Raw genomic sequence first — 115,299 nt, 5'->3', positions numbered from 1 at the left:
CTATATTATTATAAAAGGCATGCGGAGCGGCTACTGAGTAAACCTCGAGAAATGAAGAAGGGAGAGGCATCAGTCCAGTGGCAGCAGAGGGCTGTGGGTGTTCCGGTTTCAGTCTCTGGTGGTGATATTGGTGCCACGCCGCTTGAGGGGGATGTTCAGCCTCCTGCAGCGGGTTCTTGTGCTGTTGTGGGTGTTGAACCGAAAGTTTTGAAGCCGACCGGGAAACGACAACTGCATCTTTCTCCCCTGTCTGCTGAAGAGTAAAAGAAATCAAAGGCAGGCAGTAGGGGTTCTCCTCAGGCGAGGAGGCCTCGGATCTGGATCAGGAGTATCCCTACTCGATGGAAGAGGGAGACATCAATGAGTAGCAGTGATGAGTGGTGTAACTTCTGAACCTTGCAAGCGAAGGTTGTGTCTAGCTAATAATACGGCTATTCTTCTTCGTTATGTTAAGCGGCTTAGTTCTCTAGTTAGCCAATATGTAGATACGAATGCAGAGCAGATATTGTGGCAACACTTGTTCCCATAATATGGTTGGTGTTTCTCATGTGGCCACTTAAACGACGGATGGAGGTACTCCTGGGATAGATGTGCGGAAGGCACTGGAGAGTGGGGTAGTTGACAGAAAATTGCCCCAGCTGATGCTTCAAAGGTGGCCCAAGGAAGTATTTACGTCCATATTTACGTCCACTGTGATATTGGAGAATGTCAGTGGAGCTGATGGTCTTGCGTGAGTGGTCAACCTGGAACGGGGGACAGATTATTGTACTAGCTCGGCGTTGTTGGAGGAGATGCCCTGGGCGGGCCCGATGCTTCGATCGATAGATCGAAGCATCGATAGATGTCCTCTCCCTGCGGCCCTCCTTTGGGGATACAAAAGTGGCGACGGTGGCAGTTCCGCCTTTGCTCGCGGATAAGTTGCTGAAGTATGGCCACATCCGCATTGGGTGGGTGTTTTGCCGGGTTTCAAGGAGGTCAGCTGAGGAGCGTTGCTATAGATGTTGGGGGTTTGGGCACCGATCTAGGTCCTGCAGCGGTCTTAGTAGGCGAGGACATTGCTTCAACCGTGCGATTGTGGGGAATCTACGTAAGGATTGCCCAAGGGATGCCAAATGTACCCTTTGTAATTCTCGGGGGCATTCTCTCGGAAGACGTGGCTGCAGGACCAAGACCAAATAATGAGGTGCTTTTCCTGTGTTTCGGGGAAGACCTGGGTTGGGACAGCTCTGTCCAGGAGAGGTGGGCCGCTTAGGTGTCCCGCTTCCAATTATTGGACAGGGACTTCTCCCTTAGTGTTCCGATCAATCTTTGATGAGAGGCAAAGAAAGACCGTTGTCCCGATAGGGGATCCCTTTGGGATTACTCATTTGAGGCACAGAGTCAAGACCGGAGTCCGTGGGGGGATCTTTACGAGGTCCCCTCATAAGAGGCATGGCGATTAATTAAAACCGAATCCCGGCTGTCTGGGAGGGAATGTCAGTTTTCGACTAGGCAGTTTGAAACGATGGCACCCCCTGAAACTGTGTTCATGCTTGGTTTCGGGTCTGGCTCCAGGGGGTGGGGATAAAATCTGATGAACTCAAAAAAGAAAAAAAGAAGATAATAATACCATCCACCATCCAAATAACGAAATAAACAAAAATAAAAACAATTTATTAAAAAAAAAATATAACAAAAATCAATAATACTAATAAATAAAAAAAAATGCTTTTTGTTCACATTTATTTTAATAAATCATATCACAATAACAAAATACAACAACAAAATAACAAATATAATTATAATTACGTATTAAAATTTTTAATTAACAGTTTTATTTTGTAAAATAACAAAATATTATTGAAGAAACTTATTAAAATTTTTATAAAGTGATAAACGAATATTATTAATAATAATAATAATTTTATTTTCACGAGTATTGATTATAAGGAATAATGTAAAGAAACAATTATAAAACATCTAAAGTTTCTTATTGAAAAATAGTAGCTGTAATAATAAGAATAAAGTAATATTGAACACACATCAAAATAATTCAATGTTCTTTTTTCATTCTTCTTATTATGAGAAAACAATTTCAATCTGATAGATAAATCAATACTATTATTTACATATTTGTGGAGAATTATAATACGGTCATGTAACATGCATACAAAACACAAAATTACTTTTTTACCAATTATTATGCAAAATTAACCATTATAAAATAATTATTAAATTTATTAAAAATCTCATTTTTTTAAATAATAAACAACAGAGAGAATAGAGAAGTAGAAGGAGATATTATTGAAAATAGAAACAATAATAATACACCACAACCATATAGAATACAAAAAAAAAATTATTCAATACGTAAAATTATTAAAATTTTATAATACTTTGAGGTATACATTTCTTCAAAATTTCAAAAATTCTAGTTTAAAATAATATATGATTAAAAAAAAGGTTTAAAAGTTAGCAGTTGATATGATGTGTAGGAATACAATTGGTAGAATAGATTTTAATGTTAAAATTAAAAGTATATATTTGAATGTTACAGTTAAAATTTAGTGAAAATTACTTTTAAATGTAACTAACAATAGAAGATATGAATATACAACTCTTAAGAAAGTTTTTACCTGGAAATAGGTTTGAAAGCATAAATGAAATCAAAAGAGATTATGAACCCTACAATAAATAGAATATGTAAATCAAGGTATTTAAATTAAATAAATTATAATGATTGGTTAAGTAAAATTTTGTGAACTAAAATAAATTTAATTTAATGAAGAAATGTAACAGGTACTTTATGAATAATAACATCAAAGCCTTCTAAGGACACAAATTTTGAGCCTATAGCACATAAAAAAATATTATACTGTAAATATACATTACTAACTTTAAAAGTTACGTGGATATCATTACAGTCAAGGGAATGGTGCCACAGAATTTTATACAATCAAATTCAGTATTTATGAGTAACTAGAATAAGAATTTGGCAATAAAATTAATTTTAAATCCTTAAAATTTTCCTTTCAAATTTTAATACCATACATAACAAGAAAAAAAATAAAATGAAACAAAGCAAAACATTTTGCTTGAGGTGGTTGTAGAAAATATAAATAATAATCAACAATAGGAAAAAGAAGAATATAATAAGAATTAAAACTAATTTTGAACGTTTCAGTTAACTTAACAGTTCAAAATAAGTTTAAAAATTATTTTGTAAAAATAAATTTCTAAACATGGATAAATTTATAATTGTAAAATTATATAATTTATTCATTGTAAATTCTATTTAATTTAAAAAGAAATTTACAATGTAATCACAAATGAAACATCATCCGAAAGATAACAATATAGAGTTACCTATAATTCATTAAATCATAATTTTTTAATTATCATTAGGCCAATTGTCACAAACAAATAAATCCTTAAACTTGTTAAAAATGACATATTTAATGATGTGGCTGAATTAGAATTTTCATTCTCAAGGTCCATCAAAGCACCTGGTCCAATTTTTGCAGCAAATGCCATAATGTGTGGTATTACGTGTTGTTCAAGAGAGCCAGTAAATAAATGTGACCATGGACCACGCGCATAAACAGCCACATCATCCCCACCATGAGTTTCATCTTCCAGTGTTATCAGTGATGGATATACGTACTTATCACTTGCTGTAAAAGAAATAAATAAGATAAATAAATGTGCTAAAAAATAAAATCATATGTAAGTAGTACATTTATAGAACAGGACACGGTATACTTATATTTACATATGAGATTTTTTCGATCAGTAAAAAGGTTAAAGAATTTTAATAAGGTTTACTAGCTGCATGGCGTTCCTAAAGCACGTCTCCACATCTAGGCCCTCCGGGCAAGTAGCCCTGGCGAGCGGCTCCATGGAATGAGATTATTAGGTGTCAAAAATTGATTATTACTTGTGTAAAAATATTTTATTTTTTTTAATGATGAAGATTGATATAACAAAAGTTAAATTAGAAATTTAACTACAGGAATTGATACTATCGAATCGGGATTTTCCGCTACTTATCGGTAGATTCCGGTGCCTACTTATTGGTTATAGTTCATTATTTTATGAAGATAAATAGTCATATAAATGAATAAAAGATATGTCAAAAATTTCACATATTTCAACCGTGGGATTGTGGGGAATCTACGTAAGAATTGCCCAACGGATGTCCATGTTTAATTCTCAGGGGCATTCTCTCGGAAGACTGCAATTATTTGGTCTTGGCTGCAGGACCAAGACCAAATAATGAGGTACAATTCAAATAACTTTTATTATATTGCTTGAATATTGGAAAATAAATTTCAGATTTCACACACTCTGAAACCAGAAACTTTATCATTGAATATTATTCTTCAAAGTGTCAGTTTTAAAAGCACTTATCATTGTTTTTTGATAAATAGATGTATTAAGATATTCAATAAGCTGTTTTATAGAAGTATGCAGTTTTATACAATTGATAATAAGATTGCAACTTGCAATTTTTTTTTTAAGTACCAAAACTAATGCAGCCATTATTCACTAAAAAATTCTGACAATGTGCAATGATATTGATAATATGATATATGATAATGATGATATTGTGCAATGTGCAAATCACAAAATTTTCTTAATTTTGTGATTTATGGGAATTGGTTTATTGAACATAGCTTCGGTTACATTTTATCTTATTTCATCCTCTTTAGGATGGCATTCCCTGAAACATTCTAGGTGCTAAAAAAAGAAAATGTAAGAAAAGGTAAATACTTATGTATTCAAAAAGATAAAAACAAGATTTAATAAACTATTTATGACATATAAACACTTCGAATGAGAGTTCTATTATGAAACAATTGGAGTACTAATCCTTTATAGACGATGGTCTATCAAAAATGACAAGAAACAAAATATGATCGTAGATGTGTTATCATTTTTTATTTTTACTACCCTTATATAAATTATCTCCATAATTTACTTCATCAAAAAACTTCTTCTACATGAAATTATTAGAAAAGTAGTTATTTAGATTAATTAATTTGACTAAAAAAAATTGATTGGCACGATCAATATAAGAAAAGCTTTTGAACTCAATGTTAGTTTTGCTATTCCAGATATTGGAGAAAAATTAAATGATTCTTATAAGCAATTCTTATAACCATGATTCTTCTGATTCAAGCAGCTGTAGTTTACCGTCTTATCCAGGACCCATTATTCTTTTTATATTGGATGTATTTTGAAAAACAGGAATTTTTATATAAGAATGATCCTCTTACAAGAAACAGTAATCTTTAGTAAAATTTAATTAATATAGTAACAGTAAATTACATTCCAAATCCCTATAGAAATATTTCATGAAGAATAACTGAATATTTAAAACATTAATTTTTTATAACAAAAGTATTCGTTCAAAAGAAATGTAATAAAACTGATTTGAACTCTGTAATCAATACTTCATTGTTCTATAAAAGTTACTGATTATGGAAGAAAAAAATTCAAAACAAAAATTTTCTCTTTTGACATTGACATGAATGAAATTGTGATTTATTATTTCATTGTGGTTTTTATTTTAATTGGTTCAATTCTTTTTTAATTTTATTTTAAATAGATTTATCTGTTCTAGCCTTGGTTTCTGACATTAATTTTTAGTGATTATATATTAAAGTGTGATGTCCTTATTTTAAATAAATAAAAAATGTGGATCTCAAATGAATCTATAAAATATTAAAACAAAAATGGTAGCATCAAAGTCTTAACAAATTGTCAATTAATAGAAATTTTAATGTAAGTAATTTCTTCACATAAATCAAAATCCAGATAAAATTTTGTTAGATTTTTTTAATAAATATAAGTAGAAAAATCAACAGGATTTTTATTATTTAACTATACTATTCAGTTTTACGGAAAATGTTTTTCAATGTACTCAGAATTTATGTTACTAGTGTACCATTGAATTTGAATATCTGAAGATTATTAATGACCCAAGCCTGAAACTTGATAAGACAATTCAGAAATATCATTGGGCTTATAGTTTATATAGGATGTATAATCATATAAATGAACAATTTGATTATTTTTTTTAGCTTTAATTATGATACCTATTTCATTTTTCAGGTGACATGACTTTTTATTTTTATTTTTTTATTCTTGTACTCATTAACTTCAATTATCTACAGGAAGTAGTCGATTACACAAGGATTTGACTATAAGAATTAACAATGCTGCCTTGCATTCTGTTTTTCAAGATTCTATACTCTAAGATATTCCAAATAGTATGGAACAATCAGATTGTAAGCATATGAAACACAAATAAGACAGAAAAGAATATGAGAATATAATAAAAATCAACAAATATAATAACAGTTTTGTTCATTACTATAAAAAATAATTGAATAAACAAAAAGATTTTAAAAAAAGCAATTGAGCTAACTTTTTTTTAGGAAATTGTATAATTTTGGAGAGATGTAATTAACACGCTAGAGACATGTATATCGTATTTCTCCCCTGTTTAAAAGTAGTACTACATACTACTTTTAGGAGAAATAAACATAGGGAAAAAGTAGTAGTAGATGTCAGAAATCCTGTTTTACCCAGTAATCATTCTTTTCCTTCCCTTTATCCTTTTCCTTCTCATACTAAATAGTATACATTGTAAAGGTTTAGGATATTTCTGATTCATCCTTATTTAGTCCTAAATCAACATGGATTGTTTTAACAAAAAAAACTTAAAAATCCAAATATATTATCAAGTGTTCCATTATCTTCAGCTTTGCTGAATTACATCTCACCAACTTTCCCCCTAAATTATGTGAAGAGGAATATGAGCATATATAATTAGTACTCTGTATGTCTGATTCATTATTAAATTAGACTATAAGTCTATTGAAAGTTAGCAGCCATGTTGTATTTAGCAGTAGTCAATGGCTGCTGGTAGTTTTCTAGTTTGATCTAAACAAGATAATTTTTACCCTCTTAATCAACAACAGAGTAATGCTATGGTGAACCACGACACAGGAAATAACTCTTTATAGGTCCTTTACAGGAAATAGGCTTTTATAAGTCAGGACAGGCATTTATTCATTGGAGATACCATATAATGGCAAATATGCCCAGCTGGAAATATCCTAGAGAAATTAAGGAAATTTTAAAGAGATAAAAACACCTTATTACAGGTCAATTTTTCCTTTATTTTATTAACCAGTCAAAATGACATTTCTGCATAACCGCTTTCCTGGTCAACCTGCTCTTTCTTCTGATCAACTGTTGACAATGTTGAAATTGCAAAAATGATCATCAATATTTAATAAAAGACATAGTTAATAAAAGAAGAAAGACGAAGCCTAAACATATATCAAAATATATTATGCTCTTCCCCACGAAAAGATAAAGACTATCCAAGAACAGGCTCAGGTTCTGAAGTCAAGTCTCAAAATTTTAAAGTATTTGGAACTACTCTATCAGATTTCCACCAAGTGTAGATTAAAAATCGAATTAATCAAAATTTTAATTCAAGCTGTCTGTACAATGAAGTAACTGGATAAGCTCTGCTTAAAATAACAAATACCCCTTTAGTTTTATTGGAAATGCAAGGTAATCTTTGAAATAACCTAAGATGAACATTAAATTAACTAAAATCTACACATTTTGTCCTGGAATAGTAATTGCTAACAAGATCGGTTATATATTATTACCTACATCCATATTTAACATCAAAACTTCAATTTTCAGTGTTAAAGTTCATTTTGATTAAATATAAATTATTTTTACTTAAATATGTTTATTACCAAATAAGTCAATGTATTATAAATACTTAATACTTATTAATATTTTTTTTTGAGTGTTATAAATTTTAAATGTGCACTTTGAACAGAATTTGTTTAAATGTAATAATTAGGAAATATTACAAAAGTGTTAAGATATCTACTATGTGCAGAAGTATTTAATCATAAAGAAAATGACATAATACTTATTTATTACATTATCATAATAAGGTGATTGATTAATAATCTTTTAATTCTGAAGAAGTTTTTTACATTATCAATTTGAGAATGGTAATTTTTCAGTATTTTAATTATTTTTAATCTATGAAGTAGATAATTTTTATCAAAATTGTAACAAGTATCTAGTAAGATAATGATACAAAAATTTATCAAAAAATGAATGATAAAGTAATTTATATTTATTAGGATTTTTTTTAAACATAATTATTTTTTTTTAATCTATTTATAAATCTATATTCTTTAAATAACAAATTGTTTCTGGTTTAATGTGCTAGTATTAGTCTATGTATTAACATGGCTGTTGAATTATTAAAAAAAAAACAATAAAGCTATCAAATACAAACTTTCAATGAATATAAATGAGAAATAGTAAAACAGTTAAAAGTAGTATAATTATTTAATATTTTGATAAAAATATATAGAATATTGGCTAGATTTTTCTGAATATAAATGGCGTAAAGTGTGTAATATGAATAAAAATATCATAAATCAAAAACTTTTTCATTAAAAATTTCTGAAAGACAGAAACTAAACTTGATCAAAATATTAAAGACAACCATTCAAGTTGACTATAGGATTTATACAATATGTGGAGGCTGTACCCAAAATCCTCAATACATTTACCTCTTAGGTTACAACTAAACCTGGTCAGTAGTGCAGGTATATCAGTTATGAGAGTCAGTCAAAAATTATCTATTTTGTTCTATTTAACTCTGTAAATAAATTGTAGAATTTATGTAAATAAATTCTACAATTTATTTACATAAGGGTAGGGGTTCAACATGCAAATTATTTTTCTACACATTCCCCTCCCTTGTCAATGTACTTAGTTTAACAATTTACAAGCTTGTGTATTTCTTCCAAGAAGAAGGTTTTCAAAGCCACTTTTACTTTGCTTCTGCATGTCTGTGAAAAATCGACAATCTTGTAAAGTCCTTGAGCGACTCAAACAGTTTAAAGGGAGCAGTTCAAACAGTTTCAGGGGAGCAAGATGCGGACCATAGGGAGAGTGTTACAGTACCTCAAAATGCAACTTTTGTGGTGGTTTGAATGGTGTGGTGAATGGAATGCAAGCAGATGTTGTAACAACAACACTTTCTTTGACAATAGACATAATCAGTATTTGTTGCAAATTGCTGGCTTTAGCTTGTTTTTCAACATTTCACTGTAACTCATGTTGTTGATCATAGTCCCTTTTTCATGAAGTCTTCCAGTATAGGCCCTTTTGTGTCCCATGTTTAATAACCAATGTCTATTCTGCTCCAAAATGTGTCGCCTTCTTTGATGAAGTGATCAAATAAGCGTTGGTAGAAGTTAATCCGTTTGTGCTTGTGTTCTGCAATAAGCTGTCTTGGTACCCATTGCGCACACACATTACAGGAGCCAAGCTCATTATGGATGATTATATAGGCAGAACTATAACTGATGTTCAAAGAAGATGCTACCTTATCGATGATAACTCGCCTTTTTGCCAGAATCATCTCTGAAGCTTGATGGATCTTGTCATCCGTGGTGGAGGTTAATGAGTGTTCTGTACGCTCTTTGTACGTTACACTTCTCTGGCCACTTTTACACTTCTCGATCCATGAAAAAAACACTTTTACATGTTAATGTAATGTTCTCATATTGTGATAAAAGTCTATGATGAATTTCAGTTCTTTTCACACCCTCTGATGAGAGAAATCGAATCAGAGCTAGTTGTTTCTACTTGGTGCAAACTGTCAGCAGAGCACAGATGTTTACACTGTAATAGACTGAAAGCAAATGACACAACTGGGATCAAATTTTGCATATGTGATCACAGTTGTACCAACTCTAAGCATGCTGTGTAAAAGGCATTATAACAACCTTTAAGATGTGTTACGGCAAAAGTGCAGATAATTTTTGACTCACCCTTATATCAGACCCACCAATTTCATGTATGGTCTAAATTTCAGAAAATGTGACTTTACCATAATACACTACTGACCATGTAATAAAACATAAACTGAGCAGAATTTCATGTGTATTTTTCACCGCAAACTATATGGAAATAATGGAAATCTTTTCATTATGTCAGTCAATTGCTGTTTGCACTGGTGGAGATAGCAAACTCTACTGCTCAAGGCAAGCAGATGTTAGAACTTTCAAACCAGAGTTAAGCTTTGCTTTGGAGAGGATATTTCATATTGCTACCTGAATAAAGAAAGTAACTTATTTCTTGATCTCTTCTCCCTCTCAAGACCTGACTGGGTGAATTCTTAATAATCGCAAAAGTTTTTGGTATCTATTATTGGTCGATTGATTGGTTAGTCAAACAAAGGAATTCTGTGTGTAGGTGAATTAGCTGGAGTTTGTAGATTCATGCATTTCTTAGTTGGGCAAGTTGAATGCATGGGACTGACAACTGGAAATATTAGTATATGAATGCTACTAAGTTTTATTCCTTTGTCTTGGCACTATGTAGAGAGCAGAAAGTTTGCCTGTGAGCGACCTATCATGACAGTAAATAATAAGTTCAGAACTATCAAGAGGGATGGGAGTGACAGCAAATAGATTGAGAAGAATGTAATTTTTTGGTTTGTTCACTCATTTTGGTTCACAACCCAGCTGGGATTACATGGCTAATCTCAACTGGGATTACATCACCATCTATAAAAGTGAAGTTACTGAAAAGCATGTACTATATATTTTATAAAACTGCCACTGGCTAAGAATAATCCCTGATGATTAATACGCAAGATGAGAAAAGTGAGACAGTTTCAAAACTGGTTTATAGCTTTAAGACCCCCTCTTGTAAGCCTTAATGATGTATGATCATGTAAGCCTGATCCTGTAAATCTTAATGAATTTAAACCTGAATTATTATTTGAATTCTAATTACAATAATGTGTGTTATTGTGGTAGAGAGGATTAGTGTTTGATTTTTTGTAAAATAGTTATTTTTTAAAAATAATTTGAGGCCCTACTGATCTGATTATGCTTCAACTCTCACTCCTCTTCAGAACAGACTAGCAACCATTCCATATTACTTTCTACCTAATACACATATGAGAAAATAATCCAATACACTTTGAGATGTAACAAGCTGTTAGTACACTAACAAAAAAAAAAACAAAGGATGTAGCTAGTTATTATAAGCCCATCAAGAATGTTTCACTAGAGCTCTATAGACTTCAAGAACATCATTTGAATAAATAAAATTACCATTAAGAGTAAATTATAATATAATATTTAATATTAAAAAACTAACAACTACATTCCAGGTTGTGATGATTTAGGTCTATATAAAGAAACACCAAAAATCCATTAAAAGAATGTTTTATTGTGAGATTCAAAGAAGGAGACCAAACAGGAAGTTATGAAGCAAGTCAGTAAATTATTATGTTGAATAAATTATTTATTTTCACGATCCATCCTTTTCCTTATCCTTAATCCTTCTTAATTAAAGAAACTAGGTTCTAATTAATCATTTAGAACCTACGGATAAAGAACATTCTTCATTATAAATGAAAAAGTACAAACCAGGAGGATGTTAGAGTGTTGACCGACCGATGAGCAAATTGTTCCTGGAACAGGCATTGTTGCTTAATCCATGAAGTGGTGGAAAAGAAGAAGAAGAAGAGGTCTATCATGCAAGGTTTTCCATACTGAGAAAGCTGGAACCTATGAGAAATCCAGCACATCCTTATTGTAACTTGGTAGGAAGGCTACCTATAGACCAACCCATGAACTCTATTTTCAAAAATTTAATTTAAGCCCAACGGCTAATGGCATTTGCCTTAATTTAGAGCAAAATTAGTAGGAAAATAATGACAAGGATATACATCAGTGTCTTTTTGATATTAATATCCCTGGAGTTTGATACAAAAAAATTGTAATCAAATCCATGATGAAAAGAAGTATTACAGTGCAAATTAAATAAAACTAAAAATTAACAATTTTTTTTATAAAATTTATTTTTAAAAAAATTAACTTTATCACTGAAACATCACTTATGCTATCCAAAAATGTTTATTACATGAATTCAACAAAAAAATGTTACAATTGAAATAGCAAATAAACATCCAAATTGGCTTTTTAAAAATGATTAATTATATAAATTAAATTTTATAAAATTCCCAGAATGTATTTGACAGTTAGTTCTGTGATAGCCCAATGTATTGTAATAACACTGGATTCAAATTTGACTGTGGTTTATCAAGAACTGAAATAAACACAAAAATGAGGACAGTAATTTAAACTAAATAAGTTTTAATAGATTCCATAGAATAGTAATAATAAATTCCTTTACTGACAATAATAATGAAATTTTTATTACAATTGGCTGGGCTATTGCTTTTCAACTACAATTGTTTTTTCCCATTTTTTAGTCGAACTTTAGTCTCAAATTTCTGGATTAGACAGTTAATGCTTTCCAGGTATTCTAGTGTCCTTATTATTAATATACATTAAATTTACATGTTTTATAATCAAAGAAGTTTAATGTTTTAGGTATACTTACAAAAGTCATCTTTCCTGAAATCATGTGTTTCAATATCCTTATACAAATTAGCACTTGGCCCATTCATGTATGCTAAAGTTGTATAAATTTTGTTTTCATTTTCAGTTACTCCTAAAATATCACTTCCCCTCTCAGGGTAACCGCTCATTGACAATGTATGAGCATGATCTGCAGTTACTACAATTAATGTATCCTCTTCATTTGTTAATTTTACAGCTAACTGAAACAAAGTTAAAAAAAGAAAATTTGTTATTATTTATCAACTTTTTCTTTTTTCTTAACTTTTTCACAACATTCTCATAATTAGAATTTATTTAATTACCTTACCGACGATTAAATATTAGAAATGCCATTTACTCAGATTATAAGACACATGTGAGCTTAAAAATAAGATAATCAGTTTTGTATAAACAGAACTTTAATCTTTCTCCAGACAATAAGCACATGTGCTACTAACAACTTCCATTTTTTCAGAGCATCAGGGATCTTTACTCATGATAGGAACAATATATCAAATCAATAATTTTTTACTCATAAATATATGCTATAACTAGTTGAGTTTCTTCCAAATAGTAAAGAATTACTTGAAAGCAGGCTCAGATTTCCTCCAAGAATTCTTTGTTGAAGGAATCTAACCTATTAAATTATAAATCATTCAGTTAGAACCTCACTGGAAGAAAAAAAATTTTAATATGTTTGTGTCAAAATGAAATATATAATGCTTTAAAAAAGTGCTGAATACATATTACATGTCATTAATTTAAACTGTCAAAACAGAAATATCTGTAAAAATTAACAGAGCCATAATGCAGATAACACATAAAGCCCAGGCTTAAAGTGATTTCTCATTGGCTTCTTCTTTGAGAAAGTATATGTAGTTTTTCATCAGCATGCTTAGACCGGTAAAATTTAGTTAATATTCAGAATGTTAATTGCAGTATAAAAGACATCTAGCTGTATAAGAAGCTTGGAAAAATGTACTCTGATTACAGAGAAGCTACTTCTATCTCAGATGCTTTTTATACAACATAGTCACAAGAAAAATTGGGACAGATAGATAAAACACAAAACTAATTTAACTTTTCTGTCAATAAACTAACAACTGCCTCTACTTATTTTAGCAGATTATTCTAGTCAGAATATAAAAATACTGCATAAAAAAATTGTAAAAATACTGCATAAAAAAATTATTTTGATACAATAGTAGTAAAAATTAAAATTTACCTCAATTGCTTTAGAAAATTCTACAGTTTCATCAAGTGCACGATGGGCCATGTTTTTATGATGAGCCTTGTCTATAAGCGCACCCTCAACAAATAGATAATACCCATTTGGTTCTTTTTGTAACCTTTCTATAGCTACTCGAGTCATTTCTTCTAATGTAGGCTGTTCATTTGCCTCTTCTTCCAAATGGTACAACATATCTGATGTTTGAAATAATCCTGTTAAGCAAAGAATTTTTCATACTGAAGATATAAAGTTAAAGAGAATTAATATTTTGTATCAGTAAGAATTTATATGTTTTTTAATTTCTTAGTCATAAGAAAGATTGGAACAAATAGTGTAAAGCAATAAAAGATTAATATATTTCTTCCCACAGTAAAACAATGCACTTAAATACACTATTTCAACTCGGCAAGGGAAAGAATATTACTATTAATACAATCTAATGGTGCTGTTAAAATCGAACAGAATTTATTAAGGTTAAATAGTTATATTAAATAAAAGAAAAAATAGTATTTCATACAATTTCAAATAAATATATTCCATTAGTAATGGAAAAGTTCTTTTTTTTTAAATTTCTGGTGGTCACTTTAAAAGATGGATTTATTTTCGTTTGTTATTTAGCTCTCAGTAAAGACTTATTTTTCAATGAACTGTGCATCTTTGTAGCCCTATTATAACACATACATATCTTTACAGTTTCATTCAACAAACCAGTGGAAAAATGTTCATGAAGAAAAACGTTTTCATTAAGATTGTAAGCAATCTTGATAGTCTTCCACATAAAGAGTACAGTCACTTCATATAAGTGTAGAACAAACTTCATGTCTTGTACTTGTTTGCTTTCCTGGTTTGTTTTATAGCACTGTGAAGTGACTGTATTCTATACTAACAAACAACTGAAATTGTCAGTAGTTTTAATTGAATAGTTTTCCTTTTTTTAAACAATTTTTCAATCCACTAGTTAATTAAAAGTATGAAAGTATCTTATGCTAGTAATGTTATTAACACATAATTCAGTGGAAATCTTTCCTAACTTCACTGAGCCCTTAAGTTAATTCTTAAATACTTAAAGAGCTCTTTTCTTAAACAGTAATTTTTATGTACTATTAATAAAGCTATAGTACACCAAAATTGCACTCATGCGAAAGAAAAAAAACAGGGTGTATTTTATAAATAATTTTCTCTTATACACAAAATAATGAGGTTTAATATAAAATGCGATTATTCCCACCACATGGTTAATAAGATATAGATAAATCTTTAAAGTTACAAAATTTATTTCTTGATAAATAATCTTTTCTTAGAATATGCAAAAGAAAAACCAGTGAGTTTTCCTTCATACATTATACTGTCAAGATGCCTTAGCGGTAAGTTTCTGACAAAGGCATTAATGGAATGCAAATAAAATGAAATTAAACCTTAGAAAGACATGATTTCACGAGATAGCTGACCATTGGTAAAAAGCCAGTGAGAGAAATTTGACCTAATCAGATATGTTCAGAGCACACAAATTTAACATTAGATGTATAACACAAAGGATGATGACTATTGAATATTTCTTTGTATATCTTATACTACTGCAATGATTCTCCATTATTTTGGAAAAGCATTATTTATATTGTTTCTATTTCTTTCTATCTAATTTAAAATTTCTTTCAATGATTAAGCCTTATAAATGATAAGTAACTGTGCTATTTTTGAAAATTTAAACGTAATGTTGTTATCAACCTATATCATTTTTTAAAGTTAAATTTGTAAAATAGACAAGTTGATATACAGTTACAGTATATATGTAAAATTAATCCCTTTTATGCTAACTATATATCTTCACTCTTTTATGTTGTCTTATTCAGGAAGAGAGTTGATAAAAATTAAACTAAAAAAAAATACTGAAATAAAAAACCTTTCTTACCAAATATAAAATCAGATGAGGTAATATTTTTAGCAAGTAATCCTTTTCTATTGTATACAAATTTTGCTGTTTTATTCCTTCCTTTTTTTTCTTGAACCCATTCTTCTATAAGATTAACACCATCCAAACGTTCTCCTGGCCCAAGAGGAGAGTCGGGTTTATTATTTGTTGGTAAAAATTTTTTCCTTCCACCACCCATTATAACCTAATAGAAAAAAATATATATATATATATACACATATAATAAAAAAATTAAAATAAATTTCTCATAAGAAAAATATAATTCTAGTAACATTAAAAAAAAAATTGGAATTAGTAATATAATGCACAGGTAGGCCTATAATTATTGATTATTAAATCCATGTTTATCATTAATTTAATTGATGTTTATGAATCTATGTTATTCTAGTGTAAATTATTAAATCAAATACTTTAATTTCTCTTCATTTAATTCATGAATATGAATTAAATTAGGTTGAAAAATCAAAGTATTTAATTCAATAATTTAGATCGAAAACAATCCTCTCCCTCCTATTCACCAAATGAAAATGTAATTTTTTCATTATAAAGACCAAGTCATTTGGAAATACAACTAAATGTTTCATTTTTCCTTGTTAATCGTTCATTTTGATCGTTATGCATATCATAAAAAATGTAAAATATACATATATAATAAATCTATTGATGGTAGTATCTATATCTTTCACGATTCCAGGACCACAGGTGATTTCATAAGTTTACACATAGTTTGTTATATTGCTAGGTTTTAGGATCTTAGGATCAGGAAGTGTTAATTGGTTCCTACAAAACAGAATGGTGCCTCAGAGGTACCAATAAGGAATAGAATTAAAACATAACTTATCCATCCAGGCATTAAACTGCTACCTCACATACAAGAAGGTATTAACCCTCTATTCCATTCTACTACACAATAATAAATAAATCAAGAGTTTTCTTTCATATACCATTGTATCAAAAATTTAACATTGTTACATTTTGTACAAAATAAGATGTATAAGATCGATATGTAAGTAACACTTTCAGAGGCAGATAATATAAAGTTATTAGGACTGAATGAGAGGTGATAATGTATGGTATTGATTGATGTGGAAGGTGGGAGAGAATCATTAATTTGAAAAAAGGAAACAGGAATAAAACAAAGATGACAGAAAAAAAGAACAGTGACCTTAAGAAAGTGAGAAATTAGGATACATTAGAACTGACAGATTGTTTGTTATTTATAAATAGTAAAAGTAAATTAAAAAAATATGTGTGAAAGATAAAAGAAGATAATAAAAACATTGTGATACAAGAAGCGCCACAAGGTTAAAGGTGCTTTAATGTACAAAAGAAATTTGCTATATCAAAAAGATTTAGGAATTTGAAAGAAATTTTTTTAATAATAGCAAGGTGATTAAAATATAGGATATAGAAAGAATACAAAGTAAAGCTTTTGGGTTGAATAGATTAATACAAAATCAGCCAAAATACTGGAAAAAAAATCATAAGAGAGAAGCAGGAATAGAGTTTATTTAATTTACAAGTTAATAATTAGGTGTAGTGAGGATTAAAAAAAATTTCCATTCACTTGAAAATGAATCTTCATAAATAATGTGATAAGAATAAAATATGAGTATATGCACTCCTTTATTAGTTGCTAGTCAGGGATCACTTCACTCACCTTTCCGGTCTAGCATGGACCCCCAACTGTGTTCATTATCTTCATGCTAGTGAGAATAATACCGATTAATGGCCACTAAAGCCTATTCAATTTATAAAAATTATCAGTGTATTGTAATCCCTTCAGAACAACGGTTTGGTTAACACAGAACTCAAAACTTTAAGCGATCTGAAGTATGTAGCTTTCAAAAGTTTTGGCCCCCATCTTAAAATTAGTACTTAACGAGTTGATTAATCTTCCTTCATATGGATAAAAAAGTATTTTGCACAAGGAGGTGACCGTACTTTGTTTCTTTCTTTTTAATTTTATGTTTTTTATTCAATTAATCAGCCAGTTGTGTCACGAACTCACGCAGTAACAGTGGCAGTGGCTATATTGGTTGAACCACACGCTGTGCACCATCATATCTTTAAAACTACCTTTCTCGAAAACCAAAAGAGATATCGAACAAGAGATAAATATTAAAAATAAAAAAACACGACTGCCAAAGAAAAACATTATTGTCAAACATTGCTCTTTAATATAGAATAATAAAGGATATTGCTCCAATGTAGGATAATAAAGAGCATACGGATGACAATTTTGTATACAGTATATGCCCTGCTCTTGTGGAGGGGGGTACAGAAACTGAGCCACCCTGGAACTTAGAAGTCAAGGGGAAAATTGGTCACTCACAAGCTGAAAGTCAATGTGGCGAGAGCCACATGGCTCACGTGACTACTTGGGAGTTCCTTGATGCGATTGCTTTGTTCAACCGACACCAGTAGTTTATTTAAGGGAAAGACTTCTACCACACTACTGTGAAAAGCTAACCTAGAGATATATGGCTGACCACCAGCCAATTTGGTGGACAGGTATTTGTTGGCATTCAGCGACCTAGGCGTGGCAGCAAATTGCTGTCTAGACAAAGTAAATTTTAATTTATGGATGTCATATATATTTTTAGTAGTTGCTGGGGTGCGCCTACCCATTTTAGTAAATATATGACAAGTGAGCGAATGGGACGTAAGCCGATGGTGAATGGTACCGCGCTTAATCCGCTTACGCTGTTAGATAAGTGGTTTGTTGGAACAAACATACATACACCCTAAATAAATTACCCTCCTTTTCGGACAATCGTGTAAAAAGGCGGACCTTTATTACAAAAACTTTATTTCAAATACTGCAATTGGTCTTCGACTTCGATTTGACCAACGGTTTGGCCCTACTAAAGTTGAATATCGACAAGAAAGAAACCACGATTGTTACCGCAAGCCAGGCTTGCAGTAACAATCGCCAGCCCATCATCATAACATGGTGAAACATTTCGTAACGGTAATAATCGTATGTGTTTTTCAGATAAAAAACCTATGTTCATGCAAAATTTTAGCTTAATAGGTCGAGTAGTTTTTGTGTAAAAGGGTAAAACTCACAGACACCACTAGTTTTTATAAATACAACAGTTACAAGTATAACGTTACGAGCGTTGATTCCAGTATACCGAATTAGAATATCTAGTTTTTAAATAACAATAGGATTCTAATCAATTTTGTATGAATGAACAATACATATAGAATAATCTTACATGCTAGTCTGCAACACTTCTTATCAAGTGGAATAGAAGAAATTAATGTTGTTGTTGGAGCGTAAAGTACAGGAATGAACACTAATCGAAACTAGCACGCTCAAGGATTTCTACAAGATATCAAAGTGCTGCATTTATAATGATCTCATTAATTCTGACTGCAGTGACTCAGTACAGCCTCCATTTGATATTATAAATGCTATATTATCTTTATACTAGTTTCACTATATTGCCAATGTATAGAAAATTGTATGTTTCATGTTGTTTACTACGCAAGCGTTTTCTTATCCACATTATTTTTGTTCCTTTCCGATCATCTATTCTAATAAATACAATTACACACGTGTTTGAATCTAAAAGTATTTTTATTACTATTTTTTAACATTGAGAAAAAGTCTGTAGTATTGTTATCCTTATGGGCAAGACTTTGTTGATGAATTATTTTGTCTACCGCATAATTTTTTAAACTTAAAAATCATAAAGTACTGCGATAAATTAAACTAAAACGGCATTTATGACGCCTGATTAGCTGGATAAAGTAAAACTAATTAGTTGTTCCAAACTAAAGAGAATTTATAAAATAATTTAAATATATATTATTATTGCTATAGATATTGTTACTGAATAAAAACAGAAAGAGATATTGGTATTAAAGAGAAAAAGAAGGGGGAATATCTGAAAACGGTAATAGTATGGATCCCGTTTGATGGGACACGTACTTGAGCAATGATGTGAAGAGTTCAGTAGAGAGGGCTGGTTGGTTAAGGGGAAACGTTTTCTGAGATGAGGTGATAGTTTGACGGAGGAAAAGCCATTATCTTTTAAACACATCATCTGCATGAAAAAGAAGTTGACGAAGATGACGACACTTGTTCCTCCTTAACTTAAAGAATAAAATGGAAATCTTTTCAGAGCTATTTACAATTCTTTTAGTAAAGTACATGTTTGTACGATTGAGATTTTTTAAACTATTGTAAGTCTCCTGTTTTGTTCTGTATTACATATATTTTACATATCTTATTTCTTTACGATATAATTTTTTATTTATGAATTACAAAATAAAAGATTGTAATAATCAGTAAACGCAACTAAAAAATACAGGTATAAAAAATAATTTAATTTAATTCGAAAAATATTATTTTCAGAAATTCTTCCAAACAAATTTCTATTACAATTATGAATGAGTGTGAACATATTAAAATAATTTAATGACAAATGACAGCATACTATTTTTTTTTTAAATACGTATTTATTTGTACGACCACTGAAAACCATGCTTATTGGGGAACGTAATAATCTTTTTATTCTATATATGTCTGAATGCAAAAATTAGATTTTGAACCGAGGAATTGTTGGGCTGATCCTATTTATTTAAGTTTACATTCTGAAATAAACCATTAAACTGAGAGCCTTGTACGCATGCTCAGAAGATAATACAACAACTTTGAAGGTGTGTTATGCAAAATGTGTATGTAATATTTGGCTCGCCTTCGTAAAATTAACAATTTAGGATGAAGATTTCATAGTATTACGCTATTAATACAATACATTACGTATTGGTTTATTACTACTGTTGATTTCCGATGGAAAATAACGACGTTTTTGAGACTATCAAGAAATGAAAAATGCAATCTTGTAGAGTTAATTCAATTGCTTAAGTATTTTAACTTCATCTTTACCTTAATTTACAAAGTTATTTTGCACAGAAATAGGAAAACCAATTAAAAGTGGATTTTGAGATAGAAAAAGTTGCCTACAACAATAATAACCTGATGATGTATTTGCTAGTGATTTGAAGTTTAAAACCTTACTTCATAATTAAAGTAAAAGTTAAAGGGTAGTCATATTTTATTTCCTTATCAATTCTCTGTTAATGTAAGCAATACTATCTCTTAGAATTTTTTATTATGCGGTACATTTTACAACAGCAGCTAATATTCAATATTATTACTTGGTCGTTAACAGGAATTTTTTTTTGCCTCTCTATTGTAGCAGTAATTCTATTCTTTTTTTATGGTATTGTTCCATTGATAGTAATTATATTTTTCATTTTAAAATCCAGCTAAACAAACCAATCTAGACAGAAAAGACTTTTTTTTTAATTAAAAAAAAAATAATAATAATAAAAACCATTCTGGTTGAAATAGTGTTGAATAGGAAAATGTCCGATAACAGATAAACTGTTCATCCAAAAACAACCAAATTAGATAAGACAAAGTTAGGTATTAAGCAGTGGATAGGGAGGGCATACTTTAAGAAATTTTTACGCCTCTGAAATAGTCGTGAATTCCAGTTTGAAGTAAAAAAATAAGCAAATAAGATATATCTACTTACTCGTTTAACATTTTGAAGAAAAATCATAAAAATTAAATGAAAGTGCATAATTTATCAGAAATAATTGGAGAATAAAATAAAATAATAAACTTTGAACAATGTTAAGTTTCAAAATAATAGATAAAGCTATAGCGCGGTTATATAGATGGAGGTCAGTAGGCTACTTTTGTTCTTTACTGCCGATTTCAACTAATTATATGCAGTAAGTTGGCTTCCACAAAACATAAAATCTTCTATTTTCTTACAGGTCATAAAATTATTTCTTTTGAACCACTTTAAACAACAAAAATTTATCTTAAATAATATAATTTGGTATTAATACGTTAAAATAAATAAAAAAATTAATTCAATATGATATACAGGGTTATCATAAAAGAATGGTGCGGTTTCAGTAATTCATAGGAAAATTGTAGGGAAATTTCTAGATGTTATATTGGTATCCCTGAAAGCTTCCAACCCAAAAGTTTGTTTATCAGCAGTTGTAACCACAACGTCAGTTCTTGTATTGTTGCGGTGAGTTTAGTGAGTTACTATGTTCTCGGATAAAGACGAAGCAAAGTGTGTTTTATTGATGACTGAATTAAAATCCGTAATTTTAGTTCAACGTACGTTTCGACGTGAATTTGGAAGAGATCCGCCACACAAAAATAACATAACACGTTGGTTCAAACAATTCGAAGAAACCGGATCGGTTAAGAAACAGAAATCAACCGGCAGACCAAGTGTACCAGACGAAACGGTTGAACTAATTAGACAATCGGCAATTAGAAGTCCTGGGAAGTCCATCCCCCCTCAACGCGTCGAATTAGGTATTACAAAATCAACAGTTCATAGTTTTACATAAAAAAACTGAAATTACACGCTTACAAAATCCAGATACTGCAGGAATTGAAACCCGATGATGGTGTAAAACGTTACAATTTCGCTGTTGAAATGTTGGACAGAATAAGTGAAAACGAATCATTTTTAGATGATATAATTTTTACAGACGAAGCTACATTCCATGTGAATGGATGCTTTAACAGACACAATTCACGAATATGGGTCTCTGAAAACCCACATGCAATTATTGAGAAACAACGCGATTCGCCTAAAGTTAATGTTTGGTGTGGTGTGATGTGATGGAAAATCGTGTAATAGGGCATTTCTTCTTTGCTGAAAAAACAATTAATGGAGTTGTGTATCTTGACATGTTAACCAATTATTGCTTTCCTCAGCTGTATGAACTCGAAAACATTCATCAACTTCATTTCCAACGATATGGTTCTCCCCCGCACTTCAATTCATTGGTCACGGACGCTTTGAACGAAACATTTGGAGATCGATGGATAGGCCGGCAAGGACCCATATTTTGGCCTCCAAGGAGTCCAGACCTAACACCTTGCGATTTTTTCTTGTGGGGGTACATCAAAAGCGTTGTTTATACACAAAAGTTCGCGACCTAAACCACTTAAAAAACAGGATTAATGAAGCAATGACAACTATTAACGAAGAAATGTTAACTAATGTTTGGAGAGAAGTTGAGTATCGTTTGACATTTGTCGAGCGACTAAGGGCGCACATATTGAAATTTATTAATTATGTAAAAAAAAGTTTGAGACAACAAATTTGAAAAATAAAAAACATAAACTGTAAGTAATTCTGTTTTAATTTAAACCATGTTCAAAACCGCACCATTCTTTAATGATAACTGTATAAAATTATGGTACTCACGTATTAACGCCACCGCAGCTACAGCTTTATTTAAAAACAAAGTTGTCAATCGGATTTCGGTGGAAAATGGGCCGATATAGAGTTTAACATAGATTCAAAACAGTCTCTTTATTAATTTTAATAAATGTTTATTTATATTTATTTATTTTATAAATATAATTTAACCAAACTTAACCTACGCTCGCTAACCTTGACTAATTAACAGGAGTGTTTTGATTATTTAAATAATAAATAATTGCAATAATTACTGAATTTATTAAATAAATACTCAAAAAATTACGGTGTTAATTAGTCAAGGTTAGCGAGTAAAGCGAGGGTAGGTTAAGTTTGGTTAAATTATATTTGTAAAATAAATAAATATAAATAACCATTTACTAAATTAATAAAGAGATTGTTCATTTTCCACCGAAATCCGATTGAGTACTTGGTTTTTAAATAAAGCTGTAGCTGCGGTGGCGTTATTATGTAAGTACCAAAATTACTATGCTTGAATTAAGTTGTAAAAATTTAGAATAAAAGAATATACCGAGGAATAGAAACTCTGAAAGCCAGAGTACTACATTCAATGAACCATTCGATAAAACAAATAAAAATTGCAACTTTTGGTTATTAAAATGTATTACTAAATGAATCTATTTAAAAATTAAATAACCTCCAATAATTTACAAATTATAAAATTTAAGGTTTTTTAAAGGAGAATGAAATACATGATTTGGAGTTTAATTAAAATTATACTTTAAAAACGACAAATCAAACTAATTTTTAAAAATAAAACCGTTTTAACAGCTTACTTAAAAACGTCTCGGTCGCAGTGATAGCCGAAAATAGTCCCAAGTGCGACTGAAACGGTTTTAAGTAAGCTATTAAAATTTTTTATTTATAAAAATAATTCTGTTTGACATTTCAAAAGTTTAGTTATAAATAATTTTTATATCCGATCGTCCTGATAAAAGTACAGCAAATTTAATTTATATACGGAAGCTGATAATTTAATATATGTACTAGCCATCATATATATAAAATAAAACTCCTTTTAGAATCAGGAAATGCTTTATTTGAGGACGGGCTTTCAGGCACCTCCTACCTCAGAAATCTACCTTGACGTCTAAGCCTGGTTTATTTCGTATCAGCTGTTGCGCAATGTCAGGGCAGTATTTCGGATCCAAATTCTGTTCGACGACATCTCTATCGCTCTGCCAATAACGGTCAGCACTGTGAGAATATCCTCCGGCCGGTGAAGCATCGGTAATATTGGCTGTAGTCACGAGTCCAGTACCCTTACCGGCTTCTTGAGCCCACATTAGTATTGAATGAACGTGATTTTCCGGATCGTTACTCAAAGAACAATTCCCTCTTGTAACTGTAGCTCTTACACCTAATGTACCGTAATTTGCTTTAACTCCACCTAAATAAGCAGTCGATGTACATGCCGAATCAGCAACCTGTTTGTCTACGCAGTAAGTCTGTAGGGAAAAAAGAAGAGAAATCAAATTCAGTAAAGAAGAAAAATACATGACATAACTGAAATATTATATAAATATAGCCTTAACAAATCAGCAGATAAAAAATAAGTTCAGTAGGCTAATAGATAATATCGAGAAAAAGATAAAGATTTATTTTCTATAAATTAAAATAAAACTGGTGTTCATTAATATCATAAGATTAAAAAAAACGAAAATAAAACAAGATATATATATCAAAGAATGTTATCAATGTCTGTGTATGATTAACATAGAAAAAATATGTTATAGACCGGGTCAAGGTAAAATATACTTATCAGTCCAAACCAGCTTCATTCATCTAGTTTGTATATCCTCTCACAAAAAAAAGATAAACTTTATCAATAATTTCTGATGATATTGTAACTTTAGAAGTGACTGATAGCGCCAATATGTCTGTTCACTCTAATAAAATAGTCCTAAGTTGACTGTTATAAAGTTAAATATTTACTCGCAGCGATACGTTGTTAGCACACCTTTTTTATTTAACAATCTGTAGGCAAATTAAAAAATAATTCTAGACGGGTATCCTACCAGTATATGCAATAGCCTTTAACAGTTTATATAGGAAACCACATTAGTATGAAACGGAAGTAAATGATCGAGACTAGTTTCCAGTGGCTAGAATTCGATTTATCCCAATAAACTTTGAATCTTAAATACGTTACTCTAGCAGAAAAAAAAAAGTATTTCATATACATTAAACATTTTTATTATATAATATAATATATACACTTTATAATATATATATATATACGAGGGCTATTCAGAAAGTAAGGAACGTTTCCACCTGACGCCACCAGGCGCACGCCAATCGCATATATATTGGTGTGCTCGTGCGTCACTATATTGGCGTCACTGAGTGGTTGAGATCACAGGCGGCAGAATTCTATGACACAGCAATTTCAAAGCTTGTCCACCGCTATGATAAGTGCCGAATTTGTAAGGTGATTATGTTGAAAAGTAGTATTTTAGTCCTTGTTTCACATGTATATAATAAAACGTTTTTCTTGTAGTTGGTCTTTTAAAATTCCAAAACGTTCCTTACTTTCTGAATAGCCTTCGTACATTATTTATTACTAAAATATTAATAATAATTTTATTATTCGTAATTATTTAATGTTTATTTTTATTTTTTTAATTTTAATATCTTCTCTTTTACAATTAGTGTAATAATTACGTATCTATTTTATACTGATCTGATAATAATAGGTGTCCAAAAGCCTCGTAAATCGAGATTTCAAATGTACTTCTCAGCAACAAATATATGTAGGGAAATTATTATTACGTCGTTAGTAATGTAAAATATTTACCTTAATCTGGTACACGTTACTTTATTTAAAACATTTACCTATTTATTTTTTTTAAATGTTTGTAGTATACAATGTGTAATAATTTTTTCACAAAACCTATGAGTTTTTGTTTTAGAATAGTACCTACGATTCAGTTCTTATATGCAGATGCAATAATTACCTCGAAATATATTTTTAACATCTGTTTGTAGAATCAACAAAGTATAAAAAGTTTTTCCGATCGCTTCCGGGAAAAATATTGTTATAAAGATCTTAAATTTACGACTTTTTTAAAGTCAGGGTTATAATGCATTATAAACCTTTCTTTTTTCCTGTTTGGCTTTCGGGAATTGGCGTTCAGGTATTACTTCAGAGGATGAATTAGGATGATATGTATGAGTATAAATGAAGTGTACTTTTGTACAGTCTCAGTTCGACCATTCCTGAGATGTGTGGTTAATTGAAAAACCCAACCACCAAAGAACACCGGTATCCACCATCTAGTATTCAAATCCTTATAAAAGTAACTCCCTTTACTGGGACTTGAATGCTGGAACTCTCGACTTCCAAATTTGGGAAGACGCGTTCACCACTAGACCAGCCCGGTGGATGCATTATAAATCTATACGCATTTAAATAATCATCATTATTTAATGAAAAAAGGGTTTAAGATAATATTTAATATTAAAAAATGTTTAAAAAGAATGTTTAACTGAACTGTAAACAATAACGTTTATCAAAACATTACAAATAAATTTATTGCTATTTTAAAACCTGAAGATAGGTAAGGTATTATTATCTAACACAAGACAGCACCTATGAACGTACAAAATAAATATATATAAATATATATTTTTATATAGGTAAGGTATTATTATCTAACACAAGACAGCACCTATGAACGTACAAAAAAATATATATATAAATATATATTTTTAAATTATTTGATAATATCTAGTTAGATATTTTTCTTCTGAAATAGAATATGGCCCTGATTTATGTCTTTTCTTCCAAGAAGCTTGAAATATACTGTGTTAATAATAACCGTAACTAAACTTGTACCAGGGAAGAAATTACGATCAAGATAAAAAAAAAGGAAATTAAAAGTAATAGAAGATTGATTACGAAGAATAAAATTTATGAAACGTAATTTAAAAAGATGTCTAGAGAAAGGTGGAGAAGGATATTTTTCACAATTACTACGAAGTTTTTCTCCAAAAATTAAAAAAAAAGATAATTATTCAGTTGAAAAGAGATGATCATAGAAAAAACATAGAAGTTAAATTAAACATATAATTTTTTTTTTTTTATTTAGTTACTTAATATTTTAAGAGATATATGACCTTTGAAACACTCAAAACTTAAGAAATCCAGTGAATTTGTGATGTAATATAATAATTTAATGAAATATACGTATTGTAAATTACTCAATAATAGAATAGTGAAATGTTTCCATTTCAGAACCAACTGTTATATTATTATCAAGTTTTATTAAATTTTATCTTTTTTAATTGATAGTTTTATTTTCCTCTTTACTTTTATTATAACTAATTTTGTTCAAATTTTGTTCAAATAATTCTATATATGGGGTTTAGATCATATTATTTTCTTGTCAAAATTCGTTAAGGGAATGAGGAGATAACGGATGAAAACAAATTTCCATTTTCTTCAGAGGAATGCTAGAGAAAATTTTATTAAAACAAATTTATTACCTACCATTGAAGATAAATAATTCAAAAAAAAACCTTTCTAAAAAAATCAATCCCACCTCTTAAAAATTGAAATATATGTTTTTTTGTTCTTTTTCTCTACTCCCTTCGATTTAAATATTTTTCATAAATATTTTGAAAGGCTATACTTCATATATAGAACTATCAATATATGTTAACAACTATAGAACCCGGAAATAAAGTGCAGAAAAGTCTTTTTGAGAAACGCATTTTCTTATTTTAGCCTTTATTGAAGGGGTTATTGGATTTAGAGAAAACTTTACTTAAGGAAATTTGTAAAGCTTAACCACTATATATGAATATTAAAAAAAACAATGTTTTTTTTATTAATTCCCCATCTCGAAAAAAAATATATATTCTGTTTCTGTTTTTTAGCTCCAACTCTTTTAAGTTCTATTACTAAAGCCGGGAATCTCATGCAATACTTTTCCAGATTTTTTTGTAGCCTTAAAATAAAGCTTTTGACAGTTTTCTGCAATTTCATTTAATATTTCTTCAGTTAAACTGAGATAGTCTTTATTTAATGATGAATGAAAATTTCTTACAACTTTTCGTTTATTAAATCAACAGTTTTCTTTCCAGCAATACATAACAGATCCATACACAGAGAGAGGTAAAAAACAAAGATAACAATAATAATAATTATTCTACTAAACATAATAATATAAAAAACTTAATAACGTAATTCAAATAAAAACTTAATGATATAATTCAAATTTATGCATACCTTAGATAAACCAGTGTAAGGAAAATTTTCAAAACTAAGTTTGGCGTTTTCTCCAGCTCGCTGATCAAGTTGACCTAGGTATATTCTAGCTGCAGTTATTGTTGGAATAGACATACCATCGCCGAGAAATAAAATTAAATTTTTTGCTTTATTGGTAACTAAATAATTGTCTAACCTTTCATTCAGACTTTTAAATGCATTTTTGTCCCAGTATTTTGCATCTGTAAAAATAACGTAAATATTTTGTTATTAAAACTTGCGTTCATTAAAAAAAAATAATACAAACAAATTGGTACACATCTGGTATTTACTATAAACGTAAGATTGCAGATAAACTGGTACTAGAAATAAGTCTAACATGAAAACAATAGAGCGCAAAAAAAAATTAAGATCCAATGATAAGATTACTAGGAAAATATAACAGTAAAATTGTTTCCATCATCAATGAGCGCAATACACCACATTCGTACATTACAAATCCAAGCCCACAAAAATTCAGAGCTACAAATTATACCTTCAAACTGTTCACCTGATTAGCTTTATCAGAAGAATCATCAAAACAAGAAAAAATTACTTTGAAACTTTTACTTCAGGTGATTAATTGCGTTTCAAATAAAAGAAAGACTGGGATAGATAATGTAAAGTAACAGGTTATCATGAAGAAACGATAGAATATTTTATACACTAACTTTATTGACCAATGATTTAGTATTACACGTACACACATGTGCATGCGCGTGTATTGTATATATATAATACATCGGAAATTGATGGGCTTGTTACTTTATGACGTAATAATGTAAGCGATAATTAAAAAAAAAAAAAACTAATTTAGGAGCTCTGAGTTTTCATAAGAGTGGTAGCAAACAATAAGAAAATTAATAGTTCAATAAAAGTAAAGAAATACAATAAATAATTTATAGATCATAAACGTAAGCATACAATGTACGCATACAATGTAAGCAATAAAATTACAGCCGAACCATTAAAATAAAAAAGTTGTTAAAATTTATTTTAAATTACGAAAACAGATAAATCCAAAATATTCTCTATTTGAAAAAATCAGTAAGGTTATAATGCCCGGAAATAAACTTTTCAATTAAACTTTTTTTTTTTGCCAAAAAAAAATTTATTAAGTTTTTGTTTACGTCCGTGTACTCTCAATAACTGTTAAGACCGTCCTCATGACACTGCATTGCTGTTTTGCATTTTACTATTCTTTCTGAAGTTATTGCTGACGGTTTTATTTTTATTTTGAACTAAAAACAAATTTAAACTTATTAAATCTGTATCTGTTTAATATATTACTGTTGTACGTGATTAAGTATATTTACGTATTTCGTAATATTAAAGTGCGTTAAGGTAATATTCTTTAATTGTGTGAATAATATTAATCACAAGAGGATTGTTGTTATTAATTTTAACGTTCAGAGATGAATTTTTCCTTTTGAAGAACCGGTCTGTTTTTTCCGTTTAAAAACAAAAAGAAAAATTTTAAGTTTCTGCCTCCACTACAACTAAATTTATGGTTGTTTTTAAACGTAGAATTTAAAGGATGACTCTTGGGTACTTAGCATTGTCGTATCGTCGATTACCTGATAAGGAATGCTATACGAACGGGAAAGCGATATTATTCTAGCCCAGCAGGAGAATGACTTAACTCGTATAGCAGGAAATATTTCGCATGTCCTTTATTTTTTTTCTGTTTAGCCTCCGAAACCACCGTAAGGTATTACTTCAGAGGATGAGCAAGAATGATATGTATGAACGTAAATAAAGTGTAGTCTTGTATAGTCTCAGGGCGACCGTTCCTGAAATGTGTGATTAACTGAAAGCCAACCACCAAAGAACGTCGGTATCTACGATATAGTTTACAAATCCGTATAAAAGTAACTGCCTACTGACATATAAAATTGTCCCTTAGTATCAATATTTTTTTAATCACTCTTACAGACACAATTTTGTTAATACTCTCTTGCACTTTGGTAATTGACTGGTCCGATGCTAATCTGTAAGTATTCATTTATATACTGTAGCTTTTTTGAATCGCGATCCATATACAGCGCCGTACTTGGTCTTTAAAAAGAAGTGTACGTGTAATTTATTACATCGTGAACTGAAGTTCACGATGTAATAAATTACAAAGTATACTTTAAGTAAATTACAAATACACTTCTACATCGTGACGAGTCGTTTATTAAAATACGATATAAACACGTGGCAGGTGAATATCGAGGAGCGTTAGCATTAAAATAACTGGTTTGGTACAACCTCAATCTGTTAAACTCTCGTACAGGAAGATTAGCTCCAACTCTCTGTACAACTCCGACACAGTATTTTGATAATGAGTTCCTGGCTTCAAACAAAGTTTACCTGGTTTCATTTTTAAGCGCTTCTCTACCGCTTCTTTACTTTACGAATTAGATGAGAAATATTTTTACACATAAATATTCATCCCAATACACTTGGACGAATAAATTACACTTGGACGAATAAATTGTTTTTCGGTTCACCTGCACAGTCTCAAATGAATTTTTTCGAATTTTAAATTTAATATTTTTAGTATAATGATATGTAATTATGATTTTCCTCACACAGACAAAAATGAGCCAATTTTCCCGACAATCTTGGAATGAGGACAATGGTGTTATCAGATCACAGAATAATAATAGGCTAATGAATTTCATGTATTGACATGTACTTACTACACTATTATTTTGGAAGACACTTGTCTTAGCCAAAATAAAATCAATTCTATTTAAATATGAAATTATGTTTGCAGTTTTAGTTATATTTGTAGTGTTCACACGTAAGTACTTTTTTTAATATTATTATTTAAAATGATAATATTATGAATTATATAATTTTGAATATTATTTTTAAATTTAATACTGAATTTGGGTGAATTGAATTTACTCATTTTTTTGTCATAATTTTCACTAGAACCAACAACCATTCTGGTATAATAATAATTACTAAACAAATAATAACTATAATAATAATAATTATAAATACAATTATATGAAACGTAAATATCATAAAAACATGCACTAACTAATAAGCTAAATGTATATAATTTATTGCGATTTAAATAGATTTAATTATAATTAATTTTTAATACGAAATAACATAATATTTCGCGATTTTTTAAAAGTCATAAAAATTTCCATTATAAATTAAAACATAGGAAATTTGAATACAAGCTAAAGATAATTTGAATGTACAGTAAATTTTAACATAAGATTATTGTACACGTGTTAGATTACATAATGATCTACAACCTTGGTAATAGTCGGAACGATTTACACTAGATTATTCAGGAACGTGAGAGAAAGTGAGCCAAGCAAGAGAGAAATAATCGGTTTAATTTTTACTCTCCTATAAAAAGGAGAGTTATAAACCGTAGAACCGCAACTGTTAATTCATTTTATTCTTTTATTGTCTCCATAAACAACAAATTAACTCCCATTAGCGATCACTTATGATGATGAGGGATGAGTTTTGTAGCGTATGAAAAATGCTTAATTTGACCGGGATTCGAACACAGAACCTTATGGATTATAGGCAAGATTCTTTGTTACCATTTTCATTCGGAGACGAGCTTCAAGTTATTATGGTATTATCTAAGATAATGCTGCCTTGAGAATAACTTAATCATTCGTTAGAGTAGCCCTCTGAATGTTCAAACCACACAGTTTTTAAGCTATTTTAAAACAGCTTGTATGAATTACTGAATAAGATAATTGATTATTGAGATTTATTCAACAGCGGTTTATCAAACAGGTTTATTGAACGGTATTAAATAATATTTATTCTTTCTTCCAACATCTTCTTTTTTTTCTCTACCCTTCCCCCTAGGACCGGCACCCTGCTCCGATAGCATTACTCAGACCTACTGAGTAATGCTTTTTTTTCCAACATCTAGTAAGTACAGAGCACACACAGTAACTGTCATAATTAAAAATATATATTCATAGCTTATTTCTGGTTTTATTCAGATCTTTTAAAAAACAAGTCAATATAATAAATTCGAGTCCTAGGAAACACTTACAAATCTTTTGTATGATTAGGTTTATTTATAAATTTGTTTAAAGATTAAAGATATATTTTTTAGAGGTCCAAAGTAAATTTAAGAAAACCTTTTCTACAGAAGTTCATGTATAGGTTTGGTTTTACCATATTTACTTAAGTAAAGTTTTCTCTAAATCTAACACCCCTTCAATAAAGGCTAAAATAAAATAAAAATAATATATATATATATATATATATATATATATATATATATATATATATATATATATATATATATATATATATATAATAAGTGATATTAATAAGAGAGTGGTTAATTAAGAATCTATGCATTACGAAATCTCATATCTTCTTTCAGCTTTTTTAGCTTGAATGATGAATTTGAACACACACATAACAACCGTAAAACGGTTGTTTTACTTAAATGTATGTAAAACCATTTGACGAATAAAAGGCAACGGTAAAAATTTACTTTCTTTACGAGAAATAATATTCAATATACAACTAGGTCCTTTAGGAAAAAATTGAGTTCGTCAGTTAGAAATTTATATCAACTGCTTCTCGGTGAGCTTACTATGCTGATGTATAATTGGCTCGGTGATAAAGAAAATAGGAAACCTCTTCACTCGTAACCTTCCTAATAAATCTACCGTGGGTTGCTTCTTAAAGAACAATTACACATACTAAATTTTGGAAACGATTAAGTTTTTAACCAATAAATTTTCTTATTTCTGTGATTGTTGTTTGATAGATATTTTCATATTTGAAAGTATATTCGTATTAAATAATAGTAAGGAATTTGAAAAAAAAAGCACTTAAACATACTTATTTAATCCCAATTTAGCGCTTTACAGTACGAAAGAGTAAGGGACAAATATATAAAAAATGAAAAGTATATAGATTTCTGAAATATAATTCTATAGTACACGTTGAAAATTAAATAGATTAATAGTTAATATGAGAAACGAATATTTTAGGCAAATTGTTAAAATCTTTTACCGGCTTTTACAGAGAAAAACGAGATTCATAGTTTAGCAAGATTGGAGTTATCAAGTATTGTTATATTTTTTGTACTGGAGAAGGTGTAAAACATAAAACCGTAAAAGAAAACAGATATAGGATTTTAGTAAAGGTTTTAATGTTAGATAAATATTACTGAAAAAACTATAGAAAAAGGTTTATTTAACAAATGAAGTTTGTTGTTTAAGAGAATAAGCAACAGAAATTAAATATAATAGTCGAACTAAATCTTTGTTGATTCAAAAGCTTAACCTATAAAAATAATTGTAAAAAAAGATCTGACAACACAGTTGTAAGACTTTCCCGTCACGCGGTTCTTTTCTGATGCACGGTTTACCTACACATACACACACAACTTAATTAAAAATATTTATCATTTTATTTAAATACGGTTTTTTTATTTAATTAAATGATTCTAATTAAAGCGCTCGCACATACGGTATTTTATTCGCGTGAGTGTGGTGGTACTAGCGGCAACTTTAAGTAAATTTTCACTCTTCAAATATTATTCATTTATTTCTACCTGTGACATAGCAACATAGCAGACGACTACCGCAATAGTCCGGCCGCTAAGTGGGATGTGAGGTGTGTAAGGGGGGGGGGCTGGGTTAAGACACCATTTTGATGAGGAACAAATTTATGGACCGAGATGATAATGCAACAAAAAGACTGCAACGAAAAAGGTGATGTTTTTTTATGATTTTCACAAAAATATTTTAAAAACATGCAACGAAAATCACCCCTTGTACTGCCTTTTGTAACTTCAAAATTAAAACCAATTTTAGGGATGGGAGTAAAATTTAACAAAACAAAATTTTTTACAAAAGTTGTTTATTAACATTCACGAAATTATTAAATATATACAGAGTGTCCCATATAAAACGCAACCCAACCTTATATTGGTAGGTACTGAAATAATAAAAAGGCATGTGTAAATGTAAATGTAATTTTTATTATTACCATCCATTACCTTACAATTAGAGTAAATGTTGGAAGTGGCCGCCATCTTCTTGAATACAAGCTTCAATTCTTTTTACATCGTTTCTTGCAACTTTTTTCAAAGTTTGTGGCTGGATATTTAATACAGCTTGTTCAATATTGACTTTCAATTGTTCAAGTGTTCCTGGTTTGTTGCTGTAGGCTTTTTTTTTGAGGTAACCCCGTAGAAAAAAATCCGCCGCAGTCAAATCTGAAGATCTTGGTGGCCACAAGCATCGACCGATAACACGATTACCAAAGAATTCCTCGACGGAATCAGAAGTTGAACCTGCGTAGTGCGATGTCGCACCGTCATGTTGTAGCCAGCAGTGTCTGTCTTCCTCTTCCAAGAGTGCGATGAACTGGCGCGGTATCAGGATAAAATATCCTGATATCGTTCCGCATTAATGGTGTACTCGAAAAAAATAGGACCGATTATTTTCTTCCGCGATATCGCGTACCACACGCCCGACTTCTGCGTCTGTAATTGTTTTTCGTGATAAACGTGAGGATTTTCAGCACTCCAAATTCTACTGTTTTGGCTGTTTACGTAGCCGTCCAAATGAAACCGTGCTTCATCTGTGAAAAATAACGAATCCATAACATTAATTCCCTCGCACAGAAATCGACGGAACCGTTGACAATATTGTAGCCGTTTTTCTTTGTGGGGCTCAAAAAGTCGATGAACCGTTTGAATGCGATAAGGTCGTAATTGTAATTGTTTGGTCGCCCGATGAACAGTCGATTTAGACAAATTAATTTCAACAGACAAACGTCTGATCGATTTATTTGGCGAAGCGAGTAATCGTCTTTGATTTCAGTGACTGTATCGGTATTCAACACTGACGCAGACCTCTTGTGTTCCTTGTTATTAACAGAACCGGTCTCTCTAAATTTTGCAACTAACCTTAATACTGATGTTTTGTTAGGAGCTGGTTTATCTGGGTACTTATGGCGAAACAAATCTTGCACTGCAACCGCTGATTTCGTACTGAAGTACGACTTGACAACGAAAACACGTCCATCTAGCGAAAACACCATCTTGTCTCTAGCAATACACTGAACGTTATGATTGCATTGTTGTTACTATCGGTAGTGTTCTACTGCGTCGCCGCGATGTTGGGCGAGTCCATTTCAGCAACGAGTAGGAGTTTAGCTTGACTTTTGAAATTTCATGGATGAGTGATTGATGGATTGCGTTTTATATGGGACACCCTGTATATATATATATATAACTTTAATTACGCAAAATCTGTAGACGTTCTCGTTTTTCCCTCTGCATCCCTCCCACCCTTACCATTTGAATTGAAAATTTAATACCATCAGTGCCACTACTATAAAAATAGTATAGCCAACTTTGGTGAAATTCGGTTAAGTAGTTCTGGAGATATAAGGCGATTTACACCCCAACATACATACATACGTACACACATTTTGTCGCGGAAATTTCGATGCCATTTTTCAGTTTTCTGTGGTTCTTAGTGGTACTTTGTCAAGATTCGGTGAAAACCGGATATGCCCAATTTTGACCGATCACCATACTTTCTCTTCTACATAGCTATATAGACGGGGAAGTAAAATCAGCTTGTGTTAATCTATTAAATAATTAATCTGAAATCTACAAAATTTCTTTTCATAATTCAAATTTTTATTTAAAAACCTAAGTAAAACTAAGAAAAAAGCTTTCTTTGATTACTTTTTAACTTTATTGAAATCTGCAACAGTACGAATCACGTACAAGAAATATTTTAAATATATGGCGTATAAATGCCTAATAATAATAATAATAACAATATTTTATCATATTTTAAGCGTTTTTGGAATAAACATTTTTCAGTAATAGACCATTTTTCAACTAATAGAACAAACTCGGTGGAGTGTGATTATTTTTTACAATTAAAACAACCTGAAAAAGTTAACAAAATTTAATTTTAGAGTTGGTGAGTAGTATTGGGAGTTAATGAGGTGGAAATTTAGTTGGTAGGGCGCAGCGTCACTCAGGGCCGACTGAGGCTGCGTCTTCTAGGCAATTACCGGTTGCCCCTGAGTGGTTAAAAATGGTCGAAAAAAAGGTATACATACGCAATTTAACAATATCTTGCGCAACCTGTTATCGAGTCCAACACTTCGTCCGTAAACGGGATTCCTCCGCTCACCAGAGAAAAAAAAACTTTTAACAAGTTGAATACAAAAAAATGCAAAATAAAGAACAATCGAGTATTTACCTTTACTTTGAAGCGAATTATTAACCTTTAAATCCATCGGATAACATACGAGTATAATATTATTAGCATAATTCAGTTATTTTTTTGGATAATAAATGTTAATACCTATTAAAAAACACTATTAAAAACACTATTTTTACAGTTAATACCAGTAATAATAACTGTTAGTGTGAATAATAACTGTTTAAATGTAACCAGTTACATTTTTTGCGATTTTTTTAATTTACTTTGTCTAATAAACATTCTATAATTTTTTATACTCTCATTATAGATGAAAGACAACTTTATATACAACAACGATATACATTTTAACAGAGAAACTGTGTACAATGCAGATCATGTTGTGTCTTGAATGAATATCTGTTAATTAATTTTTGAATTAGACAAACTTAAAAAAGATTAACAATTCCTTTCTGTAACCAGTTATGTTAACAAAAAAAAATCTACTTATCTAAATATAAGTAGAATTATGTAACCAGCTAAAAACGGAACTTAAATCAATTGATTGTTTAAAAAGCTCAATTGATATTTTTATATTAGGTTTTCAGGAAATAATTAAAAAAAAAAACAAAACAGTATTTTTAACTTAAAAATCAATACTGCTTACAGAGAAACCTCTCTTTATAAAACAAAATACATATTTTAAAGACCTGGATCAAAGACTGAACAGAACAAAAACTTTTTTTTAAATTTAATAATGTAGTCAACAGAAAAAATAAAATTATATAGGTAAAAAAAAAAAATATATATATATATATATATACAAAGTATATTAACGGAATCCAATGAACTCCTATTACAATACAGGTTTTCAAATACGCGGTCAGCAGGTCCCGTATCTCAAGGCAGGCGACCAGGCCCGCTAGCACTCAAAAAGTTAGGGGGAAGTCCTTCCCCAGCCTTTTGACCTCTAAAGATTGAATATTAACAGTCTCGAAGATGCAAACGAGGCCCAAATTACCGAGTTGCTAGGAATCATTGCTAGGAATTAGCGAGATGATTAAGAAATACAACAGTTATACACATATCTAAATATATGGATCTTTCTCAGCCGACGGGTGTTTAATAATACTCCCTGATAAAGAGATTATATATAAGGTTAATGCATACTTTTCTGTTCTTTTGCAAGGCCTACGCAATTTACTCTGCCTTGAAAGTTATTAAGGCCCAGAGTGACGACAGCTTCCTTATAATAACTGACTCTAGGAGTTTATTTGAAAACTTGAACTGCAGACGATCTGAACCCATCATTAGAATTATCTATGAAAACCTCTCAAAATTAAAGAACACAGTAGTATTCGTATGGGTCTCAGGCCATTTCGGCATCCTCGGGAACGAACGAGCTGATAAGGCTGCCAAGAGAGCGGAAAAAATGACCTCTGATTAGAATTAAAGTACGAGATCGATTTTACGAAAGCAGTCCGTGTCAAACTACGTACATAATGGAATAATTTTGGCTGCTGCGTCCTGCCTTGGCTTTACATGGCAACCGGGAGAACGTATTCGAGAAACCTTTTATCCTAAACAACAGAAGAGTCCAAGTCATCTTAACGCGGCTGAGCATTGTGCACACAAAGCTAACCCACGTACACCTATTTGGCCCTCCTCAGCAGAATTGTGAATCGTGCAATGGAAAATGGCCATTAATCACTTATATCTAGATTGTCTAATATTCGGGACTATTCGTCGACAATTAAACCTGAGTCAGATTTACTCAACGGAAGAAATACTTCAAAAGACTTGCGGTTTCTCTGTGATAATGAGATTTAGAAGAACTCAATTTAGCTGTTTGCTTGCATGAGATCCGTTGAGGAGTACTGTGTGCGCATTGAAAATAGTTTAGTGATCAGTTTCGATATTTGCTATCCATTGTTTGATTTTATTGTCTAATTATTTAAGAACACTCAGTTTTATTTAACTCGCTAATGATTGTTACCGTTGATGCGACTATAAACAAACAATCAAACAATAAAAATAAAAAATATATATATACATTATTTGTATATATATATAAATACATATATATAAAATGAGAAGAAAAACGTTTTATGTTTGAATTTCAAAAAGTATTCTGTAATTACAAAATTTAAAAAAAGGTTACTAATTTAAAAATTCTGTTAGTATAATTAATATTTTTCTTTAAAAAGGATTAAATGAAGTAAATTAATGTGATTAAAAAATAAATAAAAATAAATTGAAACAATTACTACAATTACACATGGACATTTTTGTAATAAAATACGTTCTTTTTTAAAGTAATTTAAATGACATCAAATTCTGGGTTCGTCTTTAATAATAATGCAAAAACCTGTCGTAAAATATTTATAACTTCAATTATCTACAGGAAGAGTTATATAAAACCTGGTTTTCTCCGCAGGAATTTTCTATCATTACGTTCAGTTATCATGATGCTACTACACAAGATGTCCAGATGTTCCCGATTATAAAATAATTAGGTTAAAAGAAGGTACAGATAAGTCATATCCAGGTCCCAAAATGTTAACTGAGAATGTACAAGACTACACTTCATTTACACTCATACATATCATCCTCATTCATCCTCTGAAGAATTATCTAAACGGTAGTTACCGGAGGCTAAACAGGAAAAAGAAAGAAAGGCCCCAAAATGTTAATATTGAATACGAATTGCGGTATCCAATCCAATTCATTAACCATTTTGCATCGTGACAATTTATGAAATAGAAACCACCTAGACTGTTATTCTAATTTATTTTTAAGGAATTTTAAAAAGACAGCTTTTTTCCATAAAATGTTGGTTTTTAAGATATTTAGAAAAATAAAGTTACTAGAAAATTCTGCAATTAATAACTTATGATGAAATCAGTATATCTCAGTATCATAATAAGCAATACAATACGTCTAATAGGTAGCATAAGAATGGTTATAGCTGAACTTAAATCATATAAACTACTTCTGAAACTGACTAATCATTCCCAAGAAAAGCACCCCATCCGAGGCTTATTAAGAATAGTGAGGAGTAAAATATTTCCAGTTTCCTTCTACACTGAACCAAAATACTATTGTTCACCGGAATGCCAAGCCTATCGATATTTGGTTTTACAAATGACACTTTCATTCTGTTGCAAAAGATTGTTTGTATAATGAATCTTTACAAGAAATAACCCTAATTGATTATTCTTGTACCTCAGGTGCTAAAAATTCGTCACAGGCATAATAAAGACTGGAAAAGATAGAAAAATAACAAATTAACTCACTCCATTCTCTCAAAAAACAGTACAAATTACATGCTACTCCTGAAACAGACACAGCCATTTCCAAGACAACATCATCCTAATAAAATTCAAGGACAGTGAGAAGGGAAGTAGCTTTTTTTTATTCATTTGCATCTGCTATTACTTAGTAGGGAAGGCAATAATTTAATTTATATAAAATTAAATAATATTAAAAAAATATGTTAGTATATAAAATATTTTCCTACATTAGTATTTATATATTTTATAATATTTATGTATAGTTATGTATTTATATTACTAGTTGTATATATATATATTTCAAAATCATGGTGAACAGTTTAATTTTAATATGAATACTTGTAGCATAAAATCTAAAGAAAGCAGAATCAGAAAAAATTTACTCAATAAATGATGACATTGAAGAATATTTACTTAAGCCTTGAATTGTACTAGTTAATAATATGCCAGTATCAATTCTACGTTTACAGTTATTATGTTTGCAAGTATTCATTTTTTTAATGTGTATACAGGTGGGTGCGCTACATAAAAGAACGTATACTATACTACAATAGTTTAATGCGACAACATAAAAAATAAGTTTTAAAAGAAACTAAGAAATTTATTTAGTGTAATTTCCTATTATTTTATTAACTCCTTTTTTCAGTCTTAACTCCTTTTTTATTAACATGGTTTTATAATTTTATATTTAAGTAAAGTTTAATTCGAAAGAATGAAATAGTTTTGAAAAGCTTCTGAAATTTCTCATGGCCTCCAAAATTAACAGCATTTAGTATGATAGATAGAAAAATTAAACTTTTAGAAAATAACACGATTTTTTTATTTGAAATTTATTTTACTATATAAAAATTTAAATGTTTATGAGTAATATAAATATACATCTTAATAAACTCTAAATGTGATTTTAATAATAAAAAATTGGATTAACATTAATTAACACTTCCTACAAAGAATATTACATGTAAGAGAAAACAAATTTTTAATTAACAATAGCAAGTATAAATTCAGTAATATTGAAGAAAATAGGATACGTACAGAATATCTCGTATATTGTAAGTTATAATAAGCTGTATTCATAAATTCCAGTTGTTCATGTAATTGTAGGATTAAAGAAGTTATCAGTAAGGTATCGTTGACAAATTGAGCTTGTTAAAAAATGTTATGTAATTTTTTAAAAAATCCTAAAAAATTGAATACTTCAAATTAATACTTTAATATTTATAGCCTTGTGCTTGTGGCCAGTGTTGGAGAGTAAGGGGATAATTCCCCACCATCAGTTTGGATTCAGGTGTGGCCATTCCACAATCGATGAATCCCACAGAATCATCACTGGGTGTCTGGAAGAGCAGAAATTCTGCTCGGCGGCGTTCTTAGACATCCAACAGGCCTTTTATAAGGTATGGATACCTGGCTTATCTACAAGTTAAAGCTACAACTTCCTCAGCCCTACTTCCTAGTCTTGCGGAATTATGTTGAGGGGCGTTTTGTTCAGGTGAAATGTAACGACGAGTTTTCAAGGTTCTTTGAGATTGGATCGGGTGTCCCTCAGGGCTCTGTGTTGTGTTCCATATTCGCTGCGGACATTCAGGTCCTGGATGATTGCATCGTCACCCCGATCGCTGATGACACTGCTATCCTGGCCGTTAACGAAAACTCTAGCCTAGCCTCGCAGAACCTACAAATGGCGCTGGATTGTCTGTGAGTGTGGCAGAAAAAGTGGAGGATTAAGGTTAATAAAGGTAAGTCGAGGCACGTCACATTTGCCATGCGGAGAGGTGATTGTCCCGGTGTGTACTTCGATGGTGTTTTGATCCCGCAAACGGAGACTGTGCGGTATCTGGTACTTTACCTGGATCGGCATTTGACTTGGAAGTGTCACGTGAAGATGAAGAGGAAACGGTTAAACGCAAGGTACACGGAAGTTCATTGGCTGCTACGGAGGAACTCAGGCCTTATGTTATCCAACAAGATCTTAATTTATAAGGCTATCCTGCGCCCAATCTGGACGTACGGTGTAGAATTGTGGGGAACGGCTAGTACTAGTAATGTGGAAATTGTACAACGATTTCAGAACAAAGTAGCGAGGGTAATTGACGAAGCTCCGTGGTTCACGCGGAATGATGAGATTCACGATTATCTGGAGCTCCCATCGGTTCATGAGATTACACTACAACGCAATGTCAAATAACTGCAGAGGCTTGAGAATCATGTAAACCACTTTGCAATTAATCTACTAGATAACAGCAGAGACGTCCGCCGGTTGAAACGAGCCCATGTACTCGACTTAGAGCCTGCGTAACAGTTTGGAATCTAACACCGTCAAGTTTAGTGGTGACGTACGTATCTAATTTCTTGTTACCTGTCTTTCTTTTTCTTTTCTATTTGTTATTAATGTTTGTTTTGTGGACTATATGGTGCTGAAATTAATGGTTCGTGATTTATGACTGAGCTTGAAATTTCATATTTGACTTTAAGTTTGCTTGCAACTGTTTATTGTGTATTATTTATTTTGGGGGTTCCTTAAGGACCTTCTTATCACGTGCTTTTGTCAGGAAACTTACTTATGGCTCCGCAGGAGAGCCGATTGTAATTATAATTGTTACTGAGCAAAAGAAAAAAAATATTGATAACCTAAAATGTCATCATTATACTGATCATTTCACGAACCAAGGTTTTGACTCTTGGCATGCTAGGTGGAACGATTCTTCTACTGGTCGTTATACACATGGTATTTTTCCTAATGTTAGAGAGTTGCGAGCGATTAGCTGGGTATCCTCCAATCGGCACACAACGCAGTTTCTTTCCGGGCATGGTGTCTTTAGGAAACGTTTGGCTAGATTTAGGTTGGTTGACTCCGGCTTATGTCCGGACTGTAGGGTCGATGACACTGTAGAGCATGTCATACACATTTGTCCCAGGTACGAAGCTAAGCGTACCAGAGTTACTAGGGAACTCGAGAGAGTAAACTCCTTCTTGGATCTGCGAGTCAACTGGAGGACTCGCAGTGAGTGGACGGTTGTTGCTGGCTTCCTTCGCTTCCTCGCCCTGCGCAGGACTGCCGAAGGGATTTAGTAGGTAGTAGGAACCTCGGTGGCTAGGGACCGCCTGGGCAGTTGACTGGCCGAAGGTAGGCTCTTTGGCAGCGAGCCACGGTTTGATCAATAAGACGTTTCATTTTAAATTAATTTAAGCTATCGGCGGAGTTTCTGTGAAATAATGAAAGAAAAATACAAATTAAGATTTAAGAAAGTTTCGTCATTATTTCCATAATTCCAGTGCACATCAAATTTCCGAACGCTCGGTATAACATTTCAAATGGAAATATTCGAATTTATAAGATGGTAACAGTTTGACTTTGTTATTACTATTATTTTTATATTTTAGTATCCAATCGGCTGTAAGCTAACTAATGTCTAAAAATTACTCTTTTCCAGTGTAAGGTCAAAATTCTTTTAAAACTTCTGATCGGGAACTATCATTAAGTATAAAAATAAATGTACGTTTATTAAATAGCTTTAGTTGAAGCCAAGTAAAACGCCCTGACATATATTGTATTATAATAATCTAGAACATAATGAATTTTTTTGCTTTTGTATTTTTTATGAAAAAAAATTGTTTTTATCATTAAGTACACGTGACCACATTTATGTTCATGTGACTAAAATAATGTCAAATATACGTGGCGTAATTCATACAACTGATTAAATAAATTAATAAAATTATACTTGGATAGATTTACTTTTTAATTAAAAATAACAAAATTTTATCTAATATTATGAACAAAAAAAAAGCATTCACTTTATACATAACCTTATTTCATTGATCATATTAATAATATTAAAAAAGTCAGCTTTAAATTTCAAAATTTTAATCACTATTTTAAGAATTAATTATGTAATTCCAATAAATTAATTAAATTCTAGTCAGATTTAATGAAGTAAATTTTATTAAAAAATTAACATTTACCTTTGTATTATTATTTATGATCATATTTATTTTATTATTACACATATATTTTTTTAACACGTTTTATTCTGAATATATATATATAATAAATAAAAAAAATATTTTTATATTAGTTAATTTTTATCAATTCCGATGAATATTAAATATAGTAAGTCCATAATGAATCTACATAATCAATATTATGGCTTAATCATTGCATTTATTATCACGGTTATTTTAAAATAATTTTTCTATAAATACCATTTCCGCCAGAGGTAGTTTTTCACTTTTATGAAATCGAAAATACAGTTGTTTTTTTTTTTAATTTTTTAAGATATTCAATTCTGATTGAAATGTCTATTAGCTCAGATAACTGAATTAGAAAAAAAATTACAATTGAAAAAGGAAAATGAAAAAAAAAAAAAGTTTTTATATAATTAATAGGCCAAATTATTAGATTGTCATTTATGTGTGCACATGAATGTAAAATCAAGTTAGATTAAAACGTAGTCAAAAATAAAACCTTATTTTAGTTTCGAAATTGAATTAAATTTTTATAGAAGTTTTCTTAAATTTTTTAAAGATAAATTTTAGTAATAAATAAAGTTAGATAACAGAATGTATGTAGATTGGGAAGTAAAATATCTACCTCTCGATCATTTTTTTTTTTTTATGTTTTCGTCAGATAAGCTTTTGCATATGATATGGAAATGGAATTTTTTAGTGTATAAAAAATGCCATGCGTGACCGGTATTCGAACCCAAAACCTCCGGATGGAAGGCCGAGACGCCTTTTTTTATGTTTTTTTAAAGAAATATTAAGTTTTAAATCCATCCGCAAGGTACAATCCGACTGATTTAAGAAAATTTGTTTAAATTTTATGACATGAAATTAATTAGTAGGTAATAATAATATTACATAGGCAGCAGCATTTAAGTATATAAATAAAATTACATAAATAGACCCACACAAGCATCATAAATCATTCTACGATGTTATTCGAAGGTAAATATATACTGTAAAAATAAATTACTGATAGCATAATTTATTAGTTTAAATGTTTTGTTATCATATACACATAATACCAAGCAATGGAAAGTTTACTTTTTTTATTATTAAACTCTACTTAAAAAAAAAACTTCATTTACTTAGCTTATACAAAATACTTTAATATAAAACTTCAAATATTCTTTAAATCTTACTTTTATAGAATTTTCTTAAAGTCAAAACTTTTATGAAATTTAATGCAATAATCCATTATTGTTATAATAATTAAAATCTACGTTTAAATTTTTTCACGCATTATATTTCTTTGAAAATACTTTTGTTTTTTTTTCTGGAAAATATTTAACAGAATCACGAGAGTAATTTTATATTCAACTAAAAAGGAAATATTGAATTCGGTGGTTAAGAAGTTACTTGATTAAGAAATAAGGGGACGTACGTTAGACAAAAATTCATAAGGCTAGAATTAGGAACCTGTTTATTCTATTTTTTATTTTTAAAATTTGATTCATTTTTGTTTCAGTCGATTAAAAATGAATTAAACTATTTTTCTGCAAAGTTTATTAAATCTGTAAATTTTTTTATTTTGACACTAGAAAATGTTGGTACATTATAATAACCAAATCCCTTCGTAAAACCCTGATAGAATGTCATAGATTCATTTCCTGGTCATCTTCTTTCTTTTACCTGTTTAGCCTTCGGTAATTACCGTTCAGATAATGCTTCAGAGGATGAATGAAGATGATATGTATGAGTCTAAATGAAGAGTCTCGTACAGTCTCAGTTCGACCATTCCTGAGATGTGTGGCTAATTGAAACCCAACCAACACAGAATACCGGTAGCCACGATCTAGTATTCAAATCCCTGTAAAAATAACTGACTTTACTTAGGACTTGAACGCTGGAACTCTCGACTTCCAAATCAGCAAATTTAGGAAGACGTGTTTACCACTAGACCAACCCGGTGGGTTTCCTGGAGTTGCTTTTCATCGCTTAATTATTTCATTTCTATATTACAGAAACAAAACTACTTAAAATAATGCGTAATTAAACGCTCTGTAGTTTAAGATAAACAGAAGTTCATTTTCTTTTTCATGGTATCTATGCTTGACCAAAAAAATGGGCTAAAACTGTGCTGGATATTAACTAAAATTTACTAGTTATTGCGACATCTACCTTTTTCCTTTCTCCTTAACATCTTTTCCTTTTTTCTTACATTACAATCCAAAATGATAAATTTAAAAGGTTAATAGAGTTGTTGAAAGAACAGTAAATTCAGAAGGAACGCACGCGAAACTTATCTCCTAGTTTTGTAGAACGTGAACAAATTTTGACCTTAATTGATCTCTTTTCTTTTTTTTTTCCTGTTGAGCCTCCGGTAACTACCGTTTAGATAATTCTTCAGAGGATGAATGAGGATGATATGTATGAGTGCGAATGAAGTGTAGTCTTGTACATTCTCAGTTCGACCATACCTGAGATGTGTGGTTAATTGAAACCCAACCACCAAAGAACACCGGTATCCACGATCTAGTATTCAAGTCCGTGTAAAAATAGCTGGCATTACTAGGACTAGAACGCTGGAACTCTCGACTTCCAAATCAGCTGATTTGGGAAGACGCGTTCACCACTAGACCAACCCGGTGGGTTCCTTAATTGATGTTAGTAAACATTAAAATCCGAGTAGTACGCAACTGAATTACATCTTAATCCAATTGAAACTGGAAACGGAATACATTTATAGGTAATTATACTATGTATGGCCGTAATATTCGTTTTTGGTACTTCAAAAAATTAGAAAGAAAATAATTTTATTTCGTTCCCAGCTTCAGTTAAGTTTTCTCCACTAACTCACGTATCATCAAAATCTTAATGAAATTATACAAATTATTTTTACAGAAAGCAGAATTGAGGTTTGTAAGGTCAATAACAGTCTACAGCCACTTCGCTTACATTGCCTGCATTATATTGAAATTTTTGCAGGTCTAAACATCAGTTGACATTTAGATGGTTTCAAATAAAGTTTATTTAAACATAATAAAATGTTATTTTTAAGTTTTAACCTAATTTGACTTTACACCATTGTGAAGTATATAATCTCAACGAAACAGAATACATTTATAAAGATATTAAAAACATTATTAAACTCTTACTTACGGCATAAACTTGAATAATATAAAACTGAAAAAATTCACAAAATTTTGCTAAAATAACATACTAAAAAAATCAGCACAACTCGCTGCATTTTAAATTAGTTTTTAACCTTTTCAATGAATCTCGCTAAGGTAAGAAAGGTTTCGTCTATAATGATATTGGGTTATACTTTTAAAAACATTTGACTGAGACATATTTCTAGATATTTATAAGAAATAACACGTTTATTCTGCCTTATCTTATTAAGAAGTAAGGCACAGTATATAAAAAAATACGGTGATTTAATGACACAGTTAAATTATCAACAGATAAATGGACAGATAAACCCAATGTTTCAGACAGAATTCTCCAGACCGCATTTGTATTACATACGAAAAGGAAGAAAAGATTTAGACCACTAAAAAATGAGATGGAATGACCAATAAGCAAATAGACAGCAACCGACAAAAGCCTAACAAATTTGAGGGACAAAATGCAGAAAAAGGAAGAAGTAATGGAGAAGAAAATATAATCATTACAGAAATTTAAAAAAAGTTGATTTCGTAAATTAGACTGTTAGAAAGGTTTAATGAATATCATGCTTTATTATAAAATAAATAATTTTAGTTAACATTGTTTTTTAATTAAAAAAAAATAGATATGACATTAATATTAAATCGCCGGTTTGTTTTAACACGTAACTTCAGTAAAGACTGTGCTTAATACGGTACATTAAGTACGCTGTATAGAAACAACTTGAATGTGTGAAAGGCGGTGTCACTGATGTAGCCTCGTGCTACATAATGAAAGCCTTGCACTTAAAGACTTCTGAAGTGCCAAGAACGAATATTCTAGGTAATGTATACAACTTATAATACACATAGTATCACGCTTCTATAGTAATCATGTATTTTTAGTATTATTTCTGGTGAATTAAAATTTACTTAATAATAATTAATTATTAATTTTTTTTAGTAATCTGAAACTTTAAAAATAAATATTTGAAGAATTCACCCAAAAATTTTATCGTGGAAAATTTTGCTAATCTTGATCGAGGACGAGGAAAATAAATAAGTTCTTTGTTCTTTTTTTTATAATATATTTATTTAATCCCCGCAGAAATAGCTCCTGCTTGCTAAAATATATTTATCGCTACTTAAGATTAAGAAAATAATAAATACAATAAAATACTGAAAGTACAAGAAACATCAATATCATTTAATTGTAATTGTAATCGTTTATTTAACAATTAATTCCTAAATAAATTTTAACGTGGGAAAATGATTCTTTGGAGGAGATTTTTAAGGTAGCGGCTCCCCATTTTGACTGAAGCAGAGGTTTCAATTCCTTTCTAAAAATTACACCGAAGACTGGCCACAATTGAACCAAACCAAATTTTTATTAATTTCCTTACATAATTGATTTAATTTCAATAATAATTAAGAAATTCATTCCTTTCAATTTTCACATATTAAGTAAACTATTATATAATATTTATTAGCTTTATACGTGTTTTTCTGTTGTATTTTATTATATACATAGCATTCTGGCTTTTTAATAATTCTAGAACGACCAGTTTTATTTGATTTACAGATGAAAAAGTATTGCACGGAAGTAAAATAAATGAGATGGAAAAGATTCAGACCTAATAAGACATAAAACTTTTCATTTATAACATTTTTATAGTAAAACGTCTGTTTTCTTCTATAAATTTTTAAGATATTACTATCTTTGAAATAGCCTAGAAAAATGAATTACAATGCAAAAACCAATTCTGCAGGAAAAAATTACTTTTATATTAATTTTAATAGAACTAAGAACTTGAAAAATACTATAACGATTAATATTGCAATTGTTTCTCGGATAAATTGTCTTTTGTTACCCTCCGTTATTTTTCCAAATATATGCATCCTAAATTTAAGTTCTGTGGTAGTAAGGACAAATTTGACTAAGTGCGTATTGAGAGCTTTCTATCGACAACCATAACGCTTCATGTTATTGCCTCGTTTGTACACATACACTGAGGATATTCCATAGGCCCTTTATATTATTTTCTTGATTTCTTTCCGTGATTTTTACAATAAGCTTGGTTAAATTACAAATCGTATAAAGCCCGGGCCTTCAATCCCTTAAGCAGAAATGCTGTAATCTTACTTTAATAAACACAAAAAATAAAATTAATAATTGTTTTAAACTATTTTTTCTCACTTGCTTCTTTTTCAATTAATTCTTTTAAGCGATTTCATAAATATCTATTCATCATTAAAACAATTTTATTTTTAAATAAAAACAAATAAATAAAAAAATATTTATTTACTATCTGTATCATTTAAGTAACATTAATTCGGATGATGCTATTAAAATTGGTAAAGAAATTAATAAATTTTTATTTCATAAAAACAAAAATTAATCGATTTAAAAAAAAAAGATAGGTTATCAATTCAACCCGTTCATAATCTATTTTTTAAAACATTTTTTATATGTTTAATTCTATTGGTAATCAAATGGACCGATTCCAGCTAGTTTTTAAATGAAAGATAACATTGTTTTCATAAATAGTTTAACCATATTAATTTTTTTCTCGTAATTAATTTAATTATACTTTAATTACTCTCGTATTGCTCGTAATGGATTGCAGCGTTATGATACGTAACGTAATTGTCATTATAATATTCCAAGTATTCTCAAAGTAGATTAAAGAAATTTATTTTCATATTATGTACTACTTTAAATAAATATATATGTATAAAATAAAAGTTATACATCATTAATTATTCAGGGTCATTCACGGGAACCGGATGTTTTTAAAATAATCATAAAAAGTTGAATATTTACTTTAAAAAAGTTTTATTGGTACTGAAACACTTGTTAATCATAAGTAAGCATTTGTTACTTACTCATGGACGAAAAATTAGATCCGGCAAGTGATGTCCATTTTGGGCAATACATTGTTGTAGGCTTTCACGGTAACTGGCCTCAATTCTTTGCAGCATGTCTACATCAATCTGGGTAACGTGATGACGAATTGCGATCTTTAGGTCCTCCAATGTACGCGGTTTATTGCCGTACACACGCGATTTCAGAAACCCGCATAGAAAAAAATCACAACTACTCAAGTCGGGGAACCGAGGGGGCCAAGGAATGTCACCGAATCTGGAAACGATCCGTCCCGGAAACAAGTTACGGAGAACAGCCATCGTTGCCCTCGCTGTGTGCGCTGTAGCTCCATCCTGCTGGAATAACACATTTTGAAAATCGATTCCCCGGTTTCGTAACTCAGGGATGAAAAACGTATTCAACATCGTAATGTAACAATCAGCTGTTACAGTTACGGCAGCGTCATTTTCTTCAAAAAAAAAACGGTCCAATAACACCGACCTTTCCTATTGCACACCAGACAGTCTCCTTTGGGCTATGAAGTGGTCTCTCGTGAAGCTGATACGGGTTTCTTTCTGCCCAATACCGGCAATTCTGTTGGTTGACGAAGCCATTCAGATGAAAATGGGCTTCGTCACTCATTAACGATAACAAATTTTCATTTTCTTCAAAAATGGTAAGCATTTGTCGACAAAATTGTAATCGCTGCATGAAATCTTCCGTTTAACTGCTGGAAATGCAGGTCTGTATGCAGAATTCGTCTTACCGTACATTTGCTCATTTGAAGCGCTGCTGAATGCATCTGAATAGAGCGGCGTGGGCTTCTGACAATGGGTTCCCTTACTCGTTAGATGTTCTCCGGAGTACTAGCAGTTCGTCGGGGACCCGGTGGTTTTTTCTTCAATATTGAACCGCTTGTTCGAAGGTTGTTTACCCGTGGCAATATTGTGTTACGAGAAGGGACACTTTCATTACGATGGATATTAAACTGACGGTGGAAATCTCGCTGAACAGCAGTTACGGATTCGTCATTTCGCACAAAACTGTCATACGCGTACATGCGTTTTTCTAGCGTTCACGGCTCCATCTCAACGACTAAAATGTAAATGCTATGAACAAAGGAAACGTCAGACACCAGCCACGTGCCCCTCCCACCACGAATGTCCGAGTACAACCCACTTCAAAAACATCCGGTTCCCGTGAATGACTCTGTATAATGTAAAACACATCTTCTGAAGTAATACCTCTCTTTCTTTTCTGTTTAGCCTCCGGAACCACCGTAAGGTATTACTTCGGAGAATGAATGAGGATAATAATTAGAAATTACACTCAGAGAAAAAAACTTTTACCTGGACTTTTAGAAGTGGAAATGGTATTATAGCTTATAATAAATGTAAAAAAATAAATGCGTGATCGGCGGCGGTGGAGAGGTGATTTTCGGGGTTGGGGCGTTGAAAAAAAATGTCCCAATATAAAAGTTGTAGATCATGCAAAAATCTACAAATTTATGAGGTTTAAGATAATCTCAAAATTTCCGAAAAAAAGGAAAAAAATCTTTTATTTTTTCGATTTTTATTTTTCATTTTCGCAAAAATAATTTAATTTTGACAAAACTTGGTGAAAGTATACCTTTCTGCGAGTTAAATAACCACAAATTTTTTTGACGTCAACTTTCGCCGAAAATCACAATAATACCATTTTTCATCCCTTTTCAACCCACCAAATCAACTCTCCATCACCACCGCTCACGCATGTATTTTTTTTTACGTTTATTATAAACCCCTTTACCATTTCCACTTATTAAAGTCGGTATCAATTTTTTTCCCTTTTAGTTATTTCGATCGGTCTTTTAGACGTGTGGTTAATTGAAACCCAACCACCAAAGAACACCAGTATCTACGATCTAGAACCCTCGACTTCAAAATCATCTGATTTGCGATGACGAGTTCACGACTAGACCAACCCGGTAGGTTCTGCAGCAATACCTAACAGTGGTATATTTTATAACGTATAGCTCACATTCGGTAGCAATCTCGTTACGTCATTTTCTTTGTCTTTATTATTTTTCAGTCCTTTTCTTTTTTTATCAAAACAAGGTTTTTCATCGTGGCGTTTCTCGTAAACAAATTCTTTTTATATGGCCAACCTTTTTCTTAAGCCTATCCATATTTTAAATAAAAATAAAAAGAACTAAAAAAAATGAAAAAAAAACTAAAAGGTATCAATTCTTTAAATTTAAAAATGTGATATCGAAGCCAGATAAAAATAATTACTAACAACATATTAAACAGTAAATTGGCTTCAATATTAGGTTTAATAAGATGATATATTTAAAAAATTTCAATAAGTTAAAATTTAAAGATTTACAAATATTTCTTTGTTCAGTTTTAAGTAAGTTTCAGTTTTCTATACAAAGCTTCTTTTTAAAAAAAAAGCCATTCCTCTTTTCTGTAGACGATTAAATCATTTCCATTGCCGTATAGAACTGTATCTAGATTCTAAAGAATTTTAGAATTCTTTAATATTACTGTACAAGATCATTAATGTTGTTTCACTTTCAATACTGAAAAATGATAATAAACATCTAAAGGGTATTTTAAACAGAATAGAATTTAAAATATTTTCTGCTAATGAATAAATTATTGTGAACACTCATATATTGTATGAAGCGTCCTAATTATTAGAATTAAATAAGTCGTTTACTTATTATATCTAAATAATTGTCAGTAATAGTGTTTCATATTATATTTTGAAATATATATATCAGAAATTTAATGAAAATGATTTATTAACCTGAAAAGTACAATTATTGTAAAACAACAAAGGTATTTTAAACCATCGATTTTGAGGCAAAAATTTCTTTATCTGCAATTACAAGAAAGAAACCCGTGTTACAATTATTTTCATAGATTATAACTAATTAGAGAAAATTTTAAAACGAAAATTGGTTCCTTATACCTATTTATACCTGCCTAATTATTGTTGCTCATTAAGCATAAATTATTATTATCAGAGAACGATTTCTGTTTATTTTATTTACTGAGTAAGAGAGTAAACCTTCTTTAAAAAAGCGTTTTACTCACTTCTTAAAGAAAATCTACTCATCTGGAGAATTGTTAACTAAAAAGATAAGTAATTATAATAAATAAATAGTAAAAGCAATAATTTTTGTGTTTTTCGAAACAGTTTCATTTTTGTACATGAATCCATCTTAGAAAAAACCTTCCTGGAGCAGATATTAATAAATCATAAATTTCGAGATTCACTAGAAAAGGATTTTTCTCAACGTTGAATAGCGTCCATTTTCTTCCCGAAGATTTATACATATATTAAATTTATTCATTCCCACATACTAATAGAAATTTTTTTATCATATAACTGGAATTTAAAAGTGAAATTAAAAAAAAAATTGTCAATGACGTAGAATAACCCTAACACTGATAGCATATAAGTATTTAACCTTTCCCCAGTGATAATGAGGTTTAAAATAATTACAATTTTTTTTTTCTTAACAAACTAAACAAGGTTGAAAAAAGTTATCGAATTTTTATTGCAAGATTTTAAGGTTATTACTCCGTAACTTGAACAAAATATGAAAGCTATTCGCACTTTGTATAAAGATTTCATTCAGAAAATAATTTACAGTAGTTAGATTAGAAAAGTTAAAGTTAATAGAATTGCATTTTTAAGATTAGAGCTCTTACTCCTTCCTAGTGGTAAGATTTAAACAATTTTCCCGCACTCATAATCTGCAAAAACTAAAACAAAAAATCTGAAGTAGATTGGCTAGAACATTAAAGATCTGGAAAACCCATACACGAAAATGTGTAAACGTATAAATGGTGTAGGATGATTTTTAGAAATTTCTGTGATTATATGTAAAAGAACTCGGCCTTCGGTCAGTTGCGTCCGTCTGAAAAAGAACCCGGTCAACTGCGTCTCTCATAGGGAATTTTTCCAGGTAAACTCCGTCCTTCGTGGGAAATTGTATCTTGCAATTCCTAAAAATTATCATAATAAGAAGTGTAGGTATTAGTGTATCTTCCTATAATAATTTTTTTAACCCTTAAAATAGTTTTGTCAATTTTCTATGCAACTCTTATTTTTATTTATTTTTTAATGTAATTTTTTTATTTATATGCATTCTATTTTTCTGCTGCTGTTTGTCTTTCTACATATACTAATTTTGTCAATCTTCAATTTTACTTTATTTTATTGGTAACAATTTCATGTAGATAGGATATTCTATATGCTATATTCGAGAGCAGATTTTTCTGGTGAATTTTTTAATTTGTTCCCAAAGAAACGTTTCCTTTTCAGAAGAAAAGGAATAGGACAGATAGAAATCTGTCTATATTTCCTTACATTTTCTTTGGTTCTTAATTTGATGTATTTATCATTCTGAAAATTTTTCACAACATTAACCTTATTTGACAATTTTTACTAATGACAACTAAATGAGGAATAAATCCCCCAAAAAATATAAATACAACAAGAAGCAGGTGGGGTAAGTGTGTTGAATCTTTTTTTTTTATTTTTAGCAGTAACGAACGCAGTTGACCGGTTTTTTAAAACAGATACTCGGATATTGGATCGCGGTATTGACTGAACCCGAAGAAATCTGAACTATAAAATCTTAAGCTAAAATACATTCACATATGTAAACGTGCAAAAACGTTTTAACCACGATTTTATATTTTTGGAATCAGAGACATCAAAATGTACGTCTACATTTCATATTTCAAGGAGGTATTTTTCTTTTAAAACCCAATACATGATCCCAGGTAGATTTTTAATTTCTAAAGGAAAAACAGTTTTTGTTGGAGCAGATATTGAACCTGTTCAACACCAACTCGTTGATAAGTAATATGCTATTTTTTTTTATTAAAATTTCCTGATTATCCGTGATATACTAAATAGGATAATACATGGGACAATACATAGTTGCGTAACGGATTCTTAAAACGTTAAATTGTCTGACGTCCCTTTCCGGAAGAATCTTACTTTTAACCCTCTCATCTTACCATCCATTAGACTCTTACTTATTGACTCTTTTTGTCTCATAATTTTTATGTGATCTTAGATAATTTCTTTTTGATCAGGGATAAAAGAAATTATTGAAATGTGAATTTTATTGCTTTATGATAGTGGAATATGGATAACAGGAGAAGGAGAAAGGAAGAGGAAAGAGGTCATCGTAATTTAGTGTAGCAGGAATACGTTGAAAATTTAATGGCTTCATAAAGTTCCAAATTAAAAGGTATTAGGCAAATACGAAATTATATAGATGAATAATGGAGGAGACATTTTCAATAAAATGTTGTGGAGATGACCTAGGTTACTGGGCCCCGTATTAAAATATTAATATATTTAATTAATATGCGTATTAATAATTAGTATATTCAATTAGTTTTGGCAGTTGATGAACGTATAGAAAATAATAACTCTAGAGAAGACAAGATTAATTGAATACTTGGAAAGTAGTAAATGTACAGAGGTTAAAAGATTAGCAAGAAAGGATTGGAGGATGGAAATGAATTTTTTGATCCTGTTCTGAAAAAGCTATATTAATGCTGATGATGTGTACTCTTGAGATAATTTAATGAGAGTGACTATGGACTGACCCAGGGACTCCGCCAGTTAATTATTATATTCATTGTGTAAATATAATATCTTTATTGTGTAAATTTAATATCTGAAGAGTACATAATGTAAAATCTACTAATTTCTCCTTCAGTAAACATATTAAGTTTATAAGAAGGACCGATCTATTTATATATGGCCTATTACTAACCACTCAACCTAGTAATAATAATAAAAAACTTAGATAAATGTTTAAAAAATCGTATTATTATTAACAAATAACAGAATTTTTAAATAAGTTTCTAAAAAAATAAAAAATAAGTTTTCTAAAAAATTAAATAAATAAATAAAAAACATATATTCATTAATTAATTTTCACCCAGTACATTATAATGCAAATTATTTATATAAATATAGAACCTGAAAATTCAACAGAAATTTTTTAGTATCATTTTGGATTTTTTTATTATGATGAGCTGCTATTCTATCTCTTAGTGAAAATAAAGGTTCTGTCTTTGAACTGATGTATTTATTAGTTACACAAATCGTTAGAATTTTATTCAACGAAGATGGGTTTCTATAGATAGATAAGTGACAATATTTTGATAAAGTATTTTTTTCCGTGAGTAGGTATAAATATACGTAAAGTTAATATTGTATTCTAGTATGATCACAATATTTTCCAATTGCAACCAATAGTTCAAGAAAAATTAACAATAAATAAGAAAATCTCTATGAAGAAATAAACGAAAAAGTAAATACAAATAAGTCGTAAATACAGGATGTCCCATATAAAACGCAACCCATCAATCACTCATCCATGAAATTTCAAACGTCAAGCTTATTCCCCTACTCGTTACTAAAAATGGACCCGTCCAACATCTGAACATCGCGGCGACGCAGTAGAATACTACCGATAGTAATAACAATGCAATCTTAACGTTCAGTGTATTTCTAGAGACAAGATGGTGTTTTCGCTAGATGAACGTGTTTTCATTGTTGAGTCGTACTTCAGTACGAAATCAGCGTTTGCAGTGCAAGATTTGTTTCGCCATAAGTACCCAGATAAACCGGCTCCTAACAAAACATCAGTATTAAGGTTAGCTGCAACATTTAGAGAGACCGGTTCTGTTAATAACAAGGAACACAAAAGATCTGCGTCAGTGTTGAATACAGATACAGTCACTGAAATCAAAGACCGATTACTCGCCTCGCCAAATAAATCGATCAAACGTTTGTCTGCTGAAATTAATTTGTATAAATCGACTGTTCATCGGGCGACCAAACAATTACAATTACGACCTTATCGCATTCAAACGGTTCATCGACTTCTTGAGCCCGACAAAGAAAAACGGCTACAATATTGTCAACGGTTCCGTCGATTTCTGCGCGAGGGAATTAATGTTACGGATTCGTTATTTTTCACAGATGAAGCACGGTTTCATTTGGATGGCTACGTAAACAGCCATAACAGTAGAATTTGGAGCGCTGAAAATATCCACGTTTATCACGAAAAACAATTACACCCGCAGAAGTTGGGCGTGTAGTGCGCGATATCGCGGAAGAAAATAATCGGTCCTATTTTTTTCGAGTACACCATTAATACAGAACGACATCAGGATATTTTATTTCAGTTCATCGCACTCTTGGAAGAGGAAGACAGACACTGGTGGCTACAACATGACGGTGCGACATACCTCAAAGAAAAAGCCTACAGCAACGAACCACGAGCACTTGAACAATTGAAAGTCAATATTGAACAAGCTGTATTAAATATCCAGCCACAAACTTTGAAAAAATTTGCAAGAAACGCTGTAAAAAGAATTGAAGCTTGTATTCAAGAAGATGGCGGCCACTTCCAACATTTACTCTAATTGTAAGGTAATGGATGGTAATAATAAAAATTACATTTACATTTACACATGCCTTTTTATTATTTCAATACCTACCAATATAAGATTGGATTGCGTTTTACTTGGGACACCCTAGTAATTAAAATTTTATATATATATATATATATATATATATCAATCACTTCATCCATCTTTTAGTAATAGCTGTTTTTGTTTAATATTTTCATCTTCTTACTTAGCCAATAAAAGAGATTAGAGTTTGTTTTTTTTTGTTTTTTTTTTATTAAAACTCCTGATAAAAACAGTTATTCTTGAAAAAATTGTCTATAACTGGAAAACCGCATTTTCAAAAATATAAAAATTGGGCAAGAACAAATATTAATTGTGATCTATTAATAAGGCAACTTATTTACTTTTTTCGCAAATCACAAAGGCTTAAAGTTAAATTAGCTTAAATCTTCTTTTTTTGCTGAAGAACAAAATTTTACAGTCGGTTCTCGTGTCGAAACCAAAAGTAAATAATATATTAAAAGTATTACCGGTGAGAGGGAATACCCCCCCACCCCCCACCGCACGAAAACAAACAGTAAAACATTATAAAAGAAACATCCAAGTTAATAAAACATACTTTTAATAACAAGCAAGATCCAATAAACACTCTTTATGTCAAAAGCACTATCTATCTTTTTCCTGTTTAGCCTCCGGTAACTACCGTTTAGATAATTCTTCAGAGGATGAATGAGGATGATATGTATGAGTGTAAATGAAGTGTAGTCTTGTACATTCTCAGTTCGACCGTACCTGAGATGTGTGGTTAATTGAAACCCAACCACCAAAGAACACCAGTATCCACGATCTAGTATTCAAATCCATGTAAAAATATCTGGCTTTACTAGGACTTGAACGCTGTAACTCTCGACTTCCAAATCAGCTGATTTGGGAAGACGCGTTAACCACTAGACCAACCCGGTGGGTTATATGTCAAAAGCACTATCACCACCGAGTTCTACTACTTGTTCAATCTACGGACCATATGTGTCACACATATTCAGTTTGCATGTAATGTTTTATCAAATAAAATATAAACACAATTGACGGCAAACTAAACAATATTTGCGTCATATAGTCAAACCCAGGAGTCTTATTCCTTTATTATCTTGAGTTCACTAGATATCTCTTTCAAAGATAAAGATCTTATGGGCAGACTCAGAGGGATAGGGCTATTCAACAAGTCAAAAATATCTTTCTCATCTGTGGGAGAAGTTAGCTTAAAATATAAATAAAAACGAAATTAAATAAGTCATATAAAAAATGTAATTCAAAGTAATCTTTTTTAAAGAAATGAATTCAGTTTCTGAGTTTGCAGAGGTGAATATAAAAATAATTGTAGAGTAAAATAAATTCACCAGGGATTTTTAATGTTATTATTAAGCGAGTTACTAACAAACTCATTGGTAAAGATACAGCATATCAAATGCAATTTTTAAACGGTGAGAATACCCTACCCGTCTATTACAGCAACAACCAACAGTATAATGATGTCATGCCGAAAAAATATTTTTTTGAGTTGGCGCATATGATAAATTTTTTTCTGGTTTTTCAGTGAACAGTTATTTAATAGGTAAAGTAAACCACTTTTTAAAGGTAGTTGTGAAATAAATTAAATGACCAAAATTTTGGTTAGATTTGTAGTTGCCCGATGCATTCTACGTCAAAATATTTTTTTTATGCTCTTTAAAACGATGTATATGTAAACACATTTTTAAATATTTACGAGACAAATATCATACCTACTCTTACATTTTCTACAAATGCATTTTAAGCAGAATATGTACAATACAATACATTAGAGAAAGGCTTTAAAGTGGAAGGCAATTAAAATTAAATTAAAAGTCATCAACAAAATAATTAAAATATTAACAAATGCTTTAGCAACATAGGTTAATAATAATTTACAACAAAACAGAATTTCTTTTTTAACAAATATTATGATGCAATTAAATTCTGTTTTACATAAAAATTTCGCCAATTACTGATATGTATAAATTTGTTTAATGTAATATCCGTGTAATATAAAAAAAAGAATTATTAACTCAGAGAAATATTAAACACAATTAGATTATATAAGAAAATGTGTTTATCTTTGTTTTATTGATGACCTTATTCTTTTGATTCACGTGTATTTAAATTGATATATATGATATATAATTATATATATATATATATATATATATATATATATATATATATTCCTTACTTACTTGATAAAAAAAAAATTAAATCAGTAAAATTTATCATAATAAATCAAAAAGATGAAACAATAATATTTTAAGAAATTATATCAGAAATATTTGGATTTATGTAATGCTAGCTGACCGGGCAATGCTTCGCTATTGGAATATTTGAGTATTTAAACGAACACAAATGAAAGTTTGATAAAACATTAAAAAACTGAACATCACAAAATTTAATCTTTCCTTTTTTCGCTCTTTCCCTTTTCCGATCTTCACCTCTTCCCCTCTTTCCTTTTTCGCAAAAATATTTATTTTCACGTAACTAATACATAATCTGAATATGAACCAAATCGGACCATAAATAATTTTTTTTGAAATATCTCGACCTCCGCGCCACCTACCGGGTCAAAACTAATTCAGAAACCTTCATAGGCGTGCACACAAGAACTCACGAAAGTTTCATCGCAATCGGATGAATGGTGTAGAAATGCATACGGGACAAACAGACAAATTCATATATATAAATGAATGAATGAATGATCTACCAATGAAAAGAAATAAATTAAGAATTAATGATATAAATTTTTTCTCATATTGCAAAATTCCACCAACAAAATTTATTAAGAAATATTAGGCTACTTTAATTTTTAACAAATATAATAGGTATTTGTTGTGCCATAGCCATAAATGATGTAGACTACATGAAATATATATGCCGCTTTTGAAACGATCATAACCATTGCACAAGACAGTAACCATCGATTTTCATGGATCCTATTTTCATACTGTCGCACATCGGCACACCAAGCCCATTTGAATTCAAGAAATATTCAACTTTATATTGACACATTTTGACTGCTGTCTCATCTATTTAAGGTGCTTTACATGCAACACATCTATAAGGAAGATAGAGATATTTGTAAAACAAAAGTAAAATATCTTTTCTGTTGAGAAACAATGCTCTATATGCATTGCTGTTGCATAGTAAGGAATTAATAAATAGTTCTGTAACACAGAGAAAAATTTAAAAATATAGTTACCGTATTCCTCTTTAGCTGGAAGATCTTTTGCTGTTTCAACAGTGTATCGGTATTTACTCAATCCTCCTAAAATTAAAACATAGAAAGGTTATAGTTAATAATAAATAGAATACAAAATATTATTTATAAATTAAAATTAAAGTTTTAAAGTTCTAACATTAAAATAAATATAAATTAATAACAAAATTGAACTATCATGATAGGATGATGATAAGGAAAAAACTTTAATTATTTTACACAGGTCTAAAACTCCTAAGTATAACATGGAAAATGATATTGTTTATCCAAAGAGGGATTAGCGCTTGTTCTGTTTACGTTGTAGCAAACAGTCTAATAAAGAGTATTACAGTCGTTTTAACTACGCGTAAACGATTAGGTTGTATCTTCATCTTCTATAGGATATCAAGGTTATTGTGCTAAATAAAAGGTTTAGGAGGTCTATTTGTAAGTTAAATTAATGTTTTGTTTATTTTATTTATATTAATAAATTATTAATAAACCGCAACTTGCTGTTATTTACTATTTCATAACAGCAGCACATTAATTTAGTAACACTTTAATACAATATCTACGTTCAAAAATTGAGTAAATGAAATAACTAATATGTACGATTTTATTATTACTACTTATAATATATAATGCAGTTACGTATTTTTTCTAAAAATAATAATAAAAGTTATTAAAATTATATGTAATTAGTCAAACAAAATTGTTAAAAGAATTCTATTAGTTAACTAGCTTCTCATATGGATGTTGTAGGCGGACTGGAAAATCACGCTAATTGTAAAGAGTTATTGTGCAATGCGCGAGGCAAAGTGGAAAATTATCTAGCAATTTCTAATCAACCTGATATTTTTCAGGCTTATTGTAATGAGCCCATACAACTTCAGGTTAATTAGAAAATGTGCTCTTTTTTGCTCATTAAAGATAATCAGAGATAAATAGAAGTTAAATATAAGCATTATTGCTAATAATTATAAATATAATCTTTTTTTTCTGTTTAGCCTCCGGAACCACCGTAAGGTATTACTTCAGAGGATGAATGAGGATGATATGTATGAATGTAAATGAAGTGTAATCTTGTACAGTCTCAGGTCAACCGTTTCTGAAATGTGTGGTTAATTGAAACCCAACCACCGAAGAACACCGGTATCCACCATGTAGTATTTAAATCCATGTAAAAGTAGCTGTCATTGGTAGGATTTGAACCTAAGAAATCTTTTACATAAATATTATCTAACCATACTTAACCTACGCACGCTTCCCTCGCTAACTTTGACTATCGAGCGTAGGTTAGTTTTGTTAGATCATATTTATATTTCCCTGCAAATATCTCCACATACCCACGGATTTGGAAGAAAAAATTTGCAAACAATTGCACATTTTGTATCGGCTCATTATAATGAAACTGAAAAATATCAGGCTGATTAGAAACTGCTAAATAACTTTCCAATTTGCCGCGCATTGAAAGATGTCGTAGGCTCTTTACAATAAGCCTCATTTTTCAATTCGCCTACGCCATAGACATTACTTGAGAATGACAACCTATCAACTATAAAAAAAATAAGAAATAAATACAAAAAAATAATAAAAAAACGAAAAAACATTATAAGAAAATATTAAAAATTGTTGTAAAAATTGATAAAAATTTTATTTGTATTTTTTTTTTTACTTAGTTATAAAATCTTTTTATTATTTTTTTGAAGGCAGAATAAAGAAAGAAATCTTTTATCTTGATCAATGCATTATGCAATTTTTTACATCATATAGATCACGTCAGGAATGCGCTCTACGGATAAAAAATCTGCCCCAGAATTTTTGGATAGATTAACGGAAACCGTAGTAAAACCTTGATTAAGAGGTGCATTTAAAAATACTCAATAATTAGCTAAAAAATAGGTGTGATTAAAGCTATATTAATGATTCAAAATAAAAATGCATGAAATAATATTAAGGTAATACATCATAATAGTAAATATAAAAAATAAATATATAATGTATAAATGTAATACATTGCCTTTACTAGATTCTATCATTAAACAGTTATCTTTTATACAGTTTTACTTTTAAAAGCTTTAATCGGTTTTACTTCCCGGCGAATATAGCTAGAATAACTATTACTTTCCTGAAGAACTGAAGGATTTAGAATATCTATATTAAACTACTTCTTGATTGCAATCGACTGGATCTAAAGTGTCCAAAAAGCCCAAAACCAAAAATATTTGGATTTTTGACCTTTTCTTAAGTGCAGTGATAAGCCCTCATTCAGAGCTTCTCAACTACATATCATAACTGGTACTTATTTTCATTGGTTCCAGTTATAGCTAAATGAAATTTTAATTAATGAAATTTTGGATCTTAGAAGGAGAAGGCACATCGGTTCGAATCCGACTTCATTTCCTTTTTTTTAACTTTTTTTATAGTTTAAATACATTATTTACCTCTGTTATAAAAAATTTTACGATAAATAATAATTCAATAGTAATAAAAAAATATCAAAAGTTATTAATGAAATAAAATTTTATGTACTTTTCATATTAAAAAAATGTGTATATGTAATGTAATAGGCGTACAAGTATGTGGCGCCCACATCAGATTTTCTTTGTTTTTATGCTAATTTTTTTTTCTTTTTCCATAAGTATTAAAATTATAAAATTAGTTTAAAGCATGTATTTTTATTGTTATTTATATTTTTAATATATTTTTTAACTTATAAAACTTTTTGATGATTTGATTCATTACGTACATGGAAAATTTATTTTGTGTGAAAAGAATTTTTAAGCACATGAAAATAATATATTATAATATATTATTTTATAATATTGTAATACATTTTTAAGCACCTTGACCTGAATTTGAACCCAATCTTCAGAATGAAATACTCTATCTGTAAACCATGGAGGTCGAATTTTTGCATTGAAAATATATATTACAATTGTAACACAGACTTTTGGTTAAATTCAAAAATATTATTAATTTTTATTTCGTTTTTCTTCATTACATTACCTTGAAATTAATATACATCATTATAAGATTAAGCTATTAACATAATTATTTCTCTACTATAAATTTATATTATTAAATTACACATATACATGAAAGTTCAAGAAAGTTAAACTTTGTACATTTTAATTTATTTTTTATGAATATTTACGTGCATTGTTTCCAGTTAATAATCTCGTAAAGATAAGTTTAGAATATTAAAAAAAAATATATCAGTGGAATTATTAACACATATTAGAAAGGATTCTATAAAATGAATTGATTAACATTTTTAAAAAGATTTATTTATTTTTGAAATACAGTGGAAGAAAGGTTATCTACATAAAAATAAGATAACCGTGATAAAGGTAATATAGCCTAATAAAAAAGAAAAAAATCCAGTTCAAGAGAAATAAAAGAAGAATTATTGTATGCAGTTATTGTTCTGAGAGAAACTCAGATCAAACAAGAAGAAGAGTAAAGAAAAAATGAAACACATTATAATGCTAAAAATACATTCAATTATCATAAACATTAATTTTGTGTAAAATAAGAATTAAAGTAAGAAAATTAAATTAAGATTTGGATAATAAATTAAAAATATATGAGTGAATGATACGTCATATCAAAAGTAGACTATCATAAGACAATCAAGGTCAGATTAATTCTTCTGTTAGAATTAATTTTAAATATTTTTTAGATAATATAATTAAAATTATTATTTACATGAAGATTAGCGTTTTAAAAGAAATGTAGCGTTAAAAAATAAAAAGCAAAAGGTTTAGCTATAATGAATGGAAATTATGGACATATAGTTTTAATGAAGAATGTTGTATATAAGTTGGGATACTGAATTACGAAATTAGGAATTTTTTAAGCAAACGAAATTAGCTTTATTATGATTTTTAACGTACATAAAATTTTTGTACATAACTAGTCGCTTTTACGTCTTAATATCAACATAATTTTGATGAGTTTATACTATTGTGCAATATTATATTTGGATCCAACAACAGAACACCTCTGTATTCCCTCTTTCCATAACAAGGGTAAAACAGGAAATTAGATATTTTTAAAACTGACTGGTATTTTTGGAAGTGAACTAAGTCTCTTAGACTATAAAGTTACACCGCTTAATTGACAGAGAGTTAAGTACAGCATAAACACATATAAGAGGAACAAAAATTAAAATACGAATTTAATTTTTCAAATAAGATTGAAAACTAAGTTAAAGTTTTAAATTAAGTGAACAGTTCAGAGAGTACAAGGAATGAAGATTACCGGAAAACAAGACAAACATTATTTAAATAATATTACATAATTATGTAAATAATTTTTAAGATGGATGCATTTATAAGTCCTAAGGAAAAAAATTCTGTGGGAAAAAACCAGAATAAATCAAGAAAAAAAATATTATTATGCAATCTGTAATCTTCAGAATTTATTGAGCCGGCTAAACTGATTACAAAGAGAAAATAAACACAGAGCTCAAGGACGAATAATTTTTATAAATTATTAAGTTTTGTAGATGTATACACGTGTAAATATAAGATAATCTACCTATGCATTACCAAACCGGAAAACCAGAATATGAGTGACAAATTTGTTTAAAAATAAAACTTTAGTAAAATTAACTGATGATAATATTTACAAGTGTGTTAAATAAGCTGACATTGGTGCTGTTAAATTTTAAGGAAATTGAATAGAGCTTAAATGTTTAACTCCTCAAAATTATTGTTATTATTATTATATATATTATTGTATTTATGATTTTAATTATTTTCTTATGAAATATTAAAAGAGCAGTTAAAATTCTTATATATATATATATATATATAAATACCACTTTATGAAAATGAAACAGTATAAACGAATATTGTAGATAAGATTTATCTATATGTTACCTTAAAAATAAAATTATATCGTGCAACATGTAAATTTTTAAAAAACTTTTTTTTTTCAATTTTTTTATATATAGCATTCATTTATTTAATTCTTGGTTGTGAACGGGTTTTCCCCGTATAACCCCCGTATCAGTTTAAAAGAAACTATAAATTCAGTAAAAGTAGCTGCTATAACAAGAATCAATTTTATTTTTCAAAAATTCATTGTGTTTATATATATATATATATATATATATATATATATATATATATATATATATTATTATTATTATTATTATTATTTTGATATTTTGATACAAATCTTTATCCTTTATAAGTATAAATATGCTCGATTTGTTTGAAATAAAACACGTAAGCGACTTTATATGAAGCTGATATAAATTCTTCCAATTATAACTGAGTTCTTCAGATAAAGATCTTTTACCAATAGATCTTGCATTTTATTAGTTTATATTTAGTTTAATGATATATTATTAACATTTTCTTGATTACTTCTCATTGTTCAAATTTTTCAGCTATTATTTTTCTGTAATATAAATTTTTGTTTTAATGTTCTACAACCAGTATATTTACAACGGGTTCGTTAAGTGGAACCATAAATAAATCGTTTGATGAGAAGCACATGAAAGGGGGTTCTTAAGGAACTCCCATAATAAATAATTCATAATAATAGTTATTAATAAGCAGTAATCTTAAAGTCCATTAGAAGAAAATACTTCTGCCAACACCTCATAGTCCATAAAAAAAATAAAAATATTATTAAATAAAAAATCAATAAACAAATAAATAATCAAAAGAAAAATAAAGAAATAAACTAAACAAGAATAATATCACTAGATCTGACGTTGTCATTTATCAAACTGTCATTCAGTAGCCCCTAAGCCAAGCAAATGGAACGTTTCAACCTTCGGACGACCCTGCTGTTATCAAGCACATTGATTGCTAATACAAATGTGAATAAATATTACACTTTGTAATATACTACTCATTGTTTTAAAGTTTATTCATTTATTCTTTAACCGACATACTCATATACTATATATATTTTGTTTTTTAGTTTAATTTGAAACCAATTTTATAAAAACTACGGTAAGTCAGTCGGTAATTGTGTTCAACAAGTGTATTTTCACATATCAAACAATTCATTTTAATCTTTACTTTTTCATAATGGTTTCTTCGTAATAACTCAAAACTCCCATCGTTTAATTTTTATAAAACTCAACCCATAATGTAAAATGCTTAAGTTGAATAATAAAGATTTTTCTATTATAATTTTTTCAAAATTTTCTATAAATGAATCTTTAAATTCCATTCAAAAATAAAAATTTCGAGTTTTATAATAATTCTATTAATACGTTTGGAATTTTTTACTTTTATTTTATATTATTTATTTAAAGAATATTTAATACGAAAATAGCTAGTAAATTGATAATTTAAATGACGTAATATGCTTAGAGAATACCGTAAGTTAATAGTGTTACTACAACGAATAAAAGAAAATTAATTAAAGAAACGAAAATTGTGTTTATATTTACTTTTATTTCTTGTTTCTACTCCATTAAACAACGTTGGAGCGTGGAAATAGAGGTTAGACATGTGTTTCGTACGTTATAAATTATTATTTTTGCGAAAATTTTCAATTGTTTGTATAATTACAAGAAGACACCGTTTAAATATGAGACTTTTATATCATTGTATTTCATCTGTGTGTGTATATATATATATATACATAAAAATTTACAGTTTATACATCATAAAACTATAATTGGCATGCTTTAATTTCATCTCTTAATCTTGGTTTAGCAGTATCATAGATATTTGATTTGCATATGACGAAATAAATCGCAGAAAGGATTTATATATTTTAGACGATGCAATGGAAGCTTTGAGGATCTGTTGATTAAAGTATACAACTACTTTCTGTCAATTCTATAATAATTTCCGTTTTATGCTAACATGGTATTTGCGTGCATGGTATCTGTATGTAGGTTGATAAGACAGTAGATTTAGTTTGCAGAATAGAATTAATATGATGAAACTACTACTCGCTACACAAGCTGAATATTAACTTAAAAAAAAAAAAACTGAATTTTAAATTTACCATTTAAAAAAAAAAGATGAATTAGTTACTTTTAAATAATATATTCTTTGAAATTTACTTACTAAAAACAAGCAAAAATAAAATATATTACTCTTTATAAAATAAATTTATTATGAATTTTTAAAATTGGTGGGAACAGTTCATGATTTTTTTAATTTTTAGATTTTTCAAAAACTTTTCAGATTTATCATAAATAGGAATGTTGAATATCAATAAAAAGTACACTTTTTGCACCTTTTGCGCCTTAGGATAGCTAAATTATATATAATTGTATTGTATTTTGAGTTGTAATAGATAATTTCATTGCAGTAAATTTTATTGTCCTTGTAATTTTAATGTTATAAAATAGGAAGTAACCTTCATTATTTTATAATAATACTGAATAAAAACAGTAATTTATCATGGGTACAAATATAGATTTCTTTATTATTTAAGTACTAAGACAGGTTAATTATTCTTATTAAAGAAAATTTTACTTCCAAAAAAATATATTTTATCCTTAAATTACTGCATAAATGCCTCAAATTTATATAATTAATTTTATTAATATGTTTGTGTCGTGATGAAAGACAATATAATCTATTTTCATTATTAAACAAATTACGTCCTTGTTAGCGATAAATAGTATGTCACACACTTATTTTGAATGAGAGATTATTACAATGGATTAAATAAAAATCGTATTCATATACAAAACTATGCATAAATCATACTCTAGACGAGAAAAAGTAATGTTCAGCGGTTTTCCTCGATGTCAATCAGGCTTTTGACAAGGATTGGCATGAAGGGGAGCTCAATAAACTGAAAAAGGTTTTACTGCATATTTTCTACGTAGTGATAAAATTTTACCTAGAATACAGGTAAAAAAAGGAGAGGTTTTGACGGATTTGTTCCTTATAAAATCAAGGGTACCTCAAGGAAGCGTTCTCGGACCCATCTTGTATTTTCTGTTTACGGATGACTTACCAATTACAGAAGATACAACAGTTGCAACATTTGCTAACGATACTGCAATTCTTGCTTTCCACAAATATCCGGCTATTGCGTCTCGTTTTATTTAAGATTATATCACTCTCCTCGAATCGCGGCTTACATGTAAAATAAAAATTAAAAAAAAACAAAATCAAAGCACGTCACGTTCACCGTTCGTAAGGAACACTGTCCTCCTATTTCTATCTTCAATATTCCGATTCCGAGATCTCAGGACTGAAAATATTGAGTTTTCATTTTGACCGACAGCTTACTTGGGCGAAACATATCAAATCTAAGCGGAAAAAGTTGGATCTCAAGCTGATAAGACATAGATCTCGGTTTTCAATAGAAAATAAATTATTGATTTATAAATCAGTTTTGAAGCCTGTTTGGACTTACGGGCTTGAATTGTGAGGTACAGCGTGCAACTCCAGTATTGACACTTGAACGCTACCAGACAAAAGCACTGCGAACAATGCTAAACATTAAACATACCCTGGTACATAAGCAATGGCCTCATACATAATGATCTTGAATTGCGAACCGTTTGGCAGGAAATCTCTATGGTCAGCTTAAGTTATAAAAATTGTTTCGATCGGCACCCGAATTATTTGGCGATCCAAATCACGATCAGAGATTTTACAAGATTGCTCAAAACAATATTCTTGGTTTGCCTTAACGTTTCAATTGGATTTTATGATCTGGCTGTACGGAGTGCTCTTCTATTTCATTTCTTTATTTCGTTGTTATCGTTGTCACCAACCGCTGGGTCTGTGACTACTTAATGTTTGTTCAAATAGATCTTATTTACTTATTTTTCAATTATCTTGCTGAACAGATTGTAAAGTTGCTGTGTCGTTATAATAAAAAAAATATATATACAAAACTGTTTGTGAATAACACTATCACATTTAATTTAATAAAAAATCTAATGATTTAATGTAAAAAAACACTATGATACTAATAATAATACATAATGTTATTGTAACCAGCTGTGACTATATTATTATTTTATTTTTATAATAAGTAACATTAATTTGTTTTTTTTTTTAAATTTAAATTAACCGATCGTTACAATTCATGTGTAATTTAAAACGATAAATAAATAAATAATTAAAACATAATACTGACTAAAAAAAAATAAAAATATAAAAATTATATTCGTGATTTCTTTAAAATTTTGAAAAACAATTAAATTAAAAACAAACATTTTCAGTTAATCCTACCGTCAGTTACAAGAAATCGAAATTAAAAAAATAATGATAATAATTTAGGATTTCTTTACTTCGGAATATATATTACAAATTTGTTGGTAAATAGTTAGTAATTTTTAGTAAATAGTTTCAGTTATTTTTTAATGTTTTTATTTTAAAATTATGTATTGTAAAATGGTTATTTTGCTTTTATTTTTATTTAAAACCTCAGATAAATCTACCAGAAATCTATTTCTATAAAAAGGATTTACTAAAACTTATATCCAGCAAACCCACGCTTTGATAAAAATGAGGTATAGGCAATACAAAAAAAAGTAAACAATTAGCTAGCGGAAATGAGGTAATATGTTTTTGAGTATGTAGTATTATTTTGAAAATATGTATTATTTTTTTATTCAAAATTTTCCCACTATTTTTTTTTAATTTTCATATCAAAAATAGTTTAGATGTCGAAATGACATGTTTGAGCGATCATTTGAAACATCATTGAGAAACATCATTGAGCGATATTTATTCTCGTACAAGCAATGATTTGAAAAATAATTTTATTTATTACATAATGTATTAGACAATATATTTTTTTGTTTAAAAAGTTCAACTTAAATAATGAAGAATATCCTTACTACAGGATTATCTCTAGCTTTACATGAAAAGAGGAATCTTCGAAACTAGTGATCTAAATCTATTTTTTCGACAGAATTTAAAACTTAGTAATCCTGGTAATTAACATAATAATAACGGTAATTACAAATTTCTTTTTAATGGTACATTTACTTTTTCTTTTTATAATTACATTTATGGCTTAATTGACGGTATATACATGCCAAAATGTTTCTAGAAATTTTCTTTTTATTGTAAAAATAAAAAAAACAGGGGCAGATAAATGTGAAGAATACAGAACAATTAGTTTAACTAGTCATGCATCAAAAATCTTAACTAGAATTCTATACAGAAGAATTGAGAGGAGAGTGGAAGAAGTGTTAGGAGAAGATCAATTTGGTTTCAGGAAAAGTATAGGGATAAGGGAAGCAATTTTAGGCCTCAGATTAACAGTAGAAGGAAGATTAAAGAAAAACAAATCAACATACTTGGCGTTTATAGACCTAGAAAAGGCATTCGATAACGTAGACTGAAATAAAATGTTCAGCATTTTAAAAAAATTAGGGTTCAAATACAGAGATAGAAGAACAATTGCTAACATGTACAGGAACCAAACAGCAAAAGTAACAATTGAAGAACATAAGAAAGAAGCCCTAATAAGAAAGGGAGTCCGACAAGGATGTTTCCTATCTCCGTTACTTTTTAATCTTTACATGGAACTAGCAGTTAATGATGTTAAAGAACAATTTAGATTCGGAGTAACAGTACAAGGTGAAAAGATAAAGATGCTACGATTTGCTGATGATATAGTAATTCTAGCCCAGAGTAAAAAGGATTTAGAAGAAACAATGAACGGCATAGATGAAGTCCTATGCAAGAACTATCGCATGAAAATAAACAAGAACAAAACAAAAGTAATGAAATGTAGTAGAAATAACAAAGATGGACCGCTGAATGTGAAAATAGGAGGAGAAAAGATTATGGAGGTAGAAGAATTTTGTTATTTGGGAAGTAAAATTACTAAAGATGGACGAAGCAGGAGCGATATAAAATGCCGAATAGCACAAGCTAAACGAGCCTTCAGTAAGAAATATAATTTGTTTACATCAAAAATGAATTTAAATGTCAGGAAAAGATTTTGAAAGTGTATGTTTGGAGTGTCGCTTTATATGGAAGTGAAACTTGGACGATCGGAGTATCTGAGAAGAAAAGATTAGAAGCTTTTGAAATGTGGTGCTATAGGAGAATGTTAAAAATCAGATGGGTGGATAAAGTGACAAATGAAGAGGTATTGCGGCAAATAGATGAAGAAAGAAGCATTTGGAAAAATATAGTTAAAAGAAGAGACAGACTTATAGGCCACATACTAAGGCATCCTGGAATAGTCGCTTTAATATTGGAATTACAGGTAGAAGGAAAAAATTGTGTAGGCAGGTCACGTTTGGAATATGTAAAACAAATTGTTAGTGATGTAGGATGTAGAGGGTATACTGAAATAAAACGACTAGCACTAGATAGGGAATCTTGGAGAGCTGCATAAAACCAGTCAAATGACTGAAGACAAAAAAAAAATTGTAAAAATCTTTTTTAATTTTTCTAAACCAATATTTCGTGTTTTGAGTAAATTTCTCACTTTTTATTTTCGATACAAAAGTTATTTTGCGGAGGAATGGATATTTTTATTAATTACTTAAATTGATGCGTATGTTTTTATATATTGAATGAGAAAGTCTGCGGAGAAATATTGAAAAATAAAAAGTGGAATACAGAAAAATTGGATTAGGATTGTAAGGTAAGAAGTTTTAGAATGTATGAATACGTATTAGTTTTAAAAGATAATTGTTCAACTAATTTTCTTGAATCTTCTTAATAAAATATTCTGAACAGCAGGACTGACAGTAAGTAACACTAGTAATGCGTATCGATAGTAACCAATGATATCGAAAAATTAAAGCTTAAAATTGTCTATGAAAAAAGACAACGTAGATTTTCATTAAAAGTTTTCTTATTTAAATCATATGGAAACTCATAACAATGGAACAGCCAATAGAATTTCCTCTTCAAATTAAAAGAAATTCTTAAAAAGTGGCTTATTAGGCGAAGCATAAGACTTGAATATTAAAAAAAAAAAAAAAAAAAAAAAAAAAAAAACACATGATGAACTAATGAATTGAGAACCATCTTCTTTTTGGAATTTGATTTAAAGATAGGTGAATTAATAAATTACAAAATCAAATAATACAAATTATATAAGAGAGAATTTTTGAGCAGAATCCATGAAAAGGAAAAACTAGGCTTGAGGGACACATAATATTTAGAAATTTATAATTGTTTAATTCGATAATAGACGTTACGAATTGTATAAAATTATAAAATTGCCAATTAATTTAGGATGAACGATGATGAAGCAATCATTTTTAAATTAAATGCTTTACACTTAACAATAAAAAATCCCTTTCGGCACGCCAGAAGGCGAAGGTAGATTCACCGGTGCTAAGTAGTCGGATAAAATAGATTTGCACCTTAAAGTTAAGAAAAACTTCAATTTATTTAATACGACAAAGGTTGAATGTGAAAAAATTTTCACATGTTTAGCATACGACAAGCTCCATCTTCTTACAATTCCAGCAATATTTTGGTCATCTCTTTTCGTAAGGGTTGGTCATATCAAAAACTGTTTCAGACAAACGTTTTAAGTAAAGTTTAGAGGTAAAGTTTAGACCACTTTAAACCGATTCGATACTGCGTCTATTAAGGGAGGTATGATGTCTTCGAACCCCATTTTTTCCACCCCTTGGGTCAATGGTTGGTGATATCAAAAAACTTTACTTAAGATATGTTTCAGGCCCTTATTCAAAGGATAGTAGGAACTTTAAATGAATTAGATATTGTAATTAATAAGAAAGATAATAACGATATTTTGTTTTTTTTTCGAAACCCCCCCCCCATTTCCAGCCCCATGGTCCGATTTTACCTATTAACGAACTCGACCGAGATTTTTGGTGGTTATATTTAATGTATTAATTTGAAAGTGATTGGTGCAAAATTACTGCAGTTATCGTGTCCACAAGAAAGTGAAATATATATATAAAATTTTGAACTGACAGTGGGTTTGGGGTCTGGGTGATATATCGATATTTTACAGAAGCCGAATCATGTATCCATTGCAATAGCTAGCTTTCTTATGAAATTTACCTAAAAAGGAAGGGAAAGTATCAAACCAGTCAAATTACTACTAAAATTAAGAATTTAAAAATACTTACAAATATGGCATTAATCTGTAAAATAATAAGTATTTAATAAGTAATAAAAAGTATTTATAACTGCTTTTTATTTTTTGTCCAGGTTTAGTTTTTTTTTTTTTTAATAAATGAGGTGGTAACATCGTTTTTAGGGTTTTAAAATTTGACTGATATATGATATTAAAAAAAATCTTTCTGAAGAAGGAGATATCTCGTTCTGAAGAAGGCGAAATAATCAAAAGAAAAAAAACAGCAGGAACAGAGCATCTTAGAATTTAATCACTTAATATATTCTGCTGCTACTACGCAACAACTATTGCATATTTTGTTTTTCTTCATTTCCACATTAAAATAATGTAGTTAATACGTCTAACAGTTAATAAAATATGGCTTTTTTACGCTTTACTTAAGAATAAAACCGGCAAAAATTAATTTAAATGCAATTTGTGTTTTTCTTCTTTTTTTAATTTTAAAACGTTAAATTTAAAGCATTAAACAACAAATTTTTATCTCTCACTAAACAATATATTTATAATTAGTATACGACTGTAACAATTGCAAACTACGTTTGTAATTGTTTTCTTAAATATCTGCAAATATGCAATTTTACACGCTCATATAAATTTTAACAAACTTTTATCGTTTATTTTTTTATCCCAAGCAACTTCTAATAATAACCGTAATTCAGATTTATTGGTAAATTTATTTCAAACTAATATTAAAATGATTATTTAAAAAAAAGCATACCGTAAGATTAAAAAAAGATCCATGAGGATAAATTAATAAAGAGAAATTTTAACTTAACAAAAGTTACATGTACTGAATATTCATTTGTCTACGTATTACTCTCATACTGCACGCTTTTTTACATTTACAAACTGTAGCTTTCACCAGTTAAATTGAATAATAAGAAATACCCTGTTTTTGTATTTTTTTATGTATAAAAATACGCAGTTTATAACGTGAAACATTATACATAAGTCAGTTCCTGTGATAAACTGTCACCTATAAATTTTTAATTTGTTTTTAATATTATTTGTATTTGTACATAAGATTATGTTCGTTTATTTATTTTATAAATAAATGCTGAATTTACATATTGATAATACTTGGGTGTATTTATAAGATTATTAAATTTTATATTTATTTGATGAAACTTCCTTGTTTTGAAAAAATAAATTGCGAAAAAGCAAATTAAACATATGTTATAGACAATTTTACAAAGTAAACTCAGGTAATTAATTACATATACAACTTTAATTAGATGTCCTGAATAATTTTTTTTTTTTTAATCGGGTGATTATGTAAATGTAAAGCAAAATAATTTTGTACATCTTTTATTGTAGATTCAACATGCTGACAACGTTAAAAATATTATCTTAATCATTTTAAACAGGTGTAATTATGAGACTAATTATTTTTTTAAGACTGCGTAACAAAATAATAATAAATATGTAATAAAATTCGTTTAAATTTAACATAAAAAAATTATCTTTTATTTTTAACCTTCGGTACCACCGTTATGTATTGATTCAGATGATGAAATGAATGAATGATTTGTAGCGTGTGAAAATGCCATAGCTGACCGGGATTCGAACCCGGGACCTCCGACGCTACCACTCGCGCCACGGAGGCCGGCATTAAAGAATCGTCTACTCTTTATTAACATAGAACAGTTATAAAAAAACTTGTTTAAAATTATTATTCCATTAAATTTTGTAGAAAAAACTGTTGAGCAAGAAATTATTATTATTAAATAAATTGGGTAATAACACACGATTTATTTTTGACATAAAAAATAATAAAATATAATACTGCAGTATATAATATTAATAATTACTACATATTAAAATTATATTATATATATATATATATATATATATATATATATATATATATATATATATATATAAAATACTGTAATATTAAAATATAATTTTATTGAAAACCGGTTTTTAATTACAAATATACGTATTCTACTGCTATAAATAAAACCACTAACTTTGTTAATTTAACGGAAGATAACATACCATATGCAACTTCAACTGCCACGCCGGCCAGCAAGAGAAATAACGACACACCAACTCTCATGTCTTCCCACAGTACTAACTACCAAGGAGGAACGTTTGTTGCAAGACTACTTACAGTCTGATCCCCACCAACTATTATGTATACTGTAACATAACTCTTGTCATACTAGTTACTATTTTGCCACACGTCACAATAACTGCCATAACCTTTTCATTCGTGTTTCTTTCCTTATTGAAGAATTCGAGTTCATTGCACTTTATTCAAATGTATTTTATTTTTTACATGGTACATTCCACAGTGAACACATATGATAAACTGTTCTTTTATTCTTCAAAATTATGGTAATTTTTAATTACTTCAAAATATAAATGAAATTTATTTACTAAACAAAAAAAAAAACATAATTTAAAATATGTAAACAACCTAAAAAACAAACAAAACAACAATAATTTGTAAATAAATTGATGATCAACATATTTGCTGACAAGAATGAGCTCTTGTGAATTACTGGTGCTGTTTTCAAATTTAACCTAGAGGACATGGGTTGTTGATGGATACCACAAAGTGAATTATTTATTAATTTATTATTTAATTAGATCGCATGAACTGTCCTGAAATCTCAACTCGCAGATCACAAAATTTTAACTCAACTTTCTTTGTCTAGGCTTGTTCAATTAACTTATTGATAAAATTATTTTTCCTTTAGGTAGCTACGTTTAAATCCAGAACTTAACGATACATTTTTTTTTTGACAAAAAAAAATTATTTATTGTTAATATTTAGATGCTGTATGATGTATATTCACTGCTCTTAATAAAATTAATTAGACTAAACATTGTTTCAGGTTTGGTCACTTACGAATAAGTAATATTTTTACAGTTGCATATTACTTATGAAGAAGTACTAAGTAATCTTAATAAGATTCTGCTCTGAGGCAGGTTCCTTGCCCCATTCTCTATTCTTATATCATATCTATTGCTCATCTCTATTTTCTTATATTTCCAGTTTTTGGTAGCTTCCATTTTCATTTAAATTGCATGTATTTTTTTTTTTTGTTTCTCCATCCTTTCTCTTTTGCACCTTTGATTGAACCTTTCAGCACTGTTTCAATCAATATGTCTCCTTTAATGATGTATTCTAGTCAATTTCCATTCCTACTCTGAATTGTTCTGACCATGATTTTATTCTCGTTCCCTCTCTTTGTTAATTCTTCATTGTTCATTCTATCCATTTACTAATCTTCTCCAGTCTCCTTTATGTCAACATTACAAATGTTTTCAGGCTTCTTTTTCCGTTGTGCTTACTGTCAATGTTTCTCTTCCGTACAAAGTGCATTACAACGATACAGTTCACAAACCCTATCTCAAGGTTAACCAAATTTTCCTAGAAAAAACTGTTTCTTTCAATTAAACATTTATTAAAAGAAAGTTTTTAATAGAATATTAAAACTATATTACCTATTGTTATTCTAGTTTTAATATTATTTTCACTTTTGCAATCTTCTTTTATCAAAGAATCTAAATTGTTCAACTTGTTCAGTTCATTTTTTTCTTTATGGGTAAATATTAATTGGGTTTTTGTCTTACTATGTAGTAGATAGTAGATCTAATTAATAAGAAAAAGGCAACTCCAAAATCGAGAATGAACTCGGAATTTCCAGTATAATTGATCAACGAAGCCACTTCCAACACAGCCAATTTTGAAGTAACTCTAAAAACAATAAAGGAACTCAATAAAACAAAAATCTGTAAGGAAATAACATCTGTATAATTTCACTTAATATATTATATATTTATTTTCAAAAATTTTTACTTTCCATGTTAATCTTGAAAACGTGCATAAATTTATCTTTCCTGCGGGGATAAAAAACAAATTCTAGGGAACATCCATTTTTAAACATAATATCAACCGTTTTTGAGATATTGGCAAACAGTCAATTTTATTCCCTTTCGTCAACTCACAACAGAGGATGCTCTGTAGCGGATTTTTACGATTGGAATGCTAAAAATCTTTTTACTAAACATATAAAACAAGAAATTCAATGATTTTTTTTATTATTTTGTCACTATATCCATTTACTTTTGTCTAATTTTTCTAAACTATATAAAGTATTGTATTAAGAATTTAATTATGTAATTACTACATGTATTATATAATAATTATAATAATATTAATCAAAATTTTATATCGTAAAATGATTTTAGTTGGCCTATAAAGTTGAGTAAATGTAATTAAATAAAACGAAATCTAGATAAATTTAAAAAAAAAAACGAGAAATGTAATTGTACTGATACATTTAACTGAATGCGACAAAAGAAATTTATGTTGCTATAAAAGCGATTCCAGCGCCTTAGACTATACACTGGAATTGTAAATTCGAACTTCTTAGACTGAAAGATGTGTTGAATATAAAGAAATACTTGAAAGAATATAAATGAATTTACTTCCATAAAGTGTATATAAGTCAACAGAAAAAGATAGTGTGAATAAGTTAGGAAGTAGGAAAGCTTACTATTAAAAATAATAATTGCAACTAACAAGAAAACTATGAAATTGGAATATAGGTTATATTATATATATTTTCAAGAATATTTATGTATGAATATTTTTTCTGATATTACTTTAAAACTCAGGAATTGATAAAATGTCTAGATAACGGTTTTTAATGCTGTACTATTAAAAATTGAGTAAAGTTTACAAGTTAATTTATCCAGATAAAGCACTGTTAGGTAACCAAGAAGGTTAAAATATGGAGCGTGTTATGTTTAACAGCAATATTTTTCGTATAATAATATTTTGAGTAACTGATTTTAAACATATTCTGTAAGAGATTTCAATATATTTTACGCAATTCACGTTTACATAACAGGCCGAATTATTATTATTGTTGTACATCACTTTTACTACTATAATCCAGTAAATAGCTTCCAAAATATTAGAGATTTAATAAAAAAATGTTATTATGGCATAATTTTCTTTTGTAGGTAATAAAGCAATTTCTTATACCGAATTCAGCTTAATATACTATCAAGTTGGTGTGTAGCTTAACTATAATGTTTGCAAACGTTAAAAATATCGTTTTTCATAAAACAATTCTTCCAGGTCTTTTAGGTTGGTTCTTATATAATTAAATATAGTACCTGTTGAAAAAACACAAGACATATAGTTTTTTAATTTCTCAACTTATAAACTAAAAAGTAGTTTAGAAACGGTAAAAACCATTAAATAAAACCTTCTACTTAAGTTGTGTACGGATGTTATGTAGGGTTGGATAAGGCAGATTCACCTCAACAAATATACAGATGACGTTAATCTTAAATCTACCGAAGATTTTGTAAAAGTTGTAACGAAAACGTTCACAGAAAGATTCTTAACTTTAAAATCCCAAATAATATATTAAATATTGGTCTAGTTATCCAATAATGAAGTTTGTGGATCATTGTCATGAAGGTTTTACAATCAGAGTAGTCTTTAATTTCTTTTAGAGTTTCGCTAATGAAAATCAATTGGGGCTAAAATCAATTTGCAAAATATTTTGTTGTTATTGTATATGTATATATATATATATATATATATATATATATATATATTAATTATACAACATATTCATATTCATATACATATTAAAGGAAAACAATTAGGAAACTTGTTTTATTTTAGATTAATATTTTTCTTAACTCTTTACACTTTTGTTCTGTCTTTCATAGAAATTCATTCTACGCTAACTTTATTTGTTTTACTTGTTGACGATTGGCTTAACGTAATTCTCATAAGGTCACCCAAGAGTTCATTTTCAAATCTGTTTCGGTATTTTGTTTTTATGGAATTCATAAGATAAAATCCACTTTCGCAGTCTGTGCTGAAAGCTTGAAAAGTTCTAATAATATTAATAGAAAGGAAAGGTTAGATAATCCCGGGTTAGTTTGGACAAAGGTTAATGTATCGATAAGAGTCTTGAACAATCCTATTTTAGTTTTCTGTAGCAATGTAAATTTCAATTCTGAATATTCGTTTTGTATTAATCTTATCTATAACAATTTGTCATAAATTCTGAAAATATTTTTGGAAAACTATATTATATTTTTCTTTCCAAAATCAAAATTGTTTTCTGAATTTATAATAATTTCATTATCAAATGCTTTTCAATCTTTTAGTCCATCTGGAATTCTGCTAAGTAAACACAAGTTCAATAAATCGAATTACAGCTGATGTATCACTATCATTTCGACGTTCCTATAGTATTTCTCTTACTGTGTTACTTCAAAAGATTTCGTATCCCAAATATTGAGTTTTTAGTTTATTAATTGAAATTTTTACATACCGATAAGCATCAATAATTGTTAAATCATTTTTTGAAGATATTTTCATAAAGATGTAAGCTCGTCTAATACATATTTCAGAGCAAATACTGTTACCCATTGTTGTGAATTAGACAGAATTTTTTCACAATTTTTACAAAAGGGGGTCATTGCATTCTGTTATCCCATGTTTACAATACTTAGTGTATCGTAATTTTTTACTAAAGCACCAACTGCGAAATACCTGGATAATCATCTCACTTCATTTAACGGTTTAAATGATATAACATCATGCGCTAACACTTGAGCTAAATCTTAAAAATTTTTCTTTTTGATGCTAAATCATTGAAACATTGTGTACACAATTCTAATCAAATTTTCAACATCATGTACAATAGATACATTTTTCTATGCATCATCTAATCCTAAATGTTCCCTATGTACTACACAGTGTTTTTCAGTGATATTTTTCCTTTGAGAATTGATGCTACCCCATTTTCCTTCCCGTCAATTTCATTGGCTCAATCACTCGTAAACATTACAATTTTTTGTGTGATAAACTGCCGATAACTGAATAGAATGTTTTTATTTTGAATAGTAGTTATAAACTCCCGTAAGAAAGACCACGATGTATGCTACTCCGTGGTCTCAACTAAACGTGTCATTGAGTATACCTTACATACTTACAATAGCTGATTGTAGATGTGTGAGAAATAAATCTCTGTATGCAATTTATTGCAATATCTCTAAAATCATTGCGCTTCCGCGCAGCTTAGAGAGAACTATGTTCACAACTGTATTTTTTATGTAGATTAGAAACATTTAATTTTTTTTTTAATAAACTCATTTTTGTCCTCATTGGACATGTAAACGTTGTAAATAGGTCTGCTATAATTGATTTCCTAGGTCTTCTACAAATTATCTTCCTTTAGATTATGAGAAGAAATATTTCTTTAGATTATGATGAACAACTAACTGCATATCCCTCTTTCTTATTATGAATTTTTATCTTATCTAACCCTATAGGGGTGCATAAGGATGTAGTGGTGATTCTGTATTGGTTTTCAATGGTTTAGACTATTTTTAGCCAAACTGTAATCTTTTGACTGGGATTGCTTAAAGATACTTTTTTAGAAAACGTTTCTGTTTGATAATATTTACAGATTTGTCGTTAATTATCCTATTAAAATTATTTCATTTACTATTTTTTATGTTAATTGCCCACTGTCTTCTAATGATTACTTAACAGTCCCCGGCTACATAAGTTTATATTTTAATTAATTTCTTTAGTAGCTTTTGTCTTATTTTTTTTTTTCATTCACTTCGGTAATCGGTTAGCATATTCCTTTTTCAAAATAAGATTTTAAATTATTTACACGTCAGGGAGTGACGTAATTCTTCATAGGGAGTGCAATCGAGTATATATACAATTAAAGTTTGGAATGTACGATGCTAAGAATTGATTTATTTACATGTTTTCTTTGCATTTCATTAAAAATTAAAAACCAAAACCAGTTTTCAGTTTAAGACCATCAACTTTGTTTGGATCTTGTTTTTCTATTTTTACGATTGTACGTGAAAATTTGCTTTAAAATGAAATAACTTAATAAAACGTCAAAATTATAGGATTTTCTTTTCTCCGTTGATTTTCTCGCCCCTTGAAGCCGGATTCGCGACTAAGCATAAGCTCAGCTCCAAGGAGTGCCATTGCCTCAAACCACCTCGGAACGGCACAAAGCCCCGCTCAGGCATCCGGGACTAGGTCTTCATCGCTTGCCATGCCTCAAATGAAGGGATCCCAAAGGGTTCCCCTCACCGGGACTCCGGTCTTAACGCCTCGTCTCTAACAAGGTACCCCAAAGGGATCCGCCGACGAGACTACTTACTTATACGATTGCCATTGCCTCAAACCACCTCGGAACGGCACAAAGCCCCGCTCAGGCATCCGGGACTAGGTCTTCATCGCTTGCCATGCCTCAAATGAAGGGATCCCAAAGGGTTCCCCTCACCGGGACTCCGATCTTAACGCCTCGTCTCTAACAAGGTACCCCAAAGGGATCCGCCGACGAGACTACTTACTTATACGATTGAAATCTTACAACTATACGCTATTTGTTCACGTAATTAATTTCCAGTAGGACCACCTCCTTAGGACGAAAAAATGTAATAATAAATAAATAGAAAAATACATTTTTTGTATTTACTTCCTTAGTACTCATTACGCAGTAAAATAAAAATAAATAAAAAATAAAAAATAAAAATATATATAAAAACCAGTTCCTTTTATGGTATTCCTTTATTTCGTAACTGATCTATTTTTCAGCGTTTGATTTTAAAATTTCTTTTTTTTTATAAGAAGTTACTTGTAGTTTACTTTGTTTAGCTTTAATTTGTAAAGGATTATTTAAGGACGAGATGTAAAGAAATAAACATTTTTTTACAAATTATGCTAATTTTTTTCATTTTAGATTCTTTTCGGGGTGATAGATTAACCTGTACCCGGAAAACATTGGGTTATTCGGCTTATGATAAGATATAATAATAGTTTATTATTTTCACTGACCAGCTAAGCCAGTATTATTATAAATTATAAACATAATTTTAATAATGAAAGTATGTCAGCTATATGCACTTTTCCTTATTTGAAGAGTATGTCAAGGACAATTATCGGTTTGTCATAATATTAATAAAAAGAATTTACCGACGTTTAATTCATTATGTCACACTGCCCAAAGACTGAATCGTCTTCTTATAGCAATTAATTTTGTGTAATCTCTGATAAAACTGGAAATATCAAAATTAAAATTTAAATAAATCGTTTTTAATGATATTTTAAGATTTGTAATTCATAAAATTACTTATTCTTTAAATCGAATTAGTGGTAATTTTTAAGAAGTCATAACAAACATTATATGCTTTGTAACGTACTACTAGCTGACGTTTTTTGGTGTCTGAATCTTTTATTGTATATTTTATTATCTCTAAACTAGAAAACAAATTTTTATGTGAAAAACATCATAAAGGATATTAATTAGAATAACTTAAAAGCGGATTTAGAAATAAAAAAAACTTATTTAATACACAGTAAACCAGAAATTAACACAATGTGGATAAAATAGGGTTATGTTTAATAATATTCAATATTTGTGATCTACTCATATATAAAGCGATCCTGATTCTAGAATTATGATATAAACTGAAAAATAAATATTAAAAAAATTCGCATTTATTTTAATTTAAAATAAAACGATTATTGATTTCCTGTTGTTTAATTACGTTGCATAATTTCTAATTTATTATGTATAATAGAAGTTTCCTAACAATACTATATAAAAATATATACAAAAAAAACAATACTACACAGGAGAACTATTAATAAGAGTTAAAAATTTAAATAACTTAGAATGAAATAAGTATAAAAAATTTAATACATATATATAATAAACATGGAAAAAGTTTATTAAGATGTAAAGAAAAACAATTTCTCTTTTCAAATTCATGAAGTTTTAAGTTTTTTGAAGGTAAATACAAGTTCAAAAATTCATCATATTACTAAATTAAATTAAAGATACGTATTTAACAACTTACATATCTTATATTTAGCGTCAAAATTAAGGAATTACAAAACAATTTAAAAAGTTAATTTTTTTAATTTACTTTTTAGAAATTGGATTTGTGTTTTATTTGTTTATACTAGTTATTATTTTTTGGATTTATTTTCATTTATAAATGAGGGTAGGCTAATGAGTTTATAATTTTTTTTATATATAAAAATTTGAGATGGACACTACATGACTTCCTTGTACGCCTATTAAATAACATACAAATATTTTTAAAAGTAAATAAAATTTTATTTCATTAATAACTTCTGATATTTTTTCATATTTTTTTATTGTTATTATTGAATTATTATTTATCGTAAACCTTTTTATTACAATCGCAGATTAATAATTAATAAATCAGTATATTTAAATTTAAAAAAAAAGTTAAAAAAAGAAGATGAAGTCTGATTCGAAATGATATGCCTTCCCCTTGTAGAGATCTAAATATTTCATTAATTAAACTTTTATCTGGCTATAACTCTTAAATATAAGAATGACAAGAGAATATGTATTATTATGCTAAAAAAATTCAACAGTCAGCAATGATAAATACAAAAAAAAAAGTTATATCTTCAAATTACTAATGTAGACCGTGTGGAATGGAAAACACAGACCATGTTTTCTCTTTGTTTAAAAAAGTTTCTCTTGTTTTATCAAGAAAAAATTTACAATGGGATCATCACAAATATTTGCTGTGCAAAATACAAAATGAATTATTGAAATCGAAGAGTAAGAACTGTAAATGTGTATATTAAAAAAAACACGCTCGAGAGTTCGAGCGTTCAAGTCCAAGTAAAGTCAGTTATTTTTGCACGGATTTGAATAGTAGATCGTGGATACCGGTGTTCTTTGGTGGTTGGGTTTCAATTAACCACACATCTCAGGAATGGTCGAACTGTATAAGACTACACTTCATTTACACTCATACATATCATCCTCTGAAGTATTATCTGTACGGTAATTTTTTTTTTTTTTTTGTCGTCTGTCATTTGACTGGTTTGATGCAGCTCTCCAAGATTCCCTATCTAGTGCTAGTCGTTTCATTTCAGTATACCCTCTACATCCTACATCACTAACAATTTGTTATACATATTCCAAACGTGGTCTGCCTACACAATTTTTTCCTTCTACCTGTCCTTCCAATATTAAAGCGACTATTCCAGGATGCCTTAGTATGTGGCCTATAAGTCTGTCTCTTCTTTTAACTATATTTTTCCAAATGCTTCTTTCTTCATCTATTTGCCGCAATACCTCTTCATTTGTCACTTTATCCACCCATCTGAGTTTTAACATTCTCCTATAGCACTACATTTCAAAAGCTTCTAATCTTTTCTTCTCAGATACTCCGATCGTCTAAGCTTCACTTCCATATAAAGCGACACTCCAAACATATACTTTCAAAAATGTTTTCCTGACATTTAAATTAATTTTTGATGTAAATTATATTTCTTACTGAAGGCTCGTTTCGCTTGTGCTATTCGGCATTTTATATCGCTCCTGCTTCGTCCATCTTTAGTAATTCTACTTCCCAAATAACAAAATTCTCCTACCTCCATAATCTTTTCTCCTCCTATTTTCACATTCAGTGGTCCATCTTTGTTATTTCTACTACATTTCACTACTTTTGTTTTATTCTTGTTTATTTTCATGTGATAGTTCTTGCGTAGGACTTCATCCATATCGTTCATTGTTTCTTCTACGGTAATTGTTCCGGTACGGTAATTACCGGAGGCTAAACAGGAAAAAGAAAGGAAAAGGTATGCACGGCTTGTGAGAGCACGCGACTCATCTTTACAAATCTTCGGTATATCAGTATGTTGAGACTTCTTCAGAATTTCCATATTTAATTGAAAAAATAAAAAAAGGCAGTAAAAACATTTTTCAACCGGAATCTGGGTTTCCTGCTCTTCACTTGCTACCGTTCTTGATTTCATATTTCAGTATTCGCAGAAGCATTTGATTTAATGTAAGTAGTGATAAAAAATATTCGTTTCTTCACAGGACAAGAATTCTTCAATTCATTCCATCCCTTCACATGCCGCATCAGTCTTAATAAAAAATATAGATTTTATATTAATATATTTATTTATTTTAGATCCTGCATCTCTATGTATTTCCTACAAATATTTTAGACTTTATGTTACCCTACCTTTCTTTTAGTTAACCTTCTTCCATTCCTCCAATGGCATATAACTGAAGGATTTACGGTTTAGTCGGATACGTAGACAAACTATTTAATCCAGGAAATGCGTAATGTAATTTCTTTAAACTTTATCGGATGATTTTTTCATTTATGTAGAAAAACTATTTTCGTTAAATTGTGCACTTAAATTCGTTAAATTTGAATCATTTATCATTGATGTTCTTCTACTATTCCGTAAAAATTTGTGTTATCCCACAGGATTAGCAGATGCTAATCCTGTGATTAGGGAGTTGAGGACGAAGTTTTTTGTCTCTTAATATGGTAACTCCACAGTTACGTAGTTTTTTTTAGTATCAAACCGTCTAACTTTGTCTTAAGTCACTTCTTTTAAATTAAGTAGGTGATGATCAAAATCTTCTAGGCATTCCCATGAACACATGGGCATATGAATATAACACGTATATTCATGGTTTTTTTTTTATTGTGGACTAATTTGCAGATTTTCTCTCCTGATCAATATCTGCGCAATCTGTTTAAAGACAAATTGCTCCGGGTCTCTAATCCTTATAAAAATACAAACATATTTTCTTCTGTATAGTAATTGATCATTCTGAATATTTAAACATATGATCTACCAATCCAACCGAGTTTAAAATAGTTTTCATTTTTAAGATTCGTCTTTAGAACTAAATCTTTAATTTTTGAACTATCTTTTGTTGATTTATTTCTGCTGTATGTTAAAAATTTTTTTATAAAATTAACAATTTTTGGTAATTTTTTACTAAAACTGACGGAATTATTATAACAATAGAGAGTAAGTTATTTATAACGTCTTATATTAATTAAGAATTAATGAATATTTATTTTTATAACGTTTATTTTGTCTCTACTCTAAACTCTTTGTTAAAATAATTCAATTCCGTTTGGTAATAAAACCATCCTATTTCCAATATAAAATTAGATTAATAAAAAAGCATAAAGATGTAAAATAATGTATTTAATAAATATTAGGAACTAACTTCTATTTCAAAAGAATGTTAAATGTAAAATATACGAATATTTAAATTAGCAAATATTAAAGATATTCTTTCAGTTCCTGATAGAGTTAAAAATTCCACGAAAAACCTTCTTAGTTACTGTAATAAGTTTCGCCATAGACGAATAATAGACAGATGCCCAAACAACAAAAAGATCTTTTACGAAACACTAAACTATAAATTTAATCTTGTTTTAGAATCTGATTTTTCGTGATATAATAATCCTTCCCTTTTCATATGAAGTACATAAACTAAAAGATTAATTATACCTGTGTAAGAATTAATTACGTTTAGTCAAACGTCTTTTGATAAAAATGTTAGTAAAAATCTAACTCAAAAGATATATTTAAAAACATATAGACCTAATTATATTTGTTTGAATTATTTCATTTTGCACTCTTTCAGTTCTTTTTCTAGACTATTTAAATACACTTATTCATTATGTATGAAGTACACTCTTCTCATACATTTTTAAGTATTTTCATTCAAAACAGTTAATGAGTAGACTACATTAGCAAATGAGTTCATGTGTACATGTATATGTAATGCAGGCTTTTACCTCTGAATGTGAACAACGTAGCTCGTTTGTGATTCCTGGCAAAATTAATAATAGCGTAGCACCGGTCGAATGAGAATAAATCAATGGACCATAGGGTAAAGCGTGGAAGGCAACAAACTACCAGAAAGCATTATGGACAATATTATTAGCCTGTCTGTGTTGGCAACCGACATAACCCCTCGCAATACATCGACGCACAATTATATACACAAGTACACACACGTACCACGTTTACACATGTTCATACGCAAATGCATTCAGTAATACAAACACACCGCACTATACACATAATAGAACAATATTCCATGCTGAACTAGATAAGGGGATGATTTTTATTCCTACATTTAAAATTCAACTTGAAAAAGTAGATAATATGCACAATATTAGCTACGTCTACAAAAATTGTAATTAAAATAAGATAAAGTTAACTTCGTCGGTAATAATTTTCTTTTAAATTAATCATTTATTCTGTAAATAAATACTAGAAGCAAATATTTTCTGTTAGTAAAATAGTTTCCTTCAACATAATTAAACTTGAGATAACTGCGATTCTGTTTAACCAAAAAAAAAATTAAATTATAGGATTTAATTTCGTGAACACAGATTTATAAGTGTATCTTCTACAACATAAATAGTTACTTGCACAAATTACCTTTGCATTACACAAAATACATTATTATAATTATAAATTTATTAATAAAACGTTTTGCGATAATTGAGAATTAATGAATATTTATTTATTTTTGAATTATTTTTGATTTTATTGATTAAAAATATTTTTATATATAATAAAAGTCGAGATAGAAAAACTTATCAAGACAGATCTAGAGAAAAACAACATAAAAGAGAATAAGATAACAAAAGATGTGTTTCGCAGGAAAGTGAGAAAAATCCCAAGGCAAGAAGAACTTAGAGAACTGGAGAAAGTTGTCCCAGGAAAGGAAAAAATGTACAGTAAAAAAATTAAAAAGTACTAGAAGATAGGCAAACGTCAAAGGAGAAGGAAATGAAATTGTTATGTGGTCCTTGGGCGGCAATAACGAAAGAAGAAGTAGAGATAGCAATCATGGGATTTAAGGTTAGTAAGACCTTCTAGTGGGGACCAGTATTACAACAAAAGTGTTTACAATAAAGTGAAACAGCTTTTATAAATAAAAAAAAAATGCATTATTGGTGACACCAATAGTTTCGAAACAGAAAAGAACATCTAAAAAAAAATTTAATGAAGGTAATACCATCACTACGCAATAAAGGAGGAAAAGATCATTTTTTCCGATTGTAGAGTTATATTCATTATAAAAAAACTTATTAATTGTTATAAAAGATAATCTGTTACCATATATTAAATCCATTTTTAGATCATTCTAAAATAATACATTACAAAATACTGGGAATATGATAGGAAACATTATCCGGTATTCAATGATTTTATGAAAGCCTACAACCTAGAGAAAAATTATAGAAAACAAGCGATTCCTGACAAACTAATAATAATTACAGAACAAAGCTTAAAGCAATGTAATAAAAAAAGTACTACGAAAGAATTCTTCAACAATCTTTGACATAAACACTTAGGTGAGACAAAAAGATTGAATATCTCTTATTTTAAAACTGCGTTGCATGAAGCCTCACAATTAACTAACGGAAATTTAAAGAACTAAAGTTTTTTATTTTGTTTTTTATGCACTTTTTGTGAAAATAATTTTTTTTTATTTCGTATAAAACATCCTAATCCCCAAATAATATGTGAAGAATCATTGAAAATGATAAAGATGTAAAATAACGGTTACGAGTAAATGCTGTATTTTAATGTGGAAAACAAATGTTATATTTAATATCGATTATAAACTACCTTCTGTTTCAAAACAATGTTAACATTTTATGTTTTAAATTATACGAGTATTATGAATTTATTTCAAATTTAGAATATTAGTATTATTTACCGTATATTCATATTATTTTAATAATAGCATTAAAAAAAATTCACCAAAAAAAAGCTTTTAAGAAAAAAATGATATATCGTGTGTTATAAAATATCCTAATTGATCGGCAGGTGGATTAGTTGGTGGACTAATCCACCTGGTAGCATATCCTTTATAATTTAGTATTTCTTATTATAAAACGGTTGTTTTAAGAGCTGGAATCAGCATGCCATCTTGTTTCTCAATGCTCCACATACCTCTCCGAATAAGGTTTTCGATGCAATTCTTATAGTATTAAAAATATAAAATATAATTTTGTAAAGAATTACCGCATACACACCTTACTAGCAAATGTGATATAATAAAAATAAATATATTTTTTTTTATTGTTTGGACTTTTGAACAAACAGTAGAAAAAAAAGTTTCAAGCGTTTTGAGTTTGTTATAATTTAAAAAAAAATATATATCTATGAGTATATATCTTCGCAGAAATAAGAGAATGTTTTAAACGAAAAACTACCAGTTTAACTTTCGATAAATTTTTCTACTTATTTAGTCTTCCTTTAATGATATTGGATTTATTATTCAATAACTACATAGGAATGCGTAAAAAGTTCATAAAGGTGTTCAATGATAGAAATGATTATGGAAAAGGGAAAATATACGGAAACAAAGAAGTTAGCAAAGAATAGAAAAAGGTGGAGAGTAGCAGGCGTGACAGGACCTAATGGCAGAACACTAGGGAACCCACCGGGTTGGTCTAATGGTTAACGCGTCTTCCCAAATCAGCTGATTTGGAAGTCGAGAGTTACAGCGTTCAAGTCCTAGTAAAGCCAGTTATTTTTACACGGATATGAATACTAGATCGTGGATACCGGTGTTCTTTGGCGGTTGGGTTTTTCAATTAACCGCACATCTCAGGAATGGTCGAACTGAGAATGTACAAGACTACATTTCATTTACACTCATACATATCATCCTCATTCATCCTTTTTTTTTCTTCATTCATCCTCTGAAGAATTATCTAAACGGTAGTTACCGGAGGCTAAACAGGAAAAAGAAAAAAGAACACTAGGGAATAGAATGACAGAAAGAAATTATTTTTAAATGTTTGCCCACTAAACGATCATTATGAATGATAATTATTAATCACATTTATTACTGCAAGAAAAATTATTCTCTTTGTATAATCCAGTTGTAATATTTAAAAAATAATCTATTTTTCATAAATAAAGACGAAAAGTTAATATAGTTAAGTATAAGGAATATAGTGATGTAAAATATATTTAATTTTATTATGTACATTTTACATTTTTTGTATATTTTAATTATAAATTCCTCCTGAAGATGGCAAAAAAGCAGAGAGCGCTTGAGGAAGTCAATTTAAATTTTGATAAATTAAATTATACATAAGTTTGTTAAAATTATGTACAACGGTACCATGATTAAAAAACATAAATAAGTTACTATATAACATTTTATCGGTTATTATGATTAATGTTTATGCAAGATTATGTTTACATTAATTTGGTTGATAATAATATGTTTATTAAACAGAAATGTAAAATAAATTATTAACGTTAATTTTGAAGTACACCAATACTACAATAATATATGTCGTTACTACAATAATATATGACCGTTTTATATAGCACGAAATATAAAAGGTTTGATAAAATTCGAAAAAAAAAAAATATCTTGTTAACAGACGTAACTTCCCCATTTGCAATGCCACTACACTATTCTTGTACCCTTTGTCTAGTAGACCAGCCCACTAGGTAATCGAAGTGAACTTCTTAGATCATCTTTTAAAACTTCTTTCTTTAATTTATTATTTATTCTATTATAAATAAAAGCTTTTCTTTATAAACCCAAACTTTGGTATTAAGTGAATGTAATGAAATACTAAATAAGATAAAAGAAAAGTAAATAAGCAATGTGATATCAAATGAAAAATATCAACTTTCTTTTCAATAAAAGTTTTAAAATTTTACAACTCACCATCTAAAATGAAAAGATGTAATTGTCGGAAACTTTCTTACGATAGAAAAATAAATAATTAAATGTGCTTTTATCTCCACACAGATATTCATATACAGGTTGTTAATTAATTAACAGTATTATAAATTAATTTTATCACATACGAACATACGTTTATTTTACAGTAAACCACACGCTTACGAGCGACAAAACAAAAAAGAAAACAAATTTCTGTGTGTTCAAATATATATGAATACATTAATGTTACGAAATAAATATATTCTTAAAAAAATTATACATTATTTTCCCCCTCCGTTAATCATGAGACCTTGCCGAGGAAGAGAGGGATTGGGTGCTCAACGATACAGAATAGCTAGACCGAGGTGCAAACCATATCGGAGTGGTATCTGTTAAGAGTCAGACTAAGGAATGATTCCTGAAAAAGAGCAGCAGCTCTTTCTGTTAAGGGGGTAGGTCAGGAAGATTTAAACGGCCATATCAACATCATTCAATCTTCTGAGTACTGCGCAGCTAAAATCAATTGAAAACTGCGGCTGTATCTTTTTCCAAGAAAATGTAGCTCTCTGCATTTTCATGTAACAAAGATGGAGGCGCCTTCCTTAGTAAAATATTCCGGAGATAAACTCTGGTCCCCCCGTTCAGATCTCAGGGTGGGGACTGCTAAGGAAGGAGTCACAAAAAAATTACAAAATAAAATTCTACGAAACAGAGCTTGGAATGTTAGGAACCTAAAAAGGTTGGCAAGTTCGAAAATTTCAAGAGGGAACTGAGTTGATTAAATGTAGATGTAGCAGGAATTAGCGTGGTTCGGTGGGAAGAGGAAAGCGACTTTTGGCCAGGTGATTTTAGAATAATTAACTTATTCTTAGAGTAGGCAGAAAGGTTTCGTAAAACAAGATAGGGATGAGAGTAGAGTATTTCAAAATGCATAGTGATAAAAACAGTGAAATCAGGATAAAATCAAAACCTAAGATGACAACGATTTTGTAACGTCTATATGCCTACAAGTGCCCATGATGATAACGATGAGGTAGAGGGTGTTTACGAAAAAATTGACAAAGGAATTAACCACATAAAAGGCGACGAAAATTTAATAATAGTTGGAGATTGTAATGCAAGCATCGGAAAAGGTAAGGAAGGAAATATTGTGGTTGGATACTGGCTGGGCAAAAGGAATGAAAGAGGGGACCGACTTATTGAGTTTTGAAAGAAGTATAATTTAGTAATTGCCACCACCCAGTTTAAAAATCGTAATAGATGAATATACACATGGAAAAAGCCGAACGATACTGCAAGGTATCAGGTAGATTATATCATGGTTAAGTAAAGAGGTAGAAATCAGTTCATCGACTGCAAAGCATACCCAGGAGCAGACATCGATACCAACCATAATTTGATAATGAAATGTAGATTGAGTTTAAAAACAGGAAGGAACAAAAGGTGCAGATGAATCTGTGGAATTTAGAGAAGCTTGAGAAAGAGGAGGTAAAGAAGATTTTTGAGAAGGTGAGTAAAAAAGATAAGATAGAAAATATAAAAGAAGAATGGGAGAATGTTAAAAAGGAAATTCTTAAATCAGCAGAAGCGAACTTAGGCGGAACCAAGAGAAGAGAAAATCCTGGAAATTTTATTGCAGCTGATGGATGAACGTAGAAAGTATAAGAATGCTAGTGATGAAGATGGTAAAGGGAATTATCAACAATTAAGAAATAAATAAAAAATAGAAAGACAGATAAGAAACAAGAAGTACAAATTAGCGAAAGAAAAGTGACTTAAAAAAAAGTGTTCAGAGTGGAAAGAGAAATGGTCATTGGTAAAATAGACGGAGCATTCAGGAAAGTTAAGGAGAACTTTTTGGTACATAAGGTAAAATGGAATAATCTGTTAAATAAAGATGGTACACCGATTTATAATAAGAAAGAAAAGGATGATAGGGGATTTGAATATATTGACTTCTACTCTTCAAAAAAAATTAAATTACAAACTAGTGTTATAAGTCGAAGAGGATAAAATGTGAGATACAATACTCATATCTGAATTTAATAGAGCATTAAAGGGATTGAAATGGGAGGAAGGCTGCTGGGATGGGATACCTGCAGAATTACTGTGCAGTGCAGGTGAGAAAGCGATAGATAGATTATACAAATTGGTGTGTAATATTAACGAGAAAGGGGAAGTTCGGTCAGACTTCAAAAAGAGTGTTATTATCATGATACCAAAGAAAGCAGGAGCAGATAAATGTGAAGAATATAGAACAATTAGCTTAACTAATTATGCATCAAACATTTTAACTAGAATTCTAAACAGAAGAATTAAAGAGGAGAGTGGAAGAAATGTTAGGAGAATACCAATTTGGTTTCAGGAAAAGTATGGGGACAAAGGAAGCAATTTTAGCGCTAAGATTAATAGTAGAATGAAGATTAAAGAAAACCAAACCAACATACATGACATTTATAGACTTAGTAAACGCATTTGATAACGTAGACTAGAATAAGATGTTCAAAATTTTAAAAATTGTAGGGTTCAAGTTTAGAGATAGAAGAACGATTACTAACATTTACAGGCACCTAACTGCAACAGTAATAATCGAAGAGCATAAGAAAGGAGCAGTATTAAAAAAGTGAGTCCAACAAGGATATTAACTATCCCCACTGTTTTTTAATTTTTACTCGGAACTAGCAGTTAATGGTGTTAAAGAAAAATTTAGATTCGTAGTAACAGTGCAAGGTGAAAATATAAAGATGCTAAGATTTGCTGATGATATAGTAATTCTAGCCGAGAGCAAAAACGATTTAGAAGAAACAACGAATGGCATAGATGAAGTCCTACGCAAGAACTACCGCATGAAAATAAACAAGAAAAAAACGGAAGTAATGAAATGTAGTAGAAATAAAGTAAATGAATCACGGAATATAAAAATAGCACGAGAAAAGAGTATGGAGGTAGAAGTATTTTATTTCAGAAGTAGAATTACTAAAGATGGACGAAGCAGGAGCGATATAAAATGCCGAATAGCACAGGCGAAACAAGATTTCAGTGCGAAATATAACTTGCTTATAACCAAAAATTAATTTAAACATCAGGAAAGCATTTTTGAAAGTATATGTTTGGAGCGTAGCTTTATATGAAAGTGAAACTTGAGCGATCGGAGTATCTGAGAAGAAAAGATTAGAAGCTTTTGAAATGCGGTGTTATAGGAGAATGTTAAAAATCAGATGGGTGGATAAAATGACAAATGTAGAGGTGTTACGGTAACAAGAGAAGAGACAGACTTACAGGCCACATCTTAAGATTTTCTGGAATAGTCGCTTTGATATTGGAGGACAGGTAGATAGAAGAAATTATGCAGGCAGGCAACGTTTGGAATATGTAAAACAAATTGTTAGGGATGTGGAATGTAGGGGGTATAACGAAATAAAAAAAACTGGCACTAGAAAGGGAATCTGGACAGCTCATCAAACCAGTCAAATGAATGAAAAAAAAAAAAAATATATATTATTTTTACGATAGTTTCAGAATACAAAGATAGTTTATAATTATTATAATTACGCACTTTTACAAATCAAACTCGAATAAAAAAATTAATGTTTTTCTAGTGGGAAAATCAGTTATTAAATAATTGAATTTTTGTTACTGAATGTAATATTTTGTATAATTACAGTTTCATTTAAATTTACTTTTTATTATTATTTTCATTTAATAAATGCCAGGAAAATCGACAAGTAATGAAGTATAATGAGGACAAAAGAGCTTTATTGTTCTCAAATAGAATGACAACTTGCCATTATGTTAAACTTTTTTTATTATGATAATGTGTTTCTATGTATGTTTAGTACAGTACGTTTATACGTAAGCAGTATGTTTGCTCAGTACAATATGTTTATACGTATGTTTAGTACAGTAGACATAAAGAAATTGAGGTACAGAGCGTTTGAAATCATTCTACATCTAATAAAACCGGCGTATAAAATTAAAATCATTAATTTTAACGAAAAAATGTATTGTTCTGCACATTACCGTTTTCAACGTAATTACTTCGTCCTAACGCCCTTGACTTGATATTGGAATATAATAGAAACAATTTTTTTTTTTATATTACATAAAATTAAATCAACTTCCTACCAGTGGATACCATCTCACCGCTAATATGAGAAGCAATTTCTTATCAACTCTTTTCTCTAGACATTACAAGAAGCACGCTGTCGAAAGACGTCCTGTGAAAGAACACAATTAGATACCATCGAACTGAAATTAGTTGCTGAAATTTTCTTCATAAAAAAGTTTATAACAAGAAATATCCAATAATTTTATTCAAACTTGTTTCATGGAAGGACATTTATATTTAGCTCACTCCTCGAGTGAGGGAAATGAAGTACCTTTGTTGAACCAACAGGTACTGCTGCATTTTAGCTCAGCATTAATTCTCTACAGCCAAAGAAAGAAAACTTAAAAAGTGTTACCCCCAGGTTAAACGGTGATCTTTTTGGTATCAAGGTAGTAAAGTTCTTCATTCATTAAAAAAAGTAAAATGAAAAATCATAGTAACAAATCTGAAATTATATTAATAAAAGTTAATATCTGCCAATTAATTTTTAAATCTATTTTGATATCAAGAAGGTTAAAATATAGCTTTAACATGGTAAGTTTAATTTACCACAGTTTTACACTTTAATAGGAAATTGACTAGATACATTTAATCCATTTTAAGTTAGTTGCCATAACTTGCCATAACTTAAGTTATTGCAAAAATTATATGAAATAATATACCCCTCACTGCAAAAATACCATAACGATACCACACGTGCTGTATCGATTCTATTGATTCTATTAAAGACATTATTCGAGGAAAGTGGCAAGGTGATTGGACTGCTACAGAAAATAACTCCGACACATCAACGATACTGTGCTTTCATGGAACTCTTCATGCAGGAATAACCGTCGAGAGGAGGTTGTTATTTGCCGTTTTGGAATAAGACACACAGATTTACTCATGGACACCTAATTAATCAGACTGATGCACCACTTTGTGTTCGCTGCGACTGCTAACAATACACCGTATCCTTGTGAACTGCATGTGTTATGCGGTATTGGATGCCAAATTGAATTTACGAGCTAACATCCAAGATATTCTAGGTGACAATATCAGGATACAATCGAATATCTTGTTTTACTTCAAGGCCGTGCATTTATCTGTATTCCACTACCTAATAATCACTGTGATTTTTTTGGCAATATTTCATTACGTTTGACGATGATAACGCGAATCCGTTTTTTGCCCCCAAAAAAAAACTCTTTCAATAATAACTAGAACTACGCGTCAGGATTAGTAAGGAAAACGAGGATTAAAATAGTTTCTCGTTGACTCAGACAAGTCATTTAGCTTTCTTTCTTTTTCCTGTTTAGCCTCCGGTAATTACCTTTCACATAATACTGCAGAGGATGAATGAGGATGATATGTTTGAGTATAAATGAAGTGCAGTCTTGTACCGTCTCAGTTCGACCATTTCTGAGATGTGTGGTTAATTGGAAATTCAACCACCAACCAAAGAACAACGGTATTCATGATCTAGTATTCAAAACCGTGTAAAAATAACCGACTTTACTAGGACTCGAACGCTGGAACTCTCGATTTCCAGATCAGTTGATTTGGGAAGACGCGTTCACCACTAGACCAACCCGGTGGGTTAAGTCATTTAGCTAAATGTGTAATTGTCATGCCGACCGAAGTATACATCCAGACCTAAAAGTGATACTCTCACTTTATTTGATAGGTAATTTGAACTAAACTTTTTGTACTATATTCTTAAACAATGTAACTATGACTACTGGTGAATTGTATCTTTCGTAGCTTTATATGCAACATATCTATAAAAAAATGTTGGGATAAATATCGTAAAAAAAGAAATTAATTTACCCAGTTTCTGTGCTAAATAATCTATCATATTAAGGGAAAATATTTATATACAGGGCGTTTCATAATGATCTTCGGAGTTTCGCAAATTCATTAACAAAAAATTATTTCACTCATAAGAATAAAACAAGTACTGTACGAAAGAGTACTTCAAATAGTTTTTTTCTACATATACTAGGCAGTTAGTAAACTATTTGCTCGCTAGGCGTCGACAGTAAAGAGAATGGCTGCCACGGGAAGCGAGAAGTCGTTTTGTGTGTTAGAATTTCACTTGTCAAAGTCAGTAATTTCTGTACAACCGTGCGTTTCGGTTGAAATGTCATAAGGAGCCACCAAGTGACAATTCAATTCGTGCACGGTATAAACAATTCAGTGAAACCGGTTGCTTGTGCAAGCGAAAATCAACCGGTCGTCCATCAATCTCAGAAGTCAATGTAGAACGTGTGCGTGCAAGTTTCATTCGCAGCCCGTCAAAATCGACTGCGGCTGCAGGCAGAGAATTAGGAATTCCGAAAACAACAGTGTAGAGAGTTCTCCGTAAACGTTTATTATTCAAACCGTACCGTCTTCGATTAATCCAGCGTCTTTCTGATGGAGATAAACACGTAGGCTCGATTTTTATTTACAGTTACAGGAAAAGATGTTGTTAGATGAAGATTTTCTAAACAAGATAATTTTCAGCGATGAACCTACGTTCCATATTAGCGGTAAAGTAAACCGTCATAACGTGCGAGTTTAGGGAACTGAAAACCCACAGGCTTATGTGGAACACATTCGGGATTCTCCGAAAGTAAACGTTTTTTGTGCGATCTCTCGTGAGACAGTGTATGGGCCGTTCTTTTTTTATGGAAACGATAGTAACCGGCATGATATACCTGGATATGTTACAATTATGGCTTATGCCTCAGCTACTCAACGACTTCATTTTCCAGCAAGATGGTTGTCCTGCACATTTTCATAACGAGGTTCGACAATACCTTAACGCAACATTACCTCGGCGCTGGATAGGACGTGCGTCTGAAGAAGACCAACACGTTATGCTGAGGCCACCAAGATCACCAGACTTCACGCCATGTGATTTGTTTCTCTGGGGTTACGTGAAAGATAAGGTGTTTATCCCACCAATGCCGCACGATATCGCTGAGCTAAAGGATCGAATAATCAATGCAATCAACTCTATCGAAAATGACATGTTAGAACGAGTTTGGCAAGAGCTAGACTTTCGTGTTGTGTGCCGTATCACCAGAGGAGCACATATTGAACATTTATAGATTTTAACAAAAACTGTTTGAATCCCTGCATCAACTTGTACAACTTTCATTAGGTAGTGAAATACTTTTTTTGTCATGAATTTTTGTAACTCTTAAGAACAGTATGAAACTCCTAAGAACATTATGAAACGCCCTGTAGTGTAATTAGTAGAGTCATTAATTTAAAACCCCAAAAGTGGGAATATAAAACTAGAGGGTTAGTTTTAGATTTTTAAACAATTGTCGACATCACTAAATACTGAAGAATTTGCATAAGTGTTACAAAAGCATAATAATATTAATAAAAGAAAAAAGAATAAAAAATTTTGACAATGATAATATAAAAATATGCTTACTAAATAACCTCAAAAATATTATTTCTAACTCTTTAAATAAAATAAATAACCAAAAACGTCAGTTATTTTATAAAATAAAATATTCTTATATCTTTATTTTTAAATTGAAATTAAAAAAAATCTGATGTGAGAACCACATGACTTCCTTGTACACCTATTAAATTACATATACACATTTTTCTAAAATGAAAAGTACATAAAATTTTATTTCACTAAAAACGTCTGATTTTCATAATTTTTTATTATTATTGAATTATCATTTATTGTAATTATTTTTTACAGTCAGCGGTTAATAATTATTAGTAGGTCAATGTATTTAAATTAAAAAAAAAATAAATGACTATGAAGTCGAATTCGAACCGATTTCGAAGCCTTCCCATTGCCATTGTAAGATCGAAATATTTCATTAATTAAAATTTTATTTGGCTATAACTCTGGAAGCAATGAAAATAAGTACCACTTATGATATATCGTTGAAAAACTCTTAATGAGGACGTATTATTGCAGTTAAGAAAAAGTCCAAAATCCAATTTGTTTTTGGGCTTTTTTCCCCACTTTTGGTCAAATCGATTGCAAGAAGAGGAGGTGCACCACTAGATGTTATAACAGTCCTAAATCCAAAATTTCAACATCCTACGGCTAATCGTTTTTGAGTTATGCGAGATAAATACGTACGTACGTGCAGACGTCACGCCGAAACTAGTCAATACGGATTCAGGAATGGTTCCATTGAAATCCGAAAACCGAAATTTTTCGCAATTACAATACAAAGGAAGTAAACAATTTTTGACTGAGGTTTAGGATTTTTAATTTTATTTTTATAAACACCGGTTTTACTAGTTCTGTAACGTTTTATAATTATTATTACCACCTTTATTTATCGTTATCATTTATAAATAAATTTAAAAGCTATTAAGACTATGATATCGATTCTTTAAATAATGTTAAATTATTGTATTTTGTAAGAAATATATAGCAGTCTTCAATTAAAAAAATTTATGTACTATAATTAAAATATTTTTAGAAATTGATTAAAAAACAAGTTTCAACGCATAAATCATAATTAGAGGTATTTTAAATTTAAAAATAACTTTTTTAATGTTTACGAGTTTGTTAATTTTTTAATTTTATTAAGTGTGTCACCAATCGATTTTGTAAGAAATTTTATATATTAACTGTAAAAAAGTTAAACAAAACTCCAGGTTCTGCTATAGACGTCTTATAAAAAACTGGTAATTTAAGACATACATACGAGGTGCGACAATAAAGTAATGAGACTGATTTTTCTTTGCAAGATGTGGCAACCCTGCAGCTTGCGTAGGAACACCATCTTTGACCTTGGTCTATAAGCTACTGATAGTCCAAGCGGCACATTGATGCAACTGCTCAGTCGTGAGTTGTGCTGTAATAAGTGAACACGTGTTTGTGTCTCTCGTCACAGATATGAAACCGCAAAATATTGCGCAACGGTATGCCATTTCTTTTTGCGTTAAATCGGGTCAAAACGCGACGACAACTTACGGTAAGCTTCAGAAGGTTTTTGGAGAGGAGGTTATGTCAAGAGCTCAAGTTTTTCGGTGGCATAAAATTTTTAGCGAAGGCAGAACGAATGTTGAAGATGAAGACCGCAGTGGACGACCATCAACCTCACGGACAGATGTCAACTTGACCAGGGTGCGTGAAATCGTACGATCTGATCGAAGATTATTCGTGAAAATGATTGTAGAAGAACTCAACATCAATCGAGAAACGGTTCGTCTAATATTAACTGAAGATCTTGGTATGAGAAAGATTTGTGCAAAAATGGTCCCCAAAAATCTCACACAACAGCGAGAAACACGGAAAAATGTGGCAGCCGATCTGATAGAGCAAACGGAAATCAATCCAGATTTGTTGAGCCGTGTTATCACTGGTGATGAAGATTGGTTTTTTCAATACGATCCAGAGACAAAACGCCAAAGTTCGCAATTGTGCTCAAAAGGATCACCCAGACCAAAAAAAGCTCGCATGTCAAAGTCAAAAGTGAAATGCATGGTTGTGTGCCTTCGATTCCAAGGGAATTGTTCATAAAGAGTGGGTACCTCCTGGACAAACAGTTAACCGATATTTCTACAAAGAAATTTTAGAAAGACTTCGTAAACGAGTTCTTCGTGTCCGTGCCAACATTGCTGATAATTGGATTCTGCATCACGATAATGTGCCCATACTGCTCTGTCAATACAGAAATTTTAAACCTCAAAACAAATTTTAGTACTATCACAGCCACCTTATTCACCAGATATCGCTCCGTGCGACTTTTTTCTATTTCCAAGAGTCAAAATGGCGGTCAAGGGACACCATTTTCAAACAACACAAGATGTCCAAAAAGCTGTGACGAGGGTCTTGGAGGATATTACAGAAGATGAGTTCCAGAAATGTTACCATCAATGGCAGAAACGCTGGAATAAGTGTGTGCAATCAAAGGGGAACTACTTTGAAGGAGACAACACTAAACATGATTAAAACGGTAAGCAACACTTTTTTTTTCACATCAGTCTCATTACTTTATTGTCGCACCTCGTATATATATATATAGTACACAGTGTGAACATGCATTTATCTGAATATGCGAAAAAATCCACTACAAGTTTCACTATAATTTTAGTAAATTTGTTTTTAAAATTTTTCGCCATAAAATTCAGTAATGTGTAATTTTACTAGTCGCTTATAATACAATACAGCTATTACCGGATTGGCATATATTAAGTTATTATTATACTTTTTTTTTAATATGAATCTTTTAGTCAGTCATTCTATAGAATTGTAAAAAGTAAACATGACCTAGTATTGTTATCAAAAATCTTTTTATAGGACATCTTACCGGGCTTAATTTAATTTCAAACAACTTAAAGAAATAAGCCGCACAATAACACACGAGTAGCGCAATAAAACTTCAATTAATTTTCAAAATAAAGCAATAAACACTGTTTAAATGTAGAACATAATTCCTTCATAAGAATTGTACTTAAAATCTACCATTTATATAGGGAATTACTTATTACTTAAAAGATGTAAATGAAAGAAATAAAATAGTTTATTTTTTATTTCTTACTAAGTTATTTAAATAATCATTGTCGTATACAGAAACTTATCAGTAATTAATTAAATAATGATGGAATAAAATATTAAGAAAAATATATGGTAAATAGAATAACTGGCCAAAGATTTTGATTAATCACATAACACTTTCCTGAAACGTTAATTATAAAAAGTAATGCTACAGCCGTACAGCAATTAAAAAATTGATGAACTTACATCATTCAAATGATAAGGAAATTATTTTTGTAGGCACGACTTTTGTATACACGCGCGCGCACATACACACACACACACACACACACAAACACACCTATGATCCTTATTTCTATTGTCCAACATTATTTATATATATAACCGTGAAAAGAATAAACATTTTTGAAATTATATTGGAAAGGAATATTCTCTTCTTGATTAAAAATATTCTATTGATTAAAAATATTTTTATATATAATAAAAGTCGAGATAGAAAAAACTTATCAAGACAGATCTAGAAAGAAACAACATAAAAAAGAATGAAATAACAGAAGATGTGTTTCGCAGGAAAGTACGAAAAATTCCAAGGCAGGAAGAACTTCGAGAACTGGAAAAAGTGGTCCCAGGAAAGGAAAAATTGCATAGTGAAAAAATGAAAAAGTACTGGCAGATAGGGAAATGTCAAAGCAGGAAATGAAATTGTTACGTATTCCTTAGGCGGTAATAACGAAAGAAGAAGAAGAAGTAGAGGTAGCAATCGTGGGAATTAAGGTTAGTAAGGCCTTCTACTTGGGACCAATATTACAGCAAAAGTGTTTACAATAATGCGAAGGAGCTTTTATGAAAAAAAATGCATTATTGGTGAGACTAATGGTTATGAAACAAAAACATGTAAAAAACTTAATGAAGATAATACCTTCACTGCACAACAAAGGAGGAAAAGATAATTTTTCTTATTATAAAGTCATAATTATTTTAAATAAACTTATAAATTATTATAAAAGAATATATTAAACCTCTCACCATATATTAAATCCATTTATAGATCATTCTAAAATAATGAATTACAAAATACTGGGAGTATGATAGGAAATTGTATGTGGTATTCAATGATTTTATGAAAACCTAGAACCTGAAAAAAATTATAGAAAAAAAGTGACTTCTAACAAACCAATAAAAATTATAGAACAAGTCTTAAAGTAATGTAATAAGAAAAGGTACTACGGAAGAACTCTTCAACAGTCTTTGACATTAAAACTTAGGTGAGACAGAAAGATTGAATTTCTCTTGTTTTCTTAAAATTGCGTTACAAGAAGCCTCGCAATCATCAAGGAAGTAACAAAAGTTTAAGAATAAGTATAATTTAAAATATGGTTTTGGTATTTGTTTGGAATCTAGTATTTGTAGACAGCTTTGAGGAGCTTATGTCATTAGAAAAAAATGTTATCGAACAGGTTAAAATAAACGATTAAAACCTACTGGTCAATGAAAAAAAAATTCTTTTCCACAAGATCGAAAAGTAAAGAAAGTGAAAAAGTGACAATTAAGCCAAGGAAAATGTTAATGAATTTAAGTAATTAGGAGGCATATTAAACAATATAAATGACGAAAACATAAAAATCCTCACTAAACATAATAGTGGCTAACAGATATCTTGCTGAGGCATAGGGACTCTCGCACCCTAGAGCGAAAAAGACCTAGTCCCGGCAGGGATGCCCCACTCGGGGTGTTCCCGTAAGAGGCATTGGCATAAAGACCGAGTCCCGGCTACCAGAGTGGGAATCCAGGGACGGCATAGCCGGGCCTGGTGGATCCTACTCTGGGGGTTTGAGGCGGGCGCAAAATGAAATCCGACCGGCAGGTCGAGATATGGAGGCCCATTAGAGTAAAATACATTCCCCTTTCTTTTTCCTGTTTAGCTTCCGGTAATTACCTTTCATATAATACTTCAGAGGATGATATGTATGAGTGTAAATGAAGTGTCTTGTACAGTCTCAGTTCGCCCATTCCTGAGATGTGTGGTTAATTGAAACTCAACCACCAAAGAACACCGGTATCCACGATCTATTATTCAAATCCGTGTAAAAATAACTGACTTTATTAGGACTTGAACGCTGGAACTCTCGACTTCCAAATCAGCTGATTTAGGAAGATGCGTTCACCACTAGACTAACTCGTTGGGTTAAAGGACACTTCCCTGGGCTGTGTAATACTTAAATGCAGGATCTGGCCCGGGGGAGAAGAAAAAATAGAGATATCTATGCCGGTCCTCGTGGCGCGAGTCTCGGCCTTTAATCCAGAGGTCACGGATTCGAATTCCGGTCAGGCAAGGCATTTTCTCACGCTTCAAAAATGTTCATTCATCTCATCCTCTGAAATAATGTCTAACGGTGGTCCTGGAGGTTAAAATAACCAAAAAAAAAGAAAAAGAAAAAAGCTATCTATAGCATGCAGAAAAGGAATATCAAAATTATTCCCATAGAAGACTAATATAAATACAAAAAAAGATTAAAATCCAGCCTAATCTAACTAATGAAATTGAAACATTATAAAAGATTTTTAAAAAAATCGCCTTATCGAGTTCGAGAATAAAATCCCACGGAGAATACCTAGGCCAATTAAAGAGTAAGGAAGTTGGAGAAGGAAGAAAAATACAGTGAAGAGTATTACAGAAGAATCCAGATATTACAGACATCTTCAAAGGAAAAAGGACTATGTTAAAGAGTACATGTAATAAGAAGCTAAAAATGAACTGGACTGAAGGAAATATGGAGAAGTAGCCAAAGGAAAAAAACATCTTGGGAACACTAAAGTTCCGATGAAAACGAGGTAAAGAAGGTCTTTTATGATTTGGTAGCAGAAGAACAGGTAGAGAAAAAAAATAGCACGAACGACGCTCAATTACCAATTCAAGAAACAATTTAGCTTGTGTGGCTACAGTAATAGTATTATTTCCTTGCTAAGTATTTCACTAAAGGTTTATTGTTACATTTCTTTACAAATTCAGGAATACGTTGCTAAATTTTTTATATTGATGACGATAATCATTTTTTTACAAGCAGAAATGTACGCATTAGGTTGTAGGACTCGACGCACATAACTCTTTATCATAATCCGCTCGAATTAGACTTGAAATAAATGAAAATTAACATCTTTTTCCTGGAAGTAAGGATAGTAAAGAATTATGTGGTAATTTACTTTAACCCCTAATTATTACTTTTAGCGGATTAATTTTTTTAAATAATTTTTTACTGGGTGCCTAATCCTAATTTAACCAAGATTTTAATATTCACGGGCTATAGGTTAAGAATAATAACTTTTCTGAATGACTGAAAAAAAAAAATTCGCTTAATTATACTATTAACGAACACCTACATTTTATTATTTTATGTTTACCAGTCGGTATACTTTATAATTAATAAAAGAAAAAAATTTTATCGAGACAAAACATTTTAGAAAATACTGAAAAGGTCTATTTATAAGTTCTTAAATTTCATATTCTTTTGCTACGAAAAGTAATCTAAATTGTTATACGAGAGTTGTTGCCCTTAATTTGAATTTAAAAAAAATTAATAGAAGTTCTTTAAAAAAGAGTGAACTCTTAAGTTCGAATATTACGTGTGAATAAATTTTTAAAATGTTCAGTTTCAGAAAATGGAATTTAAAAAAAAATTCTAGGCGCTTTCTAATAATTAATTATTACGCAAGGCATACGACGACGTGAATTCAGTATTTTCATTAACATTTTCTATTAACTTTTACAATAGAATTATTCTTTAATAACTTAATAGTAAAAAATAATAATAATAATGAGATAAATATTAAAAATTAAAAACATGACTGCCGAATATAAACATTGTTCTGGTTGTTCATTGTTCTACTTGTTCTGGTTTTTTTCATCATTATTTTGTATTATACTAGAAAATACCTCGTTTGAATTTTGAAAATCGGAAGATTGGTTGCGAAGCTATAACATTCCCAAATAGCCGTTATCTGTTAGATCGAGAGTGTACCTGATATATGCAAAAGTTAACCTTCAACCTACTAACAAATACCTCGTTTGAATTTTTAAAATCGGACAATTGTTTGCAAATATATTATAAGAGCATCTCACAGCACCTCCCATAATAGCGCCCCAGGAGCACTCCCCCGTTTGTTATCAACTGATGGTGCTGATTGGTTGAGCCTCACAAGAAGTTTTTGCATTACCTCAACTCTATCTTGCAACTCTATCTTCACACGTATTACTCCACGAGAAGCCCACTATTATTAAACAAAGATCTTTATTAAACAGAATATTTGGAAAATTAATTTAATATTAGTTTATTTTATTTACCGTAAATTTAATTCTATTATTTTTGTAATAGTATTCATTCGATTGATTTGAATCGTTCAGTTCAAACCCAGCTCACACAGTGATAAGTGACTCACACTTCACAGTTCATCAATTCAATTCATTAAAGTTTGTTCCTCAACCGGCAAATCTCCACTACTACATATATATTTATATAAATATCTTATATACATTTATATAAATATATACATATTTATAAGACTCCTGGTAACGTAAGGATTACAATGCGCGGCCATATATCTAAATCGATTAGGCCGTTGAGCCGTTACGGTAAAACACACATACTTTTTTTCTGTTTAACTTCCGGGACAACCGTTAGGTATTACATCAGAGGATGAGATGAACGATTTGTAACGTGTGTGAAAAAGCTATGCCTGACCGGGATTCGAACCCGGGACCTTCGGATGAAAGGCCGAGACGCTACTACTCGCGCCACGGAGGTCAGCAGAACACACATACCTTCATATATTCATACATACAAGTATACACCGTAATACATTACACTCCTTTTTGGGTAGTCGTGTAAAAAACGTACTGTTTAATTATTTTATTATATCTGCAAACATCGTCAAGCAAACATCTACTTTAAACGATGAATTTTAATCAAAAAGAGAGAAAGTAACGGAGGGTTTGTACGGTTAAGGTTGGTGCTCCCAACTTTGATAGGAGTCTATCCTTCATGTTACAGACAGAATAGGTTCAAAAGTTTTCTATAATTGATTTATACTGGTGATTCATTCTTACCGGCCACAATTGATAGACAAGAGGTAAAACTACTTAATACGCATACAATACTGATGCAGTGATGAACTCGTTCTACTAACCTTGAAACTAGACTTACATGTTTTTATTGCTTGACACTTATATTCACTTGACTCTCCTTTAATGCTCTCTTCTTCCGCTATGTTTCTTTATTTATCGAATCACTTAAACATCTTCCAAAACAAACGTGAAAATTTATCACACTTATTAATTTTTCTTAAAAATTTAATCAAGTTTTTTAATAATTATTTTCTAATTTAAAATTTTAAAGAAAAACACGGCTCAAAATTATTTTTGTTGAAGATAATAAGATTCAAGTATAAAAAAAAGCAAAACAAAAACAATTAAAAGCAGTTAGTAAACCAAATATCAGTTGCTTTATTGAATAAAAAACAATTCATATACACGTGTATATAGATGTACTATTTATACTGTAACTAAATTAATGTATATAATTAAAATTAATTAAATTCCTTGGTGTAAACTGAAGTTCAGAAAACTAAGAGTTGGGAAACGATAAAGTTTTATTTTATAATTACTATTACTGACACATTGTTATTGATTGAGACGTACACGTATTTGTTATGCAGTCATTAGAAAGTTTACAGACTGTATCGTTTTGATTACATGGAATAAGATACCTGCATTAAAATGTTCCTTTTATGAAACGTAGACTTGTAACTTTAATGAAGTTTAAGAACATACTAAGTGTTGACAATATTTGTCAACCTTGCTTCTTTACTTATTTTAAGATATGTATAAGCCAAAGTAGTTAATTACAAACTTGAAAATAAATTTAATTATTCAAAAACTTTAATTTTATTCAATAAAAATGTTACCAATAATAAATTTATGATTTCTAGACAATATTAGTAGGATGTCCCCAGAAGAATCTGAAGGTATTTCCAGATATATACGAGTATATATATATATATATATATATATATATATATATATATATGTATATACATAAAATAATTAATTTATATTTAATAGATCAACCCAAAGTACAGAATAATTGAGATAGGATGATTTACCTATTTCATTACACAAACAGAAGCGTTATCGCGAACTTGATTCGCAATATCAGCTGCATAAATATATATATATATATATATATACATAAAATAAAAATCAATCCAAAACAGTTTGCGTTGATATTTAATCCAATGTTAAAATGAAGCCATACTGGAATTCTTGATTATAAATTAAGAAATAAATTTGATGATTTCTTGTGGTATTTAATCTGAAAATTACTATAAACATGTATATTCTTTTTGTAAATTAACTCAAAATTTAAATAAGAAATTTAAAAAAATAAAATCGTATTTTTCCGAATAATATTCATTGTAACTAAAAATTAATAATTTTTCAGTTATATTTTAACTTCATATTTTTGAAATCGGAGATAAGTTACGAGTTAATTTTTGTTTTTAAATTTGACACCGACTAATAATATTCTAAATTAAAGAAAAAAAATTAAATGTTTAATTTTAAGCCGAATTATTTTTGAAGTCGTACATGAGTACGACTAAAAAATTAAAAATTATAGCTAATGACTAATCATTTATTTTTATGTTACTTTATTATCAACTAATATAAAAAAAGATATTACTTCCTAAAAAACCAAACTATAATATCATATTACAAAACATTTCAATATTTCTATTGTAAGGGACACAAGTAAACGAGGTTTAATATAAATTTTTCCATTCAAGTTTTCACATTCTTATAGATTTTATTTTTTTTTTTTTGTATAGAAGATGATTGCTCTGCTGTTTTTTGGATGATCAACAAGCCTTTGATAAAGTCTGGCTTTGTACCCTATTCCATAAATTGAAAAAGAGCTTTCATTAACCGTATTATTTGATCATACACAGGTATTGAACGTTATTCTAAGAAGAACGTTACTTATTTTCCCAGGTGAAGTACAATCGAGACTTGTTTAAATTCTTTGATGCTGGGTAACGTGTTCCTCAGGGCTCAATTATGGGGCCGGTTCTACAATCGATCTTTACTGCCGACCTCCCGACTTCAGAGGACATCACATTTGCATCATTTGCGGGTGACACGGCGATCCTGCCTGTGGAAACTGATACTGGATCTAATTATCGAATGGCTAGCTAAATGGAAGATGATCGTTAATCCGGCTATGTCTACCTACGTTACTTTTCCGATGAGGTGGGTGACTGTCCGGGAGTTCAACTTAATAAGGTCTTCATCCCACATGCTAACAGTGTGCGATACCTATGACTATATTTGGATTATCGTCTGACGTGGAGGATTCATGTCGGGGGGAAAAGGACGCAGCTTAATATTAAGTTCATGGATATGTAGTGGTTGTTTGGCAGGGGGTCGCTACTATTATAACCTACCCTCAAGCGATTGCTGCACTCAGCGGTTCTGAAACCGATTTGGATTTACGGAATCCAACTATGGGGCACAACAAATCAAAGTAACATCGAAGTCGTACAGATCCAATAAAAAATTATTGAGAAATATAACAGAAGCGCCGTGGTTTGTTTCTAACATTAAACTAAACGATTATCTGGGATTGTCAACTCTTCGAGAAGAGATACGGCGATTTGAAACAAGTTACAATGAGGCTGATCAAACATGTATACTTACCCACAATTAACCTCCTATATAACAGCGAGGACGTAAGAAACTGCATACGGGGGGTTGCAAAAGTAGGTAAACAGCTGCAGAGTTCTAGAGTTTTCTTTATTAGTAGTTGTAATGTTTATTCATAATACATTATTTATTATGAAACAAAACAGAACGTTTAGGAGGACACATCAGAATTACAATTACAATTAAGTACAAACTGTGAGGTGTTTAAATTACCATCCTTCAGCATTTAGACATTCCTGTAGACTATTTTCTATATTTAAGCACACTTTTGCACAGAGGTTTTTATCACTATTAATTTCTTGGCATACGTCTGTTATGAAGTTTTCTCTTGCGTAATAAACGAAGTTATTCCTATTAACAGCGCCTGAAAGTTTAAAAAAAATCGCTTTGTCGGATCAAGACACTTTGCGAATGATGCCATCCCCTTGTCTTTTTGCATCCGACATTACCTCGCAGAACTGTAATCGTCGATCTGGATCATCTTCAAATAATCCATGAAGTAAACTTGGCCGATAAATTTTCAAACCTAAACGTTGCATTAGACGTACCAAAGATCTTCGTGGAATGATTAACTCACAAGAAGCTTTCCTCTTTGATTTTTTTGGGCTTTGGATAAATGCCTGCACAACTAACTTTGTCTTGGGTAGTATCACTGACCCGTCAGCCACTCTTTGGCATATTACAGATAGAGCCAGTTGTATCAGATTTATTGCGTAATCTGTAAATTGTTAGTCTACTTAGTTGAGGTATCCCAAATTCTATAGCCAATTTTCGTCGAATCATTTCAGCAGTCTCAGTCTTCCAGTACTGTTTGACTATCCACTTCTGTCGGTCAATGGTTAAATTACCAGCCTTGATTATCTGAAAAATACTAATATGTAAATAATTAAGTACCTAGTTAAGTAAGTAATAATTTAGTACCAAATAATAATTCAAGTAATACCTATTATAACTGTATAGCTACTTTTGCACCCCTCTGTATATTAAATGTGTTTTTCAAAATTTAAGGTGAGTCAGCTACCCTGGGTGTTGTGTATCGTCAAAATTCTTCATTTCGTTACACCACTTATTTTTGTTTGTTCTTTGATTCGTTTCACTGTTTTTTTGTTTGATTAGTTATATTTTGTATGATTGTTAAGAATATTTTTGTGTTTTCTTTGCTTTTCATGTACTGAAATTTATCAATGTTCTTTTACTTATCTTTGTATAAGGATATGTTTGCTATATATATTTTTGTATACTGTTCTTTGAGGGATTTCAATGGAAACCCCTCTTTGCGTGCATTTTTTGTATTCAATTTTACTTATGGTTCCGGTAAACTGGAACAGACTGTAAATGAAACACTGCGGCAAAAAAAAAACCCTGAACATTTTAAAAACACATATTTACTCACTGATATCGGCAGAAAATGGGTGTCGGGATAAATGCATACCTATGTCATTAATATCCTAAGTAACTGCAACCTTGATCTGTATAAATTGTAGAAATGGCGACTAAGTAGGTCGGTCAGTAAAATCTTCTATTCTTTCGTGTTACTGCTTTGTTTCCTTTCATCTTGTGAATTCAATAGTTAGCACAAGAGTAGGAAAGTGTTACTGTAGAAAAGTCATTTCGTTCCTTTTAGTTCAAGTAACCTCATGGACTTTTAATATATACTTGTTTTATAGACAAGTTAAAGTCAAATTAATTAATGAGAAATAATAAAACTTTTAAAATAACTTTGTGATATACAAATTAAAACGCAAACCGGTTAAACTACGTAGTATTCATTATTGAATTTTTTACATGTGGTGTATTCACAGTTCAATAATAATAATTAAAAACAGATATTTTATTATGCACAATCGCGTATGAAATAATATATTTTTATAGCTAAAAAATGGAATTAAATTAAATAGGATAAAAAAAATAATAAAATAAATAAATTGAACATAAAAGAAAAAAAAAATCGAATAAAAATACTTCTAAGAAAAGAGTTATGAAAACCAATTTTTAATTATAAAAATTAATAAGAAATAAAATAAAATATTTAAATTACACAATATAAAGTAATGTTATTTTAAAAACCGTTGTAATTAAAATTTGCTCATGGAAGATAATTTAAATAAACATTAGACAGTGAGAGGCACTACATTGCCGCATAATGTAGTAATTGTTTTCATACTGATTTTTAGAGTACGCTAATAATTAAAGGTCAAAATTTTACATTATTCAACACAATGAAAATGAGTAAAAATCTAACATTAAATTTTATATATATATAAAACAAGGAATACTTTTTAGTTAAAATTATTATAATTAGTATTTTCGTGGGTTTCAAATGGATTGTAACTTAATTTTCGCTTTTCCATTTAAATAGATTGTAATTTTATTTATAAAAAAAGATTATATCTTGATAAATTACAAAAATCTATAAATTCTCAGAAAGCTGATACCCAATAATAAAAATGCAGACTGCAGTTTATGTACATAAATAAAAAAACAGCTGTACTATCATAAGTACAAATACATACATTTACAAAAACTTACAACAATAATGAATAAAACTGTACGGTAGCTACGTATATTTAATTGTAAAACCCAAGTAACAATATCTTTTCATATTTATTAACAAACAAATGTATACTGTACTAAATACATTTAATGAATGTAAGTAACAATCCTATGTTATAAAAATTTGAATGTCAGTAGAAATATCGCCAACAATATTTGGAATGGTGAAAGAACCGTTCTCTCATTTCTACTGTTAGGACTACGGACAGCGGCGGAATCATACAGTATAATCATAAAACGGTAAATAATAATGTATTTAATAAAATAGGGATATTTTTTATGGTCTAAAAGTATTAAAAAATGTCACCTTCCTGGATGATAAAGAGTTTCTACCATCATTAGGATACGATGAAAGACAACAAAAGAACATACTGTCCAACAGAACTGACGGTTCTGTTTAGATCGAGTCAAAAGACAGACAGAGAAATAGTTTGCGTAATTGTGGCTGATGGAATTCCCCATACAAAGACCAGAGGAGGTATAAAGGAGAAAAGTGTATACACGGCTGAATTGTATGCTGTGTAGAAAGCGTTTTGCTACTGTGAAAAGTGCAGCAAAATTCGTCATCTGTACGGTATCACATAGCTTCTTATCGGAATGATCCGTTGCTCATGAAGATCCTTGTTCTGTACCACAACATACGACAATGAGACTCCTCGCCCATTTTCAATGGAGCCCTGGTCATGTTGGAATTCAAGGCAACGAGGAAGCGGACGCAGCCGCTAAGACCGCTGCAAACGTTTTGCCAGCAGAAATGTTGTTAAGATCCAGACGACACGAAGAATTCAGTCATAACAAACATTAACTCCCCGTAGTAGAATATTTGGGCTAACATACAGACGAAGTTACACGTCATCAAGCGATGCGTGTAGCCTGCGTCACAAGGCTACGTATTGGGGACACGATAATGACCTCGTCCTACCAACTGCAGGGACTACAGCAACGTATCTGCTCTTGCGGAGGCCCATTGACAGTGAATAAAATTATTGAAGACTGTAATATACATGGAGTCCTCAGATTCAGATGTGTGATGAGAGGCAATATAACAGAAGATCTTACTTTGATCATCAGACTATAGGTCGAAAAATCAAGTACCTGAGAGCGTAGCTTTTTTCAGTATATAGAAACTAAAATGCTCTAAAAGTGAATGAGATGAACAGTCTAAAGGCTTTCGATGTTAAGCCTCTATAAACTTAAAAAAAAGTATAAATTATTTCATAAATAATACACCCATTTTCGTAAAATAAATAAAAATAGGCTGCGTTTAGAAAAAAATAAATAAATAATCTTTATGTTATGTAGATTATATGCTGTAATAATTTCGATTTCAAGAGTTTGTGTATTCATTACTTTGAATGAATATGAGATAAAAACTAATTTAATAATAACTGATAGTTGTAATTGCAGAGCTAGCACAGACGTTAGAAGATTGAACGTATTGTTAATAAGAAATTTAGTAATCATCTAACCAAATAAGGCAACCAAAACCAGTAAAAAAAAGAGAAAATGTTATTAAACAAACGAGTTTTTCTCCACCAAGGAATGTACCTCCGATCAGTTCCAAGGTGTAGAAAAGTGAAACCAAAATACAAAGGAAGTCTGAAGTCAAAGTACAAATTGAAAAAAATTACCAACCAGGGAAACGAGAAGTACGAGATAAAGATATTAAAAAAAAGAGGATATTGGACGACCAACATTGAAACCCCCAAAAACAAGGAGGTATTTAAGTTAGAGAGCGAGCACTAGTCCGTTCCGAAGATTTTAACGCGGAGTGCATCAAGTGTCGTCTCTGATACAATGCTCACCGTACATCTGATGCCAGCAACAAAATATTTTTCGTGATTTACTGTGGAGGATCGGAAGACACCATCTCCAAGGCTTCAGGCCTCCTGGAACATGAAGTGGAGGCTATCAGGAGGATGGAGAAAAGAAGTAAAAAGGGGTGGCCTAAGGATAAACCTAAGCGATAAGTATAATTGATTTAGCTAGTTTTATGATCTCTTGAAAAAATTTTCGTTAAGGATGACAATTATGGGCATATTATACCCGTTTTGATAGATATGAACATTTTTTTTAGTAATGAATGTACGTTTTTAAGTGCCAAGGTGCACTTAAGGTGTGAGGACAGGTCGCGTGGAGTAAACACCAGATGTGCGAAACGCTCACCTCATTTGTAGGTTGTAGGGACGGGAAGGGCAACTCTCCAACTGAAGGATGGGCTGGCTGTCCAGAAGAGGAAGTCGGCATGTCCTGATTATGCTAGGGAGACCCCGGTGGGATGCCTCTACAGGGAGGGTAGGCTGCTGCCACGATACCTTGAGGTGACCGAGTGATGCTTGATTGCCGGACTGGTTGCCTGAGGAGTGTTTAAATCAGAAAAACAAAAGTGGCAAGGGCCCTATACATCCTTGTCATGTTTTGTTCTTCTGGAGTTTTAATATCCTATGACAAGTCTATTTCTGGATGATTAGTCTGACAAGTTATCCTTAGTTTCTTTACCTAGGAAGGAAAGATTTTTTCCAGTTTTTCATTTTTGTTTGGGAAAAAGACTAACGGACTACAGCAGTCGATGGAAGTAATCTCAAAGAAAAAAAATTATAACCGATAAGCCAAAAGATGCATTTTAATTAACTTCCTGAAATCTATCAAATTAAATTTAGTGATCTTGATTGAATGTAGTTAAAGACTTCATAAAAACATTTAACTTTCCAGTTTTATTCACATAAACCCCTTTTTGATCCGTGATCTATAGACGTACTTAACACAACACATGTCATTTAAAAATTATAAAATAGCCGGCGGCTTTCACAAATCCATACAATAGCACACTCATTGAGTCATTTTAATCAGAATTTTATATATATACATCAGAAATGATAATAAAAACCAAAAGTACGTCATATTAAAACACCAAAAAATTTAAAAAATCTGATTTCACTGTAATGTAACGAAAATAACGAAAATGACAATCGTGGTTCTCATTTTTAGTTAATCAGGTATATTAGGCTAATCTGTAAATTAGGTTAGGTGCCATGACTTAAAAGGTTGGAGGCGTTATTAACTATATGAGATTCACTCCTAAAATAATGAGCACAGCTACGTAAAAATAACATGTACCTCAAGCTAGGCTTGCCAAGTAAAAAATAGACTGGTTGTCGCATTTCAATCACTTCTTCACTGAGTCAAGCATAATATTGTTCCTCATCAGTATACCAATCTAATCCTTTAAATACTGATTCTATAAGTAAGAAGCTGCAGTATCTGGCTGTTAGATAAAATCGTTAACATCAGAAAACTCAACTCTGATTTGTGAATCTTGTATCTTAGACGTTTCATATGCTTCATAATCATATGACAAAATAAAATAAAAAAACAATAAATTAATATGCTCTTCTATCGAGAGATAATAAATTATATAAGATGAAAGGGTTCAGGAGTTTTCAGCAGTTTTAACTATTTACTATTTTCCAAAATGACTAGTTTTAGATACCACTCGAAAAATGGGGAAAAAATTACTT

General features: G+C 30.0%; 1 protein-coding gene across 1 annotated transcript; it reads right to left on the bottom strand.

The window, feature by feature from the left end:
* Positions 1-1,632: 1,632 nt before the first annotated feature.
* Positions 1,633-75,505, bottom strand: LOC142322382 (alkaline phosphatase-like). Its single transcript, XM_075361404.1, has 8 exons — positions 75,348-75,505; positions 60,303-60,368; positions 28,145-28,365; positions 23,994-24,359; positions 15,605-15,809; positions 13,690-13,907; positions 12,466-12,685; positions 1,633-3,653 (listed from the first exon to the last, which is right to left on the bottom strand). Exons 1-8 carry the CDS (start codon positions 75,406-75,408, stop codon positions 3,361-3,363), a joined length of 1,650 nt encoding a protein of 549 aa, XP_075217519.1. The 5' UTR covers positions 75,409-75,505; the 3' UTR covers positions 1,633-3,360.
* Positions 75,506-115,299: the final 39,794 nt, after the last annotated feature.

The sequence above is a fragment of the Lycorma delicatula genome, chromosome 3, assembly GCF_047948215.1.
Source record: "Lycorma delicatula isolate Av1 chromosome 3, ASM4794821v1, whole genome shotgun sequence".
In the NCBI taxonomy this organism is placed as follows: Eukaryota; Metazoa; Arthropoda; class Insecta; order Hemiptera; family Fulgoridae; genus Lycorma; species Lycorma delicatula.
Note: the sequence above shows the minus strand (reverse complement) of the source record. Positions and strands in the feature narration are given on the sequence as shown.

What these genes read in the sequence shown, in the direction of transcription:
- LOC142322382 (XM_075361404.1), bottom strand. Translation starts at nt 75,408, where the DNA reads ATGAGAGTTGGTGTGTCGTTATTTCTCTTGCTGGCCGGCGTGGCAGTT. An exon ending in TCCAGCTAAAGAGGAATACG is followed by an intron (nt 28,366 to 60,302) that starts GTAACTATATTT and finishes TTATTTTTACAG; the next exon opens with ATGCAAAATACTGGGACAAA. An exon ending in TTTCAGGAAAGATGACTTTT is followed by an intron (nt 3,654 to 12,465) that starts GTAAGTATACCT and finishes TTTCTTTTACAG; the next exon opens with CAAGTGATAAGTACGTATAT.